This window comes from Natator depressus, chromosome 25, assembly GCF_965152275.1.
Source record: "Natator depressus isolate rNatDep1 chromosome 25, rNatDep2.hap1, whole genome shotgun sequence".
NCBI lineage: Eukaryota > Metazoa > Chordata > Testudines > Cheloniidae > Natator > Natator depressus.
This window is the reverse complement of record NC_134258.1, coordinates 15,520,278-15,621,723: the sequence shown is the minus strand read 5'-3', so window position 1 is coordinate 15,621,723 and position 101,446 is coordinate 15,520,278. Positions and strand designations below refer to the sequence as shown.

The window sequence follows — 101,446 nt, the reverse complement described above, 5'->3', positions numbered from 1 at the left end:
CAGAGATCTCACCCTGAGGATTAGTTCTCCCTCCACCCCCGGAAAACCGTTCTGCTCTGTGCCTCCAATCTCCTGGTTCTTTCTAGCAAAGCCCTTGCTTATGGGAATTCCGATGAGATTGGAGCAAAGCCACGCTTGCGCTCACAGCACCCTGTGGACTCCAGGCAGTGCTAGGGACTGCTGGGATCACACATGGATTCTCGGGACACAATCCCATTCCTAACACGTTTGCTTGTTGTTTGTCTGTATTCCGGTAGCACCCAGAGGCCCAGTCGAGATCAGAGCACTGCACAAACCTAGAGTAGGAGACAGTCCCTGCCCAGAACAGTTTTCCATCTAACTAGACAGAGCAAGTGGGGGAGAAAGGGATGCAACATGCAAGCAGAATGATTGTTTGCACACTATGTTAGTACCACAATATTTGTTGTAGTTGGATTTTGTTGTTTTTTGGGGGGAGCTATCTATTTTACTCTGTGTGGGGTGTTAAATGTAATCTATGGCAGGAGTGAATGAGGAAGATAGGCAAAAAGAGATTCGCTAAAATCTGGCTCATTAATTATTTATTAATAATAAATTCACCCTACAAATTCCGATCACTTTGGAGTGCAGTGATGATTGGTACCGTAGGAGCTGAGCAGCGCTGCACATGCATTAACCAGTGGCATTGGGACCAGATTCACCTTTTTAGGCAGCTGGTATCTTTGCAAGGTGAGGGACAAGGCAGCCCCGCAACTGTGTCTCAGGTGGCCGTGTGCCCACTGAGCCTGATTCATACGCCGCTGACGGTTTTGTGCAAAGAAGGTCGCTGAGCATCAGGTTTTCCCTGTACTTTCCCGAGCTGCTAAATGTGTTTGAACATTCAGCATGCACTGAGACTGTCTCCGAGAAATGTATCATGTAGGCCAAACCACAAGTTAACCCTCAATGCTGATTCAACCTTGCCTTAAATAGGACACGAATTACCTGCAACAGCCTAAACTTGAAACATGAAAGCTAATCTCTGAGCTGCATCCACAGAATAAGCTCCGAGTCGAGGATTTGCTTCTGATTGCTGTGTGTGGCATACAGATGCCCTCCATGCTTCCTACTGTACAAACAACTGCTGTGTAGTATTAAACACGCAGGGTTCATTGGCACAGCAGTTGAGTGAACTAGCCTCCGTTCTAAAGCCTTGGCTTCAAACCCGAGAACAAGTCTGAAAGGAAGATACGTTTGTTAGTCTCTAGCTGATCCTAGTCTTCTGTGCTTAGTGGGTGAACAGAGACTTGGATCTATAACCAGCTTGTCAGTTTTAGCGACCAAAGTCTTTATCCAGGAATGATTTTGTTCAGCATTCCGTAAGGAAACTCCTGCCTGCAAAACCACGACCACCTGTTATTGCCACCGTACGGAATCTCAAACAAGGAAGTGGGCTCTGGAATAATAGGAGACCGTGGCTGGACTGTGGGACCTTTTCTTGCACATCACAATGTAGAGGACGTTCGAACAGTTCATTCTTCCTATTCACTATTTCATTGTGGGACTGGGACATGTATAATAAAAGACGGTCCCTGCCGCAAAGAGTTCACACACAAAATCTGAAAGAAGACCTAACAGTGCTGCAAGGCTGAGGTCGGAAGTCTCTCAGGAGACCTGCTGAGGCTCCTGTGTGCTGCACCATGGGATCTCTGCCCAGATGGGCCTGAGCACACGGTGCCTTGTCACTGCAACACTCTGTCTTCCCAGGCTGTCCCAAGCTGAACCCTCATGACAATGCTCACTTATCATGTAAAAGGTCAAAGCTGCCCCCATTCTTTATTATGACGGGCTTGTCTGAGAGCAGCAAGGAGAGCTGCACCAGAGGCCGAGAGAGCCCTGTCGGCTCCTTGGCAGCACCCTCCTCTGGGTGGGGCTGAGAAGGGCCTGTGCCTGCTTCAGCAAGGTTATTCTGACCACAAACACCAGCAAATTCTCTGAAATCATCTTCTTCCTGTTCCTCTTCCGCTGGGGTCAGAAGCACCTGCCTTCTATACTCAAATGGCAGGTCATTCTCAGAGCCTGCCTGCCCCTCCTTGGCCTGTAACATTTCTGCCGTTTCTTCAGTGTGGGTGTAGAGATGCAGCGAGTGAGTCTCTGTGTTCAGGTCAGGCTCCCCTTTGTCTGACATGAATTTGGTCACTAACGGTTCTGTGCCGCTGACTTTCTCTGACGGCTCCACAAAGCCTGGCCGCGGCTTCACCTGAAAAGGACAAAGCATGTATTCGGTGCAAAACAGCCTGATATGGGGCATGTGTGTGTCAGTCATCTGTGTGCTGAGTACAAACCATTGTGTCGACATGCCGAAGGCAGAACAGACCCTGGTGCATTTCAGGCAAGAAGCTACACTATTCCAAGCTCTCAGACCCTTCCTGGGCCTGCCACCAGGCTGGGAGCCTGGCGCTGCTGGGACACAGGTCACATGTGTAGCACACTGGATGAGGGCCTACGATCGGATTCCCTCTAGCTACTGGCCACAGTGGCTCTAGGAGCCTGCTACTTGTAGAGTGCTTCCTGAACTTAGATGGGAAGAAACCTGTGTTTCTGGGGCTGAGAGACCCAGTTTCAAATCCTGCTGCTGACTGTGGGTCTGTATATCTATGGCACCTGGTCCAGACCTTTTCCTCCCTCCGTATTAGCCCTTTTGGGGCAGGGTTTGGGGGTCAGGTGTGCTCAAATTAATATTTTATTGGCACATTTTGCAGCAATTACATGAGAGCTGCAAAGCCTGATTTGATCGCAGCTCCCCATGCAGCTTTGCTCTCCCTCAGACAATGTTCTGACGTGTATCCCATGAGTTATCTCCTTTCCCCAGCAGACCTCCTGGCCTGTAGCTTCTTCCCAGGGGTGAGAGTTCGGGGTCAGAGACTCACCTGGCTCATCTCCTCAGCTGGGAACTTGATTGCTTCGCTGTCCATGGGGTTGGGCAGAGGCGGGAACAGCACTTTCTTGGCCCTGGAGGATGTTGGCAGAGATTGGTTAATGTGCAGGAGAGCGAAAGGGCAGGGAGAACGGGAGTGATGGGAGGGCAAAGTCAGCGCATTCACCTCTTTTTGCTGAAGTGGCAAAACGCAGACAGGATAGGGACGCCTAGGAAAATACTGAGGTACCTGAGGTTGAGCTTCCACTCTGCAGGGTTGGGACCTAGGAAGAAACACAGCTCTGTCTTAGAGCCCCCTGGAACCGGCATCACAAGGGACAGGGAGAACCTGCGGGCTCTGTACCAGTGACCATCCCCACCCTGCCCCGGTCCCAGTGTCCGCGGGCAGCACTTGACATTCGTTCCCAGCCAAGAAGGCAGGGATCATAGAATCTCAGAGTGGGAAGGGACCTCAGGAGGTATCTAGTTCAACCCCCTGCTCAAAGCAGGACCAACCCCAATGTACCACAGTGAAGGGACTAGGCTTGAGCCTCGAGGTGGCCACGCTGTGGCCATGAACGTGGGTAGTCTCCTTCCCCCAGCACAATCCCTGGATGTCCTGGTTGCTTTCCTTGGCATGCCACCCTTCCCAATAGAGGCGTGTGTTGGTGTCCTGTGATTGTTCCTTATTTCTGCTGGTAATGGCACCTATGTTTGAGGGAGCTAGTTAGGGAATGTCTACACTGCAGTTGGAAATGAGCAGCCCCGGGGGAGAGAGTGGGGCTAGCAGGGGCTCGAGCTGGCCAACTACAAATAGCAGGGTGGACATGGCAGCTCGGGCTGCAGCTTGGATCTCAGGCTGGGCGGGGGTCAGCCCGAGTGCCAGCAGCATACGCCCAAGGAGTGCCAAGGCCGCGGGTTCCTTTCCCGAGGGGTGACTTGTTTCTATGGGGGCTGGGTGTCAGCAGGTCTTTTACTAACACAGGGTTTGGCCTCTGTCTAGCTGCTCCTGTGGTGTGTAATGGCAGATTCCAGTCAGGGAGGCTGTGGGGAGGCCAGGCCAGGCCAGGGGACAGGGTCGGGGCTTCAGCCATTCCAGGAAAGATGGTTTTGTGATTCAGGCAGCAGGCTGGGCCTCAGGGGGCTGGGGTTCAATTCCTGGCTGTGCCACAGACTCACTGTGTGACCTTGGATAGATCGCTTAATACCATTGCGCCTCAGCTCCCATCAGTAAAAGGGGGATCATAATCCTCCCTTCCTGCCTTACCTATTTAGACTGTAAGGTCTTTCCCTGCTTGCTGGTACAGAGTCTAAGACAGCTGGCCCTGAGCTCTGCTGGGGCCTCTGGGAGCTGCCAAAATACAAATAGAAGTACACGTTTCCCATTGATCGTTGGACCCCTGGGGGAAGCCCAGACTTTTCTGTTTTTCCTGGTTTTGCTTTTGTGAGCATCTTTGCCCTCGGCTTCTGCAAAAGCTGCATCACTCTGCTTTCAGGAGAGAGAGAGAGATGCCGGTCCCCGGGAGAAGAGAAACTCCCGCGGGCAGAAAGAGTCTCTTCCGAGAATCTGAGCCTCCAAGCAGCTTCTGCAACATGGTCACGTCAGTCCCCTCCCTGGGCCAAGCAACATGGGGGAAAGGATCCAGTGGCTGTTACCGAGCTTCGTGGTCTTAAACAGGAGCTGGGGGCTGCAGGACCCATCTCTGTCTGCTGTGGCTGTCTGAATCCCAACTCTGTAGGAGGTGCCAGGCTGCAGGTCCTGTAGGGTGTAGTGGGTTGCTGAGGAATTCGCTTCCTGATCTGATTAGATGATGATGGATTAGTTGAGCTATCAGCAGCATGGAAACCCCTCCCAATTCTGCTTTCTTTCTGAAACCGCTTGTCCCAGTTTTAGCTCTTAAACTGCTTACCACACCCTCCGCCTGCAGAACAGGGGCCCATCAGCCCCGTTCCTTCCTCCCATCTCTCTCTCTCTCTCCCCGCTCTGCCCAGCTTCTCTCTGCTCCTCTGCCAAGCCCTCCTGCACTCCTGTCCCTAAATCTATTTGGCACATGGACTCACTGGCCATTCTAGAGGCAGCGGGAGCAGGAGACCAAAGAATCAGGTGCGCTCACTAGCTGATTTCTGCCCCGCTCAGTCATGTGGACTGCCTGCCTGTGAGCCTGGACATGCTGCAGCCCATTGGGGTCGGTAACACGTTGGAAGGGAGAAAGGCAAAGTCAAGTGTTTCACACTCACATGCCGTTCTGTTGTCCTGCTCACTTGTGTAGCAGATAATGTATTTCTTCAGAATGCCGGGGCATTGGGAGAGTGGTGACGGCTTCCACAGCAGGAAAGCAGAGTTTGCTGTGGTGTTCTTGATGTGAATGGGCCCATCAAAAGAAGCTGTGAAAGGAGAGGTAGGAAAGAAAAGCAATAATTGGCTGCGTGCACATGGATTCACAGCAAGAAAACAGACCAGGAACCCATGGATCTTCTTGCCCCGGCTTATTTCGTCGGCCCATAACCTGCTACCTTCAGTTCACTGGATCACTAGTGATGAACTAAGTATTTTAGGGAAAATAAGAACTGACAACATGAGTCTTCAGCCTTTGCTTGAACACAAACCAAATCCTTAGAGGGCTGCCCCTAAAGAATTCCTGCCTCTGCAGAGTGAGGATTATACAGGCATCTTGCTTTCCCACGAATACAGACCAGTGCTCTGAAAAGCCACCCTGCAAGCCATGCGGGTTTGGGAAAGGCCCCTTATGTAGGGCTGGGGAGGACTTCCCCTTGCATCTGTTCTTGTCATGCACTTATTGCGTGACGTAAAACTGAGATGGTCCGTTCTGCAGGGCAGGGACTGTGGCTTTGCTTGTTTCTCTGAAGGGCCTAGCACATTTCACACAGGGCCATGGTGAATAATTTCTTGCTCCCTGGGTGAGGGCAGAAGGTTGTATGGAGGGAGGGGTGTTTCAGCTCTGGGAGGGGTTATTACTACGTGCAACTGGCCAATTTTTAGAACATGAGAAAAGAATCCCTCCCTACAACAATGTATTTAAAAAGAAATCATTCCACTATCGGCTCCCTCTTCTGAGATCACACGCCCTGCCTACTCCAGGTCATCTGTGAGTCACACTCTGCCCAGCACTTGTGTGATAAAAGCAAGTTTAGTGGGTCTTGCCCTTCCCCAGTGGAAACACACCATATGCAGACTTACTGTTAGTAGCAAAGAGGTACATGGAACCGAACGTCCAGTGCTTCTCTGGCCCCCCTCCGTGAATGGCAATTCTGTAACACTTCCTGGGTTTCACTGTCCCTGGAGCATAAAATCAGGAGACGTCATCAAACGTCCCCACACACCTCCTCAGATAAGGGGATGAGAGAGACCTTTCTGTCCCCACTGCCTGGTCCCAAGGTGAGGACCTGGCTGCGCCACAGTGTGACTAGGGCTGGGCCTTAGCAGGCACTGAGAAAGTGAGAAAGCCGGCTGCATATCTCAGCTGATTTCCCAGCTTCGCCAAGTTGCGTGACTTTCCAGCATAAGTAAAGGAACCTTGTGAGAGGCCAAAACATGCACAGGTCCCAAATGACAGCTGGACTCATCTGTAAATTGAACTTAGAAAGCATGGATGGCTTTGGCACCAGATGGTACCATGCACTTGCCTCGCACTGACTCTTCCTGACTTTGGGCCATTGAAATTGATGCAGAGATTCATGCTGGCTGCAGTGGGTTTGGATAAAGCCAGCTGTTACCACATGGGCATTTAGTTTCCAAACAACTGGCAGAGGAGGAGGGTCCCAGTAGGGAGGGGTGCTGGGAGAGGGAGGCCGAAGAAAGGTGTGTTAAACAGGTGGGTTTTGTCCTTGTTACCTGTATTCACATGGCTGTCCTTTTCAAAGAATTGTTTGTGGATGCATTCCTCTTGGTCCTCCTGGGGCTCTTCCAGGGGTTGCTTCTCAAAGCAGTAGAAGGTCCCATTGGTCTTTGCTGCCCACTGCACTGTCACATTGCTGCCATCCGAGGTGACGTTCAGAAAATTCATTTCTGGGAGGAAATACAAGGAGATATTTCAGCAGAAACACGGCACCAACGGCACGAAGACATGGCACCAAATTCACGGCATCCGGGGCAGGCAGCACTGGGGCAGGGGCACAGTCTAGTTCTCTGTTCGCCAGTTACCCAAAGCCCTGATCCTGCAGTTGCTCAGAGAGGGAGATGTGGGCTCTTGTCCCCCTTTGCAGAGGCCTTGCAACATTGAGAGCTTTGGGGATGCAGTTTGTTAAAATCCCAAAGAGGGAAATAACCCAGGGAAATGGCCGTGAGTCACTATGCCATGGAACTCAATGCTCTGTCTTCAGTCCCTGTCTGAGGCCACAGCAGCAGGGCCAGCAGTGGATGGGTCTGGTTCTTTCAGGAGGCTCGTTAGGGCAGCGGCTGTTTGGAGGGACCGCTGGTCTGAGGCATGGAGGGGAAGCTGAGGTCTCTGTACCTGTGCGATGTTCTGGAGGAATGCGATACGTCTGCACAGGACCTCTCCCTGCTGGGTTAGATGCACTCACAGAAACGTGATACTCTGCCCCAGAGAGAGCCAAGATCAGCGTTGTCTCGTCCTTTTCAGGGACCTCCTTCTTCAGCACTGTGCACCTGCACGCTGGCATGTAGACAGCTAGCGTGTAATTGACTTTCCACTGCTCCTCATGGGCTTCCTGACAGGGGGTTGGAAGGGTGACACTAAGTGACAAGATCCTGGCTCCCCTGAAGCTGTGTGTGTGTGTGTATATAACTTGGGCAGAATTAAGGAGCCTTGCGTAAATGGTCATGCAGTCTGGGCTTGTTTACAGACCTCATGCAGTGGCCAGGAAGCTGCTGTCGCAGCTGCTGTATTACTGCGGCCGTAACCACCACCAGATTGAACACATCACAGACCCGTCTGGGCTCTGAATTAGGGAGGATGTTGGCCCTACAGCTTGCATCCTGATTGGACAAGAGGGTCCAGAGCTAGCCCTGTCACAGGAGAGTTGAGACCCCATGCACGCTGCGCCCTGGAACTACCTTGTGACAGGGTCCCCGGAACTGATGGCGTGTGTCTGGTGGTGGAGCTGCACCCCATCCACACACTGCATTACCTGCCAATGGAACGTCACGTTTCTCTGCCCGTTCCTCCCGAGTCTCCCCACCGTGTAAGTCACCTCTGGAATTTCTGGAACGACAGCAGGGAATTCTGGCCACCTGCTTGTTTCTCTCTGCAAAGTCCTGCCCTCTAGCTTTCCTCCCCTCAGATGCCACTTAGAATCATAGAATCTCAGGGTGGGAAGGGACCTCAGGAGGTATCTAGTCCAACCCCCTGCTCAAAGCAGGACCAATCCCCAATTTTTGCCCCAGATTGAACTCACAACCCTGGGTTTAGCAGGCCAATGCTCAAACCCTTGAGCTATCCCTCCCCTGACTTCACTTTCCTCCCCTCCCCCAAGTCAGCCTCTCTTCTAAGCCATTCCGCCCAGAGTGGAATCTCGCACCCTCAGGAACAAAGATGGATTTGCTCCAGTCACTCCAGTAGCTGCTCCAGTGGGCCGTTCTGTGCCGAATCTGGACTTCACAGGCTGCTGTTGTTTCCAAGCTGCATATCACTAAAGCAAACCAAGACACCGGGGACTGAGTGACAGAATCCAGCAGGAGTTTTCAGCTTCATCTGGGCACCATGCCCTTCTGGCTAGCTGGAGTCAGTTTCAGGGAGCCTGGGCCTGCGGGGTCAGAGGGGCTTGGGTCCCCTGAGCATCAGAACAGAATTCATGGGACACTACTCTTACTCGGTGCCACTGGAGCTTGAGGCCACATTCCTGTCAGATGAGAAATTACCTCCCAGCAAGAGAGTTAAGGAGCAGGTGGGTGTTTGAGTGACTGGCAGTGCATGGATTTGATCAGCAGCTGTAATTCTGAGTGCCTGGAAAGGAGCAGAGGGTGGAGAGAGGAGGCAACCTGGCACTCCCCCAGCTGCAGTGTGTTTCGCAGAACAGAGGTTTTGCCACCGCTTTCCTCAAGCAACACCCACTCCCAGTTTCTCTACCTTCGAGGCAGCACAGGCCTGTGTATCCATTCCCCGGGCACTTCCGAGGGGGACTTTGTGGGATGTGGGAACTCAGCGCAAGGGTTTATAGGCTGTGAGCAGCCGTACAAATCTGGTTCATACATAAACCAGAGCTGGGCAATAGGGGTGTTGACTCGAGCCCTCTCAGCCTCCCTCTCCTCGGAACGTGCAGTGATATTGAGAGGAACTCTTGGGCAGAAGGTGCAGGGAGGGTCCCCAGGCCTTCCCGGCAGGTGTTTTTCTCACTGTGCTGGGATCAAGAGCTTCAAATGGCATTGGCTGTATCTGTGAGGGTACAGTATAATAAGCTGACCTGTTATGTTGTCACGCTTGTATTCACCTCGTGTCTGACACTCCACCTAAAAGCAAACCGGACAAGGCTTATACAAAGGCAGTATTTCTTCACACAGCACCCAGTCACCCTGGGGAACTCGTTGCCAGGGATGTTGTGAAGGCCAAAAATATAACTGGGTTCAAAAAAGAATTAGATGAGTTCATGGAGGACAGGTCCAGCAATGGCTATTAGCCAAGATAGTCAGGGACACCACCCCTTGATCTGGGTGTCCCTAAACCTCTGACTGCCAGATGCTGGGACTAGGCGACAGGGGATGGATACTCGATAACTGCCCTGTTCTGTTCACTCCCTCTGACACATCTGGCACTAGCCACTGTTGGAGGACAGGACACTGGGCTAGGCAGACCTCTTCATTGGTTCAAGCCCAGGGACCCTGCAACCAGCGATCAGGGCTGCTCAGTCCCAGTCCTTGCTGCTGTTTCCCTGGGCTCCTTCCTGCCCAGCCTTTCTCTCTCCTTGCCTGTTTCTGGGTTTGCCACTGGAGCTTCTTTTACTCCCTGTTGCTACCTCACCCCTGCCATGCCTCTTGCCAGAGTCCTTACTCCAGGGCAGGATCTCTGGGCTTACTCTGCCCTTGGAGTCTCTCCTTGTTCCTGACATTTCCCTCATCTCAGGGATTGTCTGCAGCCTCCTTCCCCAGCAGCCCCTTTCTGCTCTCAGCTGCTTGGCTCTCCAGTGCTGGGTTTCACTTTGTTAACCCTGGCCCTCCTGCTCAGGTGAGGCCGGGAGACTAACTGGCCTCTCAGGCCCTCACTAACCCCACCCCCCTAGCTCTGGTATGGGGTGCTGGGGCCTGGGTGCTGTTGGCCGGTGCAACGAAGGGGCAATTTGTATCACATCTATGAAGTGTCTGAGAACGACTTCATTGGAAACAAACTGCAGGATTTTATTATTATTATCTGGGTTTTTCCTCCTATCTAATCCCTGCAAACAAGCCCCAGATCCTGTCAAGGGAGACAGCATAATCCATCCCTGGTAAAGAAGGGGAGACTTTATTATACAATGAAACAGATGGAAGGAGCAGCTGGGCTGCGGGAAATACGTCACCAGGGCACTGAGCTGCTCGGGCAGTGGGTGCACGAGACGTGCTTACAATGGTAACGACGATTAACAATCATCAGCTTCCACAACCAGCGTCCTCGCTGTGGGATTACTGGGAGGAGAAGTAGTGAGCCTGAGCAGGGCTGGGGTCACTCACCTTAGCATCCCTGCCCCTTGGGCCTTCACTTTTCTGAGTGCTGGTCACTGTGTCTGTTTAACCCACCTGTGTCCATTTGGTGCCATTCCTCTGTCTGTACCGAGCTTCCCTTCGTAACGGCTCGTATCTGACCGTCCAGGTATTTAGCTGCTGCAGTGCCAGCGTCAGGGTACCGCTGGATTTAGAGAATGTGATTCGATGAGGCAGTGGCGGATCCAATTTGACTGGAATGACAATGTGACAGTAGGCGTCACTGGGGCTTGTAACAGGTGGGGCAGATGGGTGGAGGTGGTGTGTGATTTCAACAGGGCCAAGGGAACCTCAGAAACCAATCGTGTGTGCGCACAACACAAACACGGTGGTGTCCACATCCCACAAAATACCAGCACAGGTGCCCCTGGCTGCCATGTTGGCAGACCCAGCAGAAAGGCCCAGGGATGAAAGGCCCAGGCTATGGAAACTGAGCTCCACTCTTCTGCTAGCCCCATCTGGGGCAGAGCTGGGACACATGGGGGAGGAAGGGGGGGGGTAACATGTGGAGCCTCCCCTGCCACTGTCGTCCTGGGGGCAGGACGAGGATGCAGGTTCCAGGCCTGTCAGTCCAGCTGCTTTCACAAGCTGTAGATTTTGCATCACAGGAAAGCAGCTGTTTGCTTCCTAAGGAGGCTCATGCGGCCCCCTGCTAACCCAGCGGCAGCAGCAAGGGAGCTGGCGTTAGCCCCCGCCCCAGCAAGGGCCAGTGCTACGAAGAAAGCACACTTCAGAGGGCTGCTTACTGGCATTCTCCAGTTGCAAAGTGATGTTCTGGGTCCTCTCAACTCTGCCTCCACTGTGAGATTCCACCCAGGCGGTGAGGTTCTGTAGGACCCGCAGTGTCCGATAAGAAAAGCTGCAGTGAGTGGAGGACTCAGTCTTGAATTCCTTGCAGGGATAGGTGCTGTGATAACTGTGGAAGGAAGACACCTGGTTGCTGCCGTGCCAGGGTGTCCCCGTTATTGACTGTAGCGTGTCCGTGATGCAGCGCCAGTGTGCTGCTGTTGCCCATCCGCCCCTGGCCGACCCGTTGTTACACAGGCCTTGTGTTGCTCTAGCCAGCCTTGCCCAGGGACCATGACTGAGAGGAAAGCTGGAACCCCCTGCTCTTGGCAAGGCTCATTTGCTGCTGAATCTACAGAGGATGCCTTACTCTAACCAGGCTAGATCCTGAGTGTGTCTGAGCGAGGCCTGCGCCGGCTGAGCCAGGCACAGCTCAGGGCAACATGGCCAGCAGCGATGGAAGAAAGCGAGCCAGTCTTCTTCCCTACTGCTTTTGCCCCTTGCTCTTCCTGCTGCTGGCACCAGAGGGCCTAACGCGCACACTCTGCAGCCCCAGAGCTGAGTCTTATTCCTTTGGCTGCGTGCTCAGGCCGCCTGGAATTCAAATATCTTCACCATCCACATGTACAAACTGTCTGCAGGGTTCTGTGCAGGAACTCTCACTTGTTTCTAATGCCTTTGTATGGGGTCCTGGCTGAGAATTTAGGGAGATGGATGAATGCTAAGTTCCACACCTCCCTGTCCAGATTCTACCCCCCACCCCATCACCTTCACTGGCATTCGACTTACCCTCCCCTCCAGTGGATTTCTGTCTTTCCATCCCCTGTCACCTTCCCTGCCTTCTATCCATCATCCTTCTCCCCAGCATCTTTGTGCATACATTACCTGACATCCCAAAAACGTACTAGTGAGTTAGTTTTGTGTGCTTTGAGATGTGCCATGAATCCTTCTCCATCACCACCACCCACTCCCTGGTGCATGATGCAGGTGGGTTTTTATTCGCTTGATCTACCTATCCATCTCTATTGTTCCCATCACCATAGTAAGCAGACAATGCCATCACAGCACAATCCCACCCACTCACTTGGTCCCACTGTTGGGGCTTCCGACTCACCAAAACTTAAGAGTATAGGTGACATTTCCTGATGTGGGCTTAGCTCTCCAAGTGCAGATGAAATTGCATTGGGTGCAGTTCCTGTAGCAAACCAAATCAGGATCCTCAGCAGAGCCTGCGGCACACAAAGAAGCAGTTGGAGTTGTTCTTTCCTGTTGGATTTGCTTAGCAGAGGTGCAGTGTGTGTAGGGAGTAGCAGGAGGCTGGTGCCAGTGTCTGTACAGAGCCACTTAGGCTACAGAAACTCAGGGGTTTGCCACAGGGTTGTTTTCCTTTCCAGCTGCCCACACAATGGGCTACAGGTTTTCACTCCCTGCCCAGTGACCCTGCCCTCTGGAGCTGGATTCAAGGTCCAGGGCAAAACGTTACCAGGATCCATAGGAACTGCCCCACGCTACAATGGGCTGTGCCTATGTCAAAGAGAGAGCACAATCCTGGCACCTTTCCAGGCCTGGCCTGTGATTCTAGCCTTGGGCTGCCTGATCATGGGAATGGGCTAAACCCTAGCACAGGGCTGAGCATCTGCAGCATGCCTTCTTCCTCTGCTCGCAGCCCATGCTGCAGTGGCCCCCGAGGCCAGCACTTACCTCCACTTCTTTGTCTGTCTTCTGGGTTTTCAAGCCTTAAGAGATACATTCCCCCCCCCCCCCCAACCCCAAGTGCAAGAAAGACTATGGGATCATCTGGGGCTCTGTGGGAAGCCTGCTCCTTACCCCATCTAACCCCGTCCCCATTAGCCACAGGCTGAAATGAAGCGAGCCCCCCAGGGCCACAGCAGATCTGCCCTTCTCTGCAGGAAGGGAAAGAAGGGTTTGATGCTTCCAAACTGCGGGTGTGTTTGTCTGTGCGGGGTGTATGCGGGAGAGAGAGAGAGAGTGTGTGCGTGAGGGACTGTGACTGGTGCGTCTGTGTGCGCTAAAGAACACGTGCGGGCAGTGTATGAGTGCATGAGTGGATGAGTTTGTATGGGGCAGAGGGAGAGATTGGGGAGGTGAGAGAGAGATTCTGTTTGCATGTGGAGTAAGAGATAAGGTCTATGTGGCATTTGTGTTTGCATGAGATGTGTGGGAGGGGGGAAGAATGTGTGTGGTTTACACGGCTCGGCTCGCTTGCAAGGCTTCTATTTCCTTCTGCTCAAAGTGTTGGTGAGTGCATCAGATCCCCAGAAGAAAATCACCTCTGGCTGAAAGGCACTAAGTAGCTACAGCCCCTATGACTTACGGGGCCACAACTCCCCAGGTGTCTCATTGGGATAGCCTGGGTGGAGGGATAATTTTAATTTGTAACATATAATGCAATTTTGTTTGTTCTTATTGCTTTTGTAACATTATCAGGCAGGTTGTGTAAAAAAGGCCAGTAGCTGCAGCCTGTATCCTGCTGATAATAGCTTTCTTTGAAAGGGTAATAAGCCTTATGAATAGGGTGGAAGCGGTAGATGTGGTATATCTTGACTTTAGTAAGTCTTTTGATACTGTCTCGCATGACCTTCTCATAAACAAACTAGGGAAATACAACCTCAATGGAGCTACTATACAGTGGGTGCATAACTGGCTGGAAAACCATTCCCAGACAGTGGTTCATAGTCACGCTGGAAGGGCATATTGAGTGAGGTCCCGCAGGGTTCCCAGTTCTGTTCAGTATCTTCATCAATGATTTAGATCAGGGGTTCTCAAACTGGGGGTCGGGACCCTTCATGGGGTCACGAGGTTATTACATGGGGAGTCACGAGCTGTCAACCTCCACCGCAAACTCCACTTTGCCTCCAGCATTTATAATGGTGTTAAATATATTAAAAAGTGTTCTTAATTTATAAGGCGGGTCACACTCCGAGGCTTGCTATTTGAAAGGGGTCACCACTAAAAAAGTTTGAGAGCCACTGATTTAGATAATGGCATAGAGAGTACACTGATAAAGTTTGCAAACAATAATAAGCTGGGAGGGTTGCAAGTGCTTTGGAGGACAGGATTAAAATTCAAAATGATCTGGACAAACTGGAGAAATGGTCTGAAATAAATAGGATGAAATTCAATAGGGACAAATGCAAAGTACTCCACTGAGGAAGGAACAATCAGTGCACACGTACAAAATGGGAAATGACTGCCTAGGAAGGAGTACTGGGGTAGAGCAATCTAGGGATCATAGTGGATCACAAACTAAATATGACTCGGCGCTGTAACACTGTTGCAAAAAAAGCAAACATCATTCTGGGATGTATTAGCAGGAGTGTTGTAAGCAAGACATGAGTAATAATTCTTCCACTCTACTCCGCACTGATAAGGGCTCAACTGGAGTATTGTGTCCGGTTCTGGGGGCCACATTTCAGGAAAGATGTGGACAAACTGGAGAAAGTCCAGAGAAGAGCAACAAAAATGATTAAAGGTCTAGAAAACATGACCTATGAGGGAAGATTGAAAAAAAATGGTTTGTTTAGTCTGGAAAAGAGAAGACTGAGAGGGGACATAAGAGTTTTCAAGTACATAAAAGGTTGTTACAAGGAGGAGGGAGGTAAATTGTTCTTATTAACCTCTGAGGATAGGACAAGAAGCAATGGGATTAAATTGCAGCAAGGGAGGTTAAGGTTGGACATTAGGAAAAACTTCTTAACTGTCAGGGTGGTTAAGCACTGGAATAAATTGCCCAGGGAGGTTGTGGAATCTCCATCATTGGAGATTTTTAAGAGCAGGTTAGACAAACACTTGTCACAGATACTTAGTCCTGCCTTGAGGGCAGAAGCTGGACTAGATGACCTCTCGAGGTCCCTTCTAGTCCTACAGTTCTAGGATAAGGGGTGACATAGTATCCAGGCAGCTGGGCATCTCCGACTCAATAAGCCTGGGTGCACTCACAGGCTAGGTGATGAGCAAAGGCCCTTTCCTCCCTCTCCCCCTCTGCCTCTCAGGGGACTGGAAGCTCATTTCTCACTGTAAATGATTGTGAAGAATCGGAGGCTTTCCCCCAGCCAGGCCTGGCACTGCAGCACCTTTGAGTGTCCCCAGGACACGATGAATGAGACGTCCCTTGGGGGGGCCTGTGCCATTGTGGGGAGATTCAGGGCAGATGCCATTGTACTCCGACCCCCCCCCCCCATTTTCAGCTTAGGAAGCTGGGGGAGAAGGTCCGAGGGGCTCCCTGGAAGCACTTGGGGGGCCAGTTTCTATGAAAGGGGACTGTTTTGTATTCAGGACTACAGAAAGGAAGGGGGAAAGCAGGGATAGGAGTAAGGCGAGCTAATCGCCTTCAGGAACTGCAGCTCCCCCGACCCGTCACGCTGCCAGCTCAGCTCAGCTCTCTGCACTAGAGACACGCAGCCTAGGAATAACTCGCCCACACATCGCCGCTTCAGGAATTCCGATGCAGGTCCAAACGTAACAGACGTTGGCCAGAAAATACGGGCTCCTGAAAAGGAGGGTTTGTCTCCTACTCGTTCTGGACAAGCTGCTCTAGAAGGGCTTCTGCCCGTGGCAGAACAGCCGAAACTTCCTGACGGGGAATCTGAACTCGACGTAAAGAGAACCCTGCTCCCTTTTGCCCAGGGCAGGTTCTCAGCATTGAGCCCTTGTAATGGAATCGTGGCCCTTTCGCTGTTGCTTTAGAAATAATCCCCAACCCAAAACAGCAACAATTTACTGCCAAAACCCTGGTCTGTGAGAGTGAGAGTCTGTGGAGGGGAAGCCTCATTATCACCCAGCATCGCTCGTCTGATGGTTCTTTTAAAGATATCTCTGATCTCCGTACACCACAGAACCACTTACCGCTCAGTGCGAGCGCAGCCAGCAGCAGCAGCCAAGCCATTGTCAGTCCAGTTGCTCCCGCACCATAACCGAGGGGAGCAGCACGGAGGGCTCAGCGCTTGGTGACTTTACTCCGGGCACAGTGACTGGCTCTGCAGAGTGACCCTCCCGAGTCTCACAGAGCTCCTGGACCCAGAGCAAATCGCTGACAACTCATCTGGCACTCACGTTTCCGATAAAAGGTGACAAATTTCCCCATGCATACTAAAGGTGCTCACACATTGCAGCAGAAACTGAGGTGTCATTACACGCCTCGCTTTTACCAAAAGCAAAAGAGAAACAAAAAAAAAACTATCCCACTTTGATAGGTGCACCACTCTGTTCTGTCACTTCAGGGAAGCATCACCAAGCCACAAGATCACACCACACATAGAAAGCGGAGAGAGAAGAGCAAAGTAAGCAAAAGCATTGTGTTCTTACGAACCCCACGCCGGAGTCCATCTCTATCACACAGGACTGAATCTGGAGTCTTTCAGACTCCAGTCCCTGTTACAGATGGGCAAATCTGGAGTCATTCCACTGACGTCAGTTTAGTTACTGCAGATTTACACCAGCGTAACTGAGATGAGAATCTGCCTGACACATCCAGGCGGGCATGAGTGTGTGTGTTTGGACTTCTCTTATTTCCAGAGCATGACTCCCTATGTGTGTGCGTGCGCGTGTTTGTAGGGATGTGTGAGTGTGTTTGCCATGCATGAAGAAGCTTTTCTGATGAGGTTTTCCTAGTTTTTCTGATGCTGGCATTTCTGGGCAGGATTTTCCATCCCTGGTTTATTTAGGATTTCTAAGGCAAGGTTATTTCAGAGAAAAACTAATCTCTTTAAAGAGGGGCTTTCATTATGAGGAGAACACGGAGCTATGATTCCTCCTCTGATGAAATTGTTCCATTAAGCCCTAGCTTCCCCTTTGATCGGAACCTGGCATGGTCCCTTGCTTATGATATCACAGCCTGTTGTAGAAATAACTGTGACTGTAATAAATTCAGCACAGCGGCTTCACTGGAGGATCCACAAGAGGAGCAGATGGGCCAGGATAGGAAAACCTTTTTGTTTAAATAAAGAAATAATTAGCAAACTTGCCTGGGGAGAGGGCAAAGCCCTCAGGAAAGTTTACAAGAAGCCAAGTTTTAAGTAAGATGTGTTTGAAATTTTTCCCTCATGCCAGTTCCCTGCGTCTAGACTTGAAGCGAGTGGCAGTTACTGCTGTTCACCCTAGAAGACTCTCTCCACTCTCCTGTCTACGCTGCAATCAGACAGACAAACCCCACAACAGCACCTGTCTCGGAGACCCGGTCAGCTGGCTCAAGCTCATGCTACAGGGCTAGAACTTGAAGTGCAGACGTTCCTGTTCGGGCTCCGAAACCCAGCCAGAGGGCTGGGTCTCAGAGGCCAAGCTCCAGCCTGAGCATGAATGTCTACGCTGCTATTTGTAGCCCTGCAAACCCAGAGTCAGTTGACCGGGGCTCTGAGACTCTGTCGCACTGTTGGTTTGTTTTGCAGGGTAGATGTACCCTTAGAGGCACCTTCCAGCCAAGGGCCTCAAGCCCTTCACAAACATCAGGGAATGAAGCCTGCCACACCCTGGCCCAGAGAGGGCCCCGGGCCAAATGAGTGGTGGTGTGACCTGGTGCACAAGGTCACACACCCACCCAGGTTTGGCCCAGCCACCCCACCTTCCCCAGCATGACGGGGGGGCCGGGCCAAACCAGAGTGGTGCTGTGACCCCATGTGCCAGTCACAGTGCTCAGAGCAGGGAGCCGGGTGCAGCCCGTGGGGTAGGAGCCACCATTGAGGGGTGAGGGTGGAGTGGGCCTAGATCGGGGATGGGCCTATTATACGGTCTGCTGGCTGCCGTGAATATTCCTAAGGGTTCTGCCTCTTTTGCCCATAACTAACTTCCTCACCCTAATATATCGGGGCATCCTTAGCCTATAGGCAAGTACATTAATTATCCCAAACGTGTTAGCACATACATCAGCTGGTTACTATGGCAATCCTGCAGCTATGCACCTGCAGAGGTTGCTGTCTCAAAATACCCCAAAACCAGTATCAACTGACTTCTCGTGGTTGCCAGTCAGCGTTTTATGCAAGATCACAGCAAAACTGCATATTGCACAATAAGATATTAAGGCATCTTGTGACTTAGTATCACCGCTGGTCAACTTACTTACATTAAGGCTTCTAGGCCTAACTGCCTTATGCTAATATCTGACAGGGTTGGGCCTGTAGGTTCTGTGCATTACTGCTAGAGATGAGATCTTATCTTAAGGTAGATTAAAATCTAGAATGTACCGCATAAGCCACACCGAAGAGGATGCTAGAAGATAGGTGTGACGAAGTGGGACTGTTCTTAATGTTTCCTCTGAATAGTGTGGGGGTGCCTCAGTTTCCCCTATGCAGTTCTTAAGTATCTAGGGGGTGGGATAAGGGTGTATGATCGTTGCAGAGCCCTAGAGGGCAGGTGTGTGCAGGGGTCTGGACACAGACAATGGGCGACACCCTGTTTCCTGGCAACTGATGGCCTGGGCCCTTCCCCCCTACAAGGTGAGAGCTAAAGGGTTGGAGAACAAAGGAATCCGGTGACGACCTGGCAAGGGAAAGGGACGAAGCCCAGAGGAGGGGGGGGCTGGAGGGAGTTTCAGTTTGGGGCTGGCTGGGGACATGGAGTGAAGTACAGACGTGGTTGTCTGGCTCACTGCCCCCCAAAATGGACCCAGCTGAGGGGTCCTGTTCTCTGCACCTACAAGCTCTGTGTTAGACCATGTTCCTTTTGTCTAATAAACCTCTGTTTTCCTGGCTGGCTGAGAGTCCCGTCTGACTGCGGAGTTGGGGGGCAGGACCCTCTGGCTTCCCCAGGACCCCGCCTGGGCGGACTCGCTGTGGGAAGCGCACGGAGGGGCAGAGGATGCTGAATGCTCCGAGGTCAGACCCAGGAAGGGGGAAGCCGGGTGAGCTGTGTGTCCTGCAGACAGGCTGCTCCAAGAGAGGAGACTTCCCCAGAGTCCTACCTGGCTTCGTAGGGAGCAGTTCCAGAGCATCGCCCAGGGACTCCGGGACAATAGGCCCCAATCCTTTACAGGGCATCAGTTTCAGATCTTGGCCTGGGCCCCCAAACGCTTCCCGTGGGGCCCTGCCAAGGTCACATCGCAGGTCTGTGGCACAGCCAGCGCTAACCCGGTCAAGACTCTTGTCTGCAGCTGCTTGTATATGCCCCATACTGTGCCTGGAACGGGCTCTTCCAAGGCAAGCCAATGAACTGGGAGCCTCAGGCCTCTTCCCAGCTCTTGTGCTGCAGTAGGAAACCTCCAGCCCTTCTAGGGCAGGCACGCAGTCCTCCTGCCTTCCCGCTGCCTGGCTTGTGCCCAGTGCTACAGGAGCCGCCCTGGAGCGCCCACGGCCAGGGCTACGCTGTCCCCCCAGATCCACTGGCTGCAGGGCACTGTGCACGGGGGGCTCCAAGCCGTCATGGCCGCTCCAGCACCCTGTGTCCACACGGGCCCCGCAGCCATCAGCAGGGTCCGACCCAGGATCTGCAGCAGGAAATGCAGACGTCCCTGCTGCTGGGGCTGGAGGAGTCGTTCCCTTAGCCGTGTGTATGTAGCAGGCTGGTGCAGTGGCTGGGACCAGTCACTGCAGGGAGACACTATCCCAGGCCGAGCCAGCGCTTCAGAATTAGGATTAGCAGGTCTTGTTCTGGCTGTAGTGGTTCCAGGCCAGCGCTCGCACTGATAGGGGTGTCTCTGACCAGCAGTGCCCACTTCTCCCTTTGCCAAGGATCCTGATTCCACAGGGAGGGCAGGAAACAGGCTGAGACCCCCTGACCCTTCTCAGCAGAGAGTGCTGTGCCTGAATTAACGTCTGAGCCTGGTCGCACACCCAGCTGGACGGGAAGAGATGCTCCAGCCCCTTCAGTCTGCAGCACAGAGCAGAGTGCGCGGGGCCTGACTGCCCAGCGTGCTGCACGTCCCTTATGCTTGGCGGTGTCAGTCACCTGACGGAGACCCTGGAACTCCCTGCGATGCCGCGGCCTTGGGCCTCCCGGCTCTAGCCATGGTCTGAGAATCCATCCAGCCGGAGAGGAGGAGAGACACGACATGACTGATAACAAACTTGCTGGGGACAAGACCCGACCATGCTGGCAGCTGGAAATAGCTCAGCCCCCCAAATGGAGCGGGGCAGAGGCAGGGCTCCAGCATAGACAGGGCTCAGCAGAGCAGAGGGGCTGGCACCTCCAAGGGCTGGTGGGGCTGCTGCTCCCAGCCCCAAGGGTGAAATTATGATAGTCTCTCCAGCTGGATTGGCTTGGGCCCTGTTTGAGTATCTCCGGCATCAGTCTCCAGTGGGGGTTGCTAGCTGGAATTAGTGCTTCAGGCTTTGGCAACTGGCTGCAGAAGATGCTAGTCACGTCCTTTCATGCTCTCCTGGAGGGTGCCCTGTTGCTGTTGTAAGATGTAATAAGATGAGCTTCCCTTGCCTCTCTGACATGGGCTGGGGCCATCGTGCTGGGCCCTGGTGCCCCATTGCTGCTTGCCAGTGCTCCTCTTGCAGCGTAGAGCGCTCCCAGCCTTGCACCAGCGGGGCCAGACTCTGAACCGCAGGCACTGGGCAATACAATGAAACCTCCTCTTCGTAAAACAGCACAGATACCTGCAAAGGGTGGGAACCACTGACCTAGAGGCCAGCAAGAGGGCATGTACTCAGATAAGCCTGTCGTCCCTCCAGCAGCCCCGGCTTGGCAGGTCCTGGAGCTACTATTTCTGCAAATACTATGGTTCTCTCATCTGGTTTCCTGCGATCACGGGAAGGAGGCTGAGTGAGTTTAACTCAGGGGACAGCAAACATGCACAGCATCTTCCTGAAAGCAGCTTCCCCTTTGATGGCGTCACACAGGGCTGCAAGGCAGATATCCGGGTACTCTGCAATTCTGTCTGAGAATTGTGAGAGAGAACCAGAGCAAGAGGAAATGTCTGCAGAAAACACAGTGACAGAGCTGCCATTCTCTGAGTGACAGAATTCACTTCCTCTCCTCTATCGTTGCGTCTGAGCCAGCAGATTGCTGAAGATTAGAATTGTAGCCCAGTAATAGGCCCAGAAAGCAAACCCCCCTTTTGGAAGGATGAACACACCTGGCCAAGCAGAGGTGTCCACTCCAAACTAAAGGTCAGATTATACCATGTGACTGTGCTGAGCATGCTACTGGCCAAGGGCAGGTGCTAACAAGAAGAGACTGGAGGTGGCCCATCACAGATGGCTGAGGAAGACGGGAGAGACAGAAGAGAAGAGAGAGAAGAAAGGGCCAGTCTGGAGCCAAAGGGAAGAGCTGCCAAGATCAACATCAGAAGAGGAAGGCAAAGGGGAGTCAGAGAGCAAGCAGACAGGCGCACAGACAAAGGAAAGAAGGAAGAGCAGTCGGTTACTATCCTGCCTGCAGGTGTGGAGGAGCAGATAGCCTGCCCTGCCCTCCACTTAAAGCAGGGAGTGGCCACTTGGCCTCATTGGGCTTTTCAATGTCAATCAGAGTTTGGGATGTGAAGAGCTGTGCTGGAAGACGTGTCTCCTCAGTCACCCTGGGTTATCGTTGTGACGTTCTGTACCTCAGGGGATCACCCAGCACCCCCATGTTTATCCTTATAATATGATTGTGTGGTATCCAATGCAAAGTTTGTCATGTTGGGTGTCTTCGGAAGGCTCATGATGCACTGAGCATTGTTGTTATAGTGATGTGATAGTAATTGTTGTTACAGTAATGTTATAGGTTGTAATTTCATGTATATAGTTATGAGGCTGAAAATGTGTCTTCATGGCTTAAAACAGACCCAGGCAAAAACTCTCCAGGAACAGAGGGGCAGTTCACACCTCATCAGGGCATGTATGGGACAAACCCAGCCCAGCCTCACAGGAACAAAGGACGCTGGCCTAGGCAGCAACAAAAGGATCTGTTGGACTCTCGAGTGAGTCACCCCCACTTCCACTGGTCAGCTTGGCACAGCAATGAGGTAATGCTCACCTGACTCTGAAGGGGGTGGGCAAAGCCAAGAGGGAAGAAAGGACATGATAAAAGGGAGAGACTTTGCCATGCTCTTCCTCTCTCTTCCACCTCCATCTACAGATACCACCACCCAGCGACTGAAACGCTGATCAAAGGGGAGAGCCTGGCTGAAAGGCAACCAGCCAGCCTGTGTGAGAAGCGTCTACATTTGTAAGAGCACTGAAAGTGTTAAGATCAGCTTAGAATGCATTTTGCTTTTATTTCATTTGACCAAATCCGATTGGTTATGCTTTGATTTATAATCACTTAAAATTTATCTTTGTAGTTAATAAATCTGTTTATTCTACCTGAAGCAGTGCGTTTGGTTTGAAGCATGACAGAGACTCCCCTTGAGATAACAAGCCTGGTACATATCAATTTCTTTGTTAAATTGACGAACTCATATAAGCTGGCAGCGTCCAGCGGGCAGCACTGGACACTGCAAGATGGAGGTTCCTAGGGCTGTGTCTGGGACTGGAGGTATTGGCTAGTGTCATTGGGTTGCACAATCCAAGGAGCAGCTGACATGCCAGAGGCTGTGCGTGACCAGCCCAGGAGTGGGGGTTCTCACAGCAGAGCAGGGTCAGGCTGGCTCCCAGAGTCAAGGATTGGAGTGACCTAGCAGATCACCAGTCCGGATAACACCAGAGAGGAACGTCACAATCGTTAATGAGGTATTCACCTGTTATATCCTCATGCCTTGCTGTGCTCCCTGCTTTCCTGGCCAGCTGCCCACGGTGGGAGTGTTAGTGTAGACAGACTCTGGTGCCTGGTGGCACTTTGCCATCTTGTCTAGCTGCACTGGGAGCAGAGGGGGGTGACAGTGACTGGCTGCTGCTGCCCACGGTGTGGCACCAGTAACAATGGTGGGAACCATTAAGAACGCAGCTATGGCTAGTGGGGGCAGCATGTAAGCCCCTGGCATTTCCTTCCTGTCTCTATTGGCCCTGCGAAGCGCGGGGTCTGCTGGAGCCATGTGGACCACACAACAGCACGTGCGGGGAAGCGGGCGTTGGGTGGGATCTGTTACTCAGCTCCCGCAGATGGGCAGAGGCTGTGAACGTTTGGTGCGGCAGTCGCTGGGGCCTGGTATGGAGCGGCGTCTGGGAGCGGGCATCACGCACCGGAGATGGCTCCTGGGGCCGTTTGACATTTCAGGGACATTTCACAATGACTCATGAACACCGACCAGCCTGGCTAAGTCTGTGCCGGCACTCAGTTCAGAGCCAACAGCGCAGCCTGCCTGAATCCACCGTGGGCAGAAGAGGGGTGAGGCCAATCTAGGGCAGGGAGCGGGAGAGGCAGCCTCCCTCGCTCTCCCATGATGCTCCATTCTCACAGGGATAAACAACTGGTTCCAGGGAGGTAGCAATGGGTGTTTGTTTCCTGGGGAGGAGATGAGGCCCCCCTGCGGGTAAGGATGGATTCCTGAGATCCCAAACAGACACAATGTCCCCGCCCGCTGCGCTGAACAAAAGCCCCAGTGAGCGCCACTGCCCGGAAGCCAGCGGCACAAGGGCTACCTCTGAATGCAAAGCATTTGTCACAAGCCTCCCGTGTCACTGGGAGCCTGGCGGTGGGGCCGGCGCCACCACATGAGCAAACAGATGACTTAAGGCAAACAGAGACGGGTGGCACCGTGGCTTGGCACAGAGTCTCCATTGTCCAGGCAAAAGGCATCCCTTTCACCGGGATCAGCCCGGGCGGGAAGGCGGCACAGATGAGAGGGCCCTGGCCAGCCCCTGCCCCTGAAATGAAAGCTGCAGGGCTTCCTTGACATGCTAAAGTGATGAATCCCCCATCACTCCCCCAGCCCCTCTGCCCAGTGAGCAGAGCCCAGCAGACACTGTCATTACCCACTGCTGGTTCTCCTGCCTCCTCCCGTTATCCAGTCTCCCTCCTGACCTGGGAGTACCCCCCATTTTGTGTTGTCCCTTTGAAGCCACAGGGACAATGCAGGCCCCATGGGAGCTTCTCCCCTGTACGGAGCCCCCTGCCAATGTGGGAGCTGGGTCCCTTGTGAGCACTGCACCTGCTCCGAGCCCTTCTGGGGGGCCCAGGATTCACCAGCTTCTTTGGATGCTGGGCATCATCAGCCCACCTGTTCTGTTTCTCTCTCATGAACACCCACACACCAGGTGTCTCTGCTCCAGCAGCTGCTCGCAGCATTTCACATAGATTCATAGATATTAAGGTCAGAAGGGACCATTAGGATCATCTAGTCTGACCTCCTGCACAATGCAGGCCACAGAATCTTCAACCAGTGGGTCCTAGCCCTTGAAAGGCAAAGGATCCACCTTTCTCCCCTCTCTCTGGGGGCACTCCCCACTCAGCCCCAGCTCTAGACAGCTGTGCAGGTGAGCACCCCATGGTCATTTGGGCCAGGCAGTCGTTTCAAGGCTGGGTTATGTTTACTGTCAAATGGAAGTCGACGAGTCTCTCGAGTGGGGCTGGGTCTCTGGAAGGACTCTTCAATCGATACTCTGTTCTTCCACGCACAGGGAACTCAGCTGGGCTCGGTGAAGAGCCATGTTTGGGTTGAAGCAGGCAAAAGGCAGATTGATGGGTTTGAGGCCAAGTCACAGCGCTGAGAGACAGGAGGCAGCAGAGAAGGAAAAGTTGCAGCAGGCCAGTCAGCCAGCCCCACTCCTGATCTCAGGATAAGATTTGTTTCTGGCCGTGGAGGCTACATCCTCCTGCAGGGACCACTAACACACACAGTCAGGAAGTGGAGAGCTGAGGCTGCCCATCTGCCCAGGAGCAGTTCCAACAGAGCAGCCCATTCAGAGCAGAAGAACGACCGTGTGGGGTCGGACCTATAGTCCATCTAGCCCAGTGTCCTGTCTTCCCACAGTGGTCAGTGCCAGGTGCTTCCGAGGGAATGACCAGAACAGGGCAGTTATCGAGTGACCCATCCTCTGTTGTCCAGTCCCAGGTTCTGGCAGTCAGAAGCTTAGGGACACCCGGAGCATGGGGTTGCGTCCCTGACAATCCTGGCTAATAGCCATTGCTGGACCTGTCCTCCATGAACTGATCTAATTCTTCTTTGAACCCAGTTATACTTTTGGCCTTCACAACATCCCCTGGCAACGAGTTCCCCAGGGTGACAGCGCGTCTGTTTGTTTTCAACCTGCTGCCTGGTCATTTCACTGGGTGACCCCTGATTCGTGTGCTATGGGAAGAGGTAAATAACATGTCCCAAGTCGCTTTTCCCCCCCCCCAGACAGGGATTTATAGACTTGCATCATCTCCCCCCTTAGTCGCCTCTTTTCTAAGATGCACAGTTCCAGTCTGTTTATTCTCTCCTCCCCTGGAAGCTGTTCCATCCCCTTGTCATTGTTGTTGCCCTCCTCCGAACCTTTCCCGATTCCAGTAGACCTTTTTTTGAGATGGGGTGACCAGAACTGCCCACAGTATTCAAGGTGTGGGTGTGCCATGGATTTATATAGTAGCGTTATATTTTCTGTCTTATTATCCATCCCTTTCTTAACATTTTCTCAGCCTGTTTGACGGCTGCTGCACAGTGAGTGGATGTTTTCAGAGAACGATCCACTATGACTCCAAGATCTCTTTCTTAGGTGGTAACAGCTAATTTAGACCCCATCATTTTGTCTGTATAGTTGGGATTATGTTTTCCGTTGTGCATGACTTCGCATTTATCAACACTGAATTTCATCTGCCATTTTTGTTGCCAATCACCCAATTTTGTGAGATCCCTTCGTAGCTCTTCGGAGTCAGCTTTGGACTTAACGATCTTGAGTAATTTAGTCTCGTCTGCAAACTTTCCCACCTCACAGTTTACCCCTTTTTTCCCAGATCATTTAGGAATATGTTGAACAGCACTGGTCCCAGTAGAGATTCCCCCCTTGGGGTACCCTGCAATTTACCTCTCTCTACTGTGAAAACTGGCCATTTATTCTTTTGGTCCACCGGGATCCCCTGCTGCACTGCCTCAGACTGTTGGTCCAGCAGGCCCCCCTCCTCTGGCGTAGGTTCAGACCATGAATCCAGCTATCTGATTCCTATACTGGCAGTGCTTAATTTGGGCCGAGGCTTGGCAGGCCTGAGCCCCTGGGCCTGGCAGTTCATAGCCCCAGCACCTCTGGGCTTGCTGCATCCGTTCTGAATGGAAAAAATGCTTGAGCCCCTGTACGTCTTTCGTTACAAATTAAGTACTGCATACTGGCACTGGATGGGTCCATGCAGCTTTGGGATTCGTACCCCATGAGGGCACTTGGCCTCAGTTGTCAGTGCTTGGTCTCCACAGGGCACGTGAGGATGCTCTATATAAGGCAGCAAATGTGGATTACTTCTCTCCTTGTCTAATTCAGATAGGCCCAGCAAACATTCCCTGCAGCGACTAACATGGCAAGAGCTGCTAAGGAACCCTACTCAGTTAATTGATTTTAGGGACCATTCTGATCATCTAGCCCAGAGTTTCTCTGGGGGGGGGTCATCACCCCCAGGGGGTTGTCCATGTTCATGACGTCTCAGCTGGATGACAGCAATGCAACGTACCTGGGCACGAAACAGAGCTTTCTAGGGGCCACCCCAGACTGTGGATTGAACGTCCCCAGGAACAGACTGTCCCAAACCTCCCCACCTTCTACCCCAGGTACCAGGAGCATTGCTTGGTCCTGTCTTCTCTCATGTAAATGCAGAGCAAGATGTTCCCCCCCTGCAGCAAGGCTGAGAGGACAAACGACAGGTTCTAGAAGTCAGTCGCTGCCTAATGCACTGCTGGAACTAGGGCTCAGAGACTGTGACGCTGCAGGTGTGTGCCAGACAAACCCCACGCTGGCCAAGAAAGTGTTAATGAGCCACCGTGGGCTCAGTCAGCCCTGTCCCGCCCGGCCCTGCCTGCAAGTCTTGGAGGGATGGGCTAAAAGCGTGGAGGGCCCCACTCAGGTCAGTGGGGCTGATCTGCTGATGGCCAGGCCCAGGGGACTGGCCTTGGCTGACTTTGCGGGTGGTGTCTTGCCTGGGGTTTCCGAGGCCGGTGCTGGCCTGCCTGACGGGGGAGGCCGTCAGGCAACAGCCCAGATTCCTTGCAGCTGAGCTGCGGTTTGTCCTGAGCCCAGCGCCGCCGCAGGTCGCTGGGCCACCCCCTCTCGCACACAAGGAAGGGGCAGGGAGCCAGGCCGGGCCAGGTGCTGACAATGTCGCTGCAACTGAAAAGCAAAAGCAGAACTTGCTGCCCCGCCCCCGTTCTCCGCTGCCCTCTCCCCCCCCCCGTTCAATGGGGGGTCGCTGCGCAGAGGGGCTCCCCAAAGGCTGGGAACCAGGGCGGGGGGCGCAGGGATGCCACCCAGGGGACCTGCTCCCCGGGACCCGCCCCTAGCTGCGCTGGCCGGACCGAGGGGCCGGTGCCCCGGCCGCCTGGCCCCAGCCCCCGGCGCTGCGCGGCGCAGGGCGCGGGATCAGCTGACGGGCGCGGCGCGGCGCGGCGCGGCGCAGCGCGGAGGGGCGGGCGCGGCGGCGCAGGTTGCGCGCAGCGCGGGGCCGGGAGCGCGGCATGGACGAGCCCGGCCTGCTCCGGCGGCGCGGGCTGCAGGTGAGCGCGGCCTCCCGGCCCCGGAGCGCCCGGCTGGGGCCGCCCCCGGCGGTCGCTTCACCTGGCCGGGTCCCGGCTCCTGTCTCGGGCGCTGCGGCCGGGGGGTTCCCGGGCTGAGCGGGGTGTCCCAGGGTGTGACGGGTGGGGGGCTGTGTGGGGCTGAGGGGTGTGATGGGGCGGTGAGGCTGTCGTTTTGAGGGGTGTGACAGGTGTGTGTGGGTTTGATGGGGGGCTGTGTCTGGGTGAGGGGTGTGACGGGTGTGTGGGTTTGATGGGGGGCTGTGTGGGGGTGAGGGGTGTGACGGGTGTGTGGGTTTGATGGGGGGCTGTGTGGGGGTGAGGGGTGTGACGGCTGTGTGGGTTTGATGGGGGGCTGTGTCTGGGTGAGGGGTGTGATGGGGGGCTGTGTGGGGGTGAGGGGTGTGACGGGTGTGTGGGTTTGATGGGGGGCTGTGTGGGGGTGATGGGGCGGTAAGGCTGTCGTGGTGAGGGTGTGACAGGTATGTGTGGGTTTGATGGGGGGCTGTGTCTGGGTGAGGGGTGTGACGGGTGTGTGGGTTTGATGGGGGGCTGTGTCTGGGTGAGGGGTTTGATGGGGGGCTGTGTCTGGGTGAGGGGTGTGACGGGTGTGTGGGTTTGATGGGGGGCTGTGTCTGGGTGAGGGGTGTGATGGGGGGCTGTGTGGGGGTGAGGGGTGTGACGGGTGTGTGGGTTTGATGGGGGGCTGTGTCTGGGTGAGGGTTTTGATGGGGAGCTGTGTGGGGGTGATGGGGCGGTGAGGCTGTCGTGGTGAGGGGTGTGACAGGTGTTGACAGGTGTGTGTGGGTTTGATGGGGGGCTGTGTCTGGGTGAGGGGTGTGACGGGTGTGTGGGTTTGATGGGGGGCTGTGTCTGGGTGAGGGGTTTGATGGGGGGCTGTGTCTGGGTGAGGGGTGTGATGGGTGTGTGGGTTTGATGGGGGGCTGTGTCTGGGTGAGGGGTTTGATGGGGGGCTGTGTCTGGGTGAGGGGTGTGACAGGTGTGTGTGGGTTTGATGGGGGGCTGTGTCTGGGTGAGGGGTTTGATGGGGGGCTGTGTCTGGGTGAGGGGTGTGACGGATGTGTGGGTTTGATGGGGGGCTGTGTGGGGGTGAGGGGTGTGACGGATGTGTGGGTTTGATGGGGGGCTGTGTGGGGGTGAGGGGTGTGACAGGTGTGTGTGGGTTTGATGGGGGGCTGTGTCTGGGTGAGGGGTTTGATGGGGGGCTGTGTGGGGGTGAGGGGTGTGACGGATGTGTGGGTTTGATGGGGGGCTGTGTGGGGGTGAGGGGTGTGACAGGTGTGTGGGGGTTTGATGGGGGGCTGTGTCTGGGTGAGGGGTGTGACGGGTGTGTGTGGGTTTGATGGGGGGCTGTGTGGGGGTGAGGGGTGTGATGGGTGTGTGGGTTTGATGGGGGGCTGTGTCTGGGTGAGGGGTTTGATGGGGGGCTGTGTGGGGGTGATGGGGCGGTGAGGCTGTCGTGGTGAGGGGTGTGACGGGTGTGTGGGTTTGATGGGGGGCTGTGTGGGGGTGAGGGGTGTGACGGCTGTGTGGGTTTGATGGGGGGCTGTGTCTGGGTGAGGGGTTTGATGGGGGGCTGTGTGGGGGTGATGGGGCGGTGAGGCTGTCGTGGTGAGGGGTGTGACGGGTGTGTGGGTTTGATGGGGGGCTGTGTGGGGGTGAGGGGTGATGGAACAATGTGTATAGTGGGGGTGCTGGGAGCCATTGAACCAAACTGTAAACTCTGCATATGATACCTTAGAGACTAACCAATTTATTTGAGCATAAGCTTTCGTGAGCTACAGCTCACTGCATCGGATGCATACTGTGGTATGCATCCGATGAAGTGAGCTGTAGCTCACGAAAGCTTATGCTCAAATAAATTGGTCAGTCTCTAAGATGCCACAAGTCCTCCTTTTCTTTTTGCGAATACAGACTAACACGGCTGTTACTCTGAAATCTGCATATGATGGAAACCACTTCAAGCCAGGGGGTGCGGCAGCCCCCCCCAGCACCCCTAGTTCCAGCACCGATGGTGTGAGATAGGGTGCCACATGTGTACGATGGGTGTGATGGGGCTGCATGTGTTTGGGGGGATGCACGTGTGGCAGTGGGGGGGTACTGGCCTGTGCATGATGGGGAACTGAGGAGCTGTGCAGAGCCAGTGTCTGCATGTGATGGGGGTGGGGGGTGCTGAGAGGCTGCATAGCACTGCAGGTGTGTCATGGGGGAGGGTTTGGGTCTGAGACGCTGCAAAGCACCCTGTGTATGTGATGGGGGGAGGGGTGGGGACAGAGGGATGCACAGAGCCAGTGTTGGCCTCTCTTGAGGGGGAGGGGGGTACAGCAGAAAAGGCCTCTAAGCATGAGAGTGGCCCTGCCCTGGCCCTGGGCGGCTTGTTCCCATGTACCATGCTGGAGTCATTTTGCTCCCCAGTCTGTGCTCTTTACACACAGTGATCCAGGCTGGCATGCTGGGGGCCAGGGTGGCGTGTGGCATTGAGATGGAACGTGGGATGAGTCAGGCCACAAGGCATCGCCCGCAATGCCGGGGGTACCCATATGTCCTATGCAGGGGCAGCCCCAGGGCTGCTCTGAGATTGGCTTTCTGCCTGGCATCACCTGTAGCCCATGGCTGGCTGCATACAGCTCCTGGCCTGGTGTCTTTGGCACCAGGGAGTCCAACAGAGGGTGGGCTTGGTCCCCTGACAACTGTCTGCCCCCAGTCCATCCTCTTGGCCCTCATGCTCCAGAGGGGCGAGGGGCCAAGGTAGAGACTGGGACTGGGCGCCCAGGGTTTGCCTGCAGAGTGATGCTCTGCATGATGCAGAGGTGGGTGGCTGCAGCACCTGCAGGTGCTCAGCACAGTGCCCTGGAGGGGAAAGGCCATTTACCCTGGGTTACGCTGGTGAATTCAGAGCCCCACGGATGGGAGGCAGAACCTGGCCCAGTAGTGAGGGAAGGGAGAGAAGGGCCATGCCCTGAGCTGCAGCGGCACCGGGCTATGTGAGCACAGAACTCCAGTAACTTCTGCTGAAACACTGAGCAATTGTGTCCTGGCTGCTCCAGCCAAAGGAAGCCTCCCGCTGTGTGTCTATCCATTCTCCACTCAGACTCCCAGTCCGGCAGGTCGGTCCACTCCTGTCCCTTCCCCGGCTAATGTTAGGCAGTACCACTCAGAAACCTGTGTGAGTGTCCCCCCTAGTGCTGTGTCTATGGCCTCTGCCTGTATGTACACCCTCCCTGCGATTGCCTGCCCCAGGCCTTGCTGCAGGGGATCAGCTGGCTGTTTAGTGAGCAAAGTGTTTAGAGGAGATGAAGGCTGGGTTCTGCACATCCAGGGTACGCAGGACTTGCTGGTCAGACCCAGTGCCCCAGTATGGCTGTGGAGTGGGCAGGCTCCTGTCAAAACTAGCTTGGAAATTCCTTGGGGCAGGGACAGTCTCTTCATTTCTTCTTTAAGTGCCCCATAACGGTGGCTCTCGTTTGCTGTAGGCGGTATAAGACGAGACTGGGGTTACAAGCTACAGACGTGACACACTCGGGAGCGAGTGCGCGACAAACAGCAGCGTTGCATGGGCAGTGGCAAGAGGAGGGAGGGGTTAGTCACCCCACGCACTGCCAGCCCCCCGGGGCCCCACGGAGATGTTCTCAGGGCAGTCAGGCTGGGCCGCCACTCGCTGCTTCCTATGCTGCTGTTGCTGCCTTACTTTTAGCAAGTTACCTCCGTGAAAGCTAGCGAGAGTCTGTCTCTGTGGCCTGGGAATCCCACCCCCAGGGCAGTTTTATCTGAGAGTCAGGACTCTGGGGCTCTGTTCCCAACTCTGGTTTGCTGTGTGACTTTGGGCAAGTCATGTTGTCTCTCTGTGCCTCGGTTTCCCCATCTGCAAAAGGAGCTTGTGATGACAAACCCCTGTCAGGGCTGGTCTAGGTGTACGTGGTCCTGCCTCAGCATAGGGGGCTGGGCTGGTAGTCCCTTCCAGCCCTACGGTTCTGTGCTGCTAGGGACTTGTGAGGTGCAATCGCTGAATGTCAGCAAAACTCTCTGGGCTGTTGCACAAGGGCATGGTGTTACTGTTATTTAGTCTGGCAGCTCCCGGAGCAGGCATGCTCTGCTGTCTGCCTGGTGTTCATCTTTCTCCATTGGAATACAGCAAGTGAAATCATCCGTAAACACACTGCAGCATGGGGGTGGGATGTGTGGGGTTGGGGTGCATAAGGAGGTGGGGTGTACAACGGCCCCCCTCCCCCAGAGACAAATCTTTCATCAGCACGATTGCTACTCAAAGTTCTAAAATACTCTTGCCAAAACCGGTTCCTTCCTTGAGTGCGTGTGACTGTGCAGGGAGGCAGGTGACCGTGTGGGGTGCTGCGCCATGGAGGGTCTGTGGGGGCATGCACGGGAGGGAGTGTTGTGCAGGGGTGCGGGGCATGCACTCTGCGAGGGCTGCAGCTGTTGGGGGGCTGTTTGCTCTGTAGGAACCTGGACAGGAGCTGTTCCAGCTGTCAGCCCCCTGCAGCGTGAAGTGGCTCCCGGTTTCCTGCATTCTCTCCTCTGCTGAGGTTGGGGCACGCGGCCCTTGGATCTAATCCCAAAGCGTTGAGCGTCATGGCCATCCCGATAACAAATGTTTAATCTCTAATCCCTGGCTCCGTCCCCACCACAGGGCTCGGGGCTCAACAGCTCCTCCAGGGAACCTGCACAGGGGTTGTCTCCAGCCATCCGCTCCTGAGCATGACACACGGCCTCCCGTAGGCAGCCTGGGGAACCGGCACCAGCCACACAGCCTTCGGGATGGCTCCGTGCTGGCCTGTCATCTTGCAGGACGAGGGCTGCCCAGCCAGGACCCTCTGATTCATAAAAACGCTGCACGAATGTTCCCTGATTGGCCTGTGCACACAATAGACTTGTTTTCTAAACCAATCAGACTGCACCTGGTCACTAACAAACAGGATAGGGAGCATCCTGTAGGAATGATTGGGGGTGGAGGGTAATCGGGGAGGAGATAATCTGAGTAATAGGGGGGTTTATTGGGGGAGGGGATAACTGGAGTTAATCGTGTCTCAAACAATATTATTTGTTTTTTTATGCGCTATCTCCAAATTTTGCTAAATTAAAACCCTTCCTTCCTGCCCCACAGCATCCCTGACTCTTCCATGCCCTGCCCTACAGCATCCCTGATCCTGCCCTGCCCCACAGCATTCCTGATTCTTCTATGCCCTGCCCTTGCCTTGCCTTGCCCCACTCTGCCTGCATCCTTTTGCTGCCTTACTGTTGGCCTTTGGGAGGCAGCGTGGTTGAGTGGATGGAGCAGGGAGCTGGTATTGATGCGTGTATCAGAACATCTGCTGTCTGTTCCCAGCTCTGCTGCTATCCCCCTTCATGTCTCTGTGCCTCCTTCCCTACCTGTGAAAGGGGACACGAGACGCAGTCCACCCCCCCGCCAGCAGCTGTGTGGATTACTTAGCACTGTGGAAGACATGGGTGCTGAGCCCCGCTGGCGGGCTGAGGCCTGGCACATGCGGGCCGCAGGGGGTGGACAGAGGTTGCAGCTCCCAGAGCTCAGGATTCTGTGCACAATTCCAGCTGCCCCTGCTCTCACGAGGCAGCAACTTCTCCCCGCCCCTGCCATCCCCGGAGAATCCCTGGCGCTCCTGGTGCATCACTGCAGTGTGACATCAGTGGTTGCCATGGCAAATGCCTGCCTGCCTCTTGGCATCCCAGCTTTGATCTGGGAAGAGAGAAGCCTGAATGAAAAGCAAAGCCAGGGAACCCCCTGAGCCCCTGGAAAGGGCCTGGTGGGGCCGCAAAGGACTAAATGAGGCTGGAGAGCAGAGGATGGGGGTTGGTGCTGCTCTGACACAATGGCATGTTCTTCTGGTGCATGGAAGGTTGCAGTGCTGCTCAGGCCAGGCTTCTGTACCAGATGTGGAGCGGCTACAAAGCTCCTTCTGAGTGCAATACGCAGCAGATGTGATCAGTGTAAGATCCTCTAATGCTCTGCTAGATGGGGCTAAGGTTAGTCTAAATAAGGTAAAAAGAAAAGGAGGACTTGTGGCACCTTAGAGACGAACCAATTTATTTGAGCTTAAGCTTTCTTGAGCTACAGCTCACTTCATCGGATGTAGCTCACGAAAGCTCATGCTCAAATAAATTGGTTCGTCTCTAAGGTGCCACAAGTACTCCTTTTCTTTTTGCGGATACAGACTAACACGGCTGCTACTCTGAAACCTGCCTAAATAAGGTGTTACACACAGCGCCACCTAGTAGCCGACCAGTGTAATAATTTAGCATAATATTCCATCTTCCCCTTTGCCTTCTACATTTCTACCACTGACAAAGTTTACATTATCATCACACTGTCTTTGAGGTTCAGCACAGATCAGTCTGTTACATGTCTCTGAATTGTACTGGTTTTCTAATGACACAAATGGAACGTATAACAACTTGGCCATCTGTTGTCACGACTGGCTGTGGTGGGTTTGGAATCCTTACGTCATCTTTTCTGCATGCGCCATCCATAGCATTTGCTCTGTTGATTGTTCTTTCTGAGGAACAAACTGTAGATGTTGATGGTTTTTGTTGAACTCCCCACTGCCAATCTCAATTGCATATTAGCCCTGAATTCTTTTTCTATGTGACAGCTGGAGTTGTCCGTCCTTTTTCTCCATCCAGGTTGACACAAACATGATCACCAGCTTCTAGACTCGGCAATTCTCTGAGTCACATCTGTTATAAAAGTGTTCATAATCTGTTTTTGCTTTTCTATCCGATTTGGCTAGTCTCTTACTGTCTGGCCACTTTGGAGATAGATTCTTTTCCAAAGTTGGAATGGTAGTTCTCAGTTGTTTTCTAATCACCTGTTGTGCTGGACTATATCCAGGAGCTATTGTAGGTGTTGATCTGTAGCTCAGAAGAGCAAGGAAAGGATCTTCCTGCTGTAGCATTTTCACGGCTGTCTGTACATCTATCTCAGCCTCTCCATTTGCTTGTGGGTAGTATGTGCTGCTGGTAATACGATCAAAATCGTATTTCATTCAGAATGACTTAAATTCTGCTGCAGTGAATTGTGTGGCCTGTTGTCCATCAATAGTTCTTCTGGAATACCAAAGTGAGCAAAAATGCTTGTCAATTGTTCAATAACACTGTGTCCCAGTTCTGTCCTTCAAATACATTATTTCTATAAGCATGGAAAAATAGTCCACTATGACCAGATGATGTCCACTGAATTGCCATAAATCTGTAGCTAGTCTCCTCCATGGTCTCTGGTGTTTGTACACTGTAGGGTTCAGCATCGTCTCTTAAGTTGATTTGTAGGGGATCCCCTTTCAAAAGTCCAGTATCATCAAATAATCCATTGAGTCCTTTCTCACTTGGCCCCTCATGGCTGCCAGCCTGCATCTGAGAAGGTCTGTTTTTAATTGTAGCTGCTGTGAAAGGTTTCTATCTGTTAACCCAATAACCAGCCTGTCCCTAATATTTTCATGTTTTGCCATCCCCAAACCACAGTTTGCAGTGAATGCATGGAGAGCTCTTAGAAAACAGTCAACATTTTCTCTTGTTTCTTGAATTCTCTGGTGAAATAAAATGTGCTCTTTCATAAACCACATTTCTCTGAGGTGTAAAGTATACATCAAATGTAACCAGGACCCTTTCCTAGTCACCTCTGTGACTGGTGTCAGTAAAGGGAAAAGATTTAAAGATATACTCTGCTTGCTTCACCAGAGCATCGATTAAAGAAGATACCTGAATATCATCCATTTCCTGGTGGAGCTTGGAAGCAATGCAAAGTCTTGCTTCCAGGCTGTTCACGCTGAAGGTTTGTCACAGCTGACGTTCTCCGGGGCCCACTGGAGAGGGAGAGGTTGGTGAGATCCTGCAACCATTGGTGCTTTGTTCCTTGTTGTTTGTGTTCTCTGGCCCTAGTTTACTTTTGACACCAGGGCATGCTCCTGGGCCAGATATAGACGGGCTACAGAGCTTCCTTCTGGGAGAGACACACACCAGTCTTTTATGTTCTGCCCGGTGTGGCTGAGGTTATCTTAAATAAGGTGTGTTACACACAGCTCCACCTTGCGGCTGGACTGTGTAATACAGTTTAGCATTCCATTACTGTACCATGGGTGGGGGTTTCCCCATTCTGAGATGGGGGGAGACAGGCTGTCCAGGAAAGAGGTGTGCGGGCACACATGCGTGTGCGTGGACGGCAGGGGTGTATGTGGTGGGGTTGTGCTTATGTGTGGATGTGTTTGAGTACATGTAGGGAGCACACATGCGTGGGCATGTGTCAGTGGCCATGTCGTTGGGGGTGTGTGTCTGGGGGAGCAGATGTGAGTGTGTGCGAAGGCCCTAGAGTCGTGCCAGTAACTCTGTGTAATTTCACGTCTGTGTCTAAGCTGCTTACAGGGGCTGGGCAGGGCTGGGGCAGTGGCGCTGGAGAGGTGCGTTTGTTAGCTTGTCGCTGGAGAGCGTGGGAATCTGCAGGTGTGGGGCTCAGGGTGTTAGGCCTCCGGCTGCTGGCAGGGCAGTGGAAGAAGCACCAGCCTGGGCAGGGGAATGTTCCTCCACTTCAGTGCGTGCACAGGCACCCCCACGTACAATGACACACACACAGAACCTACCGTTTGTGCACGCACCGTGCACCCCACCGAACTCACTGAGTGCAGCCTGCGTCTGCGCCCCTCGGCACACAGATGTGCGCACCCAGATGCAGTTGCTCCCAGCACCACCCTCTGATATTCCCAGGGGCCTCCGAAGAACTGACCTTTGTCCCCTCATGCCACACGCCAGCAAACCGCTCTTGCAAAAGTATGCCCGAGGGGAAAAGTCAACAGGGCTCTCATTGCTGCTTGCTGGCTGCTCCACACATGCCGTGGGCTCACGCTGGGCAGGTGCCAGGCCTCCAAGCAAAGCATCATGGGATGGGCAGCCTTTCACCCCCAGCCCAGCTGCTGTACAATGTCTCTGTTTTGCTTCCCTCCCCCAGGCGTCTGTCTCCCTCCTGCATGCTGGGGTCAGGGGTCTTTGCAGGGAAATGCCACTCACTGTGCCTGACCTGGGCAAGGGAGGGGATCCGCCAGGGCTCTGCGATTTGTTAGACATTTGCGGAGGGGTGGGGAGTTTACAACCGTGGGAGAAGCTGAGCGTGCTGCTCCCAGAGGACTCAGAACACGAGACAGGGTCATGGGGTGCTGATGTTCGACGTGGCTAGGGTCGCTTTAAGGGCAGCGTCTGTGTAAGCGGTGCCTCGGGGAGAACCCAGACGTGGGGAGCCCAGACACCCATCCATGCCCAGGCCACGGCGCCGACAGCAGTCTGACCCCGAGGAGAGGTGACGGACCTGAGACGCAGGAAGAGGCTCAGCAGGGCTGCAGCTTGCCAGGATACGTGAGAGCAGAGCTGTGGGACACTGCAGGGGGGAGTGTGCTCAGCTGGCCTGCCCTGGGCTCCCTACTCAGAGCATGGCGTTCTCAGCCTCCCCTGCTAGGCCGAGGGCTGGCTCCCCCAGACGAGGCGCACGCCTCTCCATGTGGGTCTCAACGACCTTCAGAAACCTCAGCCAGCGAGGCCGTGCGCGCCCCCAAAGAGAGAACTGTCCCAGACGTGCCCAAGGACCCGCACTGTGCCAGCCTGGGAGCGAGAAAGAGAACCCAGGAGTCCTGCCCCTCGTCCTGTTGTTAGCAGCCAGAACTAGCGCCCAGCGGCGAGGCTCACGTGGTGGCACCGCTGGTTGGGAGCTGGAGGAGGCTGAGCTGCAGCCATTTGTCTCCTCCCAGCTGGCAGAGGGGGCAGGGGCAGAGCCTGTGGCAGGCTGTGGGGTCTGATGCGCTGGCTGGGCACCGTGCCTGCCTGAAATCCCCCCGGCTGCTCTGGGGCTGCAGCAGGCACGGTGCTGGCAGCAGCTGCCATGGCACGGCAGGGGGGGCAGCTGGCTGACCCCTCTCTTCTCTGCCCTCTCATTGCAGAAGGAGCTGAGCCTGCCCCGCAGAGGAAACATGTAAGTACGAGCGACGGACGCCTGCCCAGCCCTGCTTTTCAGCGTGAGCTTTAAGGTCCAACTGGCCCAGAACCTCTGGGATGGGATTTCTCCCGGGAGAGAGTTCTGGCCCTTCCCTTGTGCTGCGGGGCCCAGCTGGGACTGGATGGCACCGTGGTCCCTGCTGGAGTCGGGGGAGGGGGGTGCCTTTTTAAGGGTGTCATTTTTCTTTGCTCAAATCATTTCCCTGCTGGAACGGGCCCCCAGGGTGCGGAGCTCCAGCGATATGCCTCAGTCGCAGCCAGCCCTGGGGCTACCCATGTCAGGGCAAGGCCGGGGGGTTGGGTGCAGCAGGGGCTGTTTTGAAGGGCTTGGTGGTGGTTTGCTGTCTCCTTCCGGGCGGCTCCGTGCTCAGGGCGGCTCCGGCCCAGGCTGGCTCCGGCCCAGGCAGCACTGGAGGCTCTGGCCTGAGTCTCTCACTGGTACCCTGGGGAGGGACTGACGTTGGAGCTGCCCACTCGCCCTGGGGCACTTTGCTCTGAGCTGGGGGAGCCCGGGCACTGAGACAAATCCCTCCTGGCATCATGCCAGTGGGGTCGAACCAGGGATGGGTTCGGTCCTGTGTCTACAGTGGCACCTCAGGGCCGTGCCGAGGCCTCTGCCAGGAGGCAGGGAGCCTGCGGGGCCAGGCCCGTTGGACTGTGGGCGGGTTTGGCCCATTTTCCTCTGATGCAGTGTGGAAACCCAAGTGAACCTGAAGGCCAAGCTCAGTTGCCTTCCCAGGCTCAACCGCCCTGCGGGCACCAGGGTGGTGCCCAGTAGGGGCTGGGGAACACAGGTTAACCCTTTGCCTGCTGATCTGTGCACGTGCTTGGGCCGTGCAGCACATGGGGGTTGGGGGAAGTTTTCGTGGCTGTGCCAAGGGCTCGCCCAGTGATGCCAGGACTAGCCGCCAGACAGACCTGCGATGCGAAGGCCCGTCCTGGTGGAGGGTTTGCCATGAACGTGGTTTGAGTCTGACCCCTGCACTGACTCCCGTCTGGACCAGGGCCTGTGGATGAGATCCTCAGTGGATCCTCAGTGGCAGCCAGGGACTGGGAGTAGCCCGACCTCCCGGAGGGGGGCAGATTGCCGTGGGGCTGAAGGTTGCCCGGACTCTGGGCAAAGGGCTGAGAGCAGGTGTCACGTCAGTTGCAGCTCCACGAAGGGAGCCCAGGCTCAAGACTCAGTTGTTAGCCGAGGCCAGCGCCGGCTCATGGGCCTGTATTTGGCCCAGGCCCTACGGGAGAGCACGGAGGAGGTGGGGCGGGCTCCTGGCGGGGGCGGGGGGCTCCTGGCGGGGGCGGGGGGCACCTGGACCTTGCACAGCCTGGGGCTCCCCTCGGATCTGCAGGGGCCCCTGCCACCTCGTGCCCCTGGCCCCAAGTGGTGGGTGCTGGGTCTGGGACCGTCCCCTGCAGGGCCCCGGCGGGTCGGGCCAAGGGGGGGTGGCGGCGGCCCCGGTGCGCCGGGAGGGGCCCCGCGCTGCGCCCGGCCGTGCTGGGGGCGGGGAGGGGGCACGGAGCCAGCCCCGCAGAGCGCGTCGTCCCTGCGCCGGGGCGCGGGCCGCCTCCCCCTGCGGGAGCCGCAGCCCCTGAGCGGCGGGCGGGGGCGGCCGGTGCCCAGATCGATCCAGCGAGGCTGGCGCCTGGTGCCGGCCGCTGCGCTGCTGGGAACCGGGCCGGGCCGGGCGGGGCGGCCCCAGCCATGAAATCGCGGAGGGACCGGCTGAAAATCCCGTCTCTGACCTTGGAGTGAGTCCGGGGCGCGCAGGGTGCGGGGCTGCGCTGCGGGGGGGCTGCGCGGTCCGACGGGTCCCCGGGCTGCCCCCTGCGCGGCGGGACCGTGTGTTCCCGGCCGGGAGAGCGCAGGGTCCGCGGACCCTTCCCCAGGGAGAGCCGGCGGCGGGGCGCGCTTCTTTGCGCGGGTCCGCCGGGGCCTGGCTGGAGCCCGGCGCGGGGAGGGGGACCCGTTCCGGTGCCCCTCACTCCCGACCCGCAGCCCCCTGCTTCCCCAGCCCTGGGCTCCCCCCACCCCACTCTGCCGGAGCCCCTCACTCCCGACCCGCAGCCCCCTGCTTCCCCAGCCCTGGGCTCCCCCCACCCCGCTCTGCCGGAGCCCCTCACTCCTGTCCCGCAGCCCCCTGCTTCCCCAGCCCTGGGCTCCCCCCACCCCGCTCTGCCGGAGCCCCTCACTCCCGACCCGCAGCCCCCTGCTTCCCCAGCCCTGGGCTCCCCCCACCCCGCTCTGCCGGAGCCCCTCACTCCCGACCCGCAGCCCCTGCTTCCCCAGCCCTGGGCTCCCCCCACCCCGCTCTGCCGGAGCCCTTCACTCCCGTCCCGCAGCCCCCTGCTTCCCCAGCCCTGGGCTCCCCCCACCCCGCTCTGCCCGTGCCCCTCACTCCCGACCTGCAGCCCCTGCTTCCCCAGCCCTGGGCTCCGCCCACCCCGCTCTGCCGGAGCCCCTCACTCCCGTCCCGCAGCCCCCTGCCATTCCAGTTCTGGACTCCTTGCACATAAACAGCTGTGCTGGTGCTCCTCTCTCCTTAGCCTCCTGGTAGTCCAGCCCCACCCCCCAAGGGGCCTCTCAATCCTGACCCTCAAGACCCCCCATAGAAGCCCCACTGGAGGGTCTGTGCAGCCTGGAGGAGTGTGGCCTTGAGTCGCTGCTGGCCAGCGCTAGGGTGCATGAGGCGCTGGAGGGGGTGGGCATTTGAATTCACACTGGTCTGGTGCATCTTGCTTTACAGTTTGTCTCCAAGTAGCCAGAGCCCGACTCTGCTCAGCCCCTGCAGTCCCTGCAGCCCCTGCAGCCCGTTACTAACCCTGCATCCCTGGAGGTAAGACCCTGCGGTCCCCTAGCACCACCCAGCACAGCTGGGGCTGGGACAGAGCTGTCAGGGAGGACGGAAAAAGGGAGCAGCCCTGGGGGCGCCCTGGGGGATGCAGCAGGCTGTAAACCCTCTGGTCGCAGTTCTGAGTGGGAGCCCCTGGTGGCAGCGGCCCCGCCCTTTGCACGGGGCAGCATGGTGCAGATCAAAACCCTCCTGGGCAGGACAGGCAAGGGAGGTTCCTGCTGCAGCGCTGAACGCACCTGCTGCCCTGCTTTAGGGCCAGGCGCGTCTGAGTGCTGCCATGGGCTGTGCTCTGCCACGCAACATCCCTTGTACTGGGGGGGGGGACACGTTCCAGCCACGCCAGGACAGCCGGGGGAAAGCGCCTGTCCCTCCTCTGCACTTGGGCCCCCAAAGGGGCCTGAACCTTCTGGCTGAGGCTGCCCGTGAATGGCCCCGGGGGGGTGGGGGAGAGTGAGTCAAGGGGGTCCAGCCAAGAAACCCACTGTGTTATACCCGGGATCGTCTGGGTCAGTGCGGGGCTCAGTGCCCTGCTGCACCCCACTGTCACTGTGCAATTAAACTGCCCCCTCCCCTCAAACAGCTGGATGGGGTGGTGACAGCGAGGGGGGATGGGGAGGGTGGCTTGGAAGCCTGCAGCTGGAGTCGTGATCCAGTGTGTGGCCCATGCTCCTCCTGCCGGATAACGTGTGGAGCTGCAGGAGTTTCCTAGCACTGCCTGTCAGGACCGGGCACCGCAGGGCTCGGGTGCAAGGGGGCCCTCGTCTGGACTGGGTGCCACCCGCGCTCGTGGCAGGTGACCTTGTTTCTCTTGGTATGAAACGGGGCCAGTGCCCGAGTGCCAGCACCTTTAACCCCAAGCTGGCAGCCTCCCAGCCCAGTCTCTGCATCTCTGTCATGGGGGACAGGCTGCACGGCTGCCTTCTCCAGCCCTTCCCGCTTGTCAGTGACCCCCGCTCTGAGCACTCCTATCACTGATGCTCTGCGGGTCGGGCTGGGGGTCCTGAGTGGCCTGGTTCTGCTCATGGCTGTGCGGGTCGGGTCTCTCCAGGCTGGGGGCGGGGGTATCTCTGTGGAGGGGTTGGCTCTCGGCTGTGTGGGTTGGGCCAGGCTGGGGGGCCCCGCTCTCGGCTGTGTGGGTTGGGCCAGGCTGGGAGGGGCTGGCCCTGTGGGTCAGACTGGGGGGCCCCGCTCTCGGCTGTGTGGATTGGATTGGGCTGGGGGGGGCAGCTGTGTGCATCGGGCTGGCGCAGGGTCTCAGCATTACGGGCTATTAGTTCATCTCTTCCCCTTGTCTCTGGTTCCAGCGGGGAGCGACCGTTAATGGGGCAATGGGAAGGGTTTTGTCTGACAGGTTAATTCCCACCCGGCTCCTGCTCCATCTGCAATGGGGCATTAATGCTGGACTCCAGCTGGAGGGGCAGGTCCTGCCTGCCCCACACACATCCAAGCAGATCCAGAGCCAGGCTCCTCCTGACCGCGTGGCTGTGCCCTGGAGAGAGACCAGCTGGATCTGAGAGCAGTCAGACCCTGTCTGCCATTAGCCGGACAGGCACGTATGTGACAGCAGGGAATTGTACCCTCTGTGTGTCTCTGTAACTGTGCCCATGGCTCCCTGGGGTACTTCTCCCAAAGCGTGCCCAGCAGCATAGGGGGTGAGGGCATTTCTGGTGGCAGGGACTCAGGGAGCAGGGTGTGGGGAGACGCTAGGCAGCTCCTCTCGATGCCAATGTGTCTGTTTGCCCCGCAGGACGCAGCCTTATGTGGCGAGGGTGGAACGTGACCTGGGTATTGCAGAGCTGTCATGGCAGCAGGGAGGATGCACCCAGGACTTGGGCAGTTTCCCAGCTGTTTGCTTTCTCTGGCTTGGCTGGAGGAGGCTGGCGCTGCTCAGTGGGGGGCAGCACGGGTGGGCCCCATGGTTCCCAGTGGTTTTCAGGCACTCCAGGGCCCCACTGCACCAGGCCAAGGGCCTGTGGCTGAGCCAGTGGCGTCGTGCTCGCCCCCAGGCTGCAGGGGGCATTTTCTGGAGCCGAGTTCCCTTCCCAGTAGCCGTGTGCCCCTGGGGAAGGCTGGGGGTTCGCGCTGTCTGGTGGCAGCTCCTTCGTCTGACCCGGCAGGGGCTCCGTGGGAGTTGGGAACGTGTCAGTGCCCATTGTGTCTCGCGCCCGCCCCCCCCAGCTCACAGCCCCCCAGGGAGGGGCTAGGGTTGCCAATTCTTTAATAACACAAAACCGAACACCCTAGCCCCGCCCCTTGCTTGAGGCCCCGCCCCTTGCCTGAGGCCCCGCCCACTACATTCCCCCTCCCTCGCTGTCTTGCTCTCCCCCACCTTCACTCACTTTCACTGGGCTGGGGTAGGGGTGCAGGAGCGTGTGAGGGCTCTGGCTGGGGGTGCCAGCTCTGGGGTGGGGCCAGAAATTAGGAGTTCATGGTGCGGGAGAGGGCTCTGGGCTGAGGTAGTGGGTTGGGATGCGGGAGGGGGTAAGGGCTCTGGGGTGGGGTTGGAGAGGAGAGGCTTGGGGTGCAGGAGGGGGCTCCAGGCTGGGGCCGAAGAATTTGGAGTGTGGGAGGGGGCAGCAGGTTGTGGCAGGGGGTGAGGGCTCTGAGGTGGGGCTGGGGAGGAGGGATTCAGGGTGTGGGAGGAGGTTCTGCGCTGGGGCAGGGGGTTGGGGTGAGGGCTGTGGGGTAGGGCTGGGGATGAGAGGTTTGGGGGGGCTCAGAGCTGGGGCAAGGGGTTGGGGTGCAGGGGGGTGTGAGGGCTCTGGCCTGAGGGTGTGGGCTCTGGGGTGGGGCCGGGGATGAGGGTTTTGGGGTGCAGGAGGGGGCTCTGGCTCAGGGCAGGGGCTTGGGCGGGGGCTTACCTCCAGCGGCTCCCAGTCAGCGGTGCGGCGGAGGGGCTGAGGCAGCATGCCGTAATGTCGGCATGGCCAACTCAGGTGAACCTGAGACTGAGCCTCTGGCCATGGGCTGCCCTGCCCTCGGGTCCCTGTTTTCTGGGATTGAAAGTTCTCTGGTTTCAGGGTGGCCAAAAAGGGCGGAGAAGCAGGGAATGGCCAGTGGCGGGAAGGGGACCCCTCAGCACAGGGAGCCTGCAGGCTCAGGGCTTGAGAGGCTGCGTTTTTCCTTTGCAGTCTCATAAAGAGGCACTTTCCTCACTGAGCATCAGGCTGGGAATGAGAAGGACGGCTTCCTGGGCAGGGCAAAGATCCATGTTTCTCATGAGGTCCGATCTGGTGGCAGCAGAGACGAGGGTCTCAAAACCTTACAGCTGCGCTGGGTACTTGCTTACAGCTAACGGGAACACAGTGTGCGTGTACACGCTCTGCTTTGTGTGTGCGTGTGACTTTATTCTGTGCATCCTGATGTACACACTCTATCCCAAAGTGCTTTGCTGAATTGATGCGTTTACCGAGTCTAACTAAGGACAGGTGGGGAAGAGGGAGAGAGGTTTGGGGCAGGGCCAGGGAGAATGGGGCTGTGTTCAGCTGAGATCTGCTGGGGATCAGAGATGTAGGGAGGCTGATCCAGATGAAGCCTGCTCCTGCCCCAGTGATGGTGATTGTTGAGTGAACAGAGTGATGGAGGAGGGGCATGAAGAGACACAAGATCCAGGTGTAGCTGTGGTGGTGAGGTGGGTAGGACCCTGGATCCTCCACACACTGGAGTGTGGGGTGCTGGCACAGGGCAGGCCTTAGTGATGGCTGGTCTGCACCAGGAGGCTGCATGTGTGTATCTGTTACACTTGGTGTTATCCTTTTCCAGACAAACCTATTGTGATCCCCAGATCTGGATTCTCTGAGATCAGCCCAAGGGCCTGGTTCACTGCCTTGGCATTAGCGGTGCAGGATCAGGGCTCTGAAGCCCCTCCCAAAAGGCGTCTCTCCTACATTACAGGTGCAGGTACCTGGTGCCAGTGGTACTAACCTGCTAAGAGGGTCTGAGTGACACAAGCCATGTCACAAGGGCATCAGCCGAAAGGCTCATGTTTCTTCTCACCAGGATGTTAGCCCGGTTCTGGAACCCTTTGATTCCTTCCTCTCGCATTAATTAGACTTGAGTGCATATTGAACGCAGTCAGTTTGCTCTGTGTGTTTATTTGTGCTTGTGTGTGTGTGTGGCTGTGCAGACTCCACGTATGCGCCCAACCAGCCCAGCATATGCTGCTGATAAACCAGAGGCTAGAGACTTTTTCTGGTTGGGTGCATTTTTACAAGTGCAAAGGTGGGGGGTCCATAATGCTTTGCTCTCTCATGGTCCAGCAGAGGCAGTTCTGCTGGCTTGCGCCACCCAGCATCTGTCTGGGGAGCTGGGAATTGACTTGCCATTTTCCTCCCGGAGGAGTCTCCCAACCTGTAATCCAGCCCCCCAGCTGTGGGACTGACACTTCTCTTGGGAAGAGCAGGTCCGGGAGTGCAGGGAGCCCTCGGAACATCCTAAGAAAGAAAAATTCGAAACCTTCCCCAAGCTGAACCCAGGAGAGACCCTGGGGTGCTGGTGGCTGGTCGACTGACTGGGAGCTTCTAAGTGGTTTGTGTTTCTCCATTAGTAAGCTGGCAGTAGGGGCACCAAGGTCTAAAGGGATGAGCTGCCATATTACAGAGAAGGAATTCATTGAGGTAACTGCACAGAAACAGTCAAACTAAGAATCACCTCTTCTCTGCGGAGCTTAATTATCCTGCTGGAGAGTTTGATTCTGCTTCATTATGGCCCAGAATTATGCAGGTTCTTTCTCCAGTAGTTATTGTTCTTTCCAGAGGGGAAAAGATGCACTAAACCAAACCACACTGGGGAGATGCTGCAGTGCCACAAAGCTCATTCCAGATGTCGGTCGCAGTTGGGGACAGATGTGTGCATTCAATATCTCTCCAATTTCAGAATACACTGCAGGGAGGTGGGGACTCACAGACTTTACGGTCAGAGGGGACCATCGTGATCGGCTAGTCTGACCCCCCCCCCCACATTGCAGCCACGGAACCTCACTCACCCACCCACCCCTGCAGTAGACCCCTAACCCCTGGCTGAGTTCCTGAAGTCCTCAGATCATGGTTAAAGACTTGAAGTTACAGAAAATCCACCATTTACACTAGTTCAAACCTGCAAGTGACCTATTCCCCACGCTGCTGAAGAAGGCAAAAAGTGTCGCTTTCCTGAGTGAAACTTCTATAGGAATAGAATCCTGGGGTGGCAGGTGCTTGTTTTTGAGGATTTTGTTGCTGATGTTTAGTTCTTAGGCCTGTTTGGTTTCATTCTTATACAGGTAGGATTATGGGACCAAATTATCTTAAATCGGTGGGGTTGCACCTGTTTACTCAGGCAGAAAATTTGGCCTAGGTAATCTGCAAGCAAGATAGTAGTTCCAGAATGATTCTTCAGTGTTTCAGGCCACGAGCCTGACCTTTCATCGCCAGAGAGAACTCTCTTTAAAGTCTCTGCCCTGCTCTACACTACAGAGTTAGGTAGATGCAAGGCAGCTTATGTCGACCTAACTCTGTAAATGACCAAAATTTCTCTCCCACCAACAAAACTTGCCTGCTACATTGACTTAAGAACTCCACCTCCATGAGAGGTGTAGAGTCAATGTCGATGTAGTTAGGGCAACATGGTGAGAATGTAGACACTGCATTGCTTACATCCACTGTTGCTGGCTTTCAGAAGCCGTCCCACAATTCCCCGCACCGACTGGTGCAAGCGCTGCTGGTGAGGACATGCTCTGCCGATGCAAGGAGCAAAGTGTAGACGCACACAAGTAATGTAATTGCTGTGGCGGCTGTATGACGATGTAAATTAGGTCAGTTTAATTTTTGTAGTGTAGACATGGCCTCTGTGCCTACAGAGATTCAAACCATGCTGGAAGCTCTCTAGAGAACCTCTGACACTTAACTGCTCCTGTTCACACTTTCCAGATACTTGCCCTGTTTGCTGCAATGTTTTGGTTTGACAGTTGCCCTTTAAAAGGCTTTAGACTGTGCTTTTCAGGCAGCTGTTGTACACTTTCTGAAAAGGTGATAACAAGCAATTTACACTTGTGATCACTTAGCACCTGCCCTACTAATCAAGCCAGGAGAGGAATTAAAACATAGGGGGATTATATCTCTAGGTTTTTCCTTTCCCTGTTGCAGGCTTTCCAATGTTACAGAGATCTCTCTTGATGAACATAAATGCCTGAGAGAATTCTCCAACACAACAAGTATGTGATACTGTGCCCAGAAGTGGCTGTACAAGACAGGGTGAGTACAGGAGGTCTCTGATGATAAGTCTAGAAACAAAATGACCCCGCCAGCCAGTCAGCAACCAGTTTAATCATAAATACAGCAAGAGTCGTCTAAACTGCACTTTGCAGGGCATGAATGGCTGAGGCATGGAATCTGTCTGGTCTCTCTGGCCGTGGGAAAGCAGCAAGCCTACAAATCTTTTTTCTTTTTTCTGACCTCCACTGTAATCATCAGATTCATGGGTCTCAGGAAGGACATTTATTTTGCATACAAAAAGAAACTTTCTGGGCATGACGATAAAATAGCCACTTGCTTTCTGCACAAAGGCGGGGCCGTGTTTAGCAAGGGTTGGCCTGGGCTGCGGAAGGGCAGGCTCTAGACATGTCTACGCTGGGGAAATTCTGTAAAGATTGCTAAAGCCAACTCAGTGCCACAGGTGTTCGCACAGCTGCCTGGGAGCCCAGTGTGGATGGCTCTGAGCAGGGCTAGATTATATGTTGCTTAAAACTCTGGCTGGTTATGTAGAATCTTCTGAGGGACATGAACAGGTGTTAGCAATGGTGGGAGATTCTTGCAAAATCTCCCCAGTGTAGATAAGGCTTAGGAGCCATGTTTTCACTGTGTGGGAGGACTCCCTTTTCTAGGTGCAATTTAATCCAGGTACAGTACTTGATCCTCTAGCTACCTTATTGCAGGGGAAAGAGTGGTGGTTGGAAATTTACTTTGAAGGTTTTCGCAAAAAGAAAAGGAGTACTTGTGGCACCTTAGAGACTAACCAATTTATTTGAGTATAAGCTTTCGTGAGCTACAGCTCACTTCATCAGATGCATTCAGTGGAAAATGCAGTGAGGATGTTTTATACACACAGACCATGAAAAAATGGGTGTTTATCACTTCAAAAGGTTTTCTCTCCCCCCACCCCACTCTCCTGCTGGTAATAGCTTATCTAAAGTGATCACTCTCCTTACAATGACAGGTTTCAGAGTAACAGCCGTGTTAGTCTGTATTCGCAAAAAGAAAAGGAGTACTTGTGGCACCTTAGAGACTAACCAATTTATTTGAGCATAAGCTTTTGTGAGCTACAGCTCACTGCATCTGATGAAGTGAGCTGTAGCTCACGAAAGCTTATGCTCAAATAAATTGGTTAGTCTCTAAGGTGCCACAAGTACTCCTTTTCTTTCTCCTTACAATGTGTATGATAATCAAGGTGGGCCATTTCCAGCACAAATCCAGGGTTAAACAAGAACATCTGAGGAATGGTGGGGGGGGGGGGGGTAGGAAAAAACAAGGGGAAATAGGTTACCTTGCATAACGACTTAGCCACTCCCAGTCTCTGTTCAAGCCTAAGTTAATTGTTATTGAAGTTAATTGAAATTGAAGGTTTTGTCCTCCTTGAATCCAGCCCTTAGGCAACATACATAAAAAAAAAAGGCAAGCTGAAGGCCATAAGAACGGCCACACTGGGTCAACCCAAAGGTCCATCTAGCCCAGTATCCTGTCTTCTAACAGTGGCCAATGCCAGGAGCTTCACAGGGAATGAACAGAACAGGGACTCATCAAGTGATCCATCCCCTGTGACCCATTCCCAGCTTCCGGCAAACAGAGGCTACGGGCACTTCAGAGCATGGTTTTGGATCTCCCAGCCGGAAGCCACTGGGGCTGGTCAGATCATCATGTCCTAATTGTTCACCACTAATAAAAACCATCCGATGCTTTCCCAGTGTGACTGCGGAAAACATATTGCTGGCCCTTAGGAACATGTCAGTTGCAGATGCTCCTTTGTGCATTCGAGCTCTAACTGCAGCACCAGGAAGAGTGAGCTAGAGGAAGTTGTCATGGTGACGCAGTGCTTCTCGCACAAAGGATCTTGCTGGAAGCGTAGTGATGACTGGGTGGGGGAGGTGGCTTGCATTGTACAGACACAGTGTGGCTGAGCTATGGGTGTCTTGGCAGCCTTCAGAATGCCCTTGCGTTAATGACTGTGTCTCTTATTGTTTGCATTAATTAGGCTGCACCCATACTATCTTTTGCTGTGATCTTGTCAGCTCTCCAATGAAGCAGGGCTGGGCCTAGTTAGTACTTGCATGGAACCCTCCAAAGCACCCAGGTTCAAGTGTGTATTACCCTTTCTTGCAGTCATGAACAGATGCTCCAACATGCAAAGTGTTGGTGGGGGTGCTGTTTTGGGGATAAGATGTAAACTGCGGTCTTGGCCACTTGTGGTCATTAAAGATTCAGAAAAAAGAAAAGGAGGACTTGTGGCACCTTAGAGACGAACACATTTATTTGAGCATAAGCTTTCGTGAGCTACAGCTCACTTCAAATAAATTTGTTCGTCTCTAAGGTGCCACAAGTCCTCCTTTTCTTTTTGCAGATACAAACTAACATTGCTGCTACTCTGAAACCTAAAGATTCAGAGCACTCTTGGTAATTGTTGTGTGCTGGGTAAATTCCAGCATGAGTAATTGCTTCCTGCCTCCCTAAATCCCCTGTGTCATTTTCGTTGGCTATGGTATTCATCTTCATTTCCTGTCCTGAAAAGTTGTGTAGTGTTGCTCTGTGTTGTTAAACGGGTGCTGTGTCCTGTTCTGGAGGAAACTGCTTCTCAGTCCGGGGCAAAGTAATACCTATAGGCCCTGATCCTGCAGTGATGTCGACAGAGGTGGATTCGGGCTTGCTCAGAGCATCAGTGGGGCCATGGACAAGCAATGGGGTCTGTCCATGTGGTCAAGCCCGTCAGGAGAAATTTGGGTCCCTGGTGCATCGTGTTCACTGCAACCACCTTCAACTTCACCCCAGTCAGATATGTTGGGGGCCCTCCTAAGTGTGGGGCCCCAATACAGTTGTCCCCCTTTCTCCCCATTTCTTCAGCCCTGCATGTGGGTCACGCTGCAGAGTCCAGTCCATGGTTTGTAAAATGCACTGGGAGATCCGTCTGGCTGAAAAGCACTGGACACTCTTAATGATTAGTCATTAATAATTATTCATGATTATTCAGACACCGATTTTGTGTGGGATTGGCAAGAAGTGGATTTCTCATTATTGTAGCTATAAGAAAGCTGAGATTGGGTCCAGGTTTCTCTCTCAATTTAGATTTCTAGGTACTAAACTCCTGGTTGTATAGGAGCTAAACTGTAACAAAGGAAGAGACTGGAGGCTACAAGTGTTAATTGTAAAAAGGGAATGGTTGGAACGGACAAGCCTCGTAACTGGAGAGCCAGACTCGCTCGGCACTAAGCTTCACTGCCACACTGATCTCTGCCAGCAGGGCTGCGTTTGGCTTGTTGCATGGGGATTGTGATTCATCTCAAGGGTGAACTGCTACAAGAGCAGTGGGAAGTTCACAGCTTTCTGGAGGGCTTGTCTAAACACAGAAGTGGCACCCCGTTATCTGTGCCAGTGTAGGTAAAGCAGAACAGCTCCCTAGTGCAGATAGCATATTCCCTCTATGCTAGTATAAGCACCTTGTTACTGGCATAACTGTGTCCACACAGGGACTGCACCAGTATCACTATTCCAGTAGAAACTCACACCTCTAGCCATAGTCACAGACTGGTACAAACGCTGTGTGTTAACCAGGGCTAAGAAAAGAACGTGCAAAATCTGTAACCTGCTGGCTGGAGCTCTTCTGCCAAGGAAGGAAGAAGCTAGGCACATTTTTGCAACGTTAAGACACTCACGCTATGTGACCACAGAGCGGAAAAGCCTCCTGCTCTTGCCCAACCCAGTTCCCTCGCTGTGGAGGGGATTGCTTTCCTGTGGCTCTGGGGTTCTGTTCCTGCAACGACCCTTTTGCTTAACGCCTCCTTCACTGAGCAGACATGTGCTTAAAGGAGGCTTTTCATCCCTGGCAAGCCCAAAACAACAGAACATTTATGCAAACAGCAGTTTAACTTTCTTGTAACTTTCGGTCTCCTCCTCCTACCTTAGTGCTGAAGATCCTTCAGTTGGCCCAGATGGGCTGGCTTCTCCTGTGGGAGTGCCTGCTGCGTTGAGTGTTACATCAGACAGTCGCTGTGGAGACAACTGGGATGCCACAGATTCAGTATTAATTAGGACTTTCAGGAGAGGAAAAAGGGAGATTGGGATTAAATTCTCTCTCCCAAGTATTTTCACTGGCTAAAATCCCGGCACATCTGTGCCCGTGCTGGGGCCAGCTGAGTCTGCGTGCAATTCCTGTGGGTGAGATGATTCCAATTCCTCGATTGTTTTGATGTGTTTGTGGTCAATGATGTTTCAAATGACATTTTGATTGTGTTTGTATCATGTCCCCTGCACTGAGGGGCTGAGGTGGACACTGAGGGGTAGAGATACGAATGTTATAGGCAAGGCAGCAGAAACACCTGTGGTTAAGGTTCCTTAACATGACCTGTTCTAAGTTTTCTAACCCTTTTTCAGTTGCTTATAACTTTAGCAAACTGTTTAAGTTGAAATTTTCCAGGCTTGGTCTCTGCTTCAGGTTGAATTTTTTGTTTTTAGGTTTTTGAAGTTTTGCTCAGTTGTTTTAGAGAACAAGGTTAGTGGAAAATAGGGCTCTGTGTGATAGACCAGTGCCCTTTGGAAGCGCTGGAAAGCCTTCCATTGGGTTCAGTGGGAGTTGGCTCACCCTAATGGGCCAGGATTTTCAGATGGGCCCAGTATCCACAAATGGGCCCAGATTTTCAGGAGCTCCCACTGAGAACAGTAGGCATAGAGCGTTTTTGAAAATCTGGCCCTCGAAGGCAGCACGTGGTTGCCCGGGCGGTCTTCATTCTGCCGTTTCCTAACTGGAGTGCTCGACTTTTTTGCACTTGCGGAGGTTTTCCTGTCCCATGGTAGTTTGTCTGGAATTAATGTCTGTCTGTCAGGCGGGAAGGGCCCTCTTTTGCAGGGTGTCTGCCGATCCTTGCTGCACAGGGCTCTGTGGCAGAGATGTGCAGGGGAGCTGCACGGAGGCTGTAAAATCTGAATGCACCCTGCTGGGATTTCAGTGGATTTCCACTAGGCCCCGCTGCTGCCTGGGCCTGGCCGATGTGACGAGCGCTGAGCAGCGCGTGGCTTTGCCATGGTACTTCTACAAAGGTCTGTATTTATATGTGGCTTAGACAGCAGGAAATACACAAATGCCACGCAGTGACCATGACAACTGCTCCGGCTCTGCACACACCCCAGCAAGGTGTCTTCAGCCAGTGGGGCAGGATGGGTGCGGGGTTCGCAGACAGCGCCTGCAGTGACCCCACTCGCCAGCACCCCCCTTCCACAGCCCCAGGGGCAGTGTAGCCCCTCCTGGGTGGCTGGAGCAGCAAGCATGTTAGCTGGGAGCTGGGAAAGGAAGGGGGCATTAGATCAGCTTGGGGGCAGGAAGGGGGCCGATGGGGGGTGTGGGAGGGAGGCTCTGGGGGGGCTCGGAGGGGGGCAGGCTCCGGAAGGGGGTGGGGGAGGCAGGCTCGGAGGGGGGTGGGGCAGGCTCTGATGCGGGGAGGGAGGCTGCCTGGCTCCAGGGGGGGCAGGGGAGGAAGGCTCCGGAAGGGCTGGGAGGCTGGGGGGGGGGCTCCAGGTGGGGGGTGGGGCAGGCTCTGATGTGGGGGGGAGGCTGGCTGGCTCCAGGGGGGCTCCAGAGGGGGCAGGCTCTGGCGGGGTGTGGGGGGAGATAGGCTCCAGGGAGGCTGGGGGGGGGGCGGACTCCGATGGGGCTCAGAGCTCGGGGGGGGGGGCGGACTCCGATGGGGCTCAGAGCTCGGGGGGGGGGGAAGAGGCTCCAGGGAGGCTGGGGGGGGGGCGGACTCCGATGGGGCTCAGAGCTCGGGGGGGGGGGGCGGACTCCGATGGGGCTCAGAGCTCGGGGGGGGGAAGAGGCTCCAGGGAGGCTGGGGGGGGGCGGACTCCGATGGGGCTCAGAGCTCGGGGGGGGGGGAAGAGGCTCCAGGGAGGCTGGGGGGGGGCGGACTCCGATGGGGCTCAGAGCTCGGGGGGGGGGAAGAGGCTCCAGGGAGGCTGGGGGGGGGCGGACTCCGATGGGGCTCAGAGCTCGGGGGGGGGGGGAAGAGGCTCCAGGGAGGCTGGGGGGGGGCGGACTCCGATGGGGCTCAGAGCTCGGGGGGGGGGTGGAGAGGCTCCAGGGAGGCTGGGGGGGGGCGGACTCCGATGGGGCTCAGAGCTCGGGGGGGGGGGAAGAGGCTCCAGGGAGGCTGGGGGGGGGCGGACTCCGATGGGGCTCAGAGCTGGGGGGGGGGGAGAGGCTCCAGGGAGGCTGGGGGGGGGCGGACTCCGATGGGGCTCAGAGCTCGGGGGGGGGGGGAAGAGGCTCCAGGGAGGCTGGGGGGGGGGCGGGCTCCGATGGGGCTCAGAGCTCGGGGGGGGGGAGGGGCTCCAGGGAGGCTCGGGGGCGGGGCGGGCTCCGATGGGGCTCGGGGGCGGGGCGGGCTCCGCTGCCGGGGGGAGGCGCGGGGGGGGCGGGCTCTGACCGGCCGGGCCCAGCCCCGGGGCGGGAGCGGCCCGCGCGGGGAGGCTCCTGGGCCCGCCGCGCCGCGCCGCGCTCTGGTGCCGGCTGGGCCCGGCCGGAGCGGAGCCGGGAGCCGGCGCCCGGCGGCGATGTCGGACCCGAGCTGCTGGGGCGCGGCGCCGCCCGGCTACCGGGGCCAGCGCGGCCAGGGCGACCTGCTGCAGCGCTCCAAGAGGTGCGGGGGGGCGAGCTGCGGGGGGGGCGCTGTAGGCTGTGGGGGGGGTTACATGCTGTGGGGGGCTCTGTAGGCTGGGGGGGTTACGTTCAGCATTGGGGCTGTGGGGGGGTTACATGCGGGGGGGGATCTGTAGGCTGCGGGGGGCTTACATGCTGTGGGGGGGCTCTGTAGGCTGGGGGGGTTACGTTCAGCATTGGGGCTGTGGGGGGGTTACATGCGGGGGGGGCTCTGTAGGCTGTGGGGGGGTTACGTTCAGCATTGGGGCTGTGGGGGGGCTACATGCGGGGGGGGCGCTGTAGGCTGCGGGGGGGTTACATGCTGTGGGGGGGCTCTGTAGGCTGTGGGGGGTTACATGCGGGGGGGGCTCTATACACGATGGAGGCTACACATAGGTTCTGGAGTGGGGGGGGGCTGCTGCACCCCCTGGTTTGAAGCGGTTTCCATCAGCTCCAGGGTTTACAGTTTGGTTGAATGGCTCTCAGCCCCACCACTGTAAAAATTGTTCCAGCGCCCTGGGGCTACATGGCGGGGGGGGAGGCTCTACGCAGTGGGGGGTCTGTATGTGGGGGGGTTACAGGCAGTGGGAGGGCTATGTGCTGTGATGCGTGTCCATGACTCAGGATTTGGGGCCCCCTGGTCCTGCTGCCCTGGGGAGAGGATGTTCCAGGTCTCCAGACTCAAGGTCTGGCTCTGGCTGGGCTCCTCTCCTGCTTGGAGCTGCTGAGCTCTGGGCTGGAGGTTCGGGGCCAGAGCAGTGGAGGTAATTGCAGGGGGGTTAAGGTCACTTCAGGGAGCCCCACTGCAGCGGCAGGATGGAGCTCAAGCTGGGGCGTTGTGCTCTGGAAGGGGAGCCACCTCAGAGTCAGGCTAGGCCCCAGCTAAGGAGACAAGTGGGAGGATTCAGTGGGGTTGGGAGGGGGCATTTGGTCTGTAAGATCTTTGGGGTTTCCCAGGCAAGGCCTTTGCAGTCCAGGTCCTGTGCACACTCCAGCTGGAGCTGTGCTAGCAACACCCAGCGTCTCTGTCCTCATTGTCTAGAACAGATCTCGGTTCTTGGGACAGGAATTCCTGCCCAAACGAGGCTGGGTTTAAAACTAGCCATTAAAACAGCCATCGCTAGTGAGTTCCTGCCATGCGGATAGGGCCCGAGCAGTGCACTGCTCAAGGCAAGTCAACGCTTAATATGCTGCGTCAATGCAGCTGCCGCGCTTTAATGAAGACGCTATACGCCAACACGAGGGGCTCTAGTTAGCCCGCCTCCCAGAGAGGCCGTAGCTGTGCTGGAGGGAGGAGAAGCCGGCCCGCTGACATAGCCTGTCTACACCTGGGGTTAGGTCAATATCACTGTGTTGCTGAGGGGTGTGGATTTTTCATACCCCTGAGTGATACAGGTCTGTAGTGCAGACCAGACCTCAGTTTTGCAAGTATTACCCGTGTTCCTGCTCTCTCCCCCAGCCAGAAACCAGGCCAGAGCATTTCACCCCTCTCCTACCAAACAGGTCTTGTTCCCAGACCAGGGGAGCTGTGTTTGCCCAGAGCAGCGGCACTAAACAAATGGCTGCTGCTGGAATGGCTGGAGCTCATTTTTTCCAAAAACATTAATCTTTTTCTGTTGTGTATTTTCTGATTGTTCCCAGGACTAGCCTGTGTGAGGGCTGAGTGGCTGCACCGTCTAGTTAGACAAGCTCAAAAATGCTTCCCTAAAAACATGGAATCCAGCTTTTATTCAAATTCAAGAGAGTGATTAATCTACTTTTTAAAATGTTTGCTCCCTAAAAAGGGCTCTTATTTATTATTTGCATTATCTTAGTGCCTACGAGCGTTAGTCAGGGGCCGGGACCTGGTGTGCTGGGAGCTGTACAAACACAGAACAAAAAGAGAGTCCCTGCCTCAACAGTCAGAGCATAAGCCAAGAGACAACATGTGGTTACTGGCAGGGGAGTGCAAGGAAACAATGCAACAATAATGGTCAGGGCGACAGGCAGTGATATCCGCATGCCAGCAGCCTAACCACTGCCAAGTTGTTTGTAGCATCATGGCAAAGGAGAGCTTTGAGAAGGGGTTTAAGGAGAACAGTGCGGGGGCTTTGCGGGTGTGTACAGGGTGTGAGGGGCAGCCTGGGGGAAAGCACGAAGGCACGTGTTCGAAAATTTAATAAGTGAGCAATGGGGGCAACATTTTGATAGGAGTGAGATTTGAAATCTCTGGTTCCATGTTTAATCCAGGAGTGAGCGTCTTTGATATCTTTATACAATGTGGGTATTTAACTCACTTGCACACAGACTGATGCACAACTGTAAAACTGCCTTCCTCAGTCTCAAAATGTCAATGCTTTTTATTATAAAGAGGAATAAGAGAGTGTATTTTCTTCGCAAATTCACGGATCCATCCCCTTCTAGGGCCCAATCCTGCAAACCACAGCTTTAAAGACTTTGTCCCTTTGACTCACATGTATAAAACTTAATGAGTGCTTGCAAGTTTGGGAATGAAATGTCACAATTAAATGGCAGGCAGGGGGAAGAACAATTTCTGGATAAAGTGTCAACTTCAGTTGTATTGGTGGGAGTATGAGTGGCACCACTGTATCTTGTATAATAATAATTGTACTCCTGGAAGCACATCTGTGAAATGAATGTTCCGTGAAATGACTCTTTAAAAAATACACATAATCAGTGTGATAATCTAAGGAGTCGTGTGCATCCAGCGGAACCTAAGGAGGCCGTAATTCTCCCCAAGGGCTTGGGCAATGCTCTTGTGGTTCATTAGTATTGCTAGAACCCAGAGATGGAATTACAGTGCGGTGTATTTTATAATAGCTAAGAAGCATACAGTGTTGTTTGGTATGATGAAGAGCACTGTAATGTATGAGGAATCCTAGCTTCCTGCTGCGTGGCTGTTGAAATGGCTGGTGCAGAGCTGGAACAGCTCAGCAGAGCAGGATGGAGCAGCCTCTGAGTGATCTTGATTTATCTTGATATTTAGCTGACCCTTTCTTCCTACATGGGTGTCAGACCTACATGATGTTGGTGTGACGACAGCACTGCACTCTGACCTCAGCCTCTCTTACAGCAAAACCTTATTATCACATCTGAACTCTAGTGTCATGGGCAGGTGGCTGCGAGATGTTTAGTAGTGCCCGTTGTGTTAGGATGGGGTTTAATTGATTAAGGCCTCGGGATTCAGCAGCAAGTTTAGGCCCTGATCTTGCAAGCACTTAAGCATGTGCTTTAGCTTTTGTTCAAGTAAGTTTCTAGCTGTCATGGTTGCAGAGAAAAGCTAGAAAATGTGACCAAAGTGTGCCCTAAAGGCTCTCCCCCCGCCCCCCAGTTAGTGCAAAGAACCTGAAATGCATTCGTTTTTAGAATCTCCTGAGTTTTAAGCCCATCTCGTGATTTTGGGGGCTTCTGGCTCATAACTTTTGGACAGTTGGGGTGGGTGATGCTGCTGCCCGTGCTGTGCTGTACTCCATTACGTTGCAGTAGGCAGTTCTGAAATTCTTTGACAATGCAGACTGTAAAGAAGTCACCACGCGAAGGGAATTGTCTGAACCCATTGTTGAGTTAGAACAATGTAGAGAGGAGTGTGTGATTGGGCGGGGACTAAACATGTGCATCACAGCTGCTGTCTGTAAATTGATCTGAGGTGAGTGGCCCAGACAACAGGCCTGGGTAAGCCCGCTAGCATCTTTCCAGTGAGCTACGGTTCACGCTAGAAGGCGGCTGACACTTTCCCTGAATGGTGTAGACAGGGCCTGAGAAATTGGTTAACAGGGGCAGCTGAATTATACTGTCCTCTTGAAGGCAATAGTTTGGTTGTGGCTGACAGCGCTTTGCAGTTGTTAGCCCTTTAAACCCTGGTGTACACTAGCAAAATTACCTTTTGCACCCTGATCTGATGCCATTTTCGTTTTAAAAAATGAATGCTACTTTACCTTGTGATTTTAGTCCAGCAGTCTCAACGCTCTTGACTTGGATGTTGCCATTTACCCATTTCAGAAGTGAGGAAACTGAGGCACAGAGCGGGGAAGTGACTTGCCCAAGGTTTCACAGCAAGTCAGTGCCGGATTCGGGAATAGAACCCAGGAGTCCAGACTCAGCTCCTTGTCTCGTGGTTACAACGTGACCTGTGGCCTGCCTACTCATTGAGACTCTGTTTTTTAAATAAAGGTGTAATTCTCCTGTGTTATCAGACTGGACGTATTGAAAATGTTCCTGGGTGACTTGTGTGGTTTGTATTATGTGGTCTGCACTGTCCCATGCACCTCTGTGACACTCAGAGGGCGAGGAGATTGGGCTCATCGGGGTGGGGGCATTGCAGGAAAGCAGCTGGGATTGCATTGCAGTCCTCATCCAGCAACAGTGCGCACTGTGCCTGCGTAGTCTGCAGTTGGGTCTGAGTGGACTTGCTTGGCCCCTTGCGTGGCTTTTACTTTAACTAAAAATGTTTGGGTTGAATTGAATGCTGGTGAAATGTGCCAGAGGGAAATCCTCCAATCAGAGTCAAACTGGGCAGCCGCAGTGCAAGCTTCGCTCTCTGCCTCATCCTGCCCTGGGAGTTCTGTTTCCAGGGCAATTGGACCCAGAGCTATTGGACAAACTGGGCCTGTTTTGAAAGTAGGTGCTTTGGATCCCTGGGGAGCTGGTCTAGACCATCCAGTCATTTTCCGTAGGCCACCAGACAGCTCATAACAGCTGGTCATCTTGTCACCGGGTTTTGATTTGAGCCCATGTCCAAGGCAAAGGGGCCTGTGTCCCATTCCTCAGAGGCAGCCTGGCCTTGTGGTGCCCTGGAAGGTGTTTGTAACCAGATGCTTATTTCTCTAAACATTTAATGGAGAAATGTGGTAGGCCCCTTCTTAGGCCTGGTTCTGTAGGAAAGGCACAAGACACCTGAACGCATTGTGCACTGATGGTAACGCTTTGGTTGAAAAGCCTTGTCTACGTGTTCTAGCTCTCAGACTCTGCTTCCTGTCTCTCTTGCGGGGCAGCCTGGGGTGGGATTGCCTTATATTCATGAAATAAAGCTAAGACTGATGCTGTGAGCCGCTGCCAGGTGGACATGGCCTGGGGTTGTGATAATGAGAGAGGTCAGATGATGCAGTTCTCAGCCTGCTGGGTGTTTACTTCCTGTCTTCTGTAGCAGGCTTTCTTGTGCTGTCACAGGTTGTTGTGAGGGGCTTTTGGGTCACAGTTGCTATAACAGGTCCCTGATCTGTGAGCGTGTGCGTGAGGGTGCGATAGTTGCTCTGGTGCTGCTGGAAGGCGCCTTTGGAGATGTGCCGCACTGAGGGTGCGTTGTCACATTCTTTGTAAATAACCTGATCTTTGCTGACTGCTGGTTTCCACTCCATTTTTGGCAAAACTTACAAATGTAGGATTAGAGCCAGAGCACTGGGGGCTGGGTTAGTGCCCCTCACTCCTAACTTTAAGAGTAAGCAGCCGTTTTTGCACAAGGCTTACTTATTTTGGAGGAAGGGAGCCAGATGCAGCTGATGCATCGGGCAGGGTTAAAATGGCGCGAGATAGCTGGAGCACCGAGGGTGGAGTGTGCAGAAACAGGAAATATTATCAGACTCTGTCTGTATAGAGATTACTGGAACTAACCTAGCCAAACGTTTGTGTTCACTTTAAAAATAAACCTCCTGAGTGGGAGTGTGCAGGGTGGTCGTGTCTCTACAAAAAATGATGCATTGTATTGCAGAAATCAGTAAGCTGCACCAAGCTCTTCAGATTTTTACATGCTGCCGTTCTAAAGATTCTTTTGGGGAAGTCCTATGGCCTGTGTAATGCAGGATGTCTGACTAGAGGGTCACAATGGTCTCTTCTGGTCCTGGGATCTATGGAAGACGGCCGGCCGTGGTGTTCTGCACATGTTTGCTGTCATTAATTATTTACCATTTCTCTAGAGCTGACCTCTTGACGTGGGTTAACGAGGTGATATGAGAGCTTGCTCGTTTATTAATCAAAATCACTGCAAAACATCCATTCAGATTTGTTTGTTCGTTATTCTTGGGGTATCTTATGTATGTCAGTCAATCTTCATCTCAGTGTAGCTACAAATTAGCATTAGAAATTTGCTAACATGGAGTTAGAGTAGAAGTGAATCCTCACCGGTCCATGGGTCAGTATTTCAAACGCTTGGGGGTCAGAGGGGAGGGGTTTGCTACTGTAGGTGCTATACCGTGTTTAAAAAAAAAAAAAAGTCAAATATCAAAACAAACCCACTGGAGTGGGCCAGGAAAAAATGATGATGGAGGAAGACTGGAACTTCTGGAGTACCAGTCTGTGGCAATCCCTAGCTGCTTTGGAGGAAGGGCAACACACCTGGTGGTATAGGGTTCCTCCAAGGCTGGTTTTTTCTTTACCCCTGTCAATTAGAGGTCAGCTCATGTCTTGCAGCAGAGCGGAAGAGCCATTCCAAACGTCCGATTTTACCTGTATTTACTGTTGTAACTCTGGATGTTCTCGTTATCCACTCAAAGGTCCAATCCTTTTCTTGCATTCTGCTGAGCTCTTGGCCTCCTGGAGCTCTGTGTGGGCTCTGGAAAATGCCTTTGCAGCCAGAGGAAACAACTGTGTTTCTAGGCCAGGCATTAATATGGGGAGCACTGGGGATACAGCTCCAGCAAGGTAGGTACCAGAGAGACTGCAAGCCCAGTCATAACTGCAGCTGAGAAAAGGCTTCTGTTGCCCCACGCTGGGTAAAGATGAAAATGCTTAAAGACACATATCTAACCCTTGATTTAAAGTATTTCCCTCCTTCCATCCTTCACGGCTGGTGCTGCAGCATTGCGTCTCTATGCTGCACAGTTCCATCAGCTGGGTAATTAAAATACGGCCTCTAGGTAAACGACTTCTCTGATAGGAATGGCAGGCACCACAAGGGATTTGCAGGTGAGAAATGAGGAGAGGTGTGGGAAGTAGGAAAATTGGTTAGAGCCTGTGGAAGCTTCCTGCCATCCTCCAGTGGCTAATGAATATGCCCTTGATGAGCACAAGGTGCGGGCTCACCCTCAGCAAAGGGGACTATTCAGAAAACAATGAATGTGCATGGAAAAATGTTCACACGCTGCTGTGTGGGTACACTGTGTGTCTGTGTGAAGCCACGCCAGGCGTTCCTCCTGCCAGGGGGGTGTTGGGGCCCCCGCGTGGCAGGACAGACTAATGCCCACGAGGTGACTGGGTCAGCCGCTGACATTCGTTTAGTGCAGTCGGTAGCAGGTGGTGCACTGATGCAGTGAGAATACATACAGCAGTTATGGAGGGTCTGTGTGGGGGCTGTCTGGAGCTAAAACATTGTATTGCCTTACTCCTGGTGTAAATAACTTTTCTGCATTCATAATTAGACCCCACAGAGAGTCTTCCCAGGCTCCTTGGTTTTCTTTTCTTTGATTTGAAGCTCTGAGCTAATGTGGGTACCTCATGATGGTAAACTGAGTTGTTATTTTTAGTGCCCATGTGAGGGTTTCTGTTCCCAGCTTTGAATGGAAATTCTGCACTGCCTTTTTACTGAGCAGTCTAGGATTACAGCAATCCAGGAGACATAGTTTGACTTACTTTATTTAAATCTGGCTCTCGGGTGTCTTCATGTTTTCATGGAAGATGTGCCTTTGGTCTGACATCTATGGAAATCTCCCCTAATTTTAGTTTGTGACGCTGTAGATTGTGTTTTTCTGCTTCTGGTCTGCTCTGAGTGTTTGCTACTTTTTATTCATTGTTAAATAATAAATATTCGGTGTGTCCAGAAATATGGCAGGCAGTCTCACTAGCAAGCAGACACGGGCCTGGCCCCCAAGCACGTACTGACTCCATTTAATGGGAGAGGAGACTAGAACAATTTTTCAGCCGAGTCTGTTTCATTATATACTCCTCACATCAAGCATCTCCGTCAAGGCACTGAAAGGCAGCTTTTTATACTGGCCGCGCAAGTCTGTGCCGCAGCGAGGCGTTTGAAGTTACGGATGCTGAAGGTGAAACTCGTTCTCCTGTGTGCAATAGACTATACCGGGTTTTTAATAAAAGCTATTTGCAAGGGAACATCTGCAAAGATCAGAGGCCTGTAAGTCCTTTGCTCAGAGGAGCATCTTAACAGTTTGTGCAGCGAGAGGCACATTGCACCAAGGATAAACTATGAATTATAATTGGAAACGTGAGATTAAAATCAGCAGTCTGGAGTCTCATGCGGCTGGCACCTGTTGTTGCTGAAAAGGGAAGTTATTTGTTACAGCAGATCCTGAAGGAGGAGACTGAGCCAGATCCTGCAAATGGATCCTCACAGGCCCAGCCCTCTTGCTGTGTTTACTATCCTGCTCTCAGTACTTGATACACTCAGATGTTCAGCCCAGCACTGATGGTGTCTCATGTGCCCCTTTTCAGCAAAATGGAGGGAGGCCTGGAAGGAACCACTAATTATAACTGAATTTCAATTTAAAAAATTGACAGCTTATACACTGCAAAAAATGCTTAAGGCTATGAGAATGACTTTATATCCCACTGTGCAGAATTTATATCGCAACTTTTTAAAAAAAAAATAGAATGCATTGGTCGATTGTTAGTAGGCACAAACAGGATGAGTGTGAGTAATTATATCAGGAATCTTGTGATAATTGGCATTCAGACCCCAGCTGCTAGAATATATTTTTTTAAACAAGTACATTTCTAGCCCTTACAGAGAAAAGCATGAAAATGTGACCTCATGTATCTTAAACACTCAAAAACCTGACCTCAGACCTTACTTCCTCCTGTGCTGCAGTCCAGTTCCTCCCCTGATTACGGTCAGTCACTGGTTGTGATACTTCCTCCCAGATGATGTCAGTGTCTTCAATATCTTCTGGCACTGTCTTCTGCTAGTTCTCCCCTGACCTTTCTCTTTTCTCCCTCAGGCACCCAGTTCAAGGCTGGCTTAGCATGTCTCCCATCTTCTATATGGGGTACGTGTCCCAACGTCTTGAGCCGACTTTCTTTGATGATATTTTCTAACACGTCTGGCTCTGGCAGCTCCCTGACTTCCCTTTGTTGTTTTGTCTTCCCAGCAAATATGTAGCGTCTTCCTCAGCCATCTGTGATGGGCCACCTCCAGTCTCTTCTTGTTAGCGCCTGCCCTTGGCCAGTAGCATGCTCAGCACAGTCGCATAGTATAATCTGACCTTTAGTTTGGAGTGGACACCTCTGCTTGGTCAGGTGGCGTTCATCCTTCCAAAAGGGAGGTTTGCTTTTCCTGATCTCTGATGCATATCTTTATCCCAAATGTCATCGCACTCTACAGAGAGAGGAACTTGGACCTGTTGGATTTCATTTCCATCCACTCTGTCAGGAATCAGGGCCTGCAGCAGAGCTAATCTCTGGGCAACCTAACACACCCAGCTATCCTGTAGTAGGCAGCTGGATTTGGTCCCCCACCCGATTGGTGGGAGGGTCAGCACACCAGCTCTTGAACCAAGCAGCAGCAGTTCGGCCGTGATAGCTCTTGCGCCTGCTGGTTCCCAGCCTTGCCCCTTCCTTGCTGCACTTTAGGTAACCTGGCTCTGACCGTTTGGCTCTGATTCCTGACCTGTCTCCAGTTCTGACCCTCTGCTCTGATTCTTGACTTTTGAGTCTGGCTCTGACACTGGGTTCCTATTCCTCGCTTCCGACTCCTACTCTAATCATAGATTCCAGAGGAGACCCCAGTGATCATCTAGTCTGACCTCCTGTATAACACAGGTCAGAGAACTGCCCCAAAACAATTCCTAGAGCAGATCTGGGAACCACTAGGCCTGACCACCCACAACCCTGTCTCTGACACATGTTAACCTTTGCATCTGTTCTCCAGTTTCCTGCCTTCATAATCTGGGTTTTCTCTACATTTACTTTCAGTCCAATTTTTGCTCCTGTTCTCCCTCTGATGGAAGGGCAGTCATTCTGTTCAATGTCATGCTTTGTAAAGCAGTGTCATTGGCAAAGCAACTCATCTATGCTAACCGATTTTACCCCTTCAACGATGCCTCTTGTTGTCTGCTTCATCACCCAGACCGTCGATAGTACAAGGCAAATTGATAACAGACACCCTTGTCTAAGTCAAGTCACAGTATCGAAACACTCACCCAGGACTGTATCTGATCCTACTGCATATTTGCTTCCATCATATAAACTCCTTATTATGTTGATGGCTTGTCTGGTATCTCCTAGCTTCTAGCAATATTTCACGGGTCTCTCTATGGACACTATCAAACTCTTTCTGAAAGTCAATGAAGTTAATTAAGATGCCTTTTGCCAAGCAATAGCTTTTTCAGTGATCTGTTGAAGAGCGAATATCTGTTCACAACATGATCTACCTGGACAGAACCCAGCTTGCTCTTGTAGTATGGCATCCACTGTAGTCTTCATTCTGTTCAGCTGATGGTAGCTGATACTTTGCCTGGAATTGATAGCCTTACAGTACCTCCCCTGTTCATGCACAAAGATCCCCCCCTTTTTTGGCAGTGCCAGCATCATACCATCTTTCCAGTCTGGTGGCACTTGTTCTTTCACCCATGTTTGGTTACTTTTGTTAGCTGCTCAGTCAGAATATTGCCTCCTGCCTTCAGTACCTCTGCTTGAATTCTGTCAGTCCCGGGAACTTATACCTGTTTGAGGACTGGGATGGCTGCTACAAGTTCATTGGGTGTTACTGTTCCTGCTTCTATTTGTGCATAATCATCAGCTCTGAACAGTTTAATGTTCTTTCCATTGTCTGGCTTGTTCTTCAGATGTTTTCAGCATCTGTCCATGAGAGTCCCTGAAGGGCATCACAAGGGATGGTCTGGTGCTTCCTGAGAGGTTTTTCACTATTCTGTAGAGCTGCTTGAAAGTCTCCCTTCTGTGCTTCTGCAACCTCCTGAACCCAGACATTTCTCTTTTGCCTGCATCTCTCCTTTATTTCTTTATCCCTGTCTCTGTCTTTTGCACCCACCTCTAAGAGTTCTGCCTGTCTTGCACTGTTCCTTTTTTGCCTTCAGAGCTTTGTCAGTCACTGTTCATGTTCCAGATGTAATCCACGCATCTTCCGTCTGCCTCCTTCAGTGGCTCACTACTTCCTCTGCTGTCTCAACTACCATCTTCTGTCAGTTTGACCATCTGTCTTCCAGGTTTTCATCAGCCTGATCCTGTAAAACACTGAAATGGTTGCTAAATGCAATCTGATCTGTGTTTCTTTGTCCTTGAACTTCTCGCTTGCTGTAACACTCCTGTTGCCTATCTTTGGCAATAGGGCATGCTCGTCCATTCGGGCTCACAGGTATCAGAGCAAAGTGGTTTAAAGTTAGACCATAAACAACAGTGATTTACTGTATTATTTGGTTACGACAGTGAATTTAGGAACCAGAGGGCCTTTTCCATCAAACTCTCACTTATGGGCATGAAACCACTTGCAGTTTCTTCTTTGCTTCCCCTTTTTTAGGTCCTTTTGGCTCTTTTCTATTCTTATTTGCTGGATATTGGCTGTCTGTGAGCTCCATCCTCCCCTAGGTCCAGCTGGAACTGGAAGTCGGACCTGGGTGAGACCAGTTTCCTGTTAAATAAAATCATGCCAGCCCTCTTCGAAAGCATTCGAGAGGCCACACTCTCCCCTTTTGCTGGGCTCATCATGCTCTGTTCTGTTATACCAGAGGTGCTGAGCTCTGGGGCTGGCACTCCGGTGGGGCTCTCCTGCATGAATTGGGGGTGCTACAGTTGTAAAGCAAAGCACTTGGAGTGTTGAGATGGTTTATAAATCCCTAAGCCTTATAAACTTCCGCGCCCCCTTTGCTTTGGCTTCTGGGAACCATGCAACAATGACACTCTGTTTTCCCTTTCTAGCTGCCGGAGCAGTAACAGGAAAAGCCTGGTGGTGGGAACGCCGTCTCCAACCCTCTCACGGCCTCTCTCCCCGCTCTCTGTGCCGACAGGTAGGGAAGGTCTGAGCTCTGGGGAGCAGGCTATGCACCTGCAGTGGTTTTATCCTGGTTACTTTGGAAGGGCAATGCATGGCCCTAAGGTATCTTGAAGGCAGCTTGCTGACACCTTCAGTCCCTTGCAGGATCCTTTGTTGGAAGGACTGGAGGGGCAACACCAGGTTGCCCTTGTGGGTTTTGTTTTTTTTATTCCGATTATTATGAAATCCCTTCTCAGTGGTGTATGTGCTGTGTGAAGATGCTGTGTGCCAGCAGTGTTGATTTCTCTATTTTAGCAGTAACCCGAGTGTCAGCCCCTTGGGATGGGCGTGTGTGTTAGACTTGGGGTTTGCAGAGTGGCAGCTGCACAAGACATGGGTTAATAAATAAAGATTGGAGTGGGGGAGGCCATGTTTTAACTTTGTCCTCGTAGCAATTGCGGTTGTCGTGACAGTGACGGGGACAGTTATCTCCCCACAGGATGTCTCCTGTCTTCAGGGAATGGGTTTATTTTCCAATAGGAATATAACAAATCTTTACAGCACAATTTACTTTGTGACTCTTTAACCTTAAGTAACCTCTGCTGTCAGAGGCGAGATCCCAGACAACAAGCCAGTGGCCGGGCTGATCCAGAAGTTGCATTAATTTCTCTCTCTCTCTGTCTGCAGCTGGGAGCAGCCCCTTGGATAGCCCACGAAACTTCTCCACTAGCACGTCTGTCAACTTTCCCTTTGCTCGCAGGTAAACTGGGGCTTGCTTTCTCCTTCCCTCTCCTACCCCAACAGAGAAAGTAAATACCAGCAGACAGGGCAGGACTGAGAGAGAAGTGAAAGAATCCACTCTCATTTACAGTATTGTTTTCATGGCAAAAGGTTGCGCAGTGGGTAACTGCTGGCTGCTGCCTTTCGCCTCCAGAGAGCAGTGTCCACATGGTACACGTGCTCATGGTGAGAATGTGCTTGGGGATTTCATCATGTTCTTTAATTAATCCATGTCACATTTCAGTGTGATTATCAGTCTCTGTTCAAGAGTTATCCATGGCTGGAGTAAAAGGGCCAGGGGGATTTGCAGGGCCTGGACTGAGAAGGTCCAATGGCAGAGTCACTGCACAAACCCTGCCTGCTTTGCACTTGACTCAAGCCAGAACTAACATAACAGAGGAAAACTCACTTTGGGTTGTGGGTGTGTGTTTAGAGACAGCCCCAGCGGGGTAGGAAGAGGAGGCCCTCTTTCCTGAGTCCCTTCATAAATTAGAGCACGGCACAAAAGGGCTTCAAAGCACTTCGTTAGCTGAAGCATTTGTCCCCAGAGTTCTGCTATGTGCAGATTTTCCCCCTTAGCTCTTTGGAGACTGCGTGAACTGTGATGCCTGCTAGAGCTGTCAGTGTTCCCACGGACAGAGAGAATACGGTAACCCGTGAGCCTAGGAAATGACAGCAAGCCTGGGAGTGTTGTTCTCGGTTACCGTCTTGTTCTTTTTTTTCCTTCTTTCTGTTTGTCTCTTTTTTCTGCCACTGTGTCTCGCTCCCTCTTCCTGGCTGATAATCTCCCACCACCCTGCAGTCATGCTCCTCGGACTGACAGGTAATTACGAGAAGGAACCAAGCCTTTCCAGGGAGAGGTGCAGAATGGAGGGGGCCTGTGTTCAGTGGGTAATGCCTGCTCCACTTTGACATGTCCCTTGTCGCTGTGTGTTTGTACCTCGCTTGTCCTGAGCATAACCCCCATTGTGGCAGTGCCAGATTTAATCAGTCTGTGACTGGCCTCCGTAATTCTCTGTGGCTCCAGGCACAGACACGGCTCTGTTCCCTTCATGCTGCTGTTGGCCAGGAGTTCAGACCCAAATTCTGCCCCACTTTAAAACTTCTCACCAGATTATAAACAGTGTCCTGGATTCTAAACAGCTGCTCCTCTGAAATCTACAACTAGGTCACCAGGAAAAATCGCCAATGCATGTGCAGGGTGGAGATGGGAACAGTGCTCTCCAGGCCCTGCTGGGTTGATGCTGTTAGCCTCCTTGGTGTACGCAGGCAGAAATGAACAGGAGGTCAGGTTTAATTTCAAGGATCATTAGGGAAAACGGGGAGTTGTTAACTCCTTGTTTGCCAAATGGGAAAGAGCTAGGATGGAGCAAGTGACACTTTATTCTCAAGCTGCTAATGATGGGAAAACAGAAAAATGATAATGCAAGCAACTTACGAGGTTGAGCCAGCTCCCGATGCGAGAGTCCTTGGCGCTGCTAAAGGTCTTACTGTGGGGGCTTAGCCAATTCTCGTAACTTATCCCGGCAAGCTGCTGGGATAAAGCAGGAATTTTCTGTAATATTTTCATGAATCCTATGTGTGCCTCAGTTTCCTGTGTACTTTGCATTGCTACCCTGTGAAGGGAAAAGGGTCAAGTCTCCTCTTGGGGACAGCACAGGACACAAGGTCCCCTTGCTGACTGGGCTGTAGTGAATAGGCTCCTTAAGAAACTGGTTGAAACTGACCCAGATCAACAGAGGGTCCAGCAGGACAATGGAAGCTCTGGGACGGGGTGGGGGTGAACACAGCATGGCCCTGCCTGGAGACAAAGGACTGGGAGGTGACCAGCAAGGGATAAAGAAGAGGCTTCTGGAAGAAGCTGGCTGCTCTCACCTGGGACTGGCTAAGGAATCTGAGAGAGACAGAGCCTGCGATGGAATTCACTGCAGTTTGGCTGGTGGATTGCTCTGGCTTGGCTGGAATGAACTATTTTCACCTTCGTTTCTCTGTGCTAATCTAAGGACTCCCAGTGCTGCATTCCAGTTGACTAATTAACCCTACTCTGTTTGAAAAACACTGCGTGGTGTCCTGCACATCCTGGCTGCAGTGCCTCACTCCCTGGGGCATGTACAAGTCTCGAAGGAGGAGTCTCTCAGTTGGACTCCCTGAGCAGAAGTCACAGCACGAAGCAGGCTGGCTGAAGCCCAGAGGCTCAGTCTTGAAGGCAGTGGGGCTGCATGGCCTTTCCTGAAGGAACAGTGAGAGCCCTTGGGGGTCTGCATTATGAAGCGTTCTCCAAGAGACTGGTTAAAACAGGGGTGGGCAAACTTTTTCGCCCGAGGGCCACATCTGGGTATGGAAATTGTATGGTGGGCCATGAATGCTCACAAAATTGGGGGTTGGGGTGTGGGAGGGGGTGAGGGCTCTGTGGTAGGTTCAGAAATGAGTTCAGTGTGCGGGAGGGGGCTCCAGGCCTGGGCAGGCAGTTGGGAGGGCGCAATGTTCCCTCTAATTTTTGACAGGCCGTGTGCACAAAAAATTTGTTCTGTGCAAATTGTTGTGCTTCTGTGCAAATTTTTGTGAGCGCGGTGTTTCGCCGTGTGCGCGGGGTTTAGGATCTGTGCGCGCGCGCACACGCGCACAGCTGAGAGGGAACAGTGGGGTGGGGCTCTGGGGTGCGGCTGGGATCAAAGGGTTCGGAGGGCAGGAGAGGGATATGGGCTGGCACAGGGACTTGAGGCATGGGAGGGGGTCGGGGTGCAGGCTTCAGGTGGCACTTACCTCAGCAGCTCCCAGAAGCAGTGGCATGTCCCCTCTCCAGCTCCTATGTGGACGTACAGCCAGGCAGCTGTGCACGCTGCCCCGTGCACAGATGCCGCCCCTGCAGCTCCCATTAGCCATGGTTCCCAGCCAGTGGGAACTGTGGGGGCAGCACTTGGGGTGGGGGCAGCGTGCCGAGCCTCTTGGCTGCCCGTATGTGTAGGAGCCGGAGAGGGGTCATGCTGTTGTTCCGGGAGCCACACGGAGCCACGGTATGCAAGGAGCGGGGCAAGCCCCCGACTCCGCTCCTTGCCTGGAGTGCTGGAGCGGAGCAAGCCCCGGATCCTGCTCCCCAGCGGGAGCTCGAGGGCCAGATTAAAATGTCTGAAGGGCCGGATGTGGCCCCTGGGCTGTAGTTTGCCCACCCCTGGTTTAAAAGCTGGGGCATAGCACCTGTCCCATGACAGCTGGCTTAGGCAGATGGGGAAGCTGAGGCCAGACAGATGAAGTGACCTACACAGTGAGTCAGTAACATAGGGATGTAGAGCCCTGGGCTGGGCTCCTAGGCCCTTAGACTACTAGAAAACACTTCCAGCAAAAATATCCTTCTAGGTTTTAAGTTTCTGGCATCTTGTTTATTGCAGGGGTGGGGTGGGGGCATGTCCATTGTGCGTGTTCACTTTCATACGCCCGAAGGAATCATGCTGTTCTGTAGAATAAAATCACCGGGGCCCAAATTTGACTCTCATTAAAAATCCCACCCTAATGGTTTTCCCCTTCCCTAAGTGGATTCGTTCGAGCGCAGCTTGGAAAGAAGCCAGGATAGAGCTGTCACGTGGCTGCAGTCACTTCCGAGTTGTCACCCCGCTCACTGACGGAGAACAGCACCAGTTCATAGGGACACGTGCACCAGTGTGTCCCTCTGCCGCAGCAGGGGACAGAGCCTAGTTTCTAAGATTCTAGCATTACATTCCTCTCAGCCATAAAATTAATTGTACAAAGTCGTTATTACTTACATGAAGTGATATCAAAATACATTTGGCATAAGAGGCTTTGGATTGCAGTTGTCTGGGCCAGAGCGAGGTGCCTGTTCCTGCCCACAGCACTTTGACATTCATTGTTCCTTTGTTTGCATTTAAACAAAGTTTTCCCTGTGTGATCCGTGTGTTTCCTGTTGCAGGGCTGATGGCAGAAGGTGGTCACTGGCTTCACTACCCTCGTCTGGCTATGGGACTAACACCCCCAGTTCCACTGTCTCGGTAAAGCTATCCAGCCGTCTGTAACAGGAGAGGGAAATCTGAAATAGTGGCCTGCCCGGTGTGCCTGCCTCAGTTTCCCCTTCAGTTGTTCTCAGAAATAATCTAAACGCTCCTTGAGTATAAATACAGCCCTTGGAGGATTAATTTAATATGAACAAAAGCCCTTTGTGCACAAACTGTAACGACACAAGTCCCCACAGTCCATCCATGAGAAACCTCAGTGTCTCTCACCATGCTTTCCTCTCTGGTATGGTGCTAGTGTCCCGCAGCCTCTCTAAGGTCCTCTGGCTTCAGCTCTATAGCCCAGAGAGCCAGCAGGCATCTGAGCCTGCAGCCCTCTCCTGCTTTCTTTGGCATGGGAAGATCAGCAGGCTAGCCCCATCTGGTCTTCTCAGCTTCCCGGCTCTGGTTCTCTGGCACCGGAAGGTGAGCTGGGTGGCCCCCTCCACTGGCTTCCTGACCGTTCCTCCCTCTTTTGCGGGAGGGCCTCATGAGCCCGGAGACCTTCTCCAGTCTCCTGGTCCTTGTTGCCCTCACCTGACTCACCCAGTCTGTCTCCTCAGGCCCAGGTGCCTCTTTTAAACCTAATTGGGAATCAGAGGCTCTGGACTTGCCTCCCTCTGAAGGGGCCAGTGCCACCATGTCCCATGGGATTTAAATCTCCCCTGAGCTCCGTAGTTTCCCTTCCTCAACATCGCATTCTCTGGGGCTTCTCTGCATGGCCAGATGTTTTGTTCAGATGTTATTTTTACAGTATGCATCTGAGTTAGCTGCAACACTTTGTAGATGGCGGGTTCTTTTGTTGCAAATTAATACTGGGGGCTGCATGTCTGGGTTGGGGTGTACTGTGGAGCTGTTTGGGGAGCCCAGGGCTGTAACAGAAGAGGTTGCTACATGCTGGGACTGAGGAGCAGCTACAGAGTTGTTCTGTAGGGAGCTCGAACAGCAGAGGAGTTGCAGGTCAGAGTTGTCTGGGGCAGCTGGCGGTGCCTGATCTCATGGTGTTTGGGGGCTAATGCAATGCATTTTTCACACTTATGTGCAGCAGATTTGGGAGTGTTTGTAAAAAGCGAGGCCCCCAGGTTGCCCGTCAGGATTTCCAATCTATTAAAGGAGTGTGAGGCAGCTGTTTCTAATGAACTGTTTCCATCCTGCTCCAATGAAGGAATTTAGCTGTCTTCTAACTGCTTGCATTTGTTGTTCTATCCAGTCGTCTTCATCCTCTCAGGAGCGTCTGCACCAGTTACCATACCAGCCCACCCTTGATGAGCTGCATTTCCTCTCTAAACATTTCCGCAGCACGGAGAGTGTCACGGACGAGGAGGGGCGCCGTTCACCCTGCCTGCGGCCACGATCCAGGAGCCTAAGGTATCCAAAGCCTCTGGCTGCCCCTGGGCTTTCCACAGTGTGTGTGTGCGTACATGTATGTGTGCACACGTGCATGAAGTTTTGTGTCTGATGCATGTATATGATGCTGGTGAAGGAGGCATTTCATTGTCATAGGCATTGCCAGACTGGAGCAGGCCCATCTAGCCTGGGATCCCCTGTCTGACGCAGGCTGGCACTTGCTGCTTCAGAGGAAGGTGCAGGAAGCCCCCTAGTGGACAGTTATGGACTAGCCCCGTCACAGTTTGGCTGTACTAATAATGCTGACCACCCAGTCTGATTCTCTGCTCTCCGTGAGAGTCTGGGGGTGTGAAACTTGGTATTTCTTGTGCTTTACTACACAGACCGTGTTCTACAGAAATGCCACTGCTTTCCCTGCAGCACTTCCACGAATGGAAAATGGCGGGAGTTTAATTCCAAAGCACAGTGCAATAAATCTCACGCTAATCCTGTCGGCGTGCCCTGCCTCTCGGGAGGCTCTCCTCTGGACTTGGTGTACCAGCCATACACAAGTCTGCTAGCATGAGGCTTTTGTTGCTGGAAACTGTTTACGCCTGAGACGCAGGCTCTTGAGGCTGAGATTACAGAAGCTTTGTTTGAAGTGCCTTGTTATGTTGTTTGTTTTTGTGTCCTTCATTTGGGACTCATGCCTTCACGCTGACCCTTGGGTGGGTCACAGCAGATTGAGAGGTAAATTCTCAAACTGATCCTCAGATCAGATCAGGGCATACCTGAGAGTCTGTCCTTGCAGACCCTGCTGCAGGTTGGGATCAAAGTCAAGAGGCCAGGAATCAGACTTACCCTTGAAAGATTTAAAAAAATCTGTTTATGTAACTGGATCTAGAAGCATTACGCGTATTAAATACAAGCTAGGGGCTCTGAGTACATCTGTTTGCAATGCCTTTTTTCTTCCCTCACCCCCGTTCTCCCCAACCATTGCTTTTTCAGACCCAGGGCCGCAAGCAGGTGTACAGCATTCTCAGAGATTTCAGACATGCAGTGTATTTGTGTGTAGCTGCATCTGTCTGTTCCCTTCTTGTACATAGGCACATTGCATGAAATTCACAAGAAAGGTCCAGCATGGGAGTGGAGCAGAGAAGTACAAGCAAGAGTGCCTGGCAACTCCTCCTCAACTTCTGCAACTGACAATAGACTAAACATGCAGACCTCCTGAATTTGACAGTGCCCCTTCATAAACTCGCTGTGCATTGGAATGTCGAGTTTCCATTCATTGGTTTGTTCTCCAGTTGTCAAATGCAGCAAGTGTGCATCCTTACAGGGAATATTTCAGTTAAATACTTTTCCCTGTTGTGGAATGTGTTTAGAGGCCTCATTAGTAGGGTGAGAGCTGTAATTGGTCCTGGGCTTTGTTGCCTGAAATTTCATTAAAATTAGATTAATTATCTCAAGGGCTTTACAAGTGGATGAATGTTTTACCAAAGAAATGCTAGTTATATGGCTGCCATCACTTGTACTTAGAAAATACAAAGAGTCTCTCGCTAAGCTGTGGCTTACTTCTTAGTTACTGAAATGAGAACGGGGGGAGAGTTGAAACTGGTCTTGATCTTGGCATTTGTTATATCTTGGTTAACGAGCAGGTGGCTGCTCCCTGTATCTGGCTTTGTGTAACAGGATTAAGATTCCAGTGGTGGCGCTGTGGCCAGGGGAGAAAGAAGGGTCCGCTGACTTCACTGGTGGGCTAAAAAAGATAAACAATTCACGTGAAGATCCCTCTGTGCCCTGCAAAGAACAAAAATCAGTTGTTTTGCTGCCAGTGGTGAAAAGACAACTATAGCAGCAGATCGAGAGGCCCTGGGTGTCGGGCACATTGCTGGCCTGCTCCCAGTTGGCTGTGGTCTAGGCATCTCTCCAGTGGCATTATACTTTGCTGTCTGTAATACTGGCATTAGGGTGGGGACTGGGACAGAAATTGTAACCCTGAGGGAAAGAAAAAGGACAAGCCCTTTCTTTAATGGACACATTAGTCTCTCAGCTCTGGAGATCTAGATTCAAAACTACCTTGGCTTATAAATGCCATGAGTCTGGAGGTCGGAGTAGCTTATTGCAGACAGTTATTCAGCTCAGACAGCTGCCAGGCAGTCTCTTCCGTCGACCAGTCTCTCCCCCCGGAGACTAACAGCTAGGGGTGCAGATTGGGAATGTGGTGGGGGATGTTCTGCGAGTCAGGAATGATGAGCAGTTCCAGAGGGGATGCTTCAGGGCAGCAGTGAGTTGTGTTGCTGTTGGTGGGAGGGTAGGGTGGCGGGGGAGCTGCAGGCAGCCATTGAGGTGCACTGGGGAGCTGTATTTGGGGGTGGAGGTGCCCTGGGAGAGTCACTAACTGTCAGGATGCTGAGTGCTTGGTGTGAATGTGCTTTAATGGCTTGTGAAACGTAGCAGTTGAATAGAAAACAAAGTGTGATGAGTCTCCAAAGGCACTTAAGACTGCACAAACCCATAATTACTTGGTTTTCTGAAGATAAACCTGTTTTTTTCCCCCCAGCCCTGGACGAACAAGTGGAGCTTTTGATAATGAGATTGTTATGATGAATCACGTCTACAAGGAACGATTCCCGAAGGTAACTGCCCAGAGCTCAGAAAGATTATACAAACATCATGTATCTTCGGCTTTTCAGCAATTTTGTCTCCAGCAAAATCATTTCTGTTCTTTGTCCTGGGACACAAAGTGTACCTTACAGGGGAGGTGTGTGAGGGGGCTGGAAACCTGATAATTCACTGGGGGAAGAGCAGACGATTCATAACGTCCTCTCCTGGTCACTGTGGAGCACGTGTTACTGCAGCAACATAAAACTCTCATTAACAGTCTCTGGAGACCACTTCTTGGTTAAAACAATGTCATGTAAGCACGTGAATATTGTGCTGAGATTTTCAAATGAAACAATATCAGTGCAGTTACAGCACAGTCTAAAATAGTGAGAGATAATATCACAAAAGCAGGGAAATTCTCGTTCCGGCTGTTTGTACAGCTGCAATGGTCCTAGAGTGCCATGACACAGCTCAAAGTCACATACATAAGAGGAACATTCTTTCCAGCACATCTCTAATGTGAGGATCAGTACAATTATTTTGTATGCTGCTGGCATGCTGCAGTCATAAAAGACAGCCCAGTGCGTGCCAGGCTCCGGTTCTGTGCGAGCTGGGATCCAGGCTTATGTGCTGCATTGCTCGGCACAGCAGCTCATAGCTTCTGGCAGCAGGTTTTTCCATTTTGTCAGCTGGCTATTTCCTGGCTGCGGGCCTGCCAGGGGAGATAATAAACAAAGTGACAAGCCCCTTTGTTTTCATCCTTCCTGTGGTTTCACATGCTTCTACTTAAAGGTTTATGGGGAGAAAGAGCTGGTAACTGCTGAGTGCCAGATCACTTGGAAATGACCCATCTCTGCACTGCATCACCCAGCACTGTCATACTGAAAGGCCTGTCCTGTAGCTAGGAGTGTTTGGACCACAAGGGTCTGCTCTGCAATCTTCTCAGAAGGATGTTCAGGAATATATATGTGTGTGTGTGTGTGTCTCTCTCTCTCTCTCTCTCTCTCTCTCTAAATGAACCCAGGCTTGGGTGTGCACTGGGGCTTTTAGCCAGTGGGGTAGCTGCACCTGTGCAAACCCCAGGGCCAGAGCATCAGCTGGTGTAAACTGCCATAGCTCCAAGTTCACTCCAGCTGAGGATGTAGCCCCTAATGTAAACATGCTGCACTTGTGTAGGTATCGCTTGCCCCAGGGCAGCGCACTTGCAGTGGGAGTTTGCACTGGGTCAGCTGTGCTGATGGCTAACACCCGGATGTAGGCTCAAGGTCTCAGTCCCACTGTAGTCATCTCCTGCTCTGCCCTGCAGGCCACAGCGCAGATGGAGGAGCGCCTGCAGGGGACCATCACCAGCTGCTCGTCGAGCAGTATGCTGCCCCTTGCTGATGGCGTGCTGGGGTTCATCCACCATCAGATCATTGAGCTGGCCCGAGACTGTCTGGCCAAGTCCCAACAAGCTCTCATCACTTCACGCTACTTCATGGAGCTGCAGGAGAAACTGGAGAAAATGCTCCACGATGTGAGTGTTTGGGTGTTCTCACAATCCCCCCCCTCCTCCCAACCCTGGCCCCCCACTGACAATGGCTGTTTGGTGACCTCGGCATTCGTCTCATTCTCTGCAGGCCCAGGAGCGTTCAGAGAGTGAGGAAGTGAGGTTCATTGACCAGCTGGTCAGGAAGCTGCTGCTAATAATATCCCGCCCTGCCCGCCTTCTGGAGTGCTTGGTAAGGAGTACTGCATGGCCTGCCAGGCTGTCTGCACGTGCAGGTCTGTCATGGGTATGCCTCATTTGGAAAGGGAAGTGCTCATTACTCATGGAGTAAATTGGAAAGAGTCACTTCGCGCAGAACAGCTCGATCTACGTTCGTGCACCCAACAACTGAACAGCAGTGCAGCTCCTCTGTCACGTACGCAGTAACCGAGTGACCCTAACACAAGCTTCACTGTAACCCAGCCACTGGGCTTCAGACTCACCGTTAGGGAACTTGGTTAGGGACCAGAGAGAGACGACGAAGACAATCAGATCTTTAGATCCATGTGTTAAAGAATATTACAGTACAGGATGGGAATTACAGTGAGGTGGGAATGTCTAATCTGTTTTCCTTTTCTTGTCCATCTCTAGCTTTTATCCGTTACACTTAATCTCCAACACACATTCTCCTTTGGTTATTAATCCACCTTGAAAGCCTAAAGTTTTCAGTGGTGTATTTCCAAATCTCTCTCAGTAGGGCTAGTCCGAGAATCATTTACAGCCAGAAGGAATAGTAGGTACGCCAGCTCAGGCATACAGCCAGCTTGCCCCCTGAATTCTGGGACACGGGCACATGGCTGGATTTTTCAACCAGGGGGGATTACACTGGAAATGCAGGCACAAACCCAAGATCAGGGGAGCTATGGTTCTCCTGCAGAGTTCTGATGCCCACGTAGCATCCCGTAACTCCAGAGCTAAAGGGAACCCTATCATTGCAATCTACGATAGTTACTCTAATTCCGTTTAAGAACACGTACATGCCTGTGTACTGTGATGCCTGTGAGTTGTGGTGGGGGAGGTGCTTTTATTTGAAGACACAAAGGCAGAACTCACTTCTTGACTGCACTTATTCTCCTTTGGCTAGGAGTTTGATCCTGAGGAATTCTATCATCTTCTGGAAGCCGTGGAAGGACATGCTAAAGTAGGCCAAGGAATAAAAACTGATATCCCGCGGTACATCATCAGCCAGCTGGGGCTTGCCAAGGACCCTCTGGAGGGTAGGGATGTTTTATGGCTCTTGGACTGTGTCTGGCTGAGTGATCAGGCAGGGGATCAGGAACAGGAGAAGGAGCCTCTTGCACATGGCTGCTGCCAGTTAGTCAGAGTTAGCATGTGTTGGAAGGTCTCTGCTACTCCCAGGCTAGGAGCTGCCCAAATCCCAAAAGTCACCACTGCAGTTAACGCTAGCGTCAGCTTTGCTGACATTCTCAGGCAACGGAGAAGGACTGAACAGGCTCTTCTAAGGGTGGTACCTCCAGGGCAAAGGGGGGGTGGCATGGCAGCATGGTGTGGAGAGATCTGTGCTGAAAGTGCTCCGCAGACAGACCGAGAGCTTGTCGCTCCAGCACACCTCGCTGCTGGGCAGAATGACAGAGATGGACCCGCACGGTGAAATGAAACCAAAGCAGATGCGGCAGGACTATGCAGTCAGCAGGTCAGGTCTAGGTAGCTGTTGGTGTATCCTCTGGGAGGCCCTTTCCCCTCCACTCTGGTGCAGGTGCGTAAGGCAGTAACCCCCTCCCAGTCCCGCAGTGCGGGTGACTGCTGCAGGGTGGGATTTGTGCTTTCTCCCCAGTGGATCTTGCTCTGTGGTAAGTGTATAAACATTGCATCACCAAGTGTTAATTGCCCAGGTGTTAAGGTTCTGATAGCATCGTTAACTCTGCCTCCTGTTCCTTGCACATTGCATCGGAGTAGCGGCTTATGAGGCCAATCAGGAGGTCTCTCAGACCAACAGGTAACTCTTTCTTCAGCAAGTTCTGACTGATACTGATTGGAATTAGCCTTGAAGTTGTTGTTGTTGGAAATGTACCTCTCTAGATGCTGTGGTAGCAAGGGTTCAGATGGCGTGATTGCCTTTGCAAGGATTAGCGCACAGTGCTGAAGCAGTCTGTGCAGGGATAAATGTGCATCAGCTTCCAAACCCACCCATGCTTGGACTGTGGCAGTGGAGTGGGATGTGCGTTCTAGGACTGTATCCAAGTCTCTCTATGCCAGAACCAAATTTTCCTTCATTATCGCTCGCTACATATTAAATACAGTAGATTACTTTCAAGAACACTTAATCCATGGGAAGCCAAGGCCTGTGGGGGAATCATAATCCTTGAAGAACACTGAAAGGACGGTGCAGAGTAGATAGAATTATATAAATGTTTAACCCCTTGATGCCAGGACCCTGAATTTCCCAGCAATAATGGCTAAAACAAAAACGTACAGACGTTGCGTGGGCTCCAGGCAGGCAGACATCTAAGAAACATCTGAACACAGAGCGCGGTATGGATGGTGACGCTTTCTACTTTCGGCATTAGTTTTTGTTAGTGATGAAGGCCTCAAAGAGCCTGAAGCTTCCATTCTGACAGATATCTCTGAGTCAGGCTGCCCGCTGCCTGCCAGCAGGCTTCCTTGTGGTGTTTTGGTGCTCCCAGCCCTGGGAAGAACTGATCCTGGACTTGCAGAGGAATGGGTGAGAGACCAGAAGTTAGTCAAGCACTTGAGGATGGCAGAGGCTCAATGTGGGCAAAGTTTTGTATCTGTTCTTCTTTATTCAGACCAGTTTGCTGATCCCACATATATAGCAGCCCATCACATCCCGCTGAACAGTCAGAATATTGGCTGCAGACGGATTGTGTGTGCAGCAAACCCAGACAATGTAGTGGGAGTAGGCCAGGAAAAGCATCTCTGCAGCTTTTGGTGAAGTTGGCACCCAGTGCAGGTTGCTCAGTGAACTTGTGCAAGGCATCTCGTGTGTAGACGGCACCTTCTGCCAGCCTGATACTAGCTGCGGCAGCAGGGTCAAGCCTATGTCTGGAAAAGGTGGTCAATTTTCTAACAAAAAACTTCTCCGGAAGGGAGCAGTGTGCAAATCTCAGTGGAGTTCCTTTAATCCAGGATAGACGGGTTTCGGTTCCTCCTCCCTCTGAAACAGCAGCAGTGTGTCTGTGTAGTCTGTTGAATTCCTGACGGCTAGCTCTTTCCGTTTTTCTGCAGAAATGGTTCAGCTGGATCATTTTGATAGTGGGAACACCATGACCCCAGAGAATGACGTCTCCCATGAGGTAAGACCATCCAGCCTGAGTTAGTATTCGCATTTCCCAACCAGCTTCTCTGACACTTAGCAAATTAACTCTTGGCATCCCATATAAGGCAATGCCAGGAGGCTGTCTACATTCCCAGGGAGCTTGGAGTTTGAATTGTCCATCCATGGAAGTTTGCTGAAACTGTGTGAATTTTTGAAGGTACATGTCTCATGGACACTTCTATTCCTGTACATGGACCCTCCAGTTGGCACCCGGACATGTGGAACGGGCATGTGCTTGAGGCAGTTTTGACTTGACAGTTCACAGTTTGCAAAGTGCAGTTGATTTCTGATGTGGTGGCTTCTAAGGATGCTGAGCAACAGCAGCCTCCTTTGAGTGTAGGTCTAGGTTTGCTTTTACTGGTCGGACTAGCCCCTTGTAGCAAGAAAGCGTCCTTTCATGTGATGGGTACCATAGGGGTAGGGAAGGGTGGGCAGGAGTGTTTCCCAGGGCTAGTGAATTGTGGAGGGGAAGCATACGCAGTATTTACAGTCACAGCACTGGGATGTGAAGAAAGATCAAAACACCCCTTTGTGTATGTCTCATGCAGACCCGGGCCTCAGCTGCCACTTCTCGGAGGAAACCCTGTGAGAGTGACTTTGAGACCATCAAGCTGATCAGCAATGGGGCCTATGGGTAAGTTGGAGAGAGCCTCTGCTTCAGTGCAGGGCGCTCAGGAGCTTACAGGCTTGGGGCTGCGCTGAGCAATCCACTTGTGACCGCAAACACTGGCTTCTTTTTGCAAACGATCTAAGTGTGAACTAATCATCTTAGTGTTGGGCCTGGCCTGAGCAAGACCAGCTCCCCTAGAAAGCAGGCACAATGGTGGCGAGTGCAGAGAGACACAGAGCAGGCCAGGTATCTCACTATGTCAGTCTTGGCACTTTAACGCGACTCCAGTGAGTGTGTCATTACAGCTACTGCACATAAATCCTTCTGGCGAGGAGCAGCTTGCCACATCTGACAATGGTGCCTGCCTCGCTGCTCGGGTTGTAAATAAGGCCAGTGTTCAATAAGACGGATGCGGCTGGCAGCCTGCTTGGAAATGCCCGTTGTAATTGACCTACTTGTCAAATTCACCCTTTGCACATGGGGAGCACAGTGCTTGGCAGGTTAGAGGCTAACGTCCAGAAACCCCATGCCAGAGTCCTGAGTGAATGCTCGCTCTCACTGGGAACCGCTCTAGGTGGCGGGAGATGCAGGTTTTTCTGTGCTTTACAAGTGTTTTGAAGCAACAAGTCCAGCTCTTCTGGTCGATAAACTTGACAGCAGCTGCTGGAGCCCCATGCACTCAGTAATGAACCCTGCGGTGCCTGCAGCTTGGCGGGTGCTCTCATCGCTTTCTCCCCTCCTAGGGCCGTGTATCTGGTGAGGCACAGGGAGACCAGGCAGCGTTTTGCTATAAAAAAAATTAACAAGCAAAACCTCATTCTGCGGAACCAGATCCAGCAGGTGTTTGTGGAGAGGGACATCCTCACCTTTGCCGAGAACCCCTTTGTGGTCAGCATGTTTTGCTCCTTTGAAACTAAAAGGCACCTGTGCATGGTGATGGAATACGTGGAAGGTGAGAGCCAAGCTGGTCACCCAAGGGCCGAATGGTGACTTTACACTGTGGTTGTTAGAGCAGATTTTTAAACCTTAACCTGCCGTCTTAGGGTAGGAAAACAAAGATCCCCAACGTGAAGGTTGCGGCCTGAGAATGCTTTTAGCTCTCATGGCCATCAGGCCCCTCGGTGCTGAATGTCTGTGTGATGTCCTGTGCGAGCACGTCACGCTGCCCTCTGCTCCCCGTGCCTGTCCTGTTCCTGCAGGAATGGAAAATCCTCCTTCCTTCGCAAAGCAGAGACTCAAAAACCACCTGCTGCCCGTTGAGAGAGGAGCTTGATCTGTGCACACAACTTGGAGACAGGTGCTCCTTGTGTTTCCCTCTCTCTGCCTCACTTTCCCTCTCTGTAAAATGAGGTGGTTAATACCTCCTCTCGGGGTGCAGCAAGGATTGTGTGTGTTAATGTCTCTGGTGTGTTCCCTCTGCCAACCTCTCCTGTTCATCTGCATCCAAACATGTAACAAACATGCATTCACCAGGTAACCGATGTCTTTGAGCTGCAACAGACCCTCCTTGCTGGAGTGCCGTCCGATATGTCTCAGTCTTAGACCTGCTGTTCTCAGCTTGTACCAATGCAACATCCCCAAAATTGGAGAGCCAAGTGCCACCTGAAGCAGCAGCAGGGGCTGGCAGATGGGTGGCCATCCAGGTTCAGAAAGAAACGCTTTTCTGCCATATGCAATTGGCCAGGTATAGCATTGGGTTGCGGCCACCCTGAGGCAGTATCCAGGACTTGACAGCTCAGGGGTCTGATTTGGTGTAGGGAGGCCTACATTCCTGTTAAGAAGAGGTTGCTTGAAATACTTCAGGATGCCCTCAGCCCAGTCCTGCATGCTGCACAGTTGCCTGTGGCCCATGGAGAGTTTGTATGTTTCTGTAGGTGGGGACTGTGCCACGCTACTGAAGAACATGGGTCCTCTGCCAGTCGACATGGCCCGGATGTACTTTGCAGAGACTGTTCTAGCTCTGGAATATCTTCACAACTACGGGATTGTGCACAGGGACCTGAAGCCTGACAAGTAAGGACAGAAAGGGGGCTCAGGGTTGAAGGAGCATGGACAAGAGGCTGTCAGATTCTAAAGTGGGGAAGGGAGGAGGGGTTTCCTTTGTATCCCCTTTCCCCATTGAGAGTGATGGGAGTTGCTTCTGGCTGAGTGGTCCCAAGTCAAGACCATGGCATGAGCAGAAAGCAGCCAGCCTTTTCAATGTAATTCTCAGAGCGGGGCCCTGCTTCTGCTCTCTGCTTCGTACCAGGCTCTGCTAGGGAGTGAGCCAGTGAGATTACCCATACATCTTCTCTCCTGCAGTTTGTTAATCACTTCGATGGGCCACATCAAGCTAACAGACTTCGGCCTGTCAAAGATTGGGCTGATGAACATGACCACAAACTTGTATGAAGGGCACATTGAGAAGGACACTCGGGAGTTCATGGACAAGCAGGTACGTTCAGGATCTTGGTAGGCTCAGATCCCATGCCATAGTGGGTGGGGCCATTGGTTCAAACCATCTCTCTTGGTCCCTGGGGAGAGGGTGGGAATCCTGTATCCATACCTCCCCATCTCAGGGAACCAGCATAGTTCTGGGCATGCTGCAGCAGTACCTGGGCTGCTATAGAGAGCAGAGGTTTCAGTATTACCAACACCTCTTTGAATGCAGGTGTGTGGCACTCCCGAATACATTGCTCCAGAAGTGATCCTAATACAAGGCTATGGGAAGCCTGTCGACTGGTGGGCCATGGGCATCATCCTATATGAGTTCCTCGTGGGCTGCGTCCCCTTCTTCGGAGACACCCCAGAAGAGCTCTTTGGGCAGGTGATCAGCGGTAGGTCTCTAGCAATGGTCAATACCCTGAGTCCATCCTCTCGTCTTCGTTCCGGAGGCTTTCTGGGTCTGAGAATTCCTAGCCCTTCTTTGTCTTGGGTTACATCAGCACCGGGTCTGGGGCGTTTGGGTATTCGGGTTAGTGCTTCTGGCACACTGACACTCTGAACCATGCGGGCACCGCTTCCTATTATAGGCCGCAGAGCACAGCTCATCTGCGTATTAACAATGATGAGATTTTGCCCTTCTCTAGCCTCTTCCATCCATGGTCCTCGAAGGGCTGTACAAACGCTTACCAATGAACATTTGCCTGCAGGGGTTCGTGGGCTTCTCTCATGACTATGGCTGGGCATTGGTGCAGCCCTGGCTTTGTGGCAGGTTAGAGTGCGCAGCTGGCTCGCAGGTGGCAGGCACTGGGCCAGGCGTTAAGTCTTTTGAACTGATTCAGTGGCCCCAAGGAGGTTGGGATCCTCTAAATGAACAGATTCCTTTTTACTCCTGCCTCCGTTTGACTCCAGGTGAAGGAGGAAGGACAATGTATTCCTTACCCAGGACAAGGTGGAGAAAGGAGAGATGTTTAGGAACTGGCTTAGGAGAATGCACAGCCTAATTGTTGCCTGCACTAAAATGCTGTTCCCTGGAATGAGGGTTGGGCCACAGGGGTGTTTCATCATCTGATTTAGACATGAGTGTTCGCGAAGTGTAGATGGGCCGTGTCTAGTTGGGTTTCGCTTCCTTCCTAGGCTTTGGGGGAAGCGTGGCTTGCAGGGCTGTCCTTGTACAGCTGTCATTTTGCTTTTCTCTTTTGATTGCTTAATATTTCTTTTAACAATAACTCTTCTGATTAGGTTGTTGGGCATCACCCAGGTCTTGCAGCATCCTCACCTTATGATTAGTGAGTCAGAGAGATAGCTATGATGTAGCTTTAGAGTCACTGAGTGTGGACATGGAACTCTTCGCTTTCCCAAAGTTAGGTGACTAGCATATGCTTTGCAGTTACTCTGTGGCATTTTTCTTGTGCAAAAATAACTTCCCTAGCAAAGGTACTTTGCCTTAAGGCCACAAGTCATAATGACCTTTCTTCAACTCACTCCTAATTCTGACCCAAGTGGGATGCTCCCTGAAGCCATAAAGGCAGGAGACCTGAGGTCAGAGCTGCTCATCGTGAGAAAAATAGGGCATGAACCTACAGCTTCCTGCCTCCTCCAATCCCAGCCAGTTTTGGGGTGCCCGTTGGATGGAGTCCCAGACTACTAGCTATGGGGGCCCCAGGCGGTAATGCAAGTCACTTGTGGAGTGGACAGTTACAAGTCTCCAGCTGGTGTCTCCATGATCCGCTTTTGACCCTGGCTGTTCTCATGCAAACGGCCTTTTGCTCTCAAGGGAAGGGGTCACCTCATGATTTTCCATTTTCTTCCAGATGCCGTTATGTGGCCTGAAGGCGATGAAGCTCTTCCTGCTGATGCTCAGGATTTGATCACGAGGTTGCTAAGGCACTGCCCACTGGAACGCTTAGGCACTGGTATGCACTTACTGTACCCTACTTTTACAGCTTACATCCGCCAGGCAGCACAGGGCATGGTCACCGGTGAGATGGCTGGAGTGGCTCCTGGCTGATCTGCATTTGTCTGTTCAATTGATGTCTGTCTCGCCTTTGAGATGGCTTCCTTAAGCAATTAGAAGTGTCCCTAGGATGTTTATAAGAGCTCTTCTTTAGCATCTGACTCATGGGCTTTGCTCTCTCATGTGGTACTGCCCATCTCAGCCTTGAGCATAGCTTTTCTACAAACCGTATTCTGCCATTGGGGTAGAAACATTCCCCTCCACTCCAGATGTCCGCTTCCCTGGAGAATCTGGGCAGTGCTGACTGCATGGTGGCACCCTATGTGGATAGGTACCTGATGGGATTAAAGCATGCTCCTGATGCCCCGTGACCACCTGCAGCTGGAAACCTACAGCAGTGCTTAATAACCCATGGCTCCTGCTCCTGGCTCCTGCAGGTGTTAAAACGTTAGTGTCTCTGTCCTGAAGAGCCCTGGTTCTCTTTCTGGTTCCCACCTAGCTTTTTGCTTGCCTTTCATTTCACCTTCACCCTCCCGCATTTGCCGGCTTAGCACAGTTGCTACCTGTCTGTTGGTATATGCAGCCCAGGGCATAGCTACGGTTCCGTGCCAGTGCCTTTTCCGGCCTTAGTGTCCTGCTGCCTCTTCCTGCTCTAGCCATTGCTCATTGTTCTCTGCTTTGCTAATGAGAAAGCGCCAACAATCATTTTGGCAGTACGCCAGATCCTGCCACATAACTCTGTAAATGTCAAAGAATTAATCTGGATTTCTCTTTGTTGGTATAACCAAGAGCAGAGTCTGTCCTGTTGTTGGAGACGTGCTGGGGAGGCTAAGGCCAGAATCTGGTCTTGTGAACTTTGTTGGGATTGGCTTTGGGAACCTAAATCCAGGCTGGTTCCAGTCTATCCAAGCCATCTGCACTGGGGGTCAGATAAAAATAAACTTGTTTCCAAAGTGAGAGCGCTTCCTGGGCTGAGGGGACAGCTCTGGGACCTGAAGTCATGCCTGCTCTAACCTACGTGATTCTGTGCTGGACACCAGGTGGCGCCCATGAGGTGAAGCATCATTCCTTCTTCCACAACCTGGACTGGAATGGGCTGCTGCGGCAGAAGGCTGAATTCATTCCCCAGCTGGAGGCTGAGGATGATACCAGTTACTTTGACAGTAAGGCCAATTCTTGCTTCTCCTCTTTGATTCCATTGTCCCAGCAGTGAGTCTGGGTAGAATTACCCAGAATAAAGAAACCTTCTCCAGGAAGCTGTGGGCAAATTTCTGACAGTGACTTTGCTGTAGAAACGAATGAAACGTTATGACTTCATTGCTGTGTGAAGTGAAATTCTCCTGGTCATTCCTCAGGCGGCAGTGCCTCCAGGTGCGCCAGCTCCTTCGATTTGCTCGTATAAGCCCTTTGCTGATGGTGCCCCTGGCTCAAGAACCTCCTTGATGCACTACCTGCCAGGCACAGCGGGAGGGACTGGCAGATCAGGCTGAGTGCAGAGGGCTGTGGCCGGAAGAGTTCACTTGTGGGATTTTGCACACAGACACTGGTGCTGCAGATAAAACTAAAATCTGGCACCAGGGTGATTAGTTCCTAACAAGCAGTGAAGGGGCTTTGTGGCTGCACCTTGCTTTGCTCCCCTCAACTGCTTTGGGAAGTGGAAAAGAAACATCCATGCATCCATGCTGGGAAACCCCAGCCCTCAGTGATGTGTCTCGAGGAAAGCTCCTGTTGCTCTGCCCTGCGTGCCTGAAGGCATTGATTTCTCGTGTACCCACATAGCTGACCAATGGTGCATCAGGGGTTAAAGCTGGAGTTCAATGAGCGTGCAAGGCCAAGTGCACGGTAACCTGAGGCTCACTGGGGAGCACTTTGGGGGTTGTAAAATGCATGGTTAATTCCCCCACTCCTGCAAGGCTGTGATACAGGTGACCTAATTACTTAGAAATTTGGTGTGTTTAAAGTATGTTCTATTCACACGCTGAGGAACATAGGACTTGCTGGACCAGATGAGACCCATGGTCCATCTACTTCAGGAGTCTGTCTGTCGTTGGTCAGAACCAGACACTTCACAGGAAGCTGCAGGAAACCTAATCCCTATTATCTAGAGACTGGCGTAAGCCCTGAAGCATGAGCTTTAAGATCCATTCCAAAACTTCCTAGCATTAGCAAAAGAAAATAACTTTCACTTCTGTGCCAGGGCTTCCCTGGGATTTAAACCTTGGCCCTCTGGCACGGTAAGCAAGAGGTCTACCCCTGTGCCATTTGGCCATCAGGGCCCCTCTGAACTGATCCCCATGTGACAGTGATGGTATCCCTGCTTCAGCCTTTATTTCTGCGGTGAGGGACTCTGGCAGACAGTAGGAGAGATGTTATTATTTTCTGTAAACAGTGAGTGTGGCCAAGTTGCTGGGTTTGTAGCTCCCTGGAGGATTGACCCACCCTCATGGGAGGACAAGCCCTGGCTGCATTATCACTTCTTGCTTTCAGCTCGCTCTGAAAGGTACCGTCATTTGGGCTCCGAGGATGAGGAAACTAATGATGAGGAATCATCTGTGGAAATCGGCCAGTTCTCATCATGCTCTCACCGCTTCAGCAAGGTACTGGAAATGCCCCTGTGGAACCAAGTGGGCTTGGGGGTTTAGAGAGACCTTCCCCCTCTGGTAGGGCCAAAGCCCCCAGCTGTCACTCTCTGCCAGAGCACAAGTTTTACTAGTGACCTGAGAGGGGCTTTCTGAGCTCTCAGGCAAGGGAAAGCCCAGGGAGTCGGCTCACCTGCTGCAGGAGCACCATTGAAAGCTCTGCAGGGAATGATCCGGGAAAGGCTGCTGGTGATTCACAGGGGGGTGCTCTTCCTTCCAAGTGAGCACTGACCCAGCACCCCAGCCTGGTACTAAGGAGGGAGATGTTGCTAGAGGTGCTGCCCTTCATGACAGCTCAGGTCTGGATCTTGACTTTTCTGGGATAAGGATCCCATGGCACCATGCCCCAGGGTAGGAGAATTAACCCTGGAGTGTTCACCAAGGTCCCATTTGGCTGGTTGCTCCCTAGAACGCTCCTGGATTTATTATTCTTCACTCTGTCCTGAATTGTTGTGTGGAGTTGCTGTGAGATGTGGTAGCTGTTTGACCTCAGAGGTGGCTGCATTTCATTGGTGGGTGGGTGATTCCTGTAAACATGTGGTCAGATTCTCTGCTTCAGTAATTCAAGTGACTTTGGTGGAGCCATGCCGGCAGAGGCTGGCCTGTAATGTGTAAAGTTCCTGGCTGAACTCCACCTTCTGCTGGCTTCTAACATGTGGCCTCTTTGCTGCAGGTTTATAGCAGCTCTGAGTACCTGGCAGCCCACTCCAACTTGAGCTTCTCATCCTCTGAGCACAGTCAGAGTGAGGACAAAGAGGACAAAACAGAGCGGTGGGACAGGAGCTCAGGAGACGAAGAGAAGAGCCGGCTGTCGGGCACAGAGACCAGGTGAGCTGGGTGGGACGATGCTGCAGAGACCTGGCTGAACCTCCACTGGTGCATACTGTCCAGATCTCCCTCCGTGGAGCACGAGCCTCCTGTGCCTCTAGGGCAGTGGTTCTCAAACGTTTGTACTGGTGACCCCTTTCACACAGCAAGCCTCTGAGTGCAAACCCCCCCCCCTTATAAATTAAAAACACTTTTTAATATAGTTAACACCATTATAAATGCTGGAGGCAAAGCAGGGTTTGGGGTGGAGGCTGACACCTCACGACCCCCCATGTAATAACCTCACAACCCCCTGAGGGGTCCTGACCCCCAGTTTGAGAACACCCGCTCTAGGGGAAAGCGGACTCCCGAAGGCAGCAGGGATGAGCGGAGCGTGTGGACCCTCACACCATTGTTATGGCTTGGCAGCTCAGCCAGCCCTGGGCACTGCCACTCATTTGTACTGGGCTTTGCTTCTGCTCTAGGTAAAATATAGGGATTTGCTCCCAGCAGTCGCCTGACAGAGGGTGGGGGAGTCCCCTTGCTGAGGGGGCGGCAGGAGATCCAGCAGTGGGTGAGTCCTGCTCCTAGAAGACTGGTTTGGAACCCCAATGAGATGGTGAAGTCCCCATAGCAGGGTCCTTAGCTGCTAGCAGTCCAGTTAGCCCTGAAGTTGGAGAAGTGGCCCAAGGGGACCCTATGGTGTGGTGATGGTGTTGTGTCTGTCCCCAACCTCAGTCACTCTCTGACCATCTCTCTCCCATCAATAGGCTCCGATCGTGGACGTCCTGCGGCTCAACGGCCTACTCCTCCCGGCATGAGCGAAGCTGCAGCCCTGCCACCCTCACTAGCACCTTCAGCCTGGAGACCATGCCGAAGTTTGCTTTCTCCTCCGAAGAGGAGAGCCCCTGCCCAGGCTCTGTAAAGGCTGAGAGACCGATGTTTGTGCTGGGGGACCCTGAAGCAGGGGCAGGAGGAGTGGCAAAGTCCTCAGCGTTATCAGGTACATGGGCTGTGGATGGCGGAGCTGGGTATTAAGGATACCGCAAGTGTCACCTTTGCCATTTGGCAAAGCTCTATGCTAAGTGTGGGACACAGCGTTGTGTCTGGCCTTCTGCTGGGGAAGCAGCCTGTATACACTGTGCAGGGCATTTACGCTGGATTGGCTGGTAGAGGCCCAGGCCATCGGGGAGCCTCCAGGTAGTTCTAGCTCCAGGGTTCCCTGTTACTCCCCAAGGTTCCAGGGCAGGCGAAAGACCCTCTGTATTTATGCCCTGTTGGCACGACATGCAGACTCTACGCTCTTCTGTCTCCCCCATCATTTCCCTGATGAGTACAGTTGGAGACCTCCGGAGCAGGTGTGTTACGCTCTGAACATCCTGCACTGTGCAGAATGGCTGGGCATTCAAGCTTGCATCACTTGGTGGTAGGGGGCTCATCACGTGCCTCAAGGGGCCGGTGATAGCTTCCCCTGTGTGTGCTAACTCGTCTTTCCTTTATCCCTTTTTGGGGGTGGGGGTGGGGGGGTGGCGGCAGCTTGTGTGGTCTGTGAGGGTGCTGAGTGTGCTACACCCATGCCCCACATGTGCCCTTGAATAGGCACTGACAGGCTAGGGAGGGAGCAATTGCTGGAAGAGGGAGCCAAATGGGGGATGGGGCTTCTGGGGAGACAGCCATGTGTGGGAGTAACCACTGGGAACAAGATGGCCGTGGCTGGGCATTTGCTTAGTAGCAGAGTCTAAACCTTGCCAGTTCCTGTGGAAGGAGGTTACCTATGAGCAGGGGGAAGTGACAGTAAGGGCAGTGGCTCTTAGACTTGATACTGTTCCAGTGAATGATTCAGGACCATCCCCAGCTGGCCAGCAGCAGAATGGCACTGCAGTGGCATTATTGCGCCTAAGAAGTACCAGCTTGCTGACCCCCTTCCTCCCTCTTTGTCCAGCTGATATTGTCAGTCTGAACCGCGTCCGCCTGCGGAGCAACAGCACTGGCACCAAGAACTCCGCCTCAAGAGCCCTGGAGCCTGGGGTGGGCCGCAGGCTGGGGAGTCCGAAGAACGCTCCGGAGAAGCAGAGAGTGTCTTCAGGAAGCAGAGTGCCTAAATCTGCTTCTGTCTCAGCCCTGTCCCTAATCATCACCTCAGGTCAGTGGGAAGCAGCTAGTGAATCTGATGCCCAGTGTTAGCTGTGTAATTAGCGAATGCATGTTTCAGGCTGGAACATCTCCACCATGTACTCCTGCATTTTGGCCCCACAATGGCAGCCCTTTGTAGCTTTTATTGTCTGTGTTACACTTTCAACAGCTTGAGCGTTACCAAGAAGGCTTCCCAGGCAGTTCCTGCTCAGTTATGCCCTCTTGGGTTCCTCTGTGCCCCTCGGCAGTGGGACCCATGTAAGTGATAACGCTGAACAAGAGCCAGAAAGTGGAACCAGCTTTTGATGAGAGGGAAGCTGGCAAATCTTCAGAGTAGCAAAGGGAGACAAACTGTACAGACGGTGGTAAGGAAGTGAGATTTTTAGGCTCCTTTGTGGAGTGGACTGAGGTGCTCCTCACTCGGGCAAAGAAGTTTCTGCATATGGTTGTCTGCCAGGCCAAGTCCTGTTAATAACAGCAGAGTTTGGCAGCCCCATTACTCTTTGGTGTGAGGGGACTGACTCCCCGCTGTGCAGTGCTGGCAGGCACGTGGGATCCAAGGGGAAACGGACACTGTCTGTTGTTTGTAGATGACTCTGGCAGCGGAGCCCTCATGAGCCCCATCTCCCCACACTCTCTCTCTTCCAACCCATCCTCTCGGGACTCGTCCCCAAGCCGGGATTCCTCCCTCAGCATCACCAGCCTGCGTCCGCCCATCATCATCCACAGCTCTGGAAAGAAATATGGCTTCACCCTGCGCGCCATTCGTGTGTATATGGGGGACAGCGATGTGTACACAGTGCATCACATGGTGTGGGTAAGTGACTGGCTGGGGATTCTGCACGTGAAGGGAGCAGTGTTGTGCTGCGCAAGGCACGGTGCTCTGCATGCTGAGCATCAGTGGTGTAACGGGACCAATGTCCTCTCAAGAGGAGAGGGAGGTGGCGCCAACTGGCAGTGAAGCCTAAACGCTGTGTGAATAATCCTGAGGATCTGCCTAAGTAACGTTTCCTGGTTCTTCAATTCCAGAGCGTGGAAGATGGGAGCCCTGCCCAGGAAGCTGGGCTGAGAGCTGGGGATCTCATCACACACGTGAATGGAGAGTCTGTGCTAGGGTTAGTTCACATGGATGTTGTGGAGCTGCTGCTGAAGGTAAACAGCTTGCTCTGGGTGTAAATGTGCTACCGGGTGCTTTTCTCTCTTTGTGGAGCTCCTTCTAACACTTTGCTCCCTCTGCACATGCCTCCTGAGCCCCCGGGAGCAAGCTGCTGTTCAAGACTTTGAGCAGCAAACTTTTTGTTTAATTATCTGAGAGAGAGAGGGAATTCACAAATCAGCAGGAGTCCAGCGATAACCCCTCTCTGTTGTGGTTTGGCTTTGCCCTACGATAGTGTGGCTCTGACTCACATGCTGTGTCTGCTCCCCTGAAGCAGAGTTCTCAAACATGAGATGTACAGAGCTGGCCAGTCACTGGGGCCTGGCTGCTCCTCCTTGCTTCCCACTGCCAAATTCTATTAAAAGAAGCTGAAAATCCAGCAGAATGTAGTCTCCCATGTAAGCTATGGTTGGAATTGGCTTAAGGATTTTATGAGATCCCAAATGGGAGGGGAGGTGGGTGGGGCCGCATGATTGTGAAGGGGTGGGAAGACTGTCATGACTGCAGGGCTAGCTGTCCCCTCTGGTCGCTTGCTGTTCCCCACAGGTGTCGGGCCTCATGACTTTGCCTATCCCAGGGTGTAATTTCACATTTCTCTCATTCTCAGACTTGGCCCGGGCTGTAGTATCCTGTGTACGGACCATGCTTAGCCAGTAGGTCCAGTAGAATTCAGACACTCGGGTTCTTCCCTTCAGGATTGTGTGACCAAACAGCCTTCTTAAACCTATTGCTTATTTTAACAGTAGGAACAAAGCTTCTTCAGAAAAGAGGATTTTAATTCAACAAACAGTATCCATGCATGTCTGTGGCTTACCAGCCCAACAGTACTGTAGGCAGGACTAGCTTCTTCAGACACACCCAACAGGTGTCTGAAGTCTGGTTCCCCAGAATAACTACCCTTCTTTTCAGAGTGTGTCCCTTTTAAACTTCTGTAGTCCTTTTGTTGTTCTGTGTTCTTGGGCTTTGACCCTTCTGGACAAAACCAGTCCTGTAAGCTCAGCAGGATATTGAGCCTGAGTCCTCAGAGCCAATGGAACCATAATAGCCCGCAAGTGTTGGCTGAGGGGAAGCTTATCTTGAGCCATTTTTTCACTTCCTGCTTCTTTTTCCTTGCAGCCCCCTGTTAAACTAGACCAATATGTGTATACAGTAATATCCCAGTGACCAGGTCAGCATACAGCATTAATAGATTATTGCAGAACAGCTGCATATCCAACACAGTGCTATCTAGAAACGCTGTGAAGAAGTTTGAGAACCCCCTTGCCCTAGAGACCACATGGCAGAAATGCAGCTCTCCCTGTGGATGCTGGCAGCCCAAAATGTCTCTCTTCAAAAGGCAATTCTCCTGGGGTGGTTGGGACCTTTGTGTTCCACAGACTGGGCCCTGAGGAGAGGAGGGGTCCGCTCCCTTATAGTCCTGTCTCCTCACTCAGTAACAGTGAGACGAGCATATGTACGTACAGTGGCCCACAGACGATCTATTTTTAATGAGGTTTACACCCTTCCTCAGTAGGGTTAATTACGGGGGGACCTTCAGGGCAGTGGAGTATTCCATAGTCTGAGCTGGAGACTCAAGCTTCAGTGTGAGAGCGCCACTGGAATGGAAGCTCAGCCTCCTTACTACCATATGCCATGAGTGAGGCACGATCTAGCAGTCTGAGCAGTGGACTGGGAGCCAAGACTACCTGAGTCCTGATCCCAACTCTGACAGAGACTCCTGCTGTCGGCTTGGTGGACCAGGTCACTTATTCCGCGGGAGGTCAGACAAGATGATTCTGATGGGCCCTTCTGGCCTTAGAATCTGCTGTAAACATGCTCATGCCGTATGCGTCACAACAACTCACTTGGTGCATTTCACAGAGTGGCAACAAAGTAGCGCTGCGAACCACCGCCCTGGAGAACACATCCATCAAAATTGGTCCTGCTCGGAAAAACAGTTCCAAGACCAGGATGGCCAGAAGGAGTAAGAAAAGCAGGAAAAGGGACAGTCAGGACCGGTGAGTAGAAATAGACTGGGAACAGGATGACTTCTGTTATTGGGCATCTCTGTGTAGCTCTGAAGAGAAGCTGGCGTGTGAGCCCTGAAGTATCTTGGGGAGCTCTGAGTTTATTCACCTAAGATAGGGAAGGAAAACGTCTAAATGCTGCCTCCACCAGGGAGAAGCTCTCCTAACTAGTGAATGCTACTTAGTGTTAGCCAAAGAGACCAGTGCTTTCTGTACTTACTCTTGGGCCAGCATCCCCTTGCTTCACACAAACAGAAGGGGTGAGAATTTACTCAGCTTCTTGAAGCCACAATGCCTGTTAGTGCCATGTTATAGCATGCCCTGGGGAACACAGGTTGAAGGCTCAGTGAAACAGGCTGTGGATATCAAGGGCAAAGAATAGAGATTTTTCCTTTAAAAATTCCGTGGATGTTAATGGCTGCAGTAGCTTTTAATGGTAAGGTTCCTGTATGTGCTTGTTGGCAGATCTGGCTCTTTGCAGCTTGCTACAGAATATTTTTATAAGGCATCTTTTGTCTGAAATGGTGATGCAGTAAATTCCTTTCCCCATTGTTCATAGCATGCAGAATCCTGAAGTGTTGAGTTCTTGGCTGAAAACTCAGCCTGGAGTTGTAGACCTCCCTAGAAGACAGACTTGGGAAAAATCTTGTTTTTTAATGCCCAAGGGGAATACAAAGAGGTTTTGTGAAGTTTGTTTCTAATGGGCCCTTCCATGTAAATCCTGCCCCTGGGGCTTTTTTCATCTCGAAGGAGAAAGTGCCTTTTCAAAAAGATCTCCAAGCAAACGACTGTACTGCACACCAGCCGGAGCTTCTCATCTGGCCTCCATCACTCCCTGTCATCAAGCGAGAGCCTTCCAGGATCTCCCACACACAGTCTGTCACCTGGACCTACAACTCCCTGCTGCAGCCCTGCTCCAGACCTCCCACTAGGTAGGGGTTAGTTCTGATCACTCACCCAACTACGGCTTCTGCTACTTGTGAGATGGCTTGCCCTGTGCTCTGTCCATTCCATGGGTGGTGTATGTGGCTGTATAGCGTGTGCCCTCAGGCTGTTCCTGCAAAAGGATCAAGGCTGGGAATGCGACTGTGTCTCCAGGGTTCACTCAGGGGGTTGTGGACACTCTAAGCCTGCTCCACTCAAAGGAGAACACGTATGTTAACTTGTACAGATGGGTATCTCTGTCACTCATGCGTTTATGGCAACAGTGCTTTGTGCCAAAGGGCTTGTCTACCCCAACTGCTAACTTGCCTTTCAAAGGTATTTTGATATGTAGAGGATCATAGTGGCTCTTGGGAATAATCTTCCAGAGTAAATGAACATTTCCCTGCAAATTCACAGTAAGGGGCAAGGATGGAGAAATGCAGTGTATAAAAACACAGGGTAGAATGACAAGAGGGAGCACTAGGTCAGCTGCAGTTGCAGCTGGGTTCGTATGCAGTGATTGGAACCTGTGGGTCCCCCTGTGCAGTGCTGCTCAGAGTAAGGTAGCCAGGTTCCAAACCATTCAGGAAGTGCCTTGATTTGGCGTACATCTCATTCAGGCCCACCATATGTGAGACTGATGCCGGAAATGCTGACCTTGCCTGAGCCCTGTGATGTGTAGGGAATGTGAGTATAGTATTCATCTCGGGTGAGTTGATCTCTCTCTCTCTCTCTCTCTCTCTGGCAGATTCTGTCTCCCCACAGAGCACCTCCCCATCCTCTAGCACCCCCACCTCTCCTGCAGGGCACATCAGACCGAGCTCTCTTCATGGGCTAGTGCCGAAGCTCAGTGGTCAGCGTTACAAGGTGGGGCGCCGCAAGTCCACCAGCAGCATCCCCCCATCTCCCCTTGCATGTACTCCTTCTTCAGTCGCACAGCCACCTTCTCCTCAGAGGTCCCCATCACCACTACCAAGTTACACCAAAAACGTTCATTCCTTCCAGGGCAAGACCCTGTCTCCCCCCACCATTGTCAGGCAAGTGTCTCGGCCCAGGAGTGCCGAAGGCCCCAGGTCCCCTCTGCTAAAACGAGTCCAGTCTGCTGAGAAAATAGCTACCTACCTAGCAGAAAAGAAAACCATCAGCAGTCGGAAGCTCACACTGGAAATGCCTCCAGGAGACGGGATGGGGGAGTCTCTCAGGGAGCGGGAGACTCCTATCCAAGCGGGAGAGCTCTGTGCTATGGCTTACCCAGGGACCCCCCGAATGAGAGACTGGACAGGGGAAAGGCACGACCGCGACCAGGAGGTTGTTGTCATGAGGAGGCTGAACCTGTCAGAGCGCAGGGACTCCTTTAAAAAGCAAGAAGCTGTCCAAGAAGTGAGTTTCGATGAGCCAGAGCTGGTGCCTGTGAGTGAGGATGGCACGAAAGCAGAGGCCAAGCTGGACAAGGAGCATGCGCCATGGAGACTTTCCCCTCATGCAGCTTCCTGGGTGGAGACCAGACCAAGTTTAGCATTTGGTAGCTCTTCAGAGCCCCCAAACCCAGAGCAGATGCCTACTGTGGTGCCCCAGATAGCAGTTCAAGGGTCAGAGAGCGATGAACAGGAGACTAACACAGCTGAGTGGGAATGCCAAGGGTCCTACCCTATCCAGTTGATGGCCAGGGTTTATACTGAACAAATGGATGGAACTACAGCAGTGGAATACAAGAGTGTCTCCTCCCAGTGTAGAGAGAACCGGGGGCAGAGAGAGCTTTGTGCAGGGCAAGAGCCCTCACCAGCTTCTGGGTCCCCGCATAGGACATGTTGTGGTAAGGGCATGGTGGGCTCACCCCAGCTGAGCAAAGCGCCTCCAAGGCTGAAGTTGTGGGGGAGCTCAGGAATGCAGGAGCATGAGTGCACAGAAGCTGAGACGCCCAGCGCAAATCAACAAAAGATGCATGATCAAGCTCGTAAAAAAGTCAAGGATGAGTAATAGCCACACGTTTAGCAAAAGGAACTGCTAAAGGTGAACAGTCAACACAGTGACAGGGCATCTTCAACTCTGCATGAACTCCACAAGGGATCAGCTTCCAGAAAATCATATCTGCGCTGGAGACTGGCACACCATCCAGCTGCTGAGATGTGCTCTTCAAATTACATACCTGCGTTTTGTGAGAGTAAATGCACCTGAAATATTTTTAACATCAGACCTGGCAGGGGTGGGGAATAATTTGACGAATTTACTTACAAAAGGTTTTTGTACTAACTGGAAAGATGTTAATATTTTTGTAGAGCTAAGGAAGCTGCTCTGTTGTGATGGCGTTTCCTCAGCAGGACCTAAACCGTTGTAAATAGAAAGGACTAGACGTGAATCCTTATAACTAATTTATTACCTTTATAAGCTAAGAAGAAGCATCTGAGGGCATCTCAACTGACTTTTGTGCTAGGGGAAACATTACCGCTATTTTGTAAATGTTTATAATCCCACCTCTGAAATGCACTATATGTTCTATCATTTCTAAGAACCATTAGTTTTGCCCCTTTTGTTATTGTCAGTTTCAAGAGGCAAGGCACAAAGAAAACAGTTAAGAGCCAAGCTTTAAAATACCGTTTTTGGTAGGGATATACACAGCAGGGTATGTCTTGGTGCCTTATCTTCATACAGGTGTCTTATTCTTCCCAGAAGAGCTGGTCTTCATTGAAGGTAAAAGCAGTAACTTTATAATGATGGAATTCGTGTTCTGGAACAGACCAGTGGTCCATCTAGTCCAGTACCCTACTCTTGCCAATGCCAGATGTCTCAGAATTAGGCATAAATTTCCCTCTCCCCAATATGTTTATTTGGGAAGAATTTTTGCTTTGGTGTTTTATGATGCTCCTGGGCAGGGGACACGCGTGTGATTGATGCCCACCAGGAATGTATAAATCAAGTATTACAAATCCCAGACAAACCTTGTTGAACAGTTTCCATATCCTGGCCTTGTGCTGTCACTGGCATTGAACATTTCTCCCCCAGAATGTTGTGTATTCATCTCAAACACCAGTTCCTCTTTAGTGTGCGCGCTGAATCATTACTCTTCCACTATTTCTTCTTTGACATGTTGACTTGGCCAATTCTAGGACACAGTGGTACTGATAAAGGGCAGCAAGGCCTCTGTGCGCATTTGCCAAGATGGGATTGATTTTGAGAGTGAGAGTGAGAACTCCCTTGCTGTGTGTGGCCAGTTCCCATTTATGTTAATTGATGCTGCATATAAGCCATGGTGTTTGGGGTAGAAAATGAATGTTTTAGTAACCTACAGAAGTTCCCTCCAGTTCTTTCCACGTTGCGGTTATCTTTCTTGGGTGATAACAGATTCAGAGCCTTCCAGTGTCGCTGCTAGCTCAGCCAGAGAGGTTTCTGCAGAGTGAGGTGAGCTGCTCCCTCCTAGGTGCTAATTGTGTTTCCTCCCCACAGAGTAAGAGACTCTGCTGAGAATCTTACCATGTCTGCCTCATGGTAATGAGAAAAGGAGGACTTGTGGCACCTTAGAGACTAACAAATTTATTTGAGCATAAGCTTTCATGAGCTACAGCTCTCTTCATCGGATGCATTCAGTGGATCCGATGAAGTGAGCTGTAGCTCACGAAAGCTTATGCTCAAATAAATTTGTTAGTCTCTAAGGTGCCACAAGTCCTCCTTTTCTTTTTGCAGATACAGACTAACATGGGTGCTACTCTGAAACCTGTCATGGTAATGAGGATCACCAGGCTGGCTCATCAGGAGTGATTTAATCATGTTAATCTTAGTTGCAAGAGATGGCGCTTGGGGATCTCCTGGCATTTGGTGATTGATCAAAATTGCTATTTAGCAGCTGAGGAAATTGAGGGATTTTCACTTGAGGTGCTGCTGGCAAGGGGGGATGCACCAAGGGATTAGACTCCTTTAAATCATGTGACAGATATGTGATGTGATATGTGGGCTAGAATATGTCTTAGTGTGTCAGTTTATAAGACACTCCAGGATTCCATCTGTTGGAATCAGAAGATGACACCTAAGAAGCAGTTTGACAACAGCTAAAGAACCACAAAGCTGGGATTAGCCTATGAGCAATATCTATCCTCCTCTTGTCGCATTGTTAGGTCCTGTGTTCCCTGTCTTCATGCACCTTCTAGTTCAAATCAGAGGATTAGATGTGATGGGCAAGGAAAGTCTGGATTGGCTGATGTCCCTCGGTGCTTTCTACCTTTCCTTGAATCTGCAGCATGTGAGGACTGTCATTGTTCAGCTCAAGGCCCTGTTGTAAAGGGTGAGCCTACAAACCCTGCCCACTGGCTTTACATGCTGAATAAGCAGCCAAGTGCAGGTTACCTCTTGGCACCAGATATCTAACCTTGTTTAACTGTTCCTGTTTTCCAGCTGCTCTTGGCTAGCCTGGTCCCATTCATATTGTGCTCCCATGTTAAAGGGAGACAAGAAAGACTATAAATTTGACTTGACAAGAAGCACCTTCTTAAGATTTTTACTATGAGTAGAACCAGGAATGGAGGGAACATTAAAAGATTTCTTTAGAGGAACTTGCCGATTTTTTCCACTTAAAAAAAAGACTTGAACATCTCTCCTCCCAATCCCTCATTCAAACCTCGTCACCAACAAAGATGATGTAATTATTTAATGTGTTCTCTACCCCAGGTATGTCCTTTTCCTCTCTCCCATATAACCGTGCTCTCAGTGGCAACTCCTAGGAGCAGGGTAGGGCAGTACCACCTGCCAGCCTAGCTTTTCCAAACTGAAGCTCTCCTAACTCATTTGGAAAGTGTATATTCTTTAATAAACAAAACACAAATAGAATGTATCACTGGCTGTTTCTATTGTGTCAGCCTTGTTCAGGGGCTAGAACAGGAACTCAGCCCTCAAACAGAAAATACTAGTTGGGGTTTTGCATGTTATGCTGGGTTTCTAGTGTGGGGTTCTTTTTATGACATTTGGGCAGATTATGTGAGCTTTCAAGGACTCAGTGATGCTCCGCTGGCACTTGTGCATTCCTGCCACATTAACAGCATCTCAACATTTGAATATTTATAACTTCCAATATTAAACTTTTTAAAGGAAAAGAAAAAGTAGAATTCTCGTGGTCTGACTTCCAAAGACTGTTTGAGCTTGGGCACACTTTTAAATGTCCATGCGATGGTCAATTTGTACTTTTAGACATATAGGCAAAACCTAGATAGTTGTAGAGGTTTGTAAGAGTTTGTGTGATCACCCCATCTTGTATCTCATGCATGAGAACTACAGCACTGTACTGCCTATTCCTATCCTCTGAAAGTATTTGTTTTTTCAGGCTTTGTGTGAGCAATAGGATTGCCAATGAAGATGTAATAAGTAGGCAAGCTAGGGGTTTGATAGATCTGTCAGACCTCAAAGCTCATTCAGGGACCTGTGTGTCTGAACCAAATGAAAATTAGCTGAAGGGTTACTAATTACTTATGACTATTTAGAATGGGGGTGGGGGGAGAGAGAGGAACTTGTTTTCAGACTGCTTGTTTTAGACAAGATTGATTTTTATAATTGTATAGAGGGTTTTGTTTCTGTTTAATGCTTTTTTTTCCTTGTAGAGAGAGATTTAAATAGTTCTGAGCCAAAATAAATTAATCAGTTTGATCATCTTTTCTGAGATGTTCCACATGAGACAGAGTTGGTTAGGAAAAGCACAACTGGAATTTATCTATCTGTTTCCCTCCTTCCCTGGGCCAGGTTTCAAAATATTCATGCAAATATTAAGAGTTTTTGTTTATTTTCAGTGATTTGTAGTTTCTCTGCTGTATTCTGCATAAAGCTAATTTCTAAAACCTTCCCCAGGATGTGCTTTCAGAACATACAGACATTCCACAGAGGCTTCTGAGTGAACGGAGCATTTAATTAGAGCTCTACCTTTTTATTAAAAATGTAATAAACTACACTGTGTTGTCTCAGTTGTCTTTAGTTGTAATTTCTGAACTCCCTTTCCCTCTCGTGCTGGTGGATTTTGTATGAAGAGTCCCTCTGGCATTTTCCAGCATTTCTAAGGTTTTATATGATGTAAATGTTTACATTTGATAATGCATGTGTTTTTTTTCTAACTGCAGTGTTTGCAGAAACTGACACAGTGCAAGTATTGGGCTTTTATGTCAAAACACTTATTTATATCCTTCCCTGTACAGTTTGTATGGCGATGATATCTAACCATGTGTGCAAAGCTGTCAGAATGGTATTTTTTTATTATTATTTGTATAATGCTAATGTCTATGCCATTTTGTAGCACCAATCTCACCGTAAAGTGATTCCTTTTCCCACCCCAGACTTGAGAGTAACTGGTGATGCTAGCTTTCTATTTTGATTGCTTATTTAAGCAGAATTTGGTTTTTTTACGTTTGTGTGGCTGTTTTAAATTGACTGCTTCTCCTGTGTTAATCCTTGTAGTAGTTTTACCCAGAAAACAAGCAAACAATCATGTTGGTGGCCAAGAGCATGTATTAATTCCACATCATCAGCCTGTGGAGGCACAGAAGCACTTTCTGGTCTTGGGGTTTAGTGAACAAAATGGTTCTTTGCTAGAAGACGATGCAGAATGAAGTGTTTTTGCTTCTGAAATGATGTTGCCAACAATTACTCTCTGTTGTAATCCTGTTTCTGCGGAATCACTTGTTGTTTCCTTTTTATTTTTTTATTTTTTTTTTGCATCTCTCTTATTTAGGATAGGCTTTCTGCTTGCTTCCTCTGCCTTCTCTATTAACCACTCAGGAAGTTAGCATTGTTGTTTTGAAAAAACCTAAAAATGGACACCTCCTTTACATTGACCAGCTGTAAAAGGGGATCAACAGGACAGTGGCTGAACTAGTATTTAAGACTAAAACTCTTGTTTCAGAAGTTGTATTAAAAGGATTTTTATGGAAAATGTCTTAAAAGTAAACAGGACTCTGTCTTCCTGTATTGTACTGAACACTGGTCTTGGTATGAATCTATTCAGAAAGTTTCATGTTGTAATAAAATTGTTCCTTGAGATGGAACTGAAGTTCATAGCCTTCTGTTCAAGGGGGAGTACTTAGTTCAGAACTGCTGATACTGAAGCTTGGAAAGAACATTTTGGAAATAAATTTCTTATTACTCCTGCATGTTCACTACCCAATCTTCCTGATGTGTAACACGAAGTAAATGGCATGCAGTGTAACAACTGCTTCAATTCCTTCCAGATTTTGCAATTCCATGCCTGTGACTACATTGTCAGTTTGTTCCTTGGTGTGAAGATCTTGTTGAAGGGCAGTTCACATCCCAGCTTCATCCAGTAGATTCTAGAGTAAAATCCTGAAATTAGCTGAAGCACTAGCTGATGCTGTCAACTCAGCCAGCAGGCTCAAGACCAGGATTGCATCTGTGGCATTGACAACTGGGCTAATCAAGTAAAAGGATGCACAAGAGTGACCAGCCCAAGGAGCTAAAGTATAGTACCTGGCACCACCAAATATTTCTCATTCATGACCTCCTTCCCTTCCTTTGCTCTGCCTGTAACAAGTTCACTGCAACCCATGATCTACATCAGTGATGCGCAAACTTTTCCAGTCATGCCCCCTTTACCATTGGTCACCCTCCCTCCCCCACATCTGAAGTAATCCCTTACTTCTGCGCTGCTGCTGGTGCCAGTGCTGCCTTCAGAGCTGGGCGGCTGGAGAGTGGCTGCTGTTAGCCAGGGCATTCATATTGTTTGCGGTATGGGAGAACTATTTATTTATTTATTTTTTAAATCCCTCTCCTGTCCTGCTCTGCAATACCAACTCTTTTTATCCCACTCCCGCTACTATGGCAGTGGGTCCTGTGGGATGCATGGG

General features: G+C 52.4%; 2 protein-coding genes across 8 annotated transcripts; one reads left to right on the top strand and one right to left on the bottom strand.

The window, feature by feature from the left end:
• Positions 1-554: 554 nt before the first annotated feature.
• On the bottom strand, positions 555-16,559 carry IL12RB1 (interleukin 12 receptor subunit beta 1). The gene is made up of 15 exons (XM_074939354.1): positions 16,179-16,559; positions 12,427-12,541; positions 11,273-11,442; positions 10,563-10,720; positions 9,257-9,302; positions 8,375-8,485; positions 7,985-8,058; positions 7,348-7,564; positions 6,729-6,902; positions 6,075-6,173; positions 5,114-5,260; positions 4,532-4,675; positions 3,063-3,159; positions 2,889-2,970; positions 555-2,218 (listed from the first exon to the last, which is right to left on the bottom strand). The coding sequence occupies exons 1-15, from the start codon at positions 16,216-16,218 to the stop codon at positions 1,757-1,759; spliced, it is 2,136 nt and encodes a 711-aa protein (XP_074795455.1). The 5' UTR covers positions 16,219-16,559; the 3' UTR covers positions 555-1,756.
• An 11,168-nt stretch (positions 16,560-27,727) lies between these two features.
• MAST3 (microtubule associated serine/threonine kinase 3) lies at positions 27,728-97,129 on the top strand. Of its 7 annotated transcripts, none has more exons than XM_074939758.1 (29): positions 27,738-27,798; positions 37,782-37,813; positions 40,581-40,670; positions 65,373-65,461; positions 66,115-66,187; positions 67,010-67,030; positions 70,130-70,208; positions 71,419-71,576; positions 74,098-74,173; positions 75,448-75,657; positions 75,761-75,862; positions 76,754-76,886; positions 78,877-78,944; positions 79,516-79,601; positions 80,321-80,529; positions 81,452-81,590; positions 81,879-82,011; positions 82,228-82,393; positions 83,813-83,914; positions 84,996-85,118; positions 86,443-86,552; positions 87,268-87,422; positions 88,172-88,404; positions 89,344-89,544; positions 90,125-90,351; positions 90,564-90,686; positions 92,551-92,687; positions 93,447-93,628; positions 94,369-97,128. In XM_074939758.1, the coding sequence occupies exons 1-29, from the start codon at positions 27,760-27,762 to the stop codon at positions 95,595-95,597; spliced, it is 4,725 nt and encodes a 1,574-aa protein (XP_074795859.1). In that variant the 5' UTR covers positions 27,738-27,759; the 3' UTR covers positions 95,598-97,128. The 7 variants fall into 7 exon arrangements, with proteins under 7 accessions (XP_074795863.1, XP_074795859.1, XP_074795856.1 ...); XM_074939755.1 differs by lacking the exon at positions 27,738-27,798 and adding an exon at positions 29,771-29,851 and having other exon boundaries at positions 94,369-97,129; XM_074939762.1 differs by lacking the exon at positions 40,581-40,670 and having other exon boundaries at positions 27,728-27,798.
• The last annotated feature ends 4,317 nt before the right edge of the window (positions 97,130-101,446 follow it).

What these genes read in the sequence shown, in the direction of transcription:
- IL12RB1 (XM_074939354.1), bottom strand. Translation starts at nt 16,218, where the DNA reads ATGGCTTGGCTGCTGCTGCTGGCTGCGCTCGCACTGAGCG. An exon ending in GGACAGCCATGTGAATACAG is followed by an intron (nt 6,174 to 6,728) that starts GTAACAAGGACA and finishes TTTATGCTCCAG; the next exon opens with GGACAGTGAAACCCAGGAAG. An exon ending in GTACCTCTTTGCTACTAACA is followed by an intron (nt 5,261 to 6,074) that starts GTAAGTCTGCAT and finishes CTCCTTTCACAG; the next exon opens with CTTCTTTTGATGGGCCCATT.
- MAST3 (XM_074939755.1), top strand. Translation starts at nt 29,783, where the DNA reads ATGATGGAAACCACTTCAAGCCAGGGGGTGCGGCAGCCCCCCCCAGCA. An exon ending in ACAAGGAACGATTCCCGAAG is followed by an intron (nt 74,174 to 75,447) that starts GTAACTGCCCAG and finishes TCTGCCCTGCAG; the next exon opens with GCCACAGCGCAGATGGAGGA. An exon ending in GTCCCTAATCATCACCTCAG is followed by an intron (nt 89,545 to 90,124) that starts GTCAGTGGGAAG and finishes TGTTGTTTGTAG; the next exon opens with ATGACTCTGGCAGCGGAGCC.